At 47.6% G+C, this 133,320-nt stretch overlaps 38 protein-coding genes and 6 pseudogenes across 38 annotated transcripts; all 44 read right to left on the bottom strand.

Annotated features, from left to right (window-relative positions):
• Nucleotides 1-11,675, bottom strand: part of LOC123667152 — a 13,545-nt pseudogene extending 1,870 nt beyond the window's left edge.
• On the bottom strand, nt 351-1,194 carry LOC123667140 (histone H2B). The gene has a single exon (XM_045601115.1). The coding sequence runs from the start codon at nt 1,136-1,138 to the stop codon at nt 764-766; it is 375 nt and encodes a 124-aa protein (XP_045457071.1). The 5' UTR covers nt 1,139-1,194; the 3' UTR covers nt 351-763.
• On the bottom strand, nt 6,839-7,974 carry LOC123667134 (histone H2A). Its single transcript, XM_045601108.1, has one exon. It carries the CDS (start codon nt 7,630-7,632, stop codon nt 7,258-7,260), a length of 375 nt encoding a protein of 124 aa, XP_045457064.1. The 5' UTR covers nt 7,633-7,974; the 3' UTR covers nt 6,839-7,257.
• On the bottom strand, nt 8,384-10,978 carry LOC123667119 (histone H1B-like). Its single transcript, XM_045601095.1, has one exon. The coding sequence runs from the start codon at nt 9,856-9,858 to the stop codon at nt 9,067-9,069; it is 792 nt and encodes a 263-aa protein (XP_045457051.1). The 5' UTR covers nt 9,859-10,978; the 3' UTR covers nt 8,384-9,066.
• A 403-nt stretch (nt 11,676-12,078) lies between the features above and the next one.
• Nucleotides 12,079-12,849, bottom strand: LOC123667148 (annotated as a pseudogene).
• Nucleotides 12,850-13,447: 598 nt separating this feature from the next.
• LOC123667143 (histone H2B) lies at nt 13,448-14,107 on the bottom strand. The gene has a single exon (XM_045601117.1). It carries the CDS (start codon nt 14,049-14,051, stop codon nt 13,677-13,679), a length of 375 nt encoding a protein of 124 aa, XP_045457073.1. The 5' UTR covers nt 14,052-14,107; the 3' UTR covers nt 13,448-13,676.
• A 5,568-nt stretch (nt 14,108-19,675) lies between these two features.
• On the bottom strand, nt 19,676-20,811 carry LOC123667135 (histone H2A). The gene has a single exon (XM_045601110.1). It carries the CDS (start codon nt 20,467-20,469, stop codon nt 20,095-20,097), a length of 375 nt encoding a protein of 124 aa, XP_045457066.1. The 5' UTR covers nt 20,470-20,811; the 3' UTR covers nt 19,676-20,094.
• Nucleotides 20,812-21,222: 411 nt separating this feature from the next.
• LOC123667127 (histone H1B-like) lies at nt 21,223-23,817 on the bottom strand. Its single transcript, XM_045601103.1, has one exon. The coding sequence runs from the start codon at nt 22,695-22,697 to the stop codon at nt 21,906-21,908; it is 792 nt and encodes a 263-aa protein (XP_045457059.1). The 5' UTR covers nt 22,698-23,817; the 3' UTR covers nt 21,223-21,905.
• A 95-nt stretch (nt 23,818-23,912) lies between these two features.
• LOC123667147 (histone H4) lies at nt 23,913-24,618 on the bottom strand. Its single transcript, XM_045601122.1, has one exon. The coding sequence runs from the start codon at nt 24,398-24,400 to the stop codon at nt 24,089-24,091; it is 312 nt and encodes a 103-aa protein (XP_045457078.1). The 5' UTR covers nt 24,401-24,618; the 3' UTR covers nt 23,913-24,088.
• Nucleotides 24,619-24,917: 299 nt separating this feature from the next.
• On the bottom strand, nt 24,918-25,645 carry LOC123667128 (annotated as a pseudogene).
• A 633-nt stretch (nt 25,646-26,278) lies between these two features.
• On the bottom strand, nt 26,279-26,940 carry LOC123667145 (histone H2B). Its single transcript, XM_045601119.1, has one exon. The coding sequence runs from the start codon at nt 26,880-26,882 to the stop codon at nt 26,508-26,510; it is 375 nt and encodes a 124-aa protein (XP_045457075.1). The 5' UTR covers nt 26,883-26,940; the 3' UTR covers nt 26,279-26,507.
• Nucleotides 26,941-32,621: 5,681 nt separating this feature from the next.
• On the bottom strand, nt 32,622-33,757 carry LOC123667129 (histone H2A). Its single transcript, XM_045601104.1, has one exon. It carries the CDS (start codon nt 33,413-33,415, stop codon nt 33,041-33,043), a length of 375 nt encoding a protein of 124 aa, XP_045457060.1. The 5' UTR covers nt 33,416-33,757; the 3' UTR covers nt 32,622-33,040.
• A 411-nt stretch (nt 33,758-34,168) lies between these two features.
• LOC123667121 (histone H1B-like) lies at nt 34,169-36,763 on the bottom strand. The gene has a single exon (XM_045601096.1). The coding sequence runs from the start codon at nt 35,641-35,643 to the stop codon at nt 34,852-34,854; it is 792 nt and encodes a 263-aa protein (XP_045457052.1). The 5' UTR covers nt 35,644-36,763; the 3' UTR covers nt 34,169-34,851.
• Nucleotides 36,764-36,858: 95 nt separating this feature from the next.
• On the bottom strand, nt 36,859-49,640 carry LOC123667151 (annotated as a pseudogene).
• Nucleotides 39,224-39,970, bottom strand: LOC123667139 (histone H2B). The gene has a single exon (XM_045601114.1). The coding sequence runs from the start codon at nt 39,825-39,827 to the stop codon at nt 39,453-39,455; it is 375 nt and encodes a 124-aa protein (XP_045457070.1). The 5' UTR covers nt 39,828-39,970; the 3' UTR covers nt 39,224-39,452.
• LOC123667125 (histone H1B-like) lies at nt 41,884-43,447 on the bottom strand. The gene has a single exon (XM_045601101.1). It carries the CDS (start codon nt 43,356-43,358, stop codon nt 42,567-42,569), a length of 792 nt encoding a protein of 263 aa, XP_045457057.1. The 5' UTR covers nt 43,359-43,447; the 3' UTR covers nt 41,884-42,566.
• A 625-nt stretch (nt 49,641-50,265) lies between the features above and the next one.
• LOC123666914 (histone H3) lies at nt 50,266-50,676 on the bottom strand. The gene has a single exon (XM_045600932.1). It carries the CDS (start codon nt 50,674-50,676, stop codon nt 50,266-50,268), a length of 411 nt encoding a protein of 136 aa, XP_045456888.1.
• Nucleotides 50,677-51,400: 724 nt separating this feature from the next.
• Nucleotides 51,401-52,202, bottom strand: LOC123667138 (histone H2B). Its single transcript, XM_045601113.1, has one exon. The coding sequence runs from the start codon at nt 52,002-52,004 to the stop codon at nt 51,630-51,632; it is 375 nt and encodes a 124-aa protein (XP_045457069.1). The 5' UTR covers nt 52,005-52,202; the 3' UTR covers nt 51,401-51,629.
• Nucleotides 52,203-52,492: 290 nt separating this feature from the next.
• Nucleotides 52,493-53,628, bottom strand: LOC123667136 (histone H2A). The gene has a single exon (XM_045601111.1). It carries the CDS (start codon nt 53,284-53,286, stop codon nt 52,912-52,914), a length of 375 nt encoding a protein of 124 aa, XP_045457067.1. The 5' UTR covers nt 53,287-53,628; the 3' UTR covers nt 52,493-52,911.
• Nucleotides 53,629-54,039: 411 nt separating this feature from the next.
• Nucleotides 54,040-55,635, bottom strand: LOC123667122 (histone H1B-like). Its single transcript, XM_045601097.1, has one exon. It carries the CDS (start codon nt 55,512-55,514, stop codon nt 54,723-54,725), a length of 792 nt encoding a protein of 263 aa, XP_045457053.1. The 5' UTR covers nt 55,515-55,635; the 3' UTR covers nt 54,040-54,722.
• A 6,492-nt stretch (nt 55,636-62,127) lies between these two features.
• LOC123667149 lies at nt 62,128-70,423 on the bottom strand (annotated as a pseudogene).
• LOC123667137 (histone H2B) lies at nt 64,495-65,296 on the bottom strand. The gene has a single exon (XM_045601112.1). The coding sequence runs from the start codon at nt 65,096-65,098 to the stop codon at nt 64,724-64,726; it is 375 nt and encodes a 124-aa protein (XP_045457068.1). The 5' UTR covers nt 65,099-65,296; the 3' UTR covers nt 64,495-64,723.
• Nucleotides 65,587-66,722, bottom strand: LOC123667132 (histone H2A). The gene has a single exon (XM_045601106.1). The coding sequence runs from the start codon at nt 66,378-66,380 to the stop codon at nt 66,006-66,008; it is 375 nt and encodes a 124-aa protein (XP_045457062.1). The 5' UTR covers nt 66,381-66,722; the 3' UTR covers nt 65,587-66,005.
• On the bottom strand, nt 67,357-69,730 carry LOC123667126 (histone H1B-like). The gene has a single exon (XM_045601102.1). The coding sequence runs from the start codon at nt 68,608-68,610 to the stop codon at nt 67,819-67,821; it is 792 nt and encodes a 263-aa protein (XP_045457058.1). The 5' UTR covers nt 68,611-69,730; the 3' UTR covers nt 67,357-67,818.
• Nucleotides 70,424-71,055: 632 nt separating the features above from the next.
• Nucleotides 71,056-71,466, bottom strand: LOC123666913 (histone H3). The gene has a single exon (XM_045600931.1). The coding sequence runs from the start codon at nt 71,464-71,466 to the stop codon at nt 71,056-71,058; it is 411 nt and encodes a 136-aa protein (XP_045456887.1).
• Nucleotides 71,467-72,192: 726 nt separating this feature from the next.
• Nucleotides 72,193-72,854, bottom strand: LOC123667144 (histone H2B). Its single transcript, XM_045601118.1, has one exon. It carries the CDS (start codon nt 72,794-72,796, stop codon nt 72,422-72,424), a length of 375 nt encoding a protein of 124 aa, XP_045457074.1. The 5' UTR covers nt 72,797-72,854; the 3' UTR covers nt 72,193-72,421.
• Nucleotides 72,855-78,425: 5,571 nt separating this feature from the next.
• On the bottom strand, nt 78,426-79,498 carry LOC123667130 (histone H2A). The gene has a single exon (XM_045601105.1). The coding sequence runs from the start codon at nt 79,217-79,219 to the stop codon at nt 78,845-78,847; it is 375 nt and encodes a 124-aa protein (XP_045457061.1). The 5' UTR covers nt 79,220-79,498; the 3' UTR covers nt 78,426-78,844.
• Nucleotides 79,499-79,971: 473 nt separating this feature from the next.
• On the bottom strand, nt 79,972-85,491 carry LOC123666912 (histone H1, orphon-like). The gene is made up of 3 exons (XM_045600930.1): nt 83,583-85,491; nt 81,777-82,126; nt 79,972-80,882 (listed from the first exon to the last, which is right to left on the bottom strand). The coding sequence occupies exons 1-3, from the start codon at nt 84,370-84,372 to the stop codon at nt 80,655-80,657; spliced, it is 1,368 nt and encodes a 455-aa protein (XP_045456886.1). The 5' UTR covers nt 84,373-85,491; the 3' UTR covers nt 79,972-80,654.
• LOC123667133 (histone H2A) lies at nt 81,352-82,487 on the bottom strand. The gene has a single exon (XM_045601107.1). The coding sequence runs from the start codon at nt 82,143-82,145 to the stop codon at nt 81,771-81,773; it is 375 nt and encodes a 124-aa protein (XP_045457063.1). The 5' UTR covers nt 82,146-82,487; the 3' UTR covers nt 81,352-81,770.
• A 96-nt stretch (nt 85,492-85,587) lies between the features above and the next one.
• LOC123667150 lies at nt 85,588-99,092 on the bottom strand (annotated as a pseudogene).
• On the bottom strand, nt 87,963-88,622 carry LOC123667141 (histone H2B). Its single transcript, XM_045601116.1, has one exon. It carries the CDS (start codon nt 88,564-88,566, stop codon nt 88,192-88,194), a length of 375 nt encoding a protein of 124 aa, XP_045457072.1. The 5' UTR covers nt 88,567-88,622; the 3' UTR covers nt 87,963-88,191.
• On the bottom strand, nt 94,261-95,396 carry LOC123667146 (histone H2A). The gene has a single exon (XM_045601121.1). The coding sequence runs from the start codon at nt 95,052-95,054 to the stop codon at nt 94,680-94,682; it is 375 nt and encodes a 124-aa protein (XP_045457077.1). The 5' UTR covers nt 95,055-95,396; the 3' UTR covers nt 94,261-94,679.
• Nucleotides 95,808-98,403, bottom strand: LOC123667123 (histone H1B-like). Its single transcript, XM_045601098.1, has one exon. The coding sequence runs from the start codon at nt 97,280-97,282 to the stop codon at nt 96,491-96,493; it is 792 nt and encodes a 263-aa protein (XP_045457054.1). The 5' UTR covers nt 97,283-98,403; the 3' UTR covers nt 95,808-96,490.
• Nucleotides 99,093-100,850: 1,758 nt separating the features above from the next.
• LOC123666690 (histone H2B) lies at nt 100,851-101,510 on the bottom strand. The gene has a single exon (XM_045600755.1). It carries the CDS (start codon nt 101,452-101,454, stop codon nt 101,080-101,082), a length of 375 nt encoding a protein of 124 aa, XP_045456711.1. The 5' UTR covers nt 101,455-101,510; the 3' UTR covers nt 100,851-101,079.
• A 3,255-nt stretch (nt 101,511-104,765) lies between these two features.
• Nucleotides 104,766-105,901, bottom strand: LOC123666685 (histone H2A). Its single transcript, XM_045600751.1, has one exon. The coding sequence runs from the start codon at nt 105,557-105,559 to the stop codon at nt 105,185-105,187; it is 375 nt and encodes a 124-aa protein (XP_045456707.1). The 5' UTR covers nt 105,560-105,901; the 3' UTR covers nt 104,766-105,184.
• A 393-nt stretch (nt 105,902-106,294) lies between these two features.
• On the bottom strand, nt 106,295-108,892 carry LOC123666677 (histone H1B-like). Its single transcript, XM_045600744.1, has one exon. It carries the CDS (start codon nt 107,769-107,771, stop codon nt 106,980-106,982), a length of 792 nt encoding a protein of 263 aa, XP_045456700.1. The 5' UTR covers nt 107,772-108,892; the 3' UTR covers nt 106,295-106,979.
• A 94-nt stretch (nt 108,893-108,986) lies between these two features.
• On the bottom strand, nt 108,987-109,692 carry LOC123666698 (histone H4). The gene has a single exon (XM_045600764.1). The coding sequence runs from the start codon at nt 109,472-109,474 to the stop codon at nt 109,163-109,165; it is 312 nt and encodes a 103-aa protein (XP_045456720.1). The 5' UTR covers nt 109,475-109,692; the 3' UTR covers nt 108,987-109,162.
• Nucleotides 109,693-111,333: 1,641 nt separating this feature from the next.
• Nucleotides 111,334-111,995, bottom strand: LOC123666689 (histone H2B). Its single transcript, XM_045600754.1, has one exon. It carries the CDS (start codon nt 111,935-111,937, stop codon nt 111,563-111,565), a length of 375 nt encoding a protein of 124 aa, XP_045456710.1. The 5' UTR covers nt 111,938-111,995; the 3' UTR covers nt 111,334-111,562.
• An 8,109-nt stretch (nt 111,996-120,104) lies between these two features.
• Nucleotides 120,105-122,039, bottom strand: LOC123666911. The gene has a single exon (XM_045600929.1). It carries the CDS (start codon nt 122,037-122,039, stop codon nt 120,105-120,107), a length of 1,935 nt encoding a protein of 644 aa, XP_045456885.1.
• Nucleotides 122,040-122,663: 624 nt separating this feature from the next.
• On the bottom strand, nt 122,664-123,799 carry LOC123666686 (histone H2A). The gene has a single exon (XM_045600752.1). The coding sequence runs from the start codon at nt 123,455-123,457 to the stop codon at nt 123,083-123,085; it is 375 nt and encodes a 124-aa protein (XP_045456708.1). The 5' UTR covers nt 123,458-123,799; the 3' UTR covers nt 122,664-123,082.
• A 410-nt stretch (nt 123,800-124,209) lies between these two features.
• On the bottom strand, nt 124,210-126,805 carry LOC123666679 (histone H1B-like). Its single transcript, XM_045600746.1, has one exon. The coding sequence runs from the start codon at nt 125,682-125,684 to the stop codon at nt 124,893-124,895; it is 792 nt and encodes a 263-aa protein (XP_045456702.1). The 5' UTR covers nt 125,685-126,805; the 3' UTR covers nt 124,210-124,892.
• Nucleotides 126,806-126,899: 94 nt separating this feature from the next.
• On the bottom strand, nt 126,900-127,605 carry LOC123666697 (histone H4). The gene has a single exon (XM_045600763.1). The coding sequence runs from the start codon at nt 127,385-127,387 to the stop codon at nt 127,076-127,078; it is 312 nt and encodes a 103-aa protein (XP_045456719.1). The 5' UTR covers nt 127,388-127,605; the 3' UTR covers nt 126,900-127,075.
• Nucleotides 127,606-128,129: 524 nt separating this feature from the next.
• Nucleotides 128,130-128,540, bottom strand: LOC123666910 (histone H3). The gene has a single exon (XM_045600928.1). It carries the CDS (start codon nt 128,538-128,540, stop codon nt 128,130-128,132), a length of 411 nt encoding a protein of 136 aa, XP_045456884.1.
• Nucleotides 128,541-129,246: 706 nt separating this feature from the next.
• LOC123666691 (histone H2B) lies at nt 129,247-129,906 on the bottom strand. Its single transcript, XM_045600756.1, has one exon. It carries the CDS (start codon nt 129,848-129,850, stop codon nt 129,476-129,478), a length of 375 nt encoding a protein of 124 aa, XP_045456712.1. The 5' UTR covers nt 129,851-129,906; the 3' UTR covers nt 129,247-129,475.
• Nucleotides 129,907-133,320: the final 3,414 nt, after the last annotated feature.

The following is a 133,320-nucleotide window of genomic DNA, read 5'->3' as shown; positions in this document are numbered from 1 at the left end:
TTTTTTAATTTATTTATTTATTTATTTTTTTCGTATGATATATGCAGAATTAAACGTTAATTTCGTCCTGACAAGTAAAATATTCGATGGTACGTACGTACGTACGTACGTACGTACGTACGTACGTACGATTAATTCTTTATTTATTTTCGTTTTATTAATCGATTTATACCTTATTATTTATCAATTTATATATATAATTATAATATTTTATGTAAAATATATATATATATATATATATATATATATATATATATATATATATATGATATATGTGTGTGTGTGTGTGTATTTTTTTTTTTTTTTTTTTTTTTTTTTTTTTTTTTTTTTTTTTTTTTTTTTTTTTTTTATGTAGCTAGTCATTAATAATAAGAGAGAAGCGCAATAATAATGTAAATAAAACGATCGTTTGTATCATTGTCATTATGTCGCCCAACGTCTGCGTGCGACACAATACGACTGTCGTTTAAAAAACATATTAAAAGATTATAATTATATAATAAATTTAAGAATATATATATATATACACATACATACGTTGTTTATGTTTATATATTTTATTCATTTATTATGTATTATGTATGTAAACGCAAATTGAGTGAATATTATAGTAGTTATTGACGTCGTCGATTCGAAGAGAAACATTAAATCAGTAACACATTTATGAAATCTTTAGTGGCCCTGAAAAGGGCCTTTTTTTTTTTGTCTAAGCAGGCACACGATAATTATATCATGCGCTGCTCTTTTCAAGTTTTTAGCGCGTTCACTTGGAGCTCGTGTACTTCGTGACGGCCTTTGTTCCTTCACTGACGGCGTGCTTAGCGAGCTCGCCGGGCAGGAGCAGCCTCACGGAGGTCTGGACCTCCCTCGAGGTGATCGTGGATCTCTTGTTGTAGTGAGCGAGACGCGAAGCTTCGGCGGCGATGCGTTCGAAGATGTCGTTCACGAAAGAGTTCATGATAGACATGGCCTTGCTCGAGATACCGGTATCGGGATGGACTTGCTTGAGAACTTTATAGATATAGATGGCGTAACTCTCCTTCCTCTTGTGCTTCTTCTTCTTTTTGTCCGACTTAGAGATGTTCTTCTGGGCTTTGCCAGATTTCTTAGCGGCTTTCCCGCTTGTCTTGGGCGGCATGGTATAATAATTATTACGTGGTGCGTACCGTTACGAGGACTAGACTCGAATGATATAAAAATCGCTAGTGGTCTTCTCACACTACCCGATGAGGGGGTGTGGGGAATTGTGTCGCAAGATCCTAGATCTTTTTCACAAAGTTTCTACCGCCACCTATCAATATAGGTGGGTCCTTGGATTGGGCTATAAAAGATTAGCCGCGTGGGACTCTGAGTTGGGTGAAATGGAGTGGAGTGGTGTAGGTTGGGAGGCGGGATGGGAAGGAAGCAATGTGGTGCGTGAGCCCCTTCTCCAGTGAGGTCAAGACCCAGCCGGGTGAGACCCACGGTAGCCCCGTGGGAGGCCCAGCTAGATCGACCGTCAAACCGGAGTTAGGTACTCACACCATTGCGTGGGAACGAGGAGAGGTTCCGCGGGAGAGCTCGACGATCCGGTGGTCTTGCGTGCCACGGTGCGATGTTCTTGATGTGCGGTGCGTCCGATGCATCCGCACGAGAGAACATCGATTTGGCTAGGCGGACCACGAAGTCCTCCAGACTCTCGATCTTCAGGTCCCTTTGAAGGGTCGAGTTTTTCACGCACCAGGGTGCGTTTGTGATGTAGCGCAGCGTCTTCGACTGCTGCGCTTGGAGGCTCCTCTTGTTGGTGTCGCTGAGAAGGGCGTACCAAGCTGGCGCGGCGTACGTGAGGCGTGATCTCACGAACGTTTTGTAGAGGCCCAGCTTGGTTTTGAGCGGGAGTCTTGACTGTAACAGCGGTCGCAGAGCTGACATTGTGGCTTTAGTCTTCCCAATCACTATCTTAGTGTGGCCGGACATGGTCAGTCGGCGGTCGATCGTAATACCGAGGTACTTGACCGCCTCCTGCCATTGGATGTTGTTCCCCTCGAAGCGAAGCAGGGGCGCCATCGGGCGTGAGCCCACCGATAGCGCCTGCGTCTTGTCCACGTTAATGGACAACCTCCACTTGGAGAGCCAGTCGGGGAGAGCGTCGAGAGTTTCCTGCATCTTGGCAACTGCGCGTCTCGTCTTGATGGACGTCGCTATGTACGCAGCGTCGTCGGCGTAGAGAGCCAATGTGGTTCCATCGGTGTTCGGGATGTCATTCGTGTACAGCGCGTACAACGTCGGAGACAGGCAGCTGCCTTGCGGGACACCAGCAGCAACTGGGTACTGGTTGGACGTGGTTCTCTCGATCTTCACTCTGAAACTCCTGCTCTCCAGGAAGGATGAGATCACCCTAACTATGCGACGAGGAGTGGCCGTGGTTGTCAATTTGTAGAGTAGTCCGGGGTGCCATACACGGTCGAAAGCTTTCTCGATATCGAGAAAGACAGCGACGGCTTTCTCTCTTTTGTTGGCAGTAGCCGCCAGCTTGTGCATCACTCTTGTGAGTTGTAGCGTGGTGCTATGCTCCGCTCGGAAACCGAATTGTTCGGGGCGTAGTTCCACGTGCTGCGATAACCGCTGCAGCAGAAGACGCTCGAATACTTTAGAGATGGCTGGCAGCAGGGTGATGGGGCGATAGCTCCCAGGTTTCAGGATGTTCTTCCCGGGCTTAGGTAGCATGGTCACGAGTCCTATCTTCCAAGCGTCGGGGAATTGTCCCGTTCGCAGAATCCCGTTGAACAGGCGCGTCACTGCCGCTACCGTGCTCCGCGGTAGGTGTCGCAGGGTCCTGTTGTCGACGCTATCCGCTCCCGGCGCCTTCCTCGGCTTGGACTTCGATATGACTCGTTGTACCATGCCCGGTGAGATGACGAAGGGGTCTTCGTCAGGAGCTATCGGTGCAGCGAAGTATTCGGTCAGGTGTCTCTCGACCTCCGCCGTGTGGTCTGGAGCTGAGTCCGGGTTGGGCTGGAACTGCAGCTTCAGGTGTTTCGCAAAGATCTCGGCGCGTTCCTCAGCGCGGTACTTGAGCGTGCCGTCTTCGTCCCGAAGTGGTCGGACAGGAGTCGTTGAGTTGGTCAGCTGTCTGCACAGCTTGAAGATGGATGTTCTATCTTCCGAGGCATCCTCCAAACGTTTCTCCCAGCACTCCGTGGCGTGGGACTCCAACAGTGCCTTAACTCTCCAGGAAAGCCTGTTGAGTTGAGTCTTCAGGTTAGGGTCCCTGTTGCTCTGCCACCTTCTCCTGAGTCGCCTCTTCTCCTGGATCAGGTGATGAATGTGTTGGGGTAGCGGCGATAGCTGGTATGAGCTGGTGTTCGAAGATGAGGTTGTCGTCGCAGCGTTCAAGGCCTCCTGGATGCGTGATGTCAGTTCGTTGGCGAATTCGTTGACGTCGTTGGCCGTCTGAATTCGCCTGATTGACTGCGGGGGCTCGAGCGCTTCCTGGAAGGCCTTCCAGCAGATGTGCTTCCGGAGTTGAGGCGGCGACTTGCTCGTGAGCCGGTGACCCAGCACCGCCAGGACCGGCAGATGATCCGACGATAGCTCATCCTGGACCACCTCTAGCGTGGGCTGACAAGGAAGTCCACGGTGAACCATCAGATCGATGACGTCCGGTGCTTGCATGATGTTGTCCGGGTAGTGCGTGGGCAGCTCAGGTCCCGAGACCTCGTACCCGCTGACCTCGCCGTCGTCGAAGAGTCGTCTGCCGTTCGTGCAGATGAGGTTGGAGTTCCAGGCGACGTGCTTGCAGTTCCAGTCGCCCGCCGCGAGGCTCGGGTGTGGCGAGTTCAGGAGTTGATGAACCTCTGCCACATTGAGGCTTGTGCCGGGCGGGCGATAGACTGCGTAGATGTTGAGAGGTCCGTCGATGTTGTGGACCTCGATGCCTAGAGCCTGGAATGAGCTCAACTGCAGTCTGGGCAGTGGATTGTGGACGACTCTTCTTCTCACGATGACAGCCAGTCCTCGGTAAGGCCGGTTAGGGCAGGCTTCGTCCTGGCGGTAAACGAAGTACCCGGGAAAGTTGGCACGATCACCGGGTCCCAGGAACGTCTCGCAGATCAGCGCCACGTCGATGTTCTGTTCGCGTAGGAGGTGCTTGAGAAAGGGGCTCTTGTGCTTGAGCCCCTGAGCATTCCAAAAGAGGATCCTCATCATTGTTTGAGTCGCAGCAGCTCGGTGATGCCCCTGACGATAGCGTCAGTGGGGTCGTTGTCCGCTTGCAATGCGACCAGGACGTTTGTGAGGATCTTGATTGAAATTTCCAAAACTGACGATGATGCAGCTGGTGACTCCTTGTTCGGTCGCTTCTCCTTCTTCGCCTGCTTCCCTCCAGGGGTGGTTGCAGGCAGAGTTGGGGTTGCGACCTCGGCGGTGTTCGCTTGAGGAGTAGGAGGCGCTTCCGCTTTCCTCCCTTTTCCTCGGTTCTTCTTCCTCTTCTTTTTATTCGATGCAGGCGCCTTCGACTGCCTGTCGATAGGGTTGTTAGCCGGGGCCATCAGCGTTGTCGCTGTTGCCTCGGCTGAGACTGTGGTGCGGTCCACAACTTCGGCCGTCCTCGAGGTAGCCATGGATTCCTTTTTGCTGGCAGTAGTGCAGGCCACAGTGCCAGCTTTCTTGTTCCTGGCTTCTCTCTTGAAGATGGGGCAAGAGGTTTTGTTGGCCGGGTGCGCGCCGCCGCAGTTGGCGCACGTGGGAGGCTCCTCGACCGGCCTAGGGCAGTCCTTGGCCGTGTGTTCCTCCCCGCACCTGACGCAGGCTAGCTTCCTGTGGCAGCCGTGGCTCGAGTGCCGGAACTGCTGACACCTGTGGCACTGTGCTGGGCCCTTCTTCCCTCGCCAGGCCTCGATCTTCACTCCGGGCATGCATAGGAGTTCTGTGATGCCGTATATTCCCGGCGTCACGTTGGGCGTCCTTTTGAGGATAGCCAGGAAAATGCAGCCTGGCCTTCCTTTCCTGGCGTTTATCGGACGCACATACTCCGGAGTGTATCCTAGGCTGCGGAGCTCCTCTTCGATCTCCTCGGCTGCTGTGGACACCGGCAGACCTCGTATAGCGACCTTCACGCTCTTGTCAGCTGGTAGCGAGTAGGAGAACCAGGAGATTTTCTCCGATGACTCCAGCTCGCTGAGGAAGCGCTGAGTCGCTCTATACTCAGCCTCGGTTTTCGGGGTAAATCGTACCCCCTTTCCGTAAGGGCGAGCGTTCGGCGTGTGTCCTAGCTTATCGCGGAGGCGCCTGATGTGCTGGGTCCAATTAGGGAAGAACTCCACCACCAGGGGCGGGAAGTTTGTGCTCTTCCTCGCCGGTTGGCTGTTCCCCGAACCGGAGCTTCGGGCATCCGGCGCGCTCGGCGCATTTGCCTGGGCTTGAGGTGTGGGTGCTCGGGATGGAGAAGCTCGAAGGGCGTCAGCGAATGATCGCGGCGGCGTGTCGACCTGCATCTGTTGCTGCGGTGAATCTGAGGGGGCTGCGTCGGGGCAGTGACGCTTCGCTTCTTCTGCTACAGAGCTATCGTCGCTTGCCGCTGAGAGTTGCCTCCTCCTTGGGTTGGTGGGAGCTTGCGTCGCCTCCTGGGGGCTGGTGTCATGCTGAATGGCCTCTCGCTGGTTGCTCAGGTGTTGTTTGAGCACCCTGATGCAGTCTTCAGACATGAGACCGCTTCTCTCAAGGCGGTCTGCGATCTTCATATTTGTCTGGAGCCTGGCTTCAGGGGACAGTTTCCGAAGGTCTGTCGCCGATCCGGCTCTCTGCAGGACTTCCAATGAAGCGGAGCGCCCTTTGGATCCGGCAAGGTTACTTGCTCCCGACCTGTTGGGCGTCGGCGTGCTGCGCAGCGCTACCGAAGTGGCGATGGCACGCGGTATGGCGGTGTTGCGCGCGGTGCTTGTTGCGCCAGACACATTTGCGCGTTGTTCGGCCTGCCCTCGTGTGCAGGCTCCCGGAGTGGCGCTGATTGGTCCGGGTACTCTCGTGATGACAGAGTTGTTGTATGCCGAAGGATGCGTCGGCGGACCGGCTGGGTCCCTGCCGGCGTGATGCGTGTGGCCCTGAGAAGGGCCTTTTCGGGTTGTTGGACTTCCGTCCATGATGGATGCAACCATCCGCGACCGAAGACGGCGCCTCACTGAGCGAGCTCAGCGGGCGACCGCCGGTGTCAACGTACGGCGACTATCCCTTCGTTCGCGAAAGCGAACGGCGAAACTCGAGCGGTGCCGAGCTTCGTTTTCTTCTAAGGTCCGTGCGGTGAGATGTTGACTCGTTGGTTGCTTGCCGATCCGATATGATCTGATGATATGATGATATAAAAATTTCCGGCGTTCCGGTGTTTTATCGACTTCATGTCGCTGCCCAGTTACGTCCGTCCAATAGTTACGGGACTATTCGGACCAATGAGAAGTGAGATCGTCGCCGCACGGTGGGGATAGCGACCGATAAACAAGCAAAAGCCCCCCCCCCCCCCCCCCCCGCACATCGACGTATGAAAAAAAATAATAAATAATAATAATTAAGATTAGAGTACATCTTAATCATTATTATGTGTTGATATGTATGTATTTTATGACGCTGTTACAAATTTCATAACTATGCAAGCTTTTTTTTTTTTTTTTTTTTTTTTTTTTATTATTCCTAATATCATCTTTTAAATTAAAAAAAAAAAAAAAAAAAAAAAAAAAAAAAAAAAAAAAAAAAAAAAAAAAAAAAAAAAAAAAAAAAAAAAAAAAAAAAAAAAAATTCTCGTTTCACAGTATTAGTAATTACAATAATATTACTCCTCCGAAACGGCTGGATTTTTATGAAATTTTGTTTGCATATCTTATATTTATTGTCTGAGAATCGGCCAACGTTTATTTTTCATACCCCTAATTTATATTGGGTTTAATAAGATTTATAGCATATTTATACGCTATTGTTCGAGTGATATAACATTTAATTCGTAAGAAAATTAAGGCGTGTGTGCTGTGTGTATTATTCTATGTTTGCACGAGAAGGTTTTACGTGCTGCTAAAGAAATAATGAAATAAATAATGACGTCGTCGTTACGTAAGAAACGTAGACAAAAAATTAATAATTTTTTATCGTATTTAGAAGAGATTTGTGGCCCTGAAAAGGGCCGTTTGATTTTCATAGATGTCAATTATCTCGTAGTTAATAGTTTCGCAACGAAAGAGTGACACGACGTAACGAACTATTAGCACGACGATACAGACACAGTTTAATAAATAATTAAGCCTTCTTCTCGGTCTTCTTCGGTAAGAGGACCGCTTGGATGTTCGGGAGGACACCGCCTTGTGCGATGGTGACGCCCGACAGGAGCTTGTTCAATTCCTCGTCGTTACGGATCGCCAGCTGAAGATGTCTCGGTATGATTCTGGTCTTCTTGTTGTCGCGGGCAGCGTTTCCGGCCAACTCGAGAACTTCGGCGGCGAGATATTCCATGACGGCGGCTAGGTAGACGGGAGCGCCGGCACCGACGCGTTCGGCGTAATTTCCCTTCCTCAGCAGTCTGTGTATACGACCGACCGGAAACTGAAGACCGGCGCGGTTCGAACGAGACTTTGCCTTTCCCTTCACTTTACCGCCTTTACCGCGTCCCGACATGCCGATGATATAATTTAATCGAAATAAAATACAAATAAAAGCACACTAAAAACCGATGCAGAACAGTGACGAAAGCGTCCAGTCCGGTGCGGTTGTAGCGAGAGAATTAAATTTTTTAAAACTACTCTGTCGGCTATATATAGAAATCGCCGTTTCGTCGGCGGGTAGGGATACTATAGAGTCGGAAAAAGAGACGGAACACGGCCGGCATTTATCGGTATGTATCGGTTTAATGAAACGGGGATATTAGTTACGCGAATTGTGTAAATTATTGTTGTGATAAAAGAAAATTAATAGTAATAATAATAATATATAATAAATAAATATATAATTATGTAAAAGAATGAGGGTATTACTTCAATTTTTTTTAACCGACTTCAAAAAAAGAAGGTGTTTTTTTTTTTTTTGTTTTTTTTTTTTTTTTTTTTTTTTTATTTTCAATTTATCGAAAACCGATGTTTATCACGTGGTCACATTAAAATTTCATCGAGATCTGATTACAACTTTTGGAGTAATCTTTGATAATGCGAATTTACTCGATTTCGAATGTTTTCGTCTATATTCGTTAGTCGTCGATATTATTAATCGATGTCGTTTTTTTTTTTTTTTTTTTTTTTTTTTCGTTTGCCGCCAAATACAATGTCATTTTCATTTAATATACGGCAGTGACGAACGAATCTGTGATGATGCAACGACGTGTTTATTCATGATTTATTATTATTCTATACAAGTGACAAATAATAGACAGCAATTATAACTAATATTGTAAGTGATAAATGCTTTAATTAGTTGTTCTATTGTTACTGTTGTTGTTTACTTTCAATGATAATGAACGTTTGCGGATATTCTATTGTCGTAAATTGTATGATATTATCATTTTATTTTATTTTTTACTTATAGATATGTAGTAGTAACGCGAAAAAGCTTTGTTTGTATACTCGTAGCGTCTGTGTATGTGTTTATAGTATGAGATTTTTTTTTTTCTATTATTTGTTTATTTATTTTATAAATACGATTGTATGGTACACCTATTAATATATTGCGACTCTTTTTGTATATTGACGTCATATGATCGTTTGAAACGTCGCGTAGATACGTAAAAATTTACGATTGCTTTGGGAAGTTTTTGTTAGCCCTGAAAAGGGCTTTTTAGTGTGCGATTAACGCGCCGCACTCGCTTGTATCGACACCCGACTTAGTCGTCTTATTATTCTTCTTCTTCTTTTTCTTTTTCTTTTTCTTCAACATCGTCGTAGTCGTCGCAGCGACATCGCGCCAACGGACGGACGCTGCGGCCGACGGCACGATGACGACGATTACCATGATGGTGATGATGGCAACGAAACGACGACACGCCGAGCGACACCGCGAGGGCGTCGTGAGACGCGTGAAGTTGTTATTGTTGTTGTTTTAACACTTTCGTACGTCACCGGCTTACTTCTTGGCGGCGGCCGCTTTCTTAGCTGCCGCTTTCGACTTGGGCGTCGCTGCGGCTGCCTTCTTCGGTTTAGGAGCTTTTGGCTTCTTAGTGGGCGGTTTGGCACTCTTCTTCGCCTTCGACGCGGCGCCGGCCTTCGCCTTAGAAGGCGTCGCGGCGACGGCCGCCTTCTTCGGCGCCGGCTTCTTCTTAGCGGCGGCGGCTTTTTTGTCCTTAGTCGCTGCCTTCGGTTTGGACTTCGACGGCGATGACGCCGCACCGGCGGAGGCCGCGGCGGCCGCAGCGGCGGCGGCGGCAGCGGCGGCGGCGGCCTTCTTCGCGCCTCCCTTGCCTGCGGCCGAAGCGGACGAGGCTTTCTTCGATTTACCGGACGCGGCCGAAGACGAGGCGCCCTTGCCGCCCGATGCTCCGCCGCCGCTGCCGCCGGCCGGTTTCTTCGATGCGGACGATTTCGATTCGAGCTTAAACGAGCCGGAAGCGCCCTTGCCCTTCGTCTGTATGAGAGCTCCCGATTCCACGGCGCTCTTCAGATACTTCCTGATGAACGGAGCCAGCTTTTCCGAATCGACTTTGTATTGAGCGGCGATATATTTTTTGATCGCTTGCAGAGAGGAACCGCTGCGCTCTTTCAACTCTTTTATCGCGCTGTTTACCATTTCGGATGTCTTAGGGTGTGTGGGCTTAGCCTTCGGCTTCTTGGCGGCGCCGCCCGCGGCGGCCGAAGCCTTAGGCTTCTTCGCCGGGGTCGCGGGTGCTGGGGCTTCGGTCGCTACTGCTGTATCGGCCATTTTTTGTTGTTATTATTATTATTTTTCTTTTTCAATTAAAACACGCACGAACAAACTGTCACACGGATAGAACACGACTCTATTGAGAACTTTTTTACAGAAACGGACGTGTGGACGGACAGAGGTCGCTAGTAGTTCGAAGAGTATCGGCAATACCGTAAGGAGAGCCGCTACGTCGCTAGACAATTTCTCGTACGAACGCTGAAAACTTTTCACTAACAGGTATCTTTTTAAATACGATATTTTCATATTTTATTATGTACGTTTAAAGATCGATAGCACCGAGCGATACCTCGTAAGCCTGTCCGTCGGATGAGAGTCTAACTCGCCTAATAGCTCGCTCGTAGCGAATGATATCGACGTTTAATTTCGATATAGTTCAACGCGTGTACCTCGAGTCCCGTTTAAAAGTTATTTTATTCTATTAAAAACGATTAATATATTCCGATCGATCGACGGATCGAAAGCTAAGATACCTTATTAATAATCTAAAAACGCACATCGCGTATACGATAATTTTCGTACTAATTTAAGGTGTTCGAAGTCGGGCCTCGTAAAACACGACGTTGCAACTCGACACGAGCGATGATAATACCTAAAAACAACCACCGGTACGACGAACGTATCGAATGATATTTATAAAACAAAAAAACAAAAAGAAAAAAAAAAAAAATTAAAAATAATAGTATAGGTAATTGTGTTGTCGATCCGAAGAGATTATTATCATTTACGAAAACCATTTAGTGAGTGAGTGTGTACATAATATACACGCACGAATAGGGTTAGGGCATTAATCTAAGCGAGCGAAACGGTATTTTCCTTCGAATGCTATATATGTATGTATATTATAACTTAAGCTAGAAATAGGAAAGCGAGATCTCTATAGGAGGTACAAGTCTAATTTAATTTTTACAAAATATACGTACTACGTAATATATCGTTTGTAGTAGAACGAAAACGTATGAGACTCGTATTCTTCCTTCATTTGTAAATATCGCAAGTTAACGTGTATGTATTATTAGAAATAAAGAGTCCCGAGAGGAAATACATGATACTTATTGACATAATAATTATGAAAACAATAATACATACATACGATCTATTATTATTATTTTTGATTTAATTTCATAAATATAAGTAGGTAGGTAGGTACGTGTTCGTTATTATTTCAAAAGTAGGTAAGTAAAAGTTCAAAGAGAGAAAGAAAATAATTTGTTTTGGTAATGATATGTGATAAAAAGAGACGTCTTAGATCGTTAGAAACGTTCGCTAACGTTCAATCGAGCGTGTGTGAAGGAATCATGTGCGGCCCTGAAAAGGGCCTTTTTTTTATTGAAATCATTCGTATTTCAAGTAACAAGAAATACGAATAATAGTATTTAGTCGTTAGTCTAACCGCCGAAACCGTAGAGGGTGCGACCCTGACGTTTGAGGGCGTAAACGACGTCCATAGCGGTCACGGTCTTCCTCTTGGCGTGCTCGGTGTAGGTGACGGCGTCACGGATGACGTTCTCGAGGAACACTTTGAGCACGCCGCGGGTCTCTTCGTATATCAGACCGGAGATACGTTTCACTCCTCCTCTGCGCGCCAGACGACGGATGGCGGGCTTCGTGATACCTTGGATGTTATCACGGAGAACCTTCCTGTGTCTCTTCGCGCCTCCTTTTCCCAGACCCTTTCCACCTTTACCGCGGCCGGTCATTGTTTCGTTAACTTGTTTTGATTTTAAGATTCAGCTCGAAATTCGTCCGTCCGTCGAGTCCTGACGACGATCAGTTAGTGTTTTTCGATCGCACCGTTGCGCTATATTTATAGACATCGCTCTCTCGCCGTCGTCGGAGGGACCTAATTGCCGTGGCTCGGGGTGGGGATGGAGGGTAGCGAGGGGCGTCGCGGGGCGAGGCGGTGTGTGTTTCGTTGGCGATCTCCAATCTCGGATTTTAGGTAAAGAAACATACGTGTATTATAATATTTTCATTGTTATTATTATTTTGTATTTTCTATTTCGATTATCAGTCTTATTTTATATTTAATCGTGGTAGGAAGGAATCGGATGATGAAAATTATTTCTAATAATAATATAATAAATAGCTCTCGCTATATCTACCTAGTTCGATGTTCGTGTTTTTTTTTTTTTTTTTTTTTAATTTTTGTAGTGTGAAAGGATTTACTTTCATTACCTATATATTTCCTCTTTTCTTTAGTGCTAAAGATTATTATATTATATATAATACATACATTTATTTTGTTTACTTATAGTATTTGTATAATGATACTAGTTAAGAGACAGGTATTGACGTATGAACGTTTGAAACAAACAAAAGTCATAATTACGTATAGAAATATATGATTGGCCCTGAAAAGGGCCTTTTTGTTTTATTTTTTTGTTTTTTCTCGATGTAGACGGTAAAACCGTCCGAGGAAGAAGAAGAACGTGTCGAAATTTACGCACGTTCTCCACGGATCCTGCGCGCCAGTTGAATATCTTTGGGCATGATCGTGACGCGTTTGGCGTGAATGGCGCACAGGTTAGTGTCTTCGAATAGACCGACCAGGTAGGCTTCGCTGGCTTCCTGCAGCGCCATAACCGCCGAACTCTGGAATCGCAGATCAGTCTTGAAATCTTGAGCGATCTCACGGACGAGACGTTGGAATGGCAGTTTGCGAATCAGAAGTTCCGTGCTCTTTTGGTAACGACGGATCTCGCGAAGGGCGACCGTACCGGGCCTGTAACGATGCGGCTTCTTGACTCCTCCGGTGGCGGGCGCGCTCTTACGAGCGGCCTTCGTTGCGAGCTGCTTGCGCGGCGCCTTGCCGCCGGTAGATTTATTTACGAGCAGTCTGCTTAGTACGAGCCATAGCTGAGAGAGATACTAATGAAAAGCTTTCTCGGTAAACGAAAAACTCAAAACGAGAGACGACACTAGTTCGCGGCGTCAACTTCGGAGAGCGAATGAAGCGACGAAACGACGATTCCGCTCTTTTATAGGTTTTACGTATATATAGACGAGTAGGGAACGTACGTATCCGCGCGACTCTTTCGCTCTCTTTCTTTCAGTTATCGTTTGACACCATGTTATTCGTGTTTTTTTTTAATTTATTTATTTATTTATTTTTTTCGTATGATATATGCAGAATTAAACGTTAATTTCGTCCTGACAAGTAAAATATTCGATGGTACGTACGTACGTACGTACGTACGTACGTACGTACGTACGATTAATTCTTTATTTATTTTCGTTTTATTAATCGATTTATACCTTATTATTTATCAATTTATATATATAATTATAATATTTTATGTATATATATATATATATATATATATATATATATATATATATATATATATATATAAGATATATGTGTGTGTGTGTGTGTATTTTTTTTTTTTTTTTTTTTTATGTAGCTAGTCATTAATAATAAGAGAGAAGCGCAATAATAATGTAAATAAAACGATCGTTTGTATCATTGTCATTATGTCGCCCAACGTCTGCGTGCGACACAATACGACTGTCGTTTAAAAAACATATTAAAAGATTATAATTATATAATAAATTTAAGAATATATATATATATACACATACATACGTTGTTTATGTTTATATATTTTATTCATTTATTATGTATTATGTATGTAAACGCAAATTGAGTGAATATTATAGTAGTTATTGACGTCGTCGATTCGAAGAGAAACATTAAATCAGTAACACATTTATGAAATCTTTAGTGGCCCTGAAAAGGGCCTTTTTTTTTTTGTCTAAGCAGGCACACGATAATTATATCATGCGCTGCTCTTTTCAAGTTTTTAGCGCGTTCACTTGGAGCTCGTGTACTTCGTGACGGCCTTTGTTCCTTCACTGACGGCGTGCTTAGCGAGCTCGCCGGGCAGGAGCAGCCTCACGGAGGTCTGGACCTCCCTCGAGGTGATCGTGGATCTCTTGTTGTAGTGAGCGAGACGCGAAGCTTCGGCGGCGATGCGTTCGAAGATGTCGTTCACGAAAGAGTTCATGATAGACATGGCCTTGCTCGAGATACCGGTATCGGGATGGACTTGCTTGAGAACTTTATAGATATAGATGGCGTAACTCTCCTTCCTCTTGTGCTTCTTCTTCTTTTTGTCCGACTTAGAGATGTTCTTCTGGGCTTTGCCAGATTTCTTAGCGGCTTTCCCGCTTGTCTTGGGCGGCATGGTATAATAATTATTACGTGGTGCGTACCGTTACGAGGACTAGACTCGAATGATATAAAAATCGCTAGTGGTCTTCTCACACTACCCGATGAGGGGGTGTGGGGAATTGTGTCGCAAGATCCTAGATCTTTTTCACAAAGTTTCTACCGCCACCTATCAATATAGGTGGGTCCTTGGATTGGGCTATAAAAGATTAGCCGCGTGGGACTCTGAGTTGGGTGAAATGGAGTGGAGTGGTGTAGGTTGGGAGGCGGGATGGGAAGGAAGCAATGTGGTGCGTGAGCCCCTTCTCCAGTGAGGTCAAGACCCAGCCGGGTGAGACCCACGGTAGCCCCGTGGGAGGCCCAGCTAGATCGACCGTCAAACCGGAGTTAGGTACTCACACCATTGCGTGGGAACGAGGAGAGGTTCCGCGGGAGAGCTCGACGATCCGGTGGTCTTGCGTGCCACGGTGCGATGTTCTTGATGTGCGGTGCGTCCGATGCATCCGCACGAGAGAACATCGATTTGGCTAGGCGGACCACGAAGTCCTCCAGACTCTCGATCTTCAGGTCCCTTTGAAGGGTCGAGTTTTTCACGCACCAGGGTGCGTTTGTGATGTAGCGCAGCGTCTTCGACTGCTGCGCTTGGAGGCTCCTCTTGTTGGTGTCGCTGAGAAGGGCGTACCAAGCTGGCGCGGCGTACGTGAGGCGTGATCTCACGAACGTTTTGTAGAGGCCCAGCTTGGTTTTGAGCGGGAGTCTTGACTGTAACAGCGGTCGCAGAGCTGACATTGTGGCTTTAGTCTTCCCAATCACTATCTTAGTGTGGCCGGACATGGTCAGTCGGCGGTCGATCGTAATACCGAGGTACTTGACCGCCTCCTGCCATTGGATGTTGTTCCCCTCGAAGCGAAGCAGGGGCGCCATCGGGCGTGAGCCCACCGATAGCGCCTGCGTCTTGTCCACGTTAATGGACAACCTCCACTTGGAGAGCCAGTCGGGGAGAGCGTCGAGAGTTTCCTGCATCTTGGCAACTGCGCGTCTCGTCTTGATGGACGTCGCTATGTACGCAGCGTCGTCGGCGTAGAGAGCCAATGTGGTTCCATCGGTGTTCGGGATGTCATTCGTGTACAGCGCGTACAACGTCGGAGACAGGCAGCTGCCTTGCGGGACACCAGCAGCAACTGGGTACTGGTTGGACGTGGTTCTCTCGATCTTCACTCTGAAACTCCTGCTCTCCAGGAAGGATGAGATCACCCTAACTATGCGACGAGGAGTGGCCGTGGTTGTCAATTTGTAGAGTAGTCCGGGGTGCCATACACGGTCGAAAGCTTTCTCGATATCGAGAAAGACAGCGACGGCTTTCTCTCTTTTGTTGGCAGTAGCCGCCAGCTTGTGCATCACTCTTGTGAGTTGTAGCGTGGTGCTATGCTCCGCTCGGAAACCGAATTGTTCGGGGCGTAGTTCCACGTGCTGCGATAACCGCTGCAGCAGAAGACGCTCGAATACTTTAGAGATGGCTGGCAGCAGGGTGATGGGGCGATAGCTCCCAGGTTTCAGGATGTTCTTCCCGGGCTTAGGTAGCATGGTCACGAGTCCTATCTTCCAAGCGTCGGGGAATTGTCCCGTTCGCAGAATCCCGTTGAACAGGCGCGTCACTGCCGCTACCGTGCTCCGCGGTAGGTGTCGCAGGGTCCTGTTGTCGACGCTATCCGCTCCCGGCGCCTTCCTCGGCTTGGACTTCGATATGACTCGTTGTACCATGCCCGGTGAGATGACGAAGGGGTCTTCGTCAGGAGCTATCGGTGCAGCGAAGTATTCGGTCAGGTGTCTCTCGACCTCCGCCGTGTGGTCTGGAGCTGAGTCCGGGTTGGGCTGGAACTGCAGCTTCAGGTGTTTCGCAAAGATCTCGGCGCGTTCCTCAGCGCGGTACTTGAGCGTGCCGTCTTCGTCCCGAAGTGGTCGGACAGGAGTCGTTGAGTTGGTCAGCTGTCTGCACAGCTTGAAGATGGATGTTCTATCTTCCGAGGCATCCTCCAAACGTTTCTCCCAGCACTCCGTGGCGTGGGACTCCAACAGTGCCTTAACTCTCCAGGAAAGCCTGTTGAGTTGAGTCTTCAGGTTAGGGTCCCTGTTGCTCTGCCACCTTCTCCTGAGTCGCCTCTTCTCCTGGATCAGGTGATGAATGTGTTGGGGTAGCGGCGATAGCTGGTATGAGCTGGTGTTCGAAGATGAGGTTGTCGTCGCAGCGTTCAAGGCCTCCTGGATGCGTGATGTCAGTTCGTTGGCGAATTCGTTGACGTCGTTGGCCGTCTGAATTCGCCTGATTGACTGCGGGGGCTCGAGCGCTTCCTGGAAGGCCTTCCAGCAGATGTGCTTCCGGAGTTGAGGCGGCGACTTGCTCGTGAGCCGGTGACCCAGCACCGCCAGGACCGGCAGATGATCCGACGATAGCTCATCCTGGACCACCTCTAGCGTGGGCTGACAAGGAAGTCCACGGTGAACCATCAGATCGATGACGTCCGGTGCTTGCATGATGTTGTCCGGGTAGTGCGTGGGCAGCTCAGGTCCCGAGACCTCGTACCCGCTGACCTCGCCGTCGTCGAAGAGTCGTCTGCCGTTCGTGCAGATGAGGTTGGAGTTCCAGGCGACGTGCTTGCAGTTCCAGTCGCCCGCCGCGAGGCTCGGGTGTGGCGAGTTCAGGAGTTGATGAACCTCTGCCACATTGAGGCTTGTGCCGGGCGGGCGATAGACTGCGTAGATGTTGAGAGGTCCGTCGATGTTGTGGACCTCGATGCCTAGAGCCTGGAATGAGCTCAACTGCAGTCTGGGCAGTGGATTGTGGACGACTCTTCTTCTCACGATGACAGCCAGTCCTCGGTAAGGCCGGTTAGGGCAGGCTTCGTCCTGGCGGTAAACGAAGTACCCGGGAAAGTTGGCACGATCACCGGGTCCCAGGAACGTCTCGCAGATCAGCGCCACGTCGATGTTCTGTTCGCGTAGGAGGTGCTTGAGAAAGGGGCTCTTGTGCTTGAGCCCCTGAGCATTCCAAAAGAGGATCCTCATCATTGTTTGAGTCGCAGCAGCTCGGTGATGCCCCTGACGATAGCGTCAGTGGGGTCGTTGTCCGCTTGCAATGCGACCAGGACGTTTGTGAGGATCTTGATTGAAATTTCCAAAACTGACGATGATGCAGCTGGTGACTCCTTGTTCGGTCGCTTCTCCTTCTTCGCCTGCTTCCCTCCAGGGGTGGTTGCAGGCAGAGTTGGAGTTGCGACCTCGGCGGTGTTCGCTTGAAGAGTAGGAGGCGCTTCCGCCTTCCTCCCTTTTCCTCGGTTCTTCTTCCTCTTCTTTTTATTCGATGCAGGCGCCTTCGACTGCCTGTCGATAGGGTTGTTAGCCGGGGCCATCAGCGTTGTCGCTGTTGCCTCGGCTGAGACTGTGGTGCGGTCCACAACTTCGGCCGTCCTCGAGGTAGCCATGGATTCCTTTTTGCTGGCAGTAGTGCAGGCCACAGTGCCAGCTTTCTTGTTCCTGGCTTCTCTCTTGAAGATGGGGCAAGAGGTTTTGTTGGCCGGGTGCGCGCCGCCGCAGTTGGCGCACGTGGGAGGCTCCTCGACCGGCCTAGGGCAGTCCTTGGCCGTGTGTTCCTCCCCGCACCTGACGCAGGCTAGCTTCCTGTGGCAGCCGTGGCTCGAGTGCCGGAACTGCTGACACCTGTGGCACTGTGCTGGGCCCTTCTTCCCTCGCCAGGCCTCGATCTTCACTCCGGGCATGCATAGGAGTTCTGTGATGCCGTATATTCCCGGCGTCACGTTGGGCGTCCTTTTGAGGATAGCCAGGAAAATGCAGCCTGGCCTTCCTTTCCTGGCGTTTATCGGACGCACATACTCCGGAGTGTATCCTAGGCTGCGGAGCTCCTCTTCGATCTCCTCGGCTGCTGTGGACACCGGCAGACCTCGTATAGCGACCTTCACGCTCTTGTCAGCTGGTAGCGAGTAGGAGAACCAGGAGATTTTCTCCGATGACTCCAGCTCGCTGAGGAAGCGCTGAGTCGCTCTATACTCAGCCTCGGTTTTCGGGGTAAATCGTACCCCCTTTCCGTAAGGGCGAGCGTTCGGCGTGTGTCCTAGCTTATCGCGGAGGCGCCTGATGTGCTGGGTCCAATTAGGGAAGAACTCCACCACCAGGGGCGGGAAGTTTGTGCTCTTCCTCGCCGGTTGGCTGTTCCCCGAACCGGAGCTTCGGGCATCCGGCGCGCTCGGCGCATTTGCCTGGGCTTGAGGTGTGGGTGCTCGGGATGGAGAAGCTCGAAGGGCGTCAGCGAATGATCGCGGCGGCGTGTCGACCTGCATCTGTTGCTGCGGTGAATCTGAGGGGGCTGCGTCGGGGCAGTGACGCTTCGCTTCTTCTGCTACAGAGCTATCGTCGCTTGCCGCTGAGAGTTGCCTCCTCCTTGGGTTGGTGGGAGCTTGCGTCGCCTCCTGGGGGCTGGTGTCATGCTGAATGGCCTCTCGCTGGTTGCTCAGGTGTTGTTTGAGCACCCTGATGCAGTCTTCAGACATGAGACCGCTTCTCTCAAGGCGGTCTGCGATCTTCATATTTGTCTGGAGCCTGGCTTCAGGGGACAGTTTCCGAAGGTCTGTCGCCGATCCGGCTCTCTGCAGGACTTCCAATGAAGCGGAGCGCCCTTTGGATCCGGCAAGGTTACTTGCTCCCGACCTGTTGGGCGTCGGCGTGCTGCGCAGCGCTACCGAAGTGGCGATGGCACGCGGTATGGCGGTGTTGCGCGCGGTGCTTGTTGCGCCAGACACATTTGCGCGTTGTTCGGCCTGCCCTCGTGTGCAGGCTCCCGGAGTGGCGCTGATTGGTCCGGGTACTCTCGTGATGACAGAGTTGTTGTATGCCGAAGGATGCGTCGGCGGACCGGCTGGGTCCCTGCCGGCGTGATGCGTGTGGCCCTGAGAAGGGCCTTTTCGGGTTGTTGGACTTCCGTCCATGATGGATGCAACCATCCGCGACCGAAGACGGCGCCTCACTGAGCGAGCTCAGCGGGCGACCGCCGGTGTCAACGTACGGCGACTATCCCTTCGTTCGCGAAAGCGAACGGCGAAACTCGAGCGGTGCCGAGCTTCGTTTTCTTCTAAGGTCCGTGCGGTGAGATGTTGACTCGTTGGTTGCTTGCCGATCCGATATGATCTGATGATATAAAAATTTCCGGCGTTCCGGTGTTTTATCGACTTCATGTCGCTGCCCAGTTACGTCCGTCCAATAGTTACGGGACTATTCGGACCAATGAGAAGTGAGATCGTCGCCGCACGGTGGGGATAGCGACCGATAAACAAGCAAAAGCCCCCCCCCCCCCCCCCCCCGCACATCGACGTATGAAAAAAAATAATAAATAATAATAATTAAGATTAGAGTACATCTTAATCATTATTATGTGTTGATATGTATGTATTTTATGACGCTGTTACAAATTTCATAACTATGCAAGCTTTTTTTTTTTTTTTTTTTTTTTTTTATTATTCCTAATATCATCTTTTAAATTAAAAAAAAAAAAAAAAAAATTCTCGTTTCACAGTATTAGTAATTACAATAATATTACTCCTCCGAAACGGCTGGATTTTTATGAAATTTTGTTTGCATATCTTATATTTATTGTCTGAGAATCGGCCAACGTTTATTTTTCATACCCCTAATTTATATTGGGTTTAATAAGATTTATAGCATATTTATACGCTATTGTTCGAGTGATATAACATTTAATTCGTAAGAAAATTAAGGCGTGTGTGCTGTGTGTATTATTCTATGTTTGCACGAGAAGGTTTTACGTGCTGCTAAAGAAATAATGAAATAAATAATGACGTCGTCGTTACGTAAGAAACGTAGACAAAAAATTAATAATTTTTTATCGTATTTAGAAGAGATTTGTGGCCCTGAAAAGGGCCGTTTGATTTTCATAGATGTCAATTATCTCGTAGTTAATAGTTTCGCAACGAAAGAGTGACACGACGTAACGAACTATTAGCACGACGATACAGACACAGTTTAATAAATAATTAAGCCTTCTTCTCGGTCTTCTTCGGTAAGAGGACCGCTTGGATGTTCGGGAGGACACCGCCTTGTGCGATGGTGACGCCCGACAGGAGCTTGTTCAATTCCTCGTCGTTACGGATCGCCAGCTGAAGATGTCTCGGTATGATTCTGGTCTTCTTGTTGTCGCGGGCAGCGTTTCCGGCCAACTCGAGAACTTCGGCGGCGAGATATTCCATGACGGCGGCTAGGTAGACGGGAGCGCCGGCACCGACGCGTTCGGCGTAATTTCCCTTCCTCAGCAGTCTGTGTATACGACCGACCGGAAACTGAAGACCGGCGCGGTTCGAACGAGACTTTGCCTTTCCCTTCACTTTACCGCCTTTACCGCGTCCCGACATGCCGATGATATAATTTAATCGAAATAAAATACAAATAAAAGCACACTAAAAACCGATGCAGAACAGTGACGAAAGCGTCCAGTCCGGTGCGGTTGTAGCGAGAGAATTAAATTTTTTAAAACTACTCTGTCGGCTATATATAGAAATCGCCGTTTCGTCGGCGGGTAGGGATACTATAGAGTCGGAAAAAGAGACGGAACACGGCCGGCATTTATCGGTATGTATCGGTTTAATGAAACGGGGATATTAGTTACGCGAATTGTGTAAATTATTGTTGTGATAAAAGAAAATTAATAGTAATAATAATAATATATAATAAATAAATATATAATTATGTAAAAGAATGAGGGTATTACTTCAATTTTTTTTAACCGACTTCAAAAAAAGAAGGTGTTTTTTTTTTTTTTGTTTTTTTTTTTTTTTTTTTTTATTTAATATCAATTTAATCGAAAACCGATGTTTATCACGTGGTCACATTAAAATTTCATCGAGATCTGATTACAACTTTTGGAGTAATCTTTGATAATGCGAATTTACTCGATTTCGAATGTTTTCGTCTATATTCGTTAGTCGTCGATATTATTAATCGATGTCGTTTTTTTTTTTTTTTTTTTTTTTTTTTTTTTTTTCCGCCCAATAAAATGTCTTTTTTTTTTAATATACGGCAGTGACGAACGAATCTGTGATGATGCAACGACGTGTTTATTCATGATTTATTATTATTCTATACAAGTGACAAATAATAGACAGCAATTATAACTAATATTGTAAGTGATAAATGCTTTAATTAGTTGTTCTATTGTTACTGTTGTTGTTTACTTTCAATGATAATGAACGTTTGCGGATATTCTATTGTCGTAAATTGTATGATATTATCATTTTATTTTATTTTTTACTTATAGATATGTAGTAGTAACGCGAAAAAGCTTTGTTTGTATACTCGTAGCGTCTGTGTATGTGTTTATAGTATGAGATTTTTTTTTTTCTATTATTTGTTTATTTATTTTATAAATACGATTGTATGGTACACCTATTAATATATTGCGACTCTTTTTGTATATTGACGTCATATGATCGTTTGAAACGTCGCGTAGATACGTAAAAATTTACGATTGCTTTGGGAAGTTTTTGTTAGCCCTGAAAAGGGCTTTTTAGTGTGCGATTAACGCGCCGCACTCGCTTGTATCGACACCCGACTTAGTCGTCTTATTATTCTTCTTCTTCTTTTTCTTTTTCTTTTTCTTCAACATCGTCGTAGTCGTCGCAGCGACATCGCGCCAACGGACGGACGCTGCGGCCGACGGCACGATGACGACGATTACCATGATGGTGATGATGGCAACGAAACGACGACACGCCGAGCGACACCGCGAGGGCGTCGTGAGACGCGTGAAGTTGTTATTGTTGTTGTTTTAACACTTTCGTACGTCACCGGCTTACTTCTTGGCGGCGGCCGCTTTCTTAGCTGCCGCTTTCGACTTGGGCGTCGCTGCGGCTGCCTTCTTCGGTTTAGGAGCTTTTGGCTTCTTAGTGGGCGGTTTGGCACTCTTCTTCGCCTTCGACGCGGCGCCGGCCTTCGCCTTAGAAGGCGTCGCGGCGACGGCCGCCTTCTTCGGCGCCGGCTTCTTCTTAGCGGCGGCGGCTTTTTTGTCCTTAGTCGCTGCCTTCGGTTTGGACTTCGACGGCGATGACGCCGCACCGGCGGAGGCCGCGGCGGCCGCAGCGGCGGCGGCGGCAGCGGCGGCGGCGGCCTTCTTCGCGCCTCCCTTGCCTGCGGCCGAAGCGGACGAGGCTTTCTTCGATTTACCGGACGCGGCCGAAGACGAGGCGCCCTTGCCGCCCGATGCTCCGCCGCCGCTGCCGCCGGCCGGTTTCTTCGATGCGGACGATTTCGATTCGAGCTTAAACGAGCCGGAAGCGCCCTTGCCCTTCGTCTGTATGAGAGCTCCCGATTCCACGGCGCTCTTCAGATACTTCCTGATGAACGGAGCCAGCTTTTCCGAATCGACTTTGTATTGAGCGGCGATATATTTTTTGATCGCTTGCAGAGAGGAACCGCTGCGCTCTTTCAACTCTTTTATCGCGCTGTTTACCATTTCGGATGTCTTAGGGTGTGTGGGCTTAGCCTTCGGCTTCTTGGCGGCGCCGCCCGCGGCGGCCGAAGCCTTAGGCTTCTTCGCCGGGGTCGCGGGTGCTGGGGCTTCGGTCGCTACTGCTGTATCGGCCATTTTTTGTTGTTATTATTATTATTTTTCTTTTTCAATTAAAACACGCACGAACAAACTGTCACACGGATAGAACACGACTCTATTGAGAACTTTTTTACAGAAACGGACGTGTGGACGGACAGAGGTCGCTAGTAGTTCGAAGAGTATCGGCAATACCGTAAGGAGAGCCGCTACGTCGCTAGACAATTTCTCGTACGAACGCTGAAAACTTTTCACTAACAGGTATCTTTTTAAATACGATATTTTCATATTTTATTATGTACGTTTAAAGATCGATAGCACCGAGCGATACCTCGTAAGCCTGTCCGTCGGATGAGAGTCTAACTCGCCTAATAGCTCGCTCGTAGCGAATGATATCGACGTTTAATTTCGATATAGTTCAACGCGTGTACCTCGAGTCCCGTTTAAAAGTTATTTTATTCTATTAAAAACGATTAATATATTCCGATCGATCGACGGATCGAAAGCTAAGATACCTTATTAATAATCTAAAAACGCACATCGCGTATACGATAATTTTCGTACTAATTTAAGGTGTTCGAAGTCGGGCCTCGTAAAACACGACGTTGCAACTCGACACGAGCGATGATAATACCTAAAAACAACCACCGGTACGACGAACGTATCGAATGATATTTATAAAACAAAAAAACAAAAAGAAAAAAAAAAAAAATTAAAAATAATAGTATAGGTAATTGTGTTGTCGATCCGAAGAGATTATTATCATTTACGAAAACCATTTAGTGAGTGAGTGTGTACATAATATACACGCACGAATAGGGTTAGGGCATTAATCTAAGCGAGCGAAACGGTATTTTCCTTCGAATGCTATATATGTATGTATATTATAACTTAAGCTAGAAATAGGAAAGCGAGATCTCTATAGGAGGTACAAGTCTAATTTAATTTTTACAAAATATACGTACTACGTAATATATCGTTTGTAGTAGAACGAAAACGTATGAGACTCGTATTCTTCCTTCATTTGTAAATATCGCAAGTTAACGTGTATGTATTATTAGAAATAAAGAGTCCCGAGAGGAAATACATGATACTTATTGACATAATAATTATGAAAACAATAATACATACATACGATCTATTATTATTATTTTTGATTTAATTTCATAAATATAAGTAGGTAGGTAGGTACGTGTTCGTTATTATTTCAAAAGTAGGTAAGTAAAAGTTCAAAGAGAGAAAGAAAATAATTTGTTTTGGTAATGATATGTGATAAAAAGAGACGTCTTAGATCGTTAGAAACGTTCGCTAACGTTCAATCGAGCGTGTGTGAAGGAATCATGTGCGGCCCTGAAAAGGGCCTTTTTTTTATTGAAATCATTCGTATTTCAAGTAACAAGAAATACGAATAATAGTATTTAGTCGTTAGTCTAACCGCCGAAACCGTAGAGGGTGCGACCCTGACGTTTGAGGGCGTAAACGACGTCCATAGCGGTCACGGTCTTCCTCTTGGCGTGCTCGGTGTAGGTGACGGCGTCACGGATGACGTTCTCGAGGAACACTTTGAGCACGCCGCGGGTCTCTTCGTATATCAGACCGGAGATACGTTTCACTCCTCCTCTGCGCGCCAGACGACGGATGGCGGGCTTCGTGATACCTTGGATGTTATCACGGAGAACCTTCCTGTGTCTCTTCGCGCCTCCTTTTCCCAGACCCTTTCCACCTTTACCGCGGCCGGTCATTGTTTCGTTAACTTGTTTTGATTTTAAGATTCAGCTCGAAATTCGTCCGTCCGTCGAGTCCTGACGACGATCAGTTAGTGTTTTTCGATCGCACCGTTGCGCTATATTTATAGACATCGCTCTCTCGCCGTCGTCGGAGGGACCTAATTGCCGTGGCTCGGGGTGGGGATGGAGGGTAGCGAGGGGCGTCGCGGGGCGAGGCGGTGTGTGTTTCGTTGGCGATCTCCAATCTCGGATTTTAGGTAAAGAAACATACGTGTATTATAATATTTTCATTGTTATTATTATTTTGTATTTTCTATTTCGATTATCAGTCTTATTTTATATTTAATCGTGGTAGGAAGGAATCGGATGATGAAAATTATTTCTAATAATAATATAATAAATAGCTCTCGCTATATCTACCTAGTTCGATGTTCGTGTTTTTTTTTTTTTTTTTTTTTAATTTTTGTAGTGTGAAAGGATTTACTTTCATTACCTATATATTTCCTCTTTTCTTTAGTGCTAAAGATTATTATATTATATATAATACATACATTTATTTTGTTTACTTATAGTATTTGTATAATGATACTAGTTAAGAGACAGGTATTGACGTATGAACGTTTGAAACAAACAAAAGTCATAATTACGTATAGAAATATATGATTGGCCCTGAAAAGGGCCTTTTTGTTTTATTTTTTTGTTTTTTCTCGATGTAGACGGTAAAACCGTCCGAGGAAGAAGAAGAACGTGTCGAAATTTACGCACGTTCTCCACGGATCCTGCGCGCCAGTTGAATATCTTTGGGCATGATCGTGACGCGTTTGGCGTGAATGGCGCACAGGTTAGTGTCTTCGAATAGACCGACCAGGTAGGCTTCGCTGGCTTCCTGCAGCGCCATAACCGCCGAACTCTGGAATCGCAGATCAGTCTTGAAATCTTGACGATCTCACGGACGAGACGTTGGAATGGCAGTTTGCGAATCAGAAGTTCCGTGCTCTTTTGGTAACGACGGATCTCGCGAAGGGCGACCGTACCGGGCCTGTAACGATGCGGCTTCTTGACTCCTCCGGTGGCGGGCGCGCTCTTACGAGCGGCCTTCGTTGCGAGCTGCTTGCGCGGCGCCTTGCCGCCGGTAGATTTACGAGCAGTCTGCTTAGTACGAGCCATAGCTGAGAGAGATACTAATGAAAAGCTTTCTCGGTAAACGAAAAACTCAAAACGAGAGACGACACTAGTTCGCGGCGTCAACTTCGGAGAGCGAATGAAGCGACGAAACGACGATTCCGCTCTTTTATAGGTTTTACGTATATATAGACGAGTAGGGAACGTACGTATCCGCGCGACTCTTTCGCTCTCTTTCTTTCAGTTATCGTTTGACACCATGTTATTCGTGTTTTTTTTTAATTTATTTATTTATTTATTTTTTTCGTATGATATATGCAGAATTAAACGTTAATTTCGTCCTGACAAGTAAAATATTCGATGGTACGTACGTACGTACGTACGTACGTACGTACGTACGTACGATTAATTCTTTATTTATTTTCGTTTTATTAATCGATTTATACCTTATTATTTATCAATTTATATATATAATTATAATATTTTATGTAAAATATATATATATATATATATATATATATATATATATATATATATATAAGATATATGTGTGTGTGTGTGTGTATTTTTTTTTTTTTTTTTTTTTATGTAGCTAGTCATTAATAATAAGAGAGAAGCGCAATAATAATGTAAATAAAACGATCGTTTGTATCATTGTCATTATGTCGCCCAACGTCTGCGTGCGACACAATACGACTGTCGTTTAAAAAACATATTAAAAGATTATAATTATATAATAAATTTAAGAATATATATATATATACACATACATACGTTGTTTATGTTTATATATTTTATTCATTTATTATGTATTATGTATGTAAACGCAAATTGAGTGAATATTATAGTAGTTATTGACGTCGTCGATTCGAAGAGAAACATTAAATCAGTAACACATTTATGAAATCTTTAGTGGCCCTGAAAAGGGCCTTTTTTTTTTTGTCTAAGCAGGCACACGATAATTATATCATGCGCTGCTCTTTTCAAGTTTTTAGCGCGTTCACTTGGAGCTCGTGTACTTCGTGACGGCCTTTGTTCCTTCACTGACGGCGTGCTTAGCGAGCTCGCCGGGCAGGAGCAGCCTCACGGAGGTCTGGACCTCCCTCGAGGTGATCGTGGATCTCTTGTTGTAGTGAGCGAGACGCGAAGCTTCGGCGGCGATGCGTTCGAAGATGTCGTTCACGAAAGAGTTCATGATAGACATGGCCTTGCTCGAGATACCGGTATCGGGATGGACTTGCTTGAGAACTTTATAGATATAGATGGCGTAACTCTCCTTCCTCTTGTGCTTCTTCTTCTTTTTGTCCGACTTAGAGATGTTCTTCTGGGCTTTGCCAGATTTCTTAGCGGCTTTCCCGCTTGTCTTGGGCGGCATGGTATAATAATTATTACGTGGTGCGTACCGTTACGAGGACTAGACTCGAATGATATAAAAATCGCTAGTGGTCTTCTCACACTACCCGATGAGGGGGTGTGGGGAATTGTGTCGCAAGATCCTAGATCTTTTTCACAAAGTTTCTACCGCCACCTATCAATATAGGTGGGTCCTTGGATTGGGCTATAAAAGAGTAGCCGCGTGGGACTCTGAATTGGGTGAAAGGAGTGGAGTGGAGTGGTGTAGGATGGGAGGCGGGATGGGAAGGAAGCAATGTGGTGCGTGAGACCCTTCTCCAGTGAGGTCAAGACCCAGCCGGGTGAGACCCACGGTAGCCCCGTGGGAGGCCCAGCTAGATCGACCGTCTAACCGGAGTTAGGTACTCACACCATTGCGTGGGAACGAGGAGAGGTTCCGCGGGAGAGCTCGACGATCCGGTGGTCTTGCGTGCCACGGTGCGATGTTCTTGATGTGCGGTGCGTCCGATGCATCCGCACGAGAGAACATCGATTTGGCTAGGCGGACCACGAAGTCCTCCAGACTCTCGATCTTCAGGTCCCTTTGAAGGGTCGAGTTTTTCACGCACCAGGGTGCGTTTGTGATGTAGCGCAGCGTCTTCGACTGCTGCGCTTGGAGGCTCCTTTTGTTGGTGTCGCTGAGAAGGGCGTACCAGGCTGGCGCGGCGTACGTGAGGCGTGATCTCACGAACGTTTTATAGAGGCCCAGCTTGGTTTTGAGCGGGAGTCTTGACTGTAACAGCGGTCGCAGAGCTGACATTGTGGATTTAGTCTTCCCAATCACTATCTTAGTGTGGCCGGACATGGTCAGTCGGCGGTCGATCGTAATACCGAGGTACTTGACCGCCTCCTGCCATTGGATGTTATTCCCCTCGAAGCGAAGCAGGGGCGCCATCGGGCGTGAGCCCACCGATAGCGCCTGCGTCTTGTCCACGTTAATGGTCAACCTCCACTTGGAGAGCCAGTCGGGGAGAGCGTCGAGAGTTTCCTGCATCTTGGCAACTGCGCGTCTCGTCTTGATGGACGTCGCTATGTACGCAGCGTCGTCGGCGTAGAGAGCCAATGTGGTTCCATCGGTGTTCGGGATGTCATTTGTGTACAGCGCGTACAACGTCGGAGACAGGCAGCTGCCTTGCGGGACACCAGCAGCAACTGGGTACAGGTTGGACGTGGTTCTCTCGATCTTCACTCTGAAACTCCTGCTCTCCAGGAAGGATGAGATCACCCTAACTATGCGACGAGGAGTGGCCGTGGTTGTCAGTTTGTAAAGCAGCCCAGGGTGCCATACACGGTCGAACGCTTTCTCGATATCGAGAAAGACAGCGACAGCTTTCTCCCTTTTGTTGGCAGTAGCCGTCAGCAGGTGCATCACTCTTGAGAGTTGTAGCGTGGTGCTATGTTCCGCTCGGAAACCGAATTGTTCGGGGCGAAGTTCCACGTGCTGCGATAACCGCTGCAGCAGAAGACGCTCGAATACTTTGGAGATGGCTGGCAGCAGGGTGATGGGGCGATAGCTCCCAGGTTTCAGGATGTTCTTCCCGGGCTTAGGTAGCATGGTCACGAGTCCTATCTTCCAAGCGTCGGGGAATTGTCCCGTTCGCAGAATCCCGTTGAACAGGCGCGTCACTGCCGCTACCGTGCTCCGCGGTAGGTGTCGCAGGGTCCTGTTGTCGACGCTATCCGCTCCCGGCGCCTTCCTCGGCTTGGACTTCGATATGACCCGTTGTACCATGCCCGGTGAGATGACGAAGGGGTCTTCGTCAGGAGCTATCGGTGCCGCGAAGTATTCGGTCAGGTGTCTCTCGACCTCCGCCGTGTGGTCTGGAGCTGAGTCCGGGTTGGGCTGGAACTGCAGCTTCAGGTGTTTCGCAAAGATCTCGGCGCGTTCCTCAGCGCGGTACTTGAGCGTGCCGTCTTCGTCCCGAAGTGGTCGGACAGGAGTCGTTGAGTTGGTCAGCTGTCTGCACAGCTTGAAGATGGATGTTCTGTCTTCCGAGGCGTCCTCCAATCGTTTCTCCCAGCACTCCGTGGCGTGGGACTCCAACAGTGCCTTAACTCTCCAGGCAAGCCTGTTGAGTTGAGTCTTCAGGTTAGGGTCCCTGTTGCCCTGCCACCTTCTCCTGAGTCGCCTCTTCTCCTGAATCAGGTGATGAATGTGCTGGGGTAGCGGCGATAGCTGGTATGAGCTGGTGTTCGAGGTTGAGGTTGTCGTCGCAGTGTCCAAGGCCTCCTGGATGCGTGACGTCAGTTCGTTGGCGAATTCGTTGACGTCGTTGGCCGTCTGAATTCGCCTGATTGACTGCGGGGGCTCGAGCGCTTCCTGGAAGGCCTTCCAGCAGATGTGCTTCCGGAGTTGAGGCGGCGACTTGCTCGTGAGCCGGTGACCCAGCACCGCCAGGACCGGCAAATGATCCGACGATAGCTCATCCTGGACCACCTCTAGCGTGGGCTGACAAGGAAGTCCACGGTGAACCATCAGATCGATGACGTCCGGTGCTTGCGTGATGTTGTCCGGGTAGTGCGTGGGCAGCTCAGGTCCCGAGACCTCGTACCCGCTGACCTCGCCGTCGTCGAAGAGTCGTCTGCCGTTCGCGCAGATGAGGTTGGAGTTCCAGGCGACGTGCTTGCAGTTCCAGTCGCCCGCCGCGAGGCTCGGGTGTGGCGAGTTCAGGAGTTGATGAACCTCTGCCACATTGAGGCTTGTGCCGGGCGGGCGATAGACTGCGTAGATGTTGAGAGGTCCGTCGATGTTGTGGACCTCGATGCCTAGAGCCTGGAATGAGCTCAACTGCAGTCTGGGCAGTGGATTGTGGACGACTCTTCTTCTCACGATGACAGCCAGTCCTCGGTAAGGCCGGTTAGGGCAGGCTTCGTCCTGGCGGTAAACGAAGTACCCGGGAAAGTTGGCACGATCACCGGGTCCCAGGAACGTCTCGCAGATCAGCGCCACGTCGATGTTCTGTTCGCGTAGGAGGTGCTTGAGAAAGGGGCTCTTGTGCTTGAGCCCCTGAGCATTCCAAAAGAGGATCCTCATCATTGTTTGAGTCGCAGCAGCTCGGTGATGCCCCTGACGATAGCGTCAGTGGGGTCGTTGTCCGCTTGCAATGCGACCAGGACGTTTGTGAGGATCTTGATTGAGATTTCCAAAACTGACGATGATGCAGCTGGTGACTCCTTGTTCGGTCGCTTCTCCTTCTTCGCCTGCTTCCCTCCAGGGGTGGTTGCAGGCAGAGTTGGGGTTGCGACCTCGGCGGTGTTCGCTTGAGGAGTAGGAGGCGCTTCCGCTTTCCTCCCTTTTCCTCGGTTCTTCTTCCTCTTCTTTTTATTCGATGCAGGCGCCTTCGACTGCCTGTCGATAGGGTTGTTAGCCGGGGCCATCAGCGTTGTCGCTGTTGCCTCGGCTGAGACTGTGGTGCGGTCCACAACTTCGGCCGTCCTCGAGGTAGCCATGGATTCCTTTTTGCTGGCAGTAGTGCAGGCCACAGTGCCAGCTTTCTTGTTCCTGGCTTCTCTCTTGAAGATGGGGCAAGAGGTTTTGTTGGCCGGGTGCGCGCCGCCGCAGTTGGCGCACGTGGGAGGCTCCTCGACCGGCCTAGGGCAGTCCTTGGCCGTGTGTTCCTCCCCGCACCTGACGCAGGCTAGCTTCCTGTGGCAGCCGTGGCTCGAGTGCCGGAACTGCTGACACCTGTGGCACTGTGCTGGGCCCTTCTTCCCTCGCCAGGCCTCGATCTTCACTCCGGGCATGCATAGGAGTTCTGTGATGCCGTATATTCCCGGCGTCACGTTGGGCGTCCTTTTGAGGATAGCCAGGAAAATGCAGCCTGGCCTTCCTTTCCTGGCGTTTATCGGACGCACATACTCCGGAGTGTATCCTAGGCTGCGGAGCTCCTCTTCGATCTCCTCGGCTGCTGTGGACACCGGCAGACCTCGTATAGCGACCTTCACGCTCTTGTCAGCTGGTAGCGAGTAGGAGAACCAGGAGATTTTCTCCGATGACTCCAGCTCGCTGAGGAAGCGCTGAGTCGCTCTATACTCAGCCTCGGTTTTCGGGGTAAATCGTACCCCCTTCCCGTAAGGGCGAGCGTTCGGTGTGTGTCCTAACTTATCGCGGAGGCGCCTGATGTGCTGGGTCCAATTCGGGAAGAACTCCACCACCAGAGGCGGGAAGTTTGTGGTCTTCCTCGCCGGTTGGCTATTCCCCGAACCGGAGCTTCGTGCATCCGGCGCGCTCGACGCAATTGCCTGCGCTTGAGGTGTGGGTGCTCGGGATGGAGGAGCACGAAGAGCGTCAGCAAATGATAACGGCGGCGTGTCGACCTGCATCTGTTGCTGCGGTGATTCAGAGGGGGCTGCGTCGGGGCAGTGACGCTTCGCTTCTTCTGCTGAAGAGCTATCGTCGCTTGCCGCTGAGAGTTGCCTCCTCCTTGGGTTGGTGGAAGCTTGCGTCGACTCCTGGGGGCTGGTGTCATGCTGAATGGCTTCTCGCTGGTTGCTCAGGTGCTGCTTGAGCACCCTGATACAGTCTTCTGACATGAGACCGCTTTTTTCAAGGCGGTCTGCGATCTTCATATTTGTCTGGAGCCTGGCTTCAGGGGACAGTTTCCAAAGATCTGTCGCTGATCCGGTTCTCTGCAGGACTTCCAATGAAGCGGAGCGCCCTTTAGATCCGGCAAGGTTGCTTGCTCCCGACCTGTTGGGCGTCGGCGTGCTGCGCAGCGCTACCGAAGTGGCGATGGCACGCGGTATAGCGGTGTTGCGCGCGGTGCTTGTTGCGCCAGACACACTTGCGCGTTGTTCGGCCTGCCCTCGTGTGCAGGCTCCCGGAGTGGCGCTGATTGGTCCGGGTACTCTCGTGATGACAGAGTTGTTGTATGTCGAAGGATGCGTCGGCGGACCGGCTGGGTCCCTGCCGGCGTGATGCGTGTGGCCCTGAGAAGGGCCTTTTCGGGTTGTTGGACTTCCGTCCATGATGGATGCAACCATCCGCGACCGAAGACGGCGCCGCACTGAGCGAGCTCAGCGGGCGACCGCCGGTGTCAACGTACGGCGACTATCCCTTCGTTCGCGAAAGCGAACGGCGAAACTCGAGCGGTGCCGAGCTTCGTTTTCTTCTAAGGTCCGTGCGGTGAGATGTTGACTCGTTGGTTGCTTGCCGATCCGATATTGATATAAAAATTTCCGGCGTTCCGGTGTTTTATCGACTTCATGTCGCTGCCCAGTTACGTCCGTCCAATAGTTACGGGACTATTCGGACCAATGAGAAGTGAGATCGTCGCCGCACGGTGGGGATAGCGACCGATAAACAAGCAAAAGCCCCCCCCCCCCCCCCCCCCCGCACATCGACGTATGAAAAAAAATAATAAATAATAATAATTAAGATTAGAGTACATCTTAATCATTATTATGTGTTGATATGTATGTATTTTATGACGCTGTTACAAATTTCATAACTATGCAAGCTTTTTTTTTTTTTTTTTTTTTTTTTTATTATTCCTAATATCATCTTTTAAATTAAAAAAAAAAAAAAAAAAAAAAAAAAAAAAAAAAAAAAAAAAAAAAAAAAAAAAAAAAAAAAAAAAAAAAAAAAAAAAAAAAAAAAAAAAAAAAAAAAAAAAAAAAAAAAAAAAAAAAAAAAAAAAAAAAAAAAAATTCTCGTTTCACAGTATTAGTAATTACAATAATATTACTCCTCCGAAACGGCTGGATTTTTATGAAATTTTGTTTGCATATCTTATATTTATTGTCTGAGAATCGGCCAACGTTTATTTTTCATACCCCTAATTTATATTGGGTTTAATAAGATTTATAGCATATTTATACGCTATTGTTCGAGTGATATAACATTTAATTCGTAAGAAAATTAAGGCGTGTGTGCTGTGTGTATTATTCTATGTTTGCACGAGAAGGTTTTACGTGCTGCTAAAGAAATAATGAAATAAATAATGACGTCGTCGTTACGTAAGAAACGTAGACAAAAAATTAATAATTTTTTATCGTATTTAGAAGAGATTTGTGGCCCTGAAAAGGGCCGTTTGATTTTCATAGATGTCAATTATCTCGTAGTTAATAGTTTCGCAACGAAAGAGTGACACGACGTAACGAACTATTAGCACGACGATACAGACACAGTTTAATAAATAATTAAGCCTTCTTCTCGGTCTTCTTCGGTAAGAGGACCGCTTGGATGTTCGGGAGGACACCGCCTTGTGCGATGGTGACGCCCGACAGGAGCTTGTTCAATTCCTCGTCGTTACGGATCGCCAGCTGAAGATGTCTCGGTATGATTCTGGTCTTCTTGTTGTCGCGGGCAGCGTTTCCGGCCAACTCGAGAACTTCGGCGGCGAGATATTCCATGACGGCGGCTAGGTAGACGGGAGCGCCGGCACCGACGCGTTCGGCGTAATTTCCCTTCCTCAGCAGTCTGTGTATACGACCGACCGGAAACTGAAGACCGGCGCGGTTCGAACGAGACTTTGCCTTTCCCTTCACTTTACCGCCTTTACCGCGTCCCGACATGCCGATGATATAATTTAATCGAAATAAAATACAAATAAAAGCACACTAAAAACCGATGCAGAACAGTGACGAAAGCGTCCAGTCCGGTGCGGTTGTAGCGAGAGAATTAAATTTTTTAAAACTACTCTGTCGGCTATATATAGAAATCGCCGTTTCGTCGGCGGGTAGGGATACTATAGAGTCGGAAAAAGAGACGGAACACGGCCGGCATTTATCGGTATGTATCGGTTTAATGAAACGGGGATATTAGTTACGCGAATTGTGTAAATTATTGTTGTGATAAAAGAAAATTAATAGTAATAATAATAATATATAATAAATAAATATATAATTATGTAAAAGAATGAGGGTATTACTTCAATTTTTTTTAACCGACTTCAAAAAAAGAAGGTGTTTTTTTTTTTTTTGTTTTTTTTTTTTTTTTTTTTTTATTTAATATCAATTTAATCGAAAACCGATGTTTATCACGTGGTCACATTAAAATTTCATCGAGATCTGATTACAACTTTTGGAGTAATCTTTGATAATGCGAATTTACTCGATTTCGAATGTTTTCGTCTATATTCGTTAGTCGTCGATATTATTAATCGATGTCGTTTTTTTTTTTTTTTTTTTTTTTTTTTCGTTTGCCGCCAAATACAATGTCATTTTCATTTAATATACGGCAGTGACGAACGAATCTGTGATGATGCAACGACGTGTTTATTCATGATTTATTATTATTCTATACAAGTGACAAATAATAGACAGCAATTATAACTAATATTGTAAGTGATAAATGCTTTAATTAGTTGTTCTATTGTTACTGTTGTTGTTTACTTTCAATGATAATGAACGTTTGCGGATATTCTATTGTCGTAAATTGTATGATATTATCATTTTATTTTATTTTTTACTTATAGATATGTAGTAGTAACGCGAAAAAGCTTTGTTTGTATACTCGTAGCGTCTGTGTATGTGTTTATAGTATGAGATTTTTTTTTTTCTATTATTTGTTTATTTATTTTATAAATACGATTGTATGGTACACCTATTAATATATTGCGACTCTTTTTGTATATTGACGTCATATGATCGTTTGAAACGTCGCGTAGATACGTAAAAATTTACGATTGCTTTGGGAAGTTTTTGTTAGCCCTGAAAAGGGCTTTTTAGTGTGCGATTAACGCGCCGCACTCGCTTGTATCGACACCCGACTTAGTCGTCTTATTATTCTTCTTCTTCTTTTTCTTTTTCTTTTTCTTCAACATCGTCGTAGTCGTCGCAGCGACATCGCGCCAACGGACGGACGCTGCGGCCGACGGCACGATGACGACGATTACCATGATGGTGATGATGGCAACGAAACGACGACACGCCGAGCGACACCGCGAGGGCGTCGTGAGACGCGTGAAGTTGTTATTGTTGTTGTTTTAACACTTTCGTACGTCACCGGCTTACTTCTTGGCGGCGGCCGCTTTCTTAGCTGCCGCTTTCGACTTGGGCGTCGCTGCGGCTGCCTTCTTCGGTTTAGGAGCTTTTGGCTTCTTAGTGGGCGGTTTGGCACTCTTCTTCGCCTTCGACGCGGCGCCGGCCTTCGCCTTAGAAGGCGTCGCGGCGACGGCCGCCTTCTTCGGCGCCGGCTTCTTCTTAGCGGCGGCGGCTTTTTTGTCCTTAGTCGCTGCCTTCGGTTTGGACTTCGACGGCGATGACGCCGCACCGGCGGAGGCCGCGGCGGCCGCAGCGGCGGCGGCGGCAGCGGCGGCGGCGGCCTTCTTCGCGCCTCCCTTGCCTGCGGCCGAAGCGGACGAGGCTTTCTTCGATTTACCGGACGCGGCCGAAGACGAGGCGCCCTTGCCGCCCGATGCTCCGCCGCCGCTGCCGCCGGCCGGTTTCTTCGATGCGGACGATTTCGATTCGAGCTTAAACGAGCCGGAAGCGCCCTTGCCCTTCGTCTGTATGAGAGCTCCCGATTCCACGGCGCTCTTCAGATACTTCCTGATGAACGGAGCCAGCTTTTCCGAATCGACTTTGTATTGAGCGGCGATATATTTTTTGATCGCTTGCAGAGAGGAACCGCTGCGCTCTTTCAACTCTTTTATCGCGCTGTTTACCATTTCGGATGTCTTAGGGTGTGTGGGCTTAGCCTTCGGCTTCTTGGCGGCGCCGCCCGCGGCGGCCGAAGCCTTAGGCTTCTTCGCCGGGGTCGCGGGTGCTGGGGCTTCGGTCGCTACTGCTGTATCGGCCATTTTTTGTTGTTATTATTATTATTTTTCTTTTTCAATTAAAACACGCACGAACAAACTGTCACACGGATAGAACACGACTCTATTGAGAACTTTTTTACAGAAACGGACGTGTGGACGGACAGAGGTCGCTAGTAGTTCGAAGAGTATCGGCAATACCGTAAGGAGAGCCGCTACGTCGCTAGACAATTTCTCGTACGAACGCTGAAAACTTTTCACTAACAGGTATCTTTTTAAATACGATATTTTCATATTTTATTATGTACGTTTAAAGATCGATAGCACCGAGCGATACCTCGTAAGCCTGTCCGTCGGATGAGAGTCTAACTCGCCTAATAGCTCGCTCGTAGCGAATGATATCGACGTTTAATTTCGATATAGTTCAACGCGTGTACCTCGAGTCCCGTTTAAAAGTTATTTTATTCTATTAAAAACGATTAATATATTCCGATCGATCGACGGATCGAAAGCTAAGATACCTTATTAATAATCTAAAAACGCACATCGCGTATACGATAATTTTCGTACTAATTTAAGGTGTTCGAAGTCGGGCCTCGTAAAACACGACGTTGCAACTCGACACGAGCGATGATAATACCTAAAAACAACCACCGGTACGACGAACGTATCGAATGATATTTATAAAACAAAAAAACAAAAAGAAAAAAAAAAAAAATTAAAAATAATAGTATAGGTAATTGTGTTGTCGATCCGAAGAGATTATTATCATTTACGAAAACCATTTAGTGAGTGAGTGTGTACATAATATACACGCACGAATAGGGTTAGGGCATTAATCTAAGCGAGCGAAACGGTATTTTCCTTCGAATGCTATATATGTATGTATATTATAACTTAAGCTAGAAATAGGAAAGCGAGATCTCTATAGGAGGTACAAGTCTAATTTAATTTTTACAAAATATACGTACTACGTAATATATCGTTTGTAGTAGAACGAAAACGTATGAGACTCGTATTCTTCCTTCATTTGTAAATATCGCAAGTTAACGTGTATGTATTATTAGAAATAAAGAGTCCCGAGAGGAAATACATGATACTTATTGACATAATAATTATGAAAACAATAATACATACATACGATCTATTATTATTATTTTTGATTTAATTTCATAAATATAAGTAGGTAGGTAGGTACGTGTTCGTTATTATTTCAAAAGTAGGTAAGTAAAAGTTCAAAGAGAGAAAGAAAATAATTTGTTTTGGTAATGATATGTGATAAAAAGAGACGTCTTAGATCGTTAGAAACGTTCGCTAACGTTCAATCGAGCGTGTGTGAAGGAATCATGTGCGGCCCTGAAAAGGGCCTTTTTTTTATTGAAATCATTCGTATTTCAAGTAACAAGAAATACGAATAATAGTATTTAGTCGTTAGTCTAACCGCCGAAACCGTAGAGGGTGCGACCCTGACGTTTGAGGGCGTAAACGACGTCCATAGCGGTCACGGTCTTCCTCTTGGCGTGCTCGGTGTAGGTGACGGCGTCACGGATGACGTTCTCGAGGAACACTTTGAGCACGCCGCGGGTCTCTTCGTATATCAGACCGGAGATACGTTTCACTCCTCCTCTGCGCGCCAGACGACGGATGGCGGGCTTCGTGATACCTTGGATGTTATCACGGAGAACCTTCCTGTGTCTCTTCGCGCCTCCTTTTCCCAGACCCTTTCCACCTTTACCGCGGCCGGTCATTGTTTCGTTAACTTGTTTTGATTTTAAGATTCAGCTCGAAATTCGTCCGTCCGTCGAGTCCTGACGACGATCAGTTAGTGTTTTTCGATCGCACCGTTGCGCTATATTTATAGACATCGCTCTCTCGCCGTCGTCGGAGGGACCTAATTGCCGTGGCTCGGGGTGGGGATGGAGGGTAGCGAGGGGCGTCGCGGGGCGAGGCGGTGTGTGTTTCGTTGGCGATCTCCAATCTCGGATTTTAGGTAAAGAAACATACGTGTATTATAATATTTTCATTGTTATTATTATTTTGTATTTTCTATTTCGATTATCAGTCTTATTTTATATTTAATCGTGGTAGGAAGGAATCGGATGATGAAAATTATTTCTAATAATAATATAATAAATAGCTCTCGCTATATCTACCTAGTTCGATGTTCGTGTTTTTTTTTTTTTTTTTTTTTAATTTTTGTAGTGTGAAAGGATTTACTTTCATTACCTATATATTTCCTCTTTTCTTTAGTGCTAAAGATTATTATATTATATATAATACATACATTTATTTTGTTTACTTATAGTATTTGTATAATGATACTAGTTAAGAGACAGGTATTGACGTATGAACGTTTGAAACAAACAAAAGTCATAATTACGTATAGAAATATATGATTGGCCCTGAAAAGGGCCTTTTTGTTTTATTTTTTTGTTTTTTCTCGATGTAGACGGTAAAACCGTCCGAGGAAGAAGAAGAACGTGTCGAAATTTACGCACGTTCTCCACGGATCCTGCGCGCCAGTTGAATATCTTTGGGCATGATCGTGACGCGTTTGGCGTGAATGGCGCACAGGTTAGTGTCTTCGAATAGACCGACCAGGTAGGCTTCGCTGGCTTCCTGCAGCGCCATAACCGCCGAACTCTGGAATCGCAGATCAGTCTTGAAATCTTGAGCGATCTCACGGACGAGACGTTGGAATGGCAGTTTGCGAATCAGAAGTTCCGTGCTCTTTTGGTAACGACGGATCTCGCGAAGGGCGACCGTACCGGGCCTGTAACGATGCGGCTTCTTGACTCCTCCGGTGGCGGGCGCGCTCTTACGAGCGGCCTTCGTTGCGAGCTGCTTGCGCGGCGCCTTGCCGCCGGTAGATTTACGAGCAGTCTGCTTAGTACGAGCCATAGCTGAGAGAGATACTAATGAAAAGCTTTCTCGGTAAACGAAAAACTCAAAACGAGAGACGACACTAGTTCGCGGCGTCAACTTCGGAGAGCGAATGAAGCGACGAAACGACGATTCCGCTCTTTTATAGGTTTTACGTATATATAGACGAGTAGGGAACGTACGTATCCGCGCGACTCTTTCGCTCTCTTTCTTTCAGTTATCGTTTGACACCATGTTATTCGTGTTTTTTTTTAATTTATTTATTTATTTATTTTTTTCGTATGATATATGCAGAATTAAACGTTAATTTCGTCCTGACAAGTAAAATATTCGATGGTACGTACGTACGTACGTACGTACGTACGTACGTACGTACGATTAATTCTTTATTTATTTTCGTTTTATTAATCGATTTATACCTTATTATTTATCAATTTATATATATAATTATAATATTTTATGTAAAATATATATATATATATATATATATATATATATATATATATATATAAGATATATGTGTGTGTGTGTGTGTATTTTTTTTTTTTTTTTTTTTTATGTAGCTAGTCATTAATAATAAGAGAGAAGCGCAATAATAATGTAAATAAAACGATCGTTTGTATCATTGTCATTATGTCGCCCAACGTCTGCGTGCGACACAATACGACTGTCGTTTAAAAAACATATTAAAAGATTATAATTATATAATAAATTTAAGAATATATATATATATACACATACATACGTTGTTTATGTTTATATATTTTATTCATTTATTATGTATTATGTATGTAAACGCAAATTGAGTGAATATTATAGTAGTTATTGACGTCGTCGATTCGAAGAGAAACATTAAATCAGTAACACATTTATGAAATCTTTAGTGGCCCTGAAAAGGGCCTTTTTTTTTTTGTCTAAGCAGGCACACGATAATTATATCATGCGCTGCTCTTTTCAAGTTTTTAGCGCGTTCACTTGGAGCTCGTGTACTTCGTGACGGCCTTTGTTCCTTCACTGACGGCGTGCTTAGCGAGCTCGCCGGGCAGGAGCAGCCTCACGGAGGTCTGGACCTCCCTCGAGGTGATCGTGGATCTCTTGTTGTAGTGAGCGAGACGCGAAGCTTCGGCGGCGATGCGTTCGAAGATGTCGTTCACGAAAGAGTTCATGATAGACATGGCCTTGCTCGAGATACCGGTATCGGGATGGACTTGCTTGAGAACTTTATAGATATAGATGGCGTAACTCTCCTTCCTCTTGTGCTTCTTCTTCTTTTTGTCCGACTTAGAGATGTTCTTCTGGGCTTTGCCAGATTTCTTAGCGGCTTTCCCGCTTGTCTTGGGCGGCATGGTATAATAATTATTACGTGGTGCGTACCGTTACGAGGACTAGACTCGAATGATATAAAAATTTCCGGCGTTCCGGTGTTTTATCGACTTCATGTCGCTGCCCAGTTACGTCCGTCCAATAGTTACGGGACTATTCGGACCAATGAGAAGTGAGATCGTCGCCGCACGGGGGGGATAGCGACCGATAAACAAGCAAAAGCCCCCCCCCCCCCCCCGCACATCGACGTATGAAAAAAAATAATAAATAATAATAATTAAGATTAGAGTACATCTTAATCATTATTATGTGTTGATATGTATGTATTTTATGACGCTGTTACAAATTTCATAACTATGCAAGCTTTTTTTTTTTTTTTTTTTTTTTTTTATTATTCCTAATATCATCTTTTAAATTAAAAAAAAAAAAAAAAAAATTCTCGTTTCACAGTATTAGTAATTACAATAATATTACTCCTCCGAAACGGCTGGATTTTTATGAAATTTTGTTTGCATATCTTATATTTATTGTCTGAGAATCGGCCAACGTTTATTTTTCATACCCCTAATTTATATTGGGTTTAATAAGATTTATAGCATATTTATACGCTATTGTTCGAGTGATATAACATTTAATTCGTAAGAAAATTAAGGCGTGTGTGCTGTGTGTATTATTCTATGTTTGCACGAGAAGGTTTTACGTGCTGCTAAAGAAATAATGAAATAAATAATGACGTCGTCGTTACGTAAGAAACGTAGACAAAAAATTAATAATTTTTTATCGTATTTAGAAGAGATTTGTGGCCCTGAAAAGGGCCGTTTGATTTTCATAGATGTCAATTATCTCGTAGTTAATAGTTTCGCAACGAAAGAGTGACACGACGTAACGAACTATTAGCACGACGATACAGACACAGTTTAATAAATAATTAAGCCTTCTTCTCGGTCTTCTTCGGTAAGAGGACCGCTTGGATGTTCGGGAGGACACCGCCTTGTGCGATGGTGACGCCCGACAGGAGCTTGTTCAATTCCTCGTCGTTACGGATCGCCAGCTGAAGATGTCTCGGTATGATTCTGGTCTTCTTGTTGTCGCGGGCAGCGTTTCCGGCCAACTCGAGGAGAACTTCGGCGGCGAGATATTCCATGACGGCGGCTAGGTAGACGGGAGCGCCGGCACCGACGCGTTCGGCGTAATTTCCCTTCCTCAGCAGTCTGTGTATACGACCGACCGGAAACTGAAGACCGGCGCGGTTCGAACGAGACTTTGCCTTTCCCTTCACTTTACCGCCTTTACCGCGTCCCGACATGCCGATGATATAATTTAATCGAAATAAAATACAAATAAAAGCACACTAAAAACCGATGCAGAACAGTGACGAAAGCGTCCAGTCCGGTGCGGTTGTAGCGAGAGAATTAAATTTTTTAAAACTACTCTGTCGGCTATATATAGAAATCGCCGTTTCGTCGGCGGGTAGGGATACTATAGAGTCGGAAAAAGAGACGGAACACGGCCGGCATTTATCGGTATGTATCGGTTTAATGAAACGGGGATATTAGTTACGCGAATTGTGTAAATTATTGTTGTGATAAAAGAAAATTAATAGTAATAATAATAATATATAATAAATAAATATATAATTATGTAAAAGAATGAGGGTATTACTTCAATTTTTTTTAACCGACTTCAAAAAAAGAAGGTGTTTTTTTTTTTTTTGTTTTTTTTTTTTTTTTTTTTTTTTTTTTTTTTTTTTTTTTATTTAATATCAATTTAATCGAAAACCGATGTTTATCACGTGGTCACATTAAAATTTCATCGAGATCTGATTACAACTTTTGGAGTAATCTTTGATAATGCGAATTTACTCGATTTCGAATGTTTTCGTCTATATTCGTTAGTCGTCGATATTATTAATCGATGTCGTTTTTTTTTTTTTTTTTTTTTTTTTTTTTCGTTTGCCGCCAAATACAATGTCATTTTCATTTAATATACGGCAGTGACGAACGAATCTGTGATGATGCAACGACGTGTTTATTCATGATTTATTATTATTCTATACAAGTGACAAATAATAGACAGCAATTATAACTAATATTGTAAGTGATAAATGCTTTAATTAGTTGTTCTATTGTTACTGTTGTTGTTTACTTTCAATGATAATGAACGTTTGCGGATATTCTATTGTCGTAAATTGTATGATATTATCATTTTATTTTATTTTTTACTTATAGATATGTAGTAGTAACGCGAAAAAGCTTTGTTTGTATACTCGTAGCGTCTGTGTATGTGTTTATAGTATGAGATTTTTTTTTTTCTATTATTTGTTTATTTATTTTATAAATACGATTGTATGGTACACCTATTAATATATTGCGACTCTTTTTGTATATTGACGTCATATGATCGTTTGAAACGTCGCGTAGATACGTAAAAATTTACGATTGCTTTGGGAAGTTTTTGTTAGCCCTGAAAAGGGCTTTTTAGTGTGCGATTAACGCGCCGCACTCGCTTGTATCGACACCCGACTTAGTCGTCTTATTATTCTTCTTCTTCTTTTTCTTTTTCTTTTTCTTCAACATCGTCGTAGTCGTCGCAGCGACATCGCGCCAACGGACGGACGCTGCGGCCGACGGCACGATGACGACGATTACCATGATGGTGATGATGGCAACGAAACGACGACACGCCGAGCGACACCGCGAGGGCGTCGTGAGACGCGTGAAGTTGTTATTGTTGTTGTTTTAACACTTTCGTACGTCACCGGCTTACTTCTTGGCGGCGGCCGCTTTCTTAGCTGCCGCTTTCGACTTGGGCGTCGCTGCGGCTGCCTTCTTCGGTTTAGGAGCTTTTGGCTTCTTAGTGGGCGGTTTGGCACTCTTCTTCGCCTTCGACGCGGCGCCGGCCTTCGCCTTAGAAGGCGTCGCGGCGACGGCCGCCTTCTTCGGCGCCGGCTTCTTCTTAGCGGCGGCGGCTTTTTTGTCCTTAGTCGCTGCCTTCGGTTTGGACTTCGACGGCGATGACGCCGCACCGGCGGAGGCCGCGGCGGCCGCAGCGGCGGCGGCGGCAGCGGCGGCGGCGGCCTTCTTCGCGCCTCCCTTGCCTGCGGCCGAAGCGGACGAGGCTTTCTTCGATTTACCGGACGCGGCCGAAGACGAGGCGCCCTTGCCGCCCGATGCTCCGCCGCCGCTGCCGCCGGCCGGTTTCTTCGATGCGGACGATTTCGATTCGAGCTTAAACGAGCCGGAAGCGCCCTTGCCCTTCGTCTGTATGAGAGCTCCCGATTCCACGGCGCTCTTCAGATACTTCCTGATGAACGGAGCCAGCTTTTCCGAATCGACTTTGTATTGAGCGGCGATATATTTTTTGATCGCTTGCAGAGAGGAACCGCTGCGCTCTTTCAACTCTTTTATCGCGCTGTTTACCATTTCGGATGTCTTAGGGTGTGTGGGCTTAGCCTTCGGCTTCTTGGCGGCGCCGCCCGCGGCGGCCGAAGCCTTAGGCTTCTTCGCCGGGGTCGCGGGTGCTGGGGCTTCGGTCGCTACTGCTGTATCGGCCATTTTTTGTTGTTATTATTATTATTTTTCTTTTTCAATTAAAACACGCACGAACAAACTGTCACACGGATAGAACACGACTCTATTGAGATTTGTGTGCGGGTCTTCCTGACAGGCCCGAAGGTCTGTCCGGGTACGGGCCTCGAGGTTACCCTCTTTACCCGGGCTTTCTTCTCCGGGGCTTCGCCTCCGGGGTCATATCCTTTCGGCCCTATTGGGCCAGGGTCGCAATGCCCTTGGGGTCATCGTCTCATTTAGGTACATCGTCTCATTTAGGTCTCTACTATATCGGGATGTCCTCCCCCGCGTCGCTCGGATCGTCGCCACCACTGTCCGCGCTGGGTCGGCTCGGCGGTGGTTGCAGGAGCTCGCGTGGTAGAGGACGCCCTTCTGGCGGTCTCGCATGTAGGGGTGCGATCCCGTGGAGGTGTACGCACGCGCCATTGTCCGCGCGAGCAAACATGGCGCGCGCCAGTCGGCGCACGTACTCCTCCACGGTGGGCGTCCTGGTGTCTCTATGCAGTACGTTATTCTTGACGTACCACGGAGCTCCTGCGATCAAGCGCAGGCAGCGGTTCTGCTGGACTTGCAATCTTCTGGCCTGGTGCGCCGAGCAGAGAGCGTACCAGGCCGGGGCCGCATACGTCAGGCGCGAGCGGACGTAGGCACCGTAGACCATCAGTTTGGTTCTGAGGGGTAGTCTTGATGACCAGACGGAATGGAGCTTCGACCGGGCTGCCGCTGCATGGCTCACCGCACGATTGACCGTGGGAACCATGCGCAGTCTCCGGTCGATGTCGACCCCCAGATACCTAACTGAGGTCCTCCACTCTACGTCCTGGCCTCGGAGTTTCAGCTGACGCAGCGGCCTGGAGCCGCCGGTGAGTAGAGCGGCCGTCTTCCCAACGTTGACGGCCATCCTCCACTTGTCCAGCCACTCCGGTAGCAAGTCCAGCAGACGCTGCATTCTGTTGGTGGCGACGATCTGGTGGTACGACGATGCAAAGAACGCGCTGTCGTCCGCATACAGGGCCAACAGCACGTCCTCCTCCCCCTCACGCAAGTGATTGCGGAGGGTGGGGATGTCGTCCGTGTACGCCGCGTAGAGCCGCGGCGACAGACAGCTGCCTTGGGGTACTCCAGCTCGGATTGGGCGTGGCTGGGAATCCACCCCATCCACCGAGACGAAGAAGCTCCGGCCTTCCAGGAACGACGCTACCACTCGCACATACGCGGGCGGTGCTGTCGTGGCAATCAACTTGGCCAGGAGCCCGGCGTGCCATACACGGTCGAAGGCCTTCTCCATGTCGAGAAAGACCCCGACCGTGCAGTGCCGGTTGTTGAGCTCACTGGCCAAGTAGCTGAGGACCCTCGCCAGCTGGAGCGACGTCGAGTGGCTGCTGCGAAAGCCGAACTGCTCCTCGCGCATGGGCAGATGCGGCGCAAGTCTCCGCAGCAGCAGTCGCTCGAACAGCTTGGCGATGTGCGAGAGTAGCGTAATGGGCCGGTAGCTTCCCGGGTGTCGGCGGTCCTTCCCCGCCTTGGGTAGAACCACGATCTTCCCGGTCTTCCACACGACGGGGAAGTGTCCGGTCTGGAGTATCCCGTTGAATGCCTTCGCGAGCGCTGCGAGGCATCCAGTAGGCAGCTGCATCAGCGCGGCAGTTGGTATGCCGTCGGGTCCCGCGGCCTTCCGCTTAGGCAGGCGGGCAACCGCCTTCCTGAGCTCAGACAGAGAGATGAGGTCGCCTCCCTGGAGCTCCGGGATGGGGCCCGACAGGAACCTTTCCACCGTCTCGTGGACTGCCGCGTGATGACGGACGACATTTGCATCAGTCGTATTCGGCGCGTTAGGGGAGAACTGGTCTTCCATATACTCCGCCAGGATTTCTGCTCTATCTCTGGCGGAGTATCTTCTGTTACCCGCTCTATCCATGAGCGGGTAAACAGGCAAGTCACGTCCGGTAAGTTTCTTGCAGAGGGTGTATAAATTCGTGTCGTGCTCGGATGCTCGATCGATGGTGTCCTCCCAGTCACACACATCGAGAGCCACGAGCGCACGTGACACCTCCTCTGCAAGGCGATTAAGGTCGCGCTTCACCCTCGGGCACCTGGAGCGTGCCCAGAGTTTGCGCAACTGCCTCTTCTTGCGTAGTTTCTCGCGAAGCGAGACAGGCAGTTGGTCCCTGCTGATCGATGGCGCGGGTTGGGCTGTGGTGGCCTCGTCGAGGGCCGTTTTGATGGCTCCGGTGATGTTTTGTAGCGCCCCTTCGACTTCGGCATTAGTCGAAGCAGGGACCGCAAACTCCAGCCCTGTGAGTGCCCTGGTAAAGCGGTCCCAGTTAGTCCGCGACCGTGGTCTTCTGGGTACCAGGACACTTTGCTGGAGGGTGAGCGCGATCAGTATCGGGTGGTGTTGAGTGTCGAGATCATAGATGACCTCGACATCTAAATGGTGTTTAATCCCCTTGTGCAGCACGATGTCCAGCACGTCCGACCGCCGGCTAGCGGCTGTGGGCACGTGAGTAGGCGCTCCTGGGCCCACTACGCCGTAGCCGTGCCGCTCGCTGTCCTCCAGCAGGCACCTCCCCGCCGGGTTGATCACGCGAGAGCCCCACGCCGGATGCTTCGCGTTAAGGTCCCCCGCGATTATGGAAGGCGCCTGCGAGGTAAACAGCGTCTGGACATCCGCGCTGCAGAAGGGTAGTCCGGGTGGCTTGTAGGCGGCATACAGGATTAGCTCCTCATCCCCTCCGGCACACACTCGAACCCCTTGTGTGCGTATGCTGACAAAGGGTGAGTGTGCCAGGTCTTCGTGCACGATGTCCCTCCGCACCAGGGCTGCCGTACCCCTATATGGGTATCCCCGGGGAGAGACTTCGTCGCGCCGGTACACGTAATAGTTGGGGACTCGGAGCTCGACGTCGTCCGAGAGCTTGGTCTCGCCCAGGAGAATCACGTGCGCGTTCTGCGACTGGGCGAGCAACGTGAGCTCCCGGACGTGCCCCCTGATGCCGCCTGGGTTCCAGTAAAGTATCCTTAGCTGGAATTTAGCTGTGTGAGGGCAGCTATTCCAGCCGAGATCGCCGGCACAATGTCCTGACCCTGGGTGTACGCCACCAGGATCGACGTAAGGGCCTCCATGAACAGCCGGATCGCGGCAACCGTGTCCGGGTTCGGGGCCCTGGCTGTTGTTGGTCTTGAGGAGGGGGGGTCTCGGTCGCTCGGCGCAGGTGCCGCCTCCTCTCGTTGCCGCGGCTGCGGAGTCGAGGCGGCTGCGGGTTCCGCCCGGGCCGGCCTGGCCGCCCGCTTCCTGCGTCTGGTCTTCTTCTTCTTTTTGTTGGGCTCATTGGTGTTACCTCCCCCTGTTCCAGCCTGCTGTTGTTGCTGGCCTCTGGCAGTAGGAGGGTTGGCGGGTGCGATCAATGTGGTAGGAGGCCTAGGCTCCGCTCGCTCCGTCGAGGGGGGCTCCACAGGTCCCTCTTCCTGTGGAGCTCCTCCCAACCCCTCGGCTTGGGTCTTCGGCTGTTCCTTTTTCTTCATTGCACCTTTGCGCCGCGGTTGCGGCACTGGTGCAGGTGGCGGTTCAGGGTCGGTTAACACGACCTGTTGGCGCGCGGGGGGGCGGGACGGAGCCAACGAGATGCCCCTCTTCCTCGCCTCACGCTTGAATACTGCGCACCTGCGGTCCTTAGCGGTGTGCGCCTTCTTACAATTGGCGCATGTTGGAGGCTCTTCTATGGGTCTGGGGCAGTCCCTCGCCAAGTGTTCGCCGGCGCAGCGAACACATTTTATCGGCCGATGGCAGTTGGCCGACGCGTGGCCAAAGGCCTGGCAGCGGTGGCACTGGGGGGGCGCCCTGTTGCCCCGCCACGCCTCGATGACTAGGCCGGGCATGCACAGCAATTCTGTAACTCCGTACAGCTGGGTGAGCTCTTCAACGCTCATGTGCGCCAGCTGCACGAAGAACACGCACCCGTGTCGGCCCCTGGTGGGCGGGATGCCCTTGGCCCGCTCCGCAGGGAACCCCAGTTCCTGCAGAGCCGCCAGCACCTCCTCGGGCGGCGTGTCAAAGGGTAGCCCTCTAATGGCCACCTTAGCGGGCAGTTCCGAGGCAGGGCTGTAGCAGAACCAAGAGATAGATTGGTCCTGCTGCATGGCCTCCTCCAGGTACCTCTGCACCACCCTAAACTCCTCAGGAGAGCTGGGCAGGAAACGCACTCCCTTCCCCAGCGGTCGTGCATTCGGGGCGCGTCCAAGTCTTTTCCTTATTTCCCCGAAGTGCCGGGTCCAGTTGGGGAGACACTCGGCAGTGATCGGGGGACAGGCCGATCTGGGCGTCTTATTGGTCGCGCTAGTCGCTGCGGCGGCAGTCCTCGGAGGCTGCACCGCTTGGCTCCTGGGCGAAGGCGGTGCAGCGGCGACCGCGGCGTACGACGCGGTCGACGGTCCGGCCTGAGGAGACGACGGTCTTGAGGGGTCCTTGTCCACCGCCATGGAGGGCAGGGCTGCGTAACTCGTCGAGTCACGCGGCCTATCTCTCTCTATTGAGAACTTTTTTACAGAAACGGACGTGTGGACGGACAGAGGTCGCTAGTAGTTCGAAGAGTATCGGCAATACCGTAAGGAGAGCCGCTACGTCGCTAGACAATTTCTCGTACGAACGCTGAAAACTTTTCACTAACAGGTATCTTTTTAAATACGATATTTTCATATTTTATTATGTACGTTTAAAGATCGATAGCACCGAGCGATACCTCGTAAGCCTGTCCGTCGGATGAGAGTCTAACTCGCCTAATAGCTCGCTCGTAGCGAATGATATCGACGTTTAATTTCGATATAGTTCAACGCGTGTACCTCGAGTCCCGTTTAAAAGTTATTTTATTCTATTAAAAACGATTAATATATTCCGATCGATCGACGGATCGAAAGCTAAGATACCTTATTAATAATCTAAAAACGCACATCGCGTATACGATAATTTTCGTACTAATTTAAGGTGTTCGAAGTCGGGCCTCGTAAAACACGACGTTGCAACTCGACACGAGCGATGATAATACCTAAAAACAACCACCGGTACGACGAACGTATCGAATGATATTTATAAAACAAAAAAACAAAAAGAAAAAAAAAAAAAATTAAAAATAATAGTATAGGTAATTGTGTTGTCGATCCGAAGAGATTATTATCATTTACGAAAACCATTTAGTGAGTGAGTGTGTACATAATATACACGCACGAATAGGGTTAGGGCATTAATCTAAGCGAGCGAAACGGTATTTTCCTTCGAATGCTATATATGTATGTATATTATAACTTAAGCTAGAAATAGGAAAGCGAGATCTCTATAGGAGGTACAAGTCTAATTTAATTTTTACAAAATATACGTACTACGTAATATATCGTTTGTAGTAGAACGAAAACGTATGAGACTCGTATTCTTCCTTCATTTGTAAATATCGCAAGTTAACGTGTATGTATTATTAGAAATAAAGAGTCCCGAGAGGAAATACATGATACTTATTGACATAATAATTATGAAAACAATAATACATACATACGATCTATTATTATTATTTTTGATTTAATTTCATAAATATAAGTAGGTAGGTAGGTACGTGTTCGTTATTATTTCAAAAGTAGGTAAGTAAAAGTTCAAAGAGAGAAAGAAAATAATTTGTTTTGGTAATGATATGTGATAAAAAGAGACGTCTTAGATCGTTAGAAACGTTCGCTAACGTTCAATCGAGCGTGTGTGAAGGAATCATGTGCGGCCCTGAAAAGGGCCTTTTTTTTATTGAAATCATTCGTATTTCAAGTAACAAGAAATACGAATAATAGTATTTAGTCGTTAGTCTAACCGCCGAAACCGTAGAGGGTGCGACCCTGACGTTTGAGGGCGTAAACGACGTCCATAGCGGTCACGGTCTTCCTCTTGGCGTGCTCGGTGTAGGTGACGGCGTCACGGATGACGTTCTCGAGGAACACTTTGAGCACGCCGCGGGTCTCTTCGTATATCAGACCGGAGATACGTTTCACTCCTCCTCTGCGCGCCAGACGACGGATGGCGGGCTTCGTGATACCTTGGATGTTATCACGGAGAACCTTCCTGTGTCTCTTCGCGCCTCCTTTTCCCAGACCCTTTCCACCTTTACCGCGGCCGGTCATTGTTTCGTTAACTTGTTTTGATTTTAAGATTCAGCTCGAAATTCGTCCGTCCGTCGAGTCCTGACGACGATCAGTTAGTGTTTTTCGATCGCACCGTTGCGCTATATTTATAGACATCGCTCTCTCGCCGTCGTCGGAGGGACCTAATTGCCGTGGCTCGGGGTGGGGATGGAGGGTAGCGAGGGGCGTCGCGGGGCGAGGCGGTGTGTGTTTCGTTGGCGATCTCCAATCTCGGATTTTAGGTAAAGAAACATACGTGTATTATAATATTTTCATTGTTATTATTATTTTGTATTTTCTATTTCGATTATCAGTCTTATTTTATATTTAATCGTGGTAGGAAGGAATCGGATGATGAAAATTATTTCTAATAATAATATAATAAATAGCTCTCGCTATATCTACCTAGTTCGATGTTCGTGTTTTTTTTTTTTTTTTTTTTTAATTTTTGTAGTGTGAAAGGATTTACTTTCATTACCTATATATTTCCTCTTTTCTTTAGTGCTAAAGATTATTATATTATATATAATACATACATTTATTTTGTTTACTTATAGTATTTGTATAATGATACTAGTTAAGAGACAGGTATTGACGTATGAACGTTTGAAACAAACAAAAGTCATAATTACGTATAGAAATATATGATTGGCCCTGAAAAGGGCCTTTTTGTTTTATTTTTTTGTTTTTTCTCGATGTAGACGGTAAAACCGTCCGAGGAAGAAGAAGAACGTGTCGAAATTTACGCACGTTCTCCACGGATCCTGCGCGCCAGTTGAATATCTTTGGGCATGATCGTGACGCGTTTGGCGTGAATGGCGCACAGGTTAGTGTCTTCGAATAGACCGACCAGGTAGGCTTCGCTGGCTTCCTGCAGCGCCATAACCGCCGAACTCTGGAATCGCAGATCAGTCTTGAAATCTTGAGCGATCTCACGGACGAGACGTTGGAATGGCAGTTTGCGAATCAGAAGTTCCGTGCTCTTTTGGTAACGACGGATCTCGCGAAGGGCGACCGTACCGGGCCTGTAACGATGCGGCTTCTTGACTCCTCCGGTGGCGGGCGCGCTCTTACGAGCGGCCTTCGTTGCGAGCTGCTTGCGCGGCGCCTTGCCGCCGGTAGATTTACGAGCAGTCTGCTTAGTACGAGCCATAGCTGAGAGAGATACTAATGAAAAGCTTTCTCGGTAAACGAAAAACTCAAAACGAGAGACGACACTAGTTCGCGGCGTCAACTTCGGAGAGCGAATGAAGCGACGAAACGACGATTCCGCTCTTTTATAGGTTTTACGTATATATAGACGAGTAGGGAACGTACGTATCCGCGCGACTCTTTCGCTCTCTTTCTTTCAGTTATCGTTTGACACCATGTTATTCGTGTTTTTTTTTAATTTATTTATTTATTTATTTTTTTCGTATGATATATGCAGAATTAAACGTTAATTTCGTCCTGACAAGTAAAATATTCGATGGTACGTACGTACGTACGTACGTACGTACGTACGTACGTACGATTAATTCTTTATTTATTTTCGTTTTATTAATCGATTTATACCTTATTATTTATCAATTTATATATATAATTATAATATTTTATGTAAAATATATATATATATATATATATATATATATATATATATATATATAAGATATATGTGTGTGTGTGTGTGTATTTTTTTTTTTTTTTTTTTTTTTGTAGCTAGTCATTAATAATAAGAGAGAAGCGCAATAATAATGTAAATAAAACGATCGTTTGTATCATTGTCATTATGTCGCCCAACGTCTGCGTGCGACACAATACGACTGTCGTTTAAAAAACATATTAAAAGATTATAATTATATAATAAATTTAAGAATATATATATATATACACATACATACGTTGTTTATGTTTATATATTTTATTCATTTATTATGTATTATGTATGTAAACGCAAATTGAGTGAATATTATAGTAGTTATTGACGTCGTCGATTCGAAGAGAAACATTAAATCAGTAACACATTTATGAAATCTTTAGTGGCCCTGAAAAGGGCCTTTTTTTTTTTGTCTAAGCAGGCACACGATAATTATATCATGCGCTGCTCTTTTCAAGTTTTTAGCGCGTTCACTTGGAGCTCGTGTACTTCGTGACGGCCTTTGTTCCTTCACTGACGGCGTGCTTAGCGAGCTCGCCGGGCAGGAGCAGCCTCACGGAGGTCTGGACCTCCCTCGAGGTGATCGTGGATCTCTTGTTGTAGTGAGCGAGACGCGAAGCTTCGGCGGCGATGCGTTCGAAGATGTCGTTCACGAAAGAGTTCATGATAGACATGGCCTTGCTCGAGATACCGGTATCGGGATGGACTTGCTTGAGAACTTTATAGATATAGATGGCGTAACTCTCCTTCCTCTTGTGCTTCTTCTTCTTTTTGTCCGACTTAGAGATGTTCTTCTGGGCTTTGCCAGATTTCTTAGCGGCTTTCCCGCTTGTCTTGGGCGGCATGGTATAATAATTATTACGTGGTGCGTACCGTTACGAGGACTAGACTCGAATGATATAAAAATTTCCGGCGTTCCGGTGTTTTATCGACTTCATGTCGCTGCCCAGTTACGTCCGTCCAATAGTTACGGGACTATTCGGACCAATGAGAAGTGAGATCGTCGCCGCACGGTGGGGATAGCGACCGATAAACAAGCAAAAGCCCCCCCCCCCCCCCCCCGCACATCGACGTATGAAAAAAAATAATAAATAATAATAATTAAGATTAGAGTACATCTTAATCATTATTATGTGTTGATATGTATGTATTTTATGACGCTGTTACAAATTTCATAACTATGCAAGCTTTTTTTTTTTTTTTTTTTTTTTTTTATTATTCCTAATATCATCTTTTAAATTAAAAAAAAAAAAAAAAAAATTCTCGTTTCACAGTATTAGTAATTACAATAATATTACTCCTCCGAAACGGCTGGATTTTTATGAAATTTTGTTTGCATATCTTATATTTATTGTCTGAGAATCGGCCAACGTTTATTTTTCATACCCCTAATTTATATTGGGTTTAATAAGATTTATAGCATATTTATACGCTATTGTTCGAGTGATATAACATTTAATTCGTAAGAAAATTAAGGCGTGTGTGCTGTGTGTATTATTCTATGTTTGCACGAGAAGGTTTTACGTGCTGCTAAAGAAATAATGAAATAAATAATGACGTCGTCGTTACGTAAGAAACGTAGACAAAAAATTAATAATTTTTTATCGTATTTAGAAGAGATTTGTGGCCCTGAAAAGGGCCGTTTGATTTTCATAGATGTCAATTATCTCGTAGTTAATAGTTTCGCAACGAAAGAGTGACACGACGTAACGAACTATTAGCACGACGATACAGACACAGTTTAATAAATAATTAAGCCTTCTTCTCGGTCTTCTTCGGTAAGAGGACCGCTTGGATGTTCGGGAGGACACCGCCTTGTGCGATGGTGACGCCCGACAGGAGCTTGTTCAATTCCTCGTCGTTACGGATCGCCAGCTGAAGATGTCTCGGTATGATTCTGGTCTTCTTGTTGTCGCGGGCAGCGTTTCCGGCCAACTCGAGAACTTCGGCGGCGAGATATTCCATGACGGCGGCTAGGTAGACGGGAGCGCCGGCACCGACGCGTTCGGCGTAATTTCCCTTCCTCAGCAGTCTGTGTATACGACCGACCGGAAACTGAAGACCGGCGCGGTTCGAACGAGACTTTGCCTTTCCCTTCACTTTACCGCCTTTACCGCGTCCCGACATGCCGATGATATAATTTAATCGAAATAAAATACAAATAAAAGCACACTAAAAACCGATGCAGAACAGTGACGAAAGCGTCCAGTCCGGTGCGGTTGTAGCGAGAGAATTAAATTTTTTAAAACTACTCTGTCGGCTATATATAGAAATCGCCGTTTCGTCGGCGGGTAGGGATACTATAGAGTCGGAAAAAGAGACGGAACACGGCCGGCATTTATCGGTATGTATCGGTTTAATGAAACGGGGATATTAGTTACGCGAATTGTGTAAATTATTGTTGTGATAAAAGAAAATTAATAGTAATAATAATAATATATAATAAATAAATATATAATTATGTAAAAGAATGAGGGTATTACTTCAATTTTTTTTAACCGACTTCAAAAAAAGAAGGTGTTTTTTTTTTTTTTGTTTTTTTTTTTTTTTTTTTTTATTTAATATCAATTTAATCGAAAACCGATGTTTATCACGTGGTCACATTAAAATTTCATCGAGATCTGATTACAACTTTTGGAGTAATCTTTGATAATGCGAATTTACTCGATTTCGAATGTTTTCGTCTATATTCGTTAGTCGTCGATATTATTAATCGATGTCGTTTTTTTTTTTTTTTTTTTTTTTTTTTTCGTTTGCCGCCAAATACAATGTCATTTTCATTTAATATACGGCAGTGACGAACGAATCTGTGATGATGCAACGACGTGTTTATTCATGATTTATTATTATTCTATACAAGTGACAAATAATAGACAGCAATTATAACTAATATTGTAAGTGATAAATGCTTTAATTAGTTGTTCTATTGTTACTGTTGTTGTTTACTTTCAATGATAATGAACGTTTGCGGATATTCTATTGTCGTAAATTGTATGATATTATCATTTTATTTTATTTTTTACTTATAGATATGTAGTAGTAACGCGAAAAAGCTTTGTTTGTATACTCGTAGCGTCTGTGTATGTGTTTATAGTATGAGATTTTTTTTTTTCTATTATTTGTTTATTTATTTTATAAATACGATTGTATGGTACACCTATTAATATATTGCGACTCTTTTTGTATATTGACGTCATATGATCGTTTGAAACGTCGCGTAGATACGTAAAAATTTACGATTGCTTTGGGAAGTTTTTGTTAGCCCTGAAAAGGGCTTTTTAGTGTGCGATTAACGCGCCGCACTCGCTTGTATCGACACCCGACTTAGTCGTCTTATTATTCTTCTTCTTCTTTTTCTTTTTCTTTTTCTTCAACATCGTCGTAGTCGTCGCAGCGACATCGCGCCAACGGACGGACGCTGCGGCCGACGGCACGATGACGACGATTACCATGATGGTGATGATGGCAACGAAACGACGACACGCCGAGCGACACCGCGAGGGCGTCGTGAGACGCGTGAAGTTGTTATTGTTGTTGTTTTAACACTTTCGTACGTCACCGGCTTACTTCTTGGCGGCGGCCGCTTTCTTAGCTGCCGCTTTCGACTTGGGCGTCGCTGCGGCTGCCTTCTTCGGTTTAGGAGCTTTTGGCTTCTTAGTGGGCGGTTTGGCACTCTTCTTCGCCTTCGACGCGGCGCCGGCCTTCGCCTTAGAAGGCGTCGCGGCGACGGCCGCCTTCTTCGGCGCCGGCTTCTTCTTAGCGGCGGCGGCTTTTTTGTCCTTAGTCGCTGCCTTCGGTTTGGACTTCGACGGCGATGACGCCGCACCGGCGGAGGCCGCGGCGGCCGCAGCGGCGGCGGCGGCAGCGGCGGCGGCGGCCTTCTTCGCGCCTCCCTTGCCTGCGGCCGAAGCGGACGAGGCTTTCTTCGATTTACCGGACGCGGCCGAAGACGAGGCGCCCTTGCCGCCCGATGCTCCGCCGCCGCTGCCGCCGGCCGGTTTCTTCGATGCGGACGATTTCGATTCGAGCTTAAACGAGCCGGAAGCGCCCTTGCCCTTCGTCTGTATGAGAGCTCCCGATTCCACGGCGCTCTTCAGATACTTCCTGATGAACGGAGCCAGCTTTTCCGAATCGACTTTGTATTGAGCGGCGATATATTTTTTGATCGCTTGCAGAGAGGAACCGCTGCGCTCTTTCAACTCTTTTATCGCGCTGTTTACCATTTCGGATGTCTTAGGGTGTGTGGGCTTAGCCTTCGGCTTCTTGGCGGCGCCGCCCGCGGCGGCCGAAGCCTTAGGCTTCTTCGCCGGGGTCGCGGGTGCTGGGGCTTCGGTCGCTACTGCTGTATCGGCCATTTTTTGTTGTTATTATTATTATTTTTCTTTTTCAATTAAAACACGCACGAACAAACTGTCACACGGATAGAACACGACTCTATTGAGAACTTTTTTACAGAAACGGACGAACGAACGAACGATGGCTCTTCCTGACAGGCCTGCGGGCCTGTCCGGGTACGGGCTTTTAGGCATAAGCCTCTCCACCCGGGCTGTCATCACCGAGGGACTACGCCCTCGGGATCTGTGTTTTGACCCGGTGGGTCAGGGCCATACCTACTATATAAGTAGGCTATGGCCTGTTAGAAGTTGAAGTCGGCAAGTCTAATCTGGTTGGAGTTCGAGGGGACACCACGGTTGCATCCCGGGTGTCCTAGCCGTCGTCGTAGTCGTCTCTTTCGTCGCCACCGACATCGGTGCTGGGAACCGGCGGTGACAGCAGGAGCTCACGAGGCAGGGGACGTCCGTCTGGCGGTCTCGCGTGAAGCGGTGCGATACCGTGGAGGTGTGTGCACGCGCTCCTGTCCGCGCGGGCGAACATGGCGCGTGCGAGGCGACGCACATACTCCTCCACGGTGGGCGTCTTGGTGTCTCTGTGTATGACGTCGTCCCTGACGTACCTCGGAGCTCCTACTATCAAACGTAGGCACCGGTTCTGCTGGACCTGAAGCCGTCTGGCCTGGCTCGCCGAGCAGAGGGCGTACCAAGCCGGGGCCGCATACGTTAAACGCGAGCGGACGTAGGCTCCGTAGACCTTCAGTTTGGATCTTGTCGGTAATCTAGAGGTGAAGACCGAGTGGAGCTTCGACCGGGCCGCCGCTGCATGGATGACCGCCTGGTTGACGGTCGGAATCATGCGCAGCCTCCGGTCGATGTGGACCCCCAGATACCTCACTGAGGTCTTCCACTCTACGCCCTGGCCTCGGAGAGTAAGCTGGCGCCACGGCTTGTACCCGCCGGTAAGTAGAGCGGCCGTCTTCCCAACGTTGACGGCCATTCTCCACTTATCCAGCCACTCGGGGAGCAGGTCCAGCAGACGTTGGATCTTGTTGGTGGCGACGAAGTGATGATACGACGACGCGAAGTAGGCGCTGTCGTCCGCATACAGCGCCAACATCACGTCGTCCTCGAACTCCATTAGGTGGTCCTTGAGCGTCGGGATGTCGTCCGTGTACACCGCGTATAGGCGCGGCGACAGACAGCTGCCCTGGGGTACTCCAGCCCGGATGGGGCGCGGTTGGGAATCCACGCCTTCCACCGAGACGTAGAAGCTACGGCCTTCCAGGAACGACGCCACTACTCGCACGAGCGCGGGCGGCGTCGTCGTACCGATCACCTTGGCCAGGAGCCCGGCGTGCCATACACGATCGAAGGCCTTCTCCATGTCGAGAAAGACCCCGACCGTGCAGTGCCGGTTGTTCAACTCACTGGCCAGGTGACCGAGGACTCTCGCCAGCTGGAGCGTCGTCGAGTGGCCGCCGCGAAACCCGAACTGTTCCTCGCGCAAGGGGAGGTGTGGCGCGAGTCTTCGCAGCAGCAGACGCTCGAACAGCTTGGCGATGTGCGAGAGTAGCGTGATCGGCCGGTAGCTTCCAGGGAGGCGGCGGTCCTTCCCGGGCTTGGGGAGGACGATTACCTTCCCTGTTTTCCACGCCTCGGGGAAGTGTCCCGACTGGAATATCCCATTGAAGAGTCTCGTGAGCGCTGCGAGACACCCGACAGGCAGCTGCATCAACGCGGCGTTGGTGATCCCGTCGGCGCCTGGCGCCTTCCGCTGAGGCAGGCGGAGGATCGCCCTCCGTAGCTCGGACAGGGTGATGAGCTCGTCACCCCGGAGCATCGGAGTGGGCGCCGATAGGAATCGATCCACTCGGTCGCGGACTGCCGCGTGATGACGGACGACATCCTCGCTCTCTGTATTGGCCGGGTTCGGGGTAAACTGCCCCTCCATGTACTCTGCCAGGATCTCCGCTCTCTCCTTGGCAGAGTATACCCTTTTACCCGCTCGGTCCATGAGCGGGTAGATGGGTGTGTCCGCTCCGGTTAACTTTTTGCAGAGGCTGTACAGGCTAGTCTCGCGCTCAGTCGCTCGATCGACGGCGGCCTCCCAGTTGTCGTCGTCGAGAGCAACGAGTGCGCGCCTTACCTCCTCTGCAAGCCGATTCAGGTCACGCTTTACTCTCGGGCAGCGAGTGCGCGCCCAGAGCTTTCGAAGCTGACGCTTTCTCCGCATCTTCTCGCGGAGTGAGCTCGGAAGTCGGTCCCTGTTGCCCGTAGGCGGGCCTTGCGTAGTAGTCGCCGCATCCTTGGCCGACTTGATTGCGCCGCAGATTTTCGCGGTCGCCGCTTCGACGTCGGCAGACGTCGCAACAGGGACCGTGAGCTCGAACCCCGCGAGTGCAGCGCTGAAGCGCTCCCAGTCGACCCGCGATCTGGGCCTGCGGGCCACTGTGCAACTTCGCTGGAGGGCGAGCGTGACCAGAATCGGTAAGTGTTGCGTGTTGAGGTCGTACACCACCTCAACATCGGCAACGGTTGTCAGTCCATGGTGCAGCACTATGTCCAGTACGTCCGGCTGCTGCCTGGGATTGGTCGGTATATGGGTCGGCGCTCCGGGACCCATTATACCGTAGCCGTGACGTTCGCTATCCTCGAACAGTTGCCTTCCGGCCGGGGTGATGACGCGCGCGCCCCAGCTGGGGTGCTTCGCGTTGAGATCACCCACGACTAGTGTAGGCTTCTGTGAGCTGAAGAGCGTCTGGACATCAGTGCTGCAGAAAGTCAGTCCGGGTGGTTTGTAGGCGGCATACAGCAGGAGTTCCTCCTCGTCCCCCGCATGCACCCTAACGCCCTGTGTACGAGTGCTGGTGTACGGTGCATGCTCCACTTCCTCGTGTACGATATCCCTCCTCACCAGGGCTGCCGTGCCCCTGTAGGGGAGTCCCCGGGGAGAGATCTCGTCGCGCCGGTACACGAAGAAGTTCGGGACTCGGAGCTCGACCTCCTTCGAGAGTTTCGTCTCGCCCAGGAGGATGACGTGTATGTCCCTCGACTGGGCGAGTAGTGTCAGCTCTCGAACGTGGCCTCTGATGCCGCCTGGGTTCCAATAAAGTATTCTCAGCTGGAATTTAGCTGTGAGAGGGCAGCAATTCCAGCCGAGATCGCCGGCACAATGTCCTGACCCTGGGTGTACGCCACCAGGATCGACGTTAGGGCCTCCATAAACAGCCGGATCGCGGCAACCGTGTCCGGGTTCGGGGCCCTGGCTGTTGTTGGTCTTGAGGAGGGGGGGTCTCGGTCGCTCGGCGCAGTTGCCGCCGCCTCTCGTTGCCGCGGCTGCGGAGTCGAGGCGGCCGCGGGTTCCGTCCGAGCCGGCCTGGCCGCCCGCTTGCTGCGTCTGGTCTTCTTTTTCTTCTTCTTGGGTTTGGTGGTTTGACCACCCCCTGTTCCAGCCTGCTGTTGCTGCTGGCCTCTGGTAGTAGGAGGGTTGGCGGGTGCGATCAATGTGGTCGGAGGTCTGTGCTCCGCTCTCTCCGCTCGCTCCACTCGCTCCGTCGAGGGGGGCTCCATAGGTCCCTCTTCCTGTGGAGCTCCTCCCAACCCCTCGGCTTGGGTCTTCGGCTGTTCCTTTTTCTTCATTGCACCTTTGCGCCGCGGTTGCGGCACTGGTGCAGGTGGCGGTTCAGGGTCGGTTAACACGACCTGTTGGCGCGCGGGGGGGCGGGACGGAGCCAACGAGATGCCCCTCTTCCTCGCCTCACGCTTGAATACCGCGCACCTGCGGTCCTTGGCGGTGTGCGCCTTCTTACAATTGGCGCATGTTGGAGGCTCTTCTATGGGTCTGGGGCAGTCCCTCGCCAAGTGTTCGCCGGCGCAGCGAACACATTTTATCGGCCGATGGCAGTTGGCCGACGCGTGGCCAAAGGCCTGGCAGCGGTGGCACTGGGGGGGCGCCCTGTTGCCCCGCCACGCCTCGATGACTAGGCCAGGCATACACAGCAGTTCTGTAACTCCGTACAGCTGGGTGAGCTCTTCAACGCTCATGTGCGCCAGCTGTACGAAGAACACGCATCCGTGTCGGCCCCTGGTGGGTGGGATGCCCTTGGCCCGCTCCGCAGGGAACCCCAGTTCCTGCAGAGCCGCCAGCACCTCCTCGGGCGGCGTGTCAAAGGGTAGCCCTCTAATGGCCACCTTGGCGGGCAGTTCCGAGGCAGGGCTGTAGCAGAACCAAGAGATAGATTGGTCCTGCTGCATGGCCTCCTCCAGGTACCTCTGCACCACCCTAAACTCCTCAGGGGAGCTGGGCAGGAAGCGCACTCCCTTCCCCAGCGGTCGTGCATTCGGGGCGCGTCCAAGTCTCTTCCTTATCTCCCCGAAGTGCCGGGTCCAGTTGGGGAGACACTCGGCAGTGATCGGGGGATAGGCCGATCTGGGCGTCTTATTGGTCGCGCTAGTCGCTGCGGTGGCAGTCCTGGGAGGCTGCACCGCTTGGCTCCTGGGCGAAGGTGGTGCAGCGGCGACCGCGGCGTACGACGCGGTCGACGGTCCGGCCTGAGGTGACGACGGTCTTGAGGGGTCCTTGTCCACCGCCATGGAGGGCAGGGCTGCGTAACTCGTCGAGTCACGCGGCCACGACGGTTCGGATTCGGACTCCCCCAACCGAAGCGTTCCGCGCTCCAGTGAGGGTGGCGATTGAGGCGGGTCCTCGTGCGCTATAGCCAGCGCTTCTCCAGCGGCTTCTCTCACCGAGGAGGAGTCGCACTCCGGCGAGACGAGTCGCGGGCGCTTATCCTCCTCGTCCTCTGATCTCGGCGAGGATCCCTCCGAGCGAGCCCGCTTCGCCCCTTCTGCGCTCGCCGTAGATGCAGCTACGGCGGCTGCGAAGTTCGCGTCAGCGGCTCCAGTGGTCTCCTCGTCCGGGTGATCGGCCGGGCGATCGGCCGGGCGATCTGCCGGGCGATCTGCCGGGCGATCGGCGTTAGCAATCCGTATCCGGGGGCGGGGTGCGGGGGGAGGCGCGACGGCTTCAACCGTCTGGTTGAAGATGTCGCGGCGGACGACGGTACGCGGTATACCTGACCGCCCGCCTCTCCTACTCCGCTGCTCGCGAGGAGGGGGTGGTTCCCCCCCCTCCGACATGGTGGTACGTCCTTCTCCTGAGCACCCTAGCGCTCCAGGTCGCCGGTAGCCCTCGGCGCGTGCAACCCAACCGGGTGAGACCCCGAAGGGAGGCCCAGCTAGGCGCCCGCGAGCAGGTACCGGTTACCCCAAAACGCAGGCAGAGTCGGGTACGTGGGTAGTCTAGACGGTGATACTGCGGGAGCTTTTCCTCATGAAAAGCGCGCAGGATCAGGGTGTAGAATCCTTGGCGGGGCGCTGTGCACCACGAAAACGGCCCGGCCGCTTCCTCAAGCAAAGCCGGGTGACTTTGCGAGTACAACTGGCACCGGGGGTTAGCGGGGGGCAGGGTGAGACACACCAAGGTAACTACACTAGCGTAACTGCAAAATAAATCACAGAAACGGACGTGTGGACGGACAGAGGTCGCTAGTAGTTCGAAGAGTATCGGCAATACCGTAAGGAGAGCCGCTACGTCGCTAGACAATTTCTCGTACGAACGCTGAAAACTTTTCACTAACAGGTATCTTTTTAAATACGATATTTTCATATTTTATTATGTACGTTTAAAGATCGATAGCACCGAGCGATACCTCGTAAGCCTGTCCGTCGGATGAGAGTCTAACTCGCCTAATAGCTCGCTCGTAGCGAATGATATCGACGTTTAATTTCGATATAGTTCAACGCGTGTACCTCGAGTCCCGTTTAAAAGTTATTTTATTCTATTAAAAACGATTAATATATTCCGATCGATCGACGGATCGAAAGCTAAGATACCTTATTAATAATCTAAAAACGCACATCGCGTATACGATAATTTTCGTACTAATTTAAGGTGTTCGAAGTCGGGCCTCGTAAAACACGACGTTGCAACTCGACACGAGCGATGATAATACCTAAAAACAACCACCGGTACGACGAACGTATCGAATGATATTTATAAAACAAAAAAACAAAAAGAAAAAAAAAAAAAATTAAAAATAATAGTATAGGTAATTGTGTTGTCGATCCGAAGAGATTATTATCATTTACGAAAACCATTTAGTGAGTGAGTGTGTACATAATATACACGCACGAATAGGGTTAGGGCATTAATCTAAGCGAGCGAAACGGTATTTTCCTTCGAATGCTATATATGTATGTATATTATAACTTAAGCTAGAAATAGGAAAGCGAGATCTCTATAGGAGGTACAAGTCTAATTTAATTTTTACAAAATATACGTACTACGTAATATATCGTTTGTAGTAGAACGAAAACGTATGAGACTCGTATTCTTCCTTCATTTGTAAATATCGCAAGTTAACGTGTATGTATTATTAGAAATAAAGAGTCCCGAGAGGAAATACATGATACTTATTGACATAATAATTATGAAAACAATAATACATACATACGATCTATTATTATTATTTTTGATTTAATTTCATAAATATAAGTAGGTAGGTAGGTACGTGTTCGTTATTATTTCAAAAGTAGGTAAGTAAAAGTTCAAAGAGAGAAAGAAAATAATTTGTTTTGGTAATGATATGTGATAAAAAGAGACGTCTTAGATCGTTAGAAACGTTCGCTAACGTTCAATCGAGCGTGTGTGAAGGAATCATGTGCGGCCCTGAAAAGGGCCTTTTTTTTATTGAAATCATTCGTATTTCAAGTAACAAGAAATACGAATAATAGTATTTAGTCGTTAGTCTAACCGCCGAAACCGTAGAGGGTGCGACCCTGACGTTTGAGGGCGTAAACGACGTCCATAGCGGTCACGGTCTTCCTCTTGGCGTGCTCGGTGTAGGTGACGGCGTCACGGATGACGTTCTCGAGGAACACTTTGAGCACGCCGCGGGTCTCTTCGTATATCAGACCGGAGATACGTTTCACTCCTCCTCTGCGCGCCAGACGACGGATGGCGGGCTTCGTGATACCTTGGATGTTATCACGGAGAACCTTCCTGTGTCTCTTCGCGCCTCCTTTTCCCAGACCCTTTCCACCTTTACCGCGGCCGGTCATTGTTTCGTTAACTTGTTTTGATTTTAAGATTCAGCTCGAAATTCGTCCGTCCGTCGAGTCCTGACGACGATCAGTTAGTGTTTTTCGATCGCACCGTTGCGCTATATTTATAGACATCGCTCTCTCGCCGTCGTCGGAGGGACCTAATTGCCGTGGCTCGGGGTGGGGATGGAGGGTAGCGAGGGGCGTCGCGGGGCGAGGCGGTGTGTGTTTCGTTGGCGATCTCCAATCTCGGATTTTAGGTAAAGAAACATACGTGTATTATAATATTTTCATTGTTATTATTATTTTGTATTTTCTATTTCGATTATCAGTCTTATTTTATATTTAATCGTGGTAGGAAGGAATCGGATGATGAAAATTATTTCTAATAATAATATAATAAATAGCTCTCGCTATATCTACCTAGTTCGATGTTCGTGTTTTTTTTTTTTTTTTTTTTTAATTTTTGTAGTGTGAAAGGATTTACTTTCATTACCTATATATTTCCTCTTTTCTTTAGTGCTAAAGATTATTATATTATATATAATACATACATTTATTTTGTTTACTTATAGTATTTGTATAATGATACTAGTTAAGAGACAGGTATTGACGTATGAACGTTTGAAACAAACAAAAGTCATAATTACGTATAGAAATATATGATTGGCCCTGAAAAGGGCCTTTTTGTTTTATTTTTTTGTTTTTTCTCGATGTAGACGGTAAAACCGTCCGAGGAAGAAGAAGAACGTGTCGAAATTTACGCACGTTCTCCACGGATCCTGCGCGCCAGTTGAATATCTTTGGGCATGATCGTGACGCGTTTGGCGTGAATGGCGCACAGGTTAGTGTCTTCGAATAGACCGACCAGGTAGGCTTCGCTGGCTTCCTGCAGCGCCATAACCGCCGAACTCTGGAATCGCAGATCAGTCTTGAAATCTTGAGCGATCTCACGGACGAGACGTTGGAATGGCAGTTTGCGAATCAGAAGTTCCGTGCTCTTTTGGTAACGACGGATCTCGCGAAGGGCGACCGTACCGGGCCTGTAACGATGCGGCTTCTTGACTCCTCCGGTGGCGGGCGCGCTCTTACGAGCGGCCTTCGTTGCGAGCTGCTTGCGCGGCGCCTTGCCGCCGGTAGATTTACGAGCAGTCTGCTTAGTACGAGCCATAGCTGAGAGAGATACTAATGAAAAGCTTTCTCGGTAAACGAAAAACTCAAAACGAGAGACGACACTAGTTCGCGGCGTCAACTTCGGAGAGCGAATGAAGCGACGAAACGACGATTCCGCTCTTTTATAGGTTTTACGTATATATAGACGAGTAGGGAACGTACGTATCCGCGCGACTCTTTCGCTCTCTTTCTTTCAGTTATCGTTTGACACCATGTTATTCGTGTTTTTTTTTAATTTATTTATTTATTTATTTTTTTCGTATGATATATGCAGAATTAAACGTTAATTTCGTCCTGACAAGTAAAATATTCGATGGTACGTACGTACGTACGTACGTACGTACGTACGTACGTACGATTAATTCTTTATTTATTTTCGTTTTATTAATCGATTTATACCTTATTATTTATCAATTTATATATATAATTATAATATTTTATGTAAAATATATATATATATATATATATATATATATATATATATATATATATAAGATATATGTGTGTGTGTGTGTGTATTTTTTTTTTTTTTTTTTTTTATGTAGCTAGTCATTAATAATAAGAGAGAAGCGCAATAATAATGTAAATAAAACGATCGTTTGTATCATTGTCATTATGTCGCCCAACGTCTGCGTGCGACACAATACGACTGTCGTTTAAAAAACATATTAAAAGATTATAATTATATAATAAATTTAAGAATATATATATATATACACATACATACGTTGTTTATGTTTATATATTTTATTCATTTATTATGTATTATGTATGTAAACGCAAATTGAGTGAATATTATAGTAGTTATTGACGTCGTCGATTCGAAGAGAAACATTAAATCAGTAACACATTTATGAAATCTTTAGTGGCCCTGAAAAGGGCCTTTTTTTTTTTGTCTAAGCAGGCACACGATAATTATATCATGCGCTGCTCTTTTCAAGTTTTTAGCGCGTTCACTTGGAGCTCGTGTACTTCGTGACGGCCTTTGTTCCTTCACTGACGGCGTGCTTAGCGAGCTCGCCGGGCAGGAGCAGCCTCACGGAGGTCTGGACCTCCCTCGAGGTGATCGTGGATCTCTTGTTGTAGTGAGCGAGACGCGAAGCTTCGGCGGCGATGCGTTCGAAGATGTCGTTCACGAAAGAGTTCATGATAGACATGGCCTTGCTCGAGATACCGGTATCGGGATGGACTTGCTTGAGAACTTTATAGATATAGATGGCGTAACTCTCCTTCCTCTTGTGCTTCTTCTTCTTTTTGTCCGACTTAGAGATGTTCTTCTGGGCTTTGCCAGATTTCTTAGCGGCTTTCCCGCTTGTCTTGGGCGGCATGGTATAATAATTATTACGTGGTGCGTACCGTTACGAGGACTAGACTCGAATGATATAAAAATTTCCGGCGTTCCGGTGTTTTATCGACTTCATGTCGCTGCCCAGTTACGTCCGTCCAATAGTTACGGGACTATTCGGACCAATGAGAAGTGAGATCGTCGCCGCACGGTGGGGATAGCGACCGATAAACAAGCAAAAGCCCCCCCCCCCCCCCCCCGCACATCGACGTATGAAAAAAAATAATAAATAATAATAATTAAGATTAGAGTACATCTTAATCATTATTATGTGTTGATATGTATGTATTTTATGACGCTGTTACAAATTTCATAACTATGCAAGCTTTTTTTTTTTTTTTTTTTTTTTTTTATTATTCCTAATATCATCTTTTAAATTAAAAAAAAAAAAAAAAAAATTCTCGTTTCACAGTATTAGTAATTACAATAATATTACTCCTCCGAAACGGCTGGATTTTTATGAAATTTTGTTTGCATATCTTATATTTATTGTCTGAGAATCGGCCAACGTTTATTTTTCATACCCCTAATTTATATTGGGTTTAATAAGATTTATAGCATATTTATACGCTATTGTTCGAGTGATATAACATTTAATTCGTAAGAAAATTAAGGCGTGTGTGCTGTGTGTATTATTCTATGTTTGCACGAGAAGGTTTTACGTGCTGCTAAAGAAATAATGAAATAAATAATGACGTCGTCGTTACGTAAGAAACGTAGACAAAAAATTAATAATTTTTTATCGTATTTAGAAGAGATTTGTGGCCCTGAAAAGGGCCGTTTGATTTTCATAGATGTCAATTATCTCGTAGTTAATAGTTTCGCAACGAAAGAGTGACACGACGTAACGAACTATTAGCACGACGATACAGACACAGTTTAATAAATAATTAAGCCTTCTTCTCGGTCTTCTTCGGTAAGAGGACCGCTTGGATGTTCGGGAGGACACCGCCTTGTGCGATGGTGACGCCCGACAGGAGCTTGTTCAATTCCTCGTCGTTACGGATCGCCAGCTGAAGATGTCTCGGTATGATTCTGGTCTTCTTGTTGTCGCGGGCAGCGTTTCCGGCCAACTCGAGAACTTCGGCGGCGAGATATTCCATGACGGCGGCTAGGTAGACGGGAGCGCCGGCACCGACGCGTTCGGCGTAATTTCCCTTCCTCAGCAGTCTGTGTATACGACCGACCGGAAACTGAAGACCGGCGCGGTTCGAACGAGACTTTGCCTTTCCCTTCACTTTACCGCCTTTACCGCGTCCCGACATGCCGATGATATAATTTAATCGAAATAAAATACAAATAAAAGCACACTAAAAACCGATGCAGAACAGTGACGAAAGCGTCCAGTCCGGTGCGGTTGTAGCGAGAGAATTAAATTTTTTAAAACTACTCTGTCGGCTATATATAGAAATCGCCGTTTCGTCGGCGGGTAGGGATACTATAGAGTCGGAAAAAGAGACGGAACACGGCCGGCATTTATCGGTATGTATCGGTTTAATGAAACGGGGATATTAGTTACGCGAATTGTGTAAATTATTGTTGTGATAAAAGAAAATTAATAGTAATAATAATAATATATAATAAATAAATATATAATTATGTAAAAGAATGAGGGTATTACTTCAATTTTTTTTAACCGACTTCAAAAAAAGAAGGTGTTTTTTTTTTTTTTGTTTTTTTTTTTTTTTTTTTTTATTTAATATCAATTTAATCGAAAACCGATGTTTATCACGTGGTCACATTAAAATTTCATCGAGATCTGATTACAACTTTTGGAGTAATCTTTGATAATGCGAATTTACTCGATTTCGAATGTTTTCGTCTATATTCGTTAGTCGTCGATATTATTAATCGATGTCGTTTTTTTTTTTTTTTTTTTTTTTTTTTCGTTTGCCGCCAAATACAATGTCATTTTCATTTAATATACGGCAGTGACGAACGAATCTGTGATGATGCAACGACGTGTTTATTCATGATTTATTATTATTCTATACAAGTGACAAATAATAGACAGCAATTATAACTAATATTGTAAGTGATAAATGCTTTAATTAGTTGTTCTATTGTTACTGTTGTTGTTTATTACTTTCAATGATAATGAACGTTTGCGGATATTCTATTGTCGTAAATTGTATGATATTATCATTTTATTTTATTTTTTACTTATAGATATGTAGTAGTAACGCGAAAAAGCTTTGTTTGTATACTCGTAGCGTCTGTGTATGTGTTTATAGTATGAGATTTTTTTTTTTCTATTATTTGTTTATTTATTTTATAAATACGATTGTATGGTACACCTATTAATATATTGCGACTCTTTTTGTATATTGACGTCATATGATCGTTTGAAACGTCGCGTAGATACGTAAAAATTTACGATTGCTTTGGGAAGTTTTTGTTAGCCCTGAAAAGGGCTTTTTAGTGTGCGATTAACGCGCCGCACTCGCTTGTATCGACACCCGACTTAGTCGTCTTATTATTCTTCTTCTTCTTTTTCTTTTTCTTTTTCTTCAACATCGTCGTAGTCGTCGCAGCGACATCGCGCCAACGGACGGACGCTGCGGCCGACGGCACGATGACGACGATTACCATGATGGTGATGATGGCAACGAAACGACGACACGCCGAGCGACACCGCGAGGGCGTCGTGAGACGCGTGAAGTTGTTATTGTTGTTGTTTTAACACTTTCGTACGTCACCGGCTTACTTCTTGGCGGCGGCCGCTTTCTTAGCTGCCGCTTTCGACTTGGGCGTCGCTGCGGCTGCCTTCTTCGGTTTAGGAGCTTTTGGCTTCTTAGTGGGCGGTTTGGCACTCTTCTTCGCCTTCGACGCGGCGCCGGCCTTCGCCTTAGAAGGCGTCGCGGCGACGGCCGCCTTCTTCGGCGCCGGCTTCTTCTTAGCGGCGGCGGCTTTTTTGTCCTTAGTCGCTGCCTTCGGTTTGGACTTCGACGGCGATGACGCCGCACCGGCGGAGGCCGCGGCGGCCGCAGCGGCGGCGGCGGCAGCGGCGGCGGCGGCCTTCTTCGCGCCTCCCTTGCCTGCGGCCGAAGCGGACGAGGCTTTCTTCGATTTACCGGACGCGGCCGAAGACGAGGCGCCCTTGCCGCCCGATGCTCCGCCGCCGCTGCCGCCGGCCGGTTTCTTCGATGCGGACGATTTCGATTCGAGCTTAAACGAGCCGGAAGCGCCCTTGCCCTTCGTCTGTATGAGAGCTCCCGATTCCACGGCGCTCTTCAGATACTTCCTGATGAACGGAGCCAGCTTTTCCGAATCGACTTTGTATTGAGCGGCGATATATTTTTTGATCGCTTGCAGAGAGGAACCGCTGCGCTCTTTCAACTCTTTTATCGCGCTGTTTACCATTTCGGATGTCTTAGGGTGTGTGGGCTTAGCCTTCGGCTTCTTGGCGGCGCCGCCCGCGGCGGCCGAAGCCTTAGGCTTCTTCGCCGGGGTCGCGGGTGCTGGGGCTTCGGTCGCTACTGCTGTATCGGCCATTTTTTGTTGTTATTATTATTATTTTTCTTTTTCAATTAAAACACGCACGAACAAACTGTCACACGGATAGAACACGACTCTATTGAGAACTTTTTTACAGAAACGGACGTGTGGACGGACAGAGGTCGCTAGTAGTTCGAAGAGTATCGGCAATACCGTAAGGAGAGCCGCTACGTCGCTAGACAATTTCTCGTACGAACGCTGAAAACTTTTCACTAACAGGTATCTTTTTAAATACGATATTTTCATATTTTATTATGTACGTTTAAAGATCGATAGCACCGAGCGATACCTCGTAAGCCTGTCCGTCGGATGAGAGTCTAACTCGCCTAATAGCTCGCTCGTAGCGAATGATATCGACGTTTAATTTCGATATAGTTCAACGCGTGTACCTCGAGTCCCGTTTAAAAGTTATTTTATTCTATTAAAAACGATTAATATATTCCGATCGATCGACGGATCGAAAGCTAAGATACCTTATTAATAATCTAAAAACGCACATCGCGTATACGATAATTTTCGTACTAATTTAAGGTGTTCGAAGTCGGGCCTCGTAAAACACGACGTTGCAACTCGACACGAGCGATGATAATACCTAAAAACAACCACCGGTACGACGAACGTATCGAATGATATTTATAAAACAAAAAAACAAAAAGAAAAAAAAAAAAAATTAAAAATAATAGTATAGGTAATTGTGTTGTCGATCCGAAGAGATTATTATCATTTACGAAAACCATTTAGTGAGTGAGTGTGTACATAATATACACGCACGAATAGGGTTAGGGCATTAATCTAAGCGAGCGAAACGGTATTTTCCTTCGAATGCTATATATGTATGTATATTATAACTTAAGCTAGAAATAGGAAAGCGAGATCTCTATAGGAGGTACAAGTCTAATTTAATTTTTACAAAATATACGTACTACGTAATATATCGTTTGTAGTAGAACGAAAACGTATGAGACTCGTATTCTTCCTTCATTTGTAAATATCGCAAGTTAACGTGTATGTATTATTAGAAATAAAGAGTCCCGAGAGGAAATACATGATACTTATTGACATAATAATTATGAAAACAATAATACATACATACGATCTATTATTATTATTTTTGATTTAATTTCATAAATATAAGTAGGTAGGTAGGTACGTGTTCGTTATTATTTCAAAAGTAGGTAAGTAAAAGTTCAAAGAGAGAAAGAAAATAATTTGTTTTGGTAATGATATGTGATAAAAAGAGACGTCTTAGATCGTTAGAAACGTTCGCTAACGTTCAATCGAGCGTGTGTGAAGGAATCATGTGCGGCCCTGAAAAGGGCCTTTTTTTTATTGAAATCATTCGTATTTCAAGTAACAAGAAATACGAATAATAGTATTTAGTCGTTAGTCTAACCGCCGAAACCGTAGAGGGTGCGACCCTGACGTTTGAGGGCGTAAACGACGTCCATAGCGGTCACGGTCTTCCTCTTGGCGTGCTCGGTGTAGGTGACGGCGTCACGGATGACGTTCTCGAGGAACACTTTGAGCACGCCGCGGGTCTCTTCGTATATCAGACCGGAGATACGTTTCACTCCTCCTCTGCGCGCCAGACGACGGATGGCGGGCTTCGTGATACCTTGGATGTTATCACGGAGAACCTTCCTGTGTCTCTTCGCGCCTCCTTTTCCCAGACCCTTTCCACCTTTACCGCGGCCGGTCATTGTTTCGTTAACTTGTTTTGATTTTAAGATTCAGCTCGAAATTCGTCCGTCCGTCGAGTCCTGACGACGATCAGTTAGTGTTTTTCGATCGCACCGTTGCGCTATATTTATAGACATCGCTCTCTCGCCGTCGTCGGAGGGACCTAATTGCCGTGGCTCGGGGTGGGGATGGAGGGTAGCGAGGGGCGTCGCGGGGCGAGGCGGTGTGTGTTTCGTTGGCGATCTCCAATCTCGGATTTTAGGTAAAGAAACATACGTGTATTATAATATTTTCATTGTTATTATTATTTTGTATTTTCTATTTCGATTATCAGTCTTATTTTATATTTAATCGTGGTAGGAAGGAATCGGATGATGAAAATTATTTCTAATAATAATATAATAAATAGCTCTCGCTATATCTACCTAGTTCGATGTTCGTGTTTTTTTTTTTTTTTTTTTTTAATTTTTGTAGTGTGAAAGGATTTACTTTCATTACCTATATATTTCCTCTTTTCTTTAGTGCTAAAGATTATTATATTATATATAATACATACATTTATTTTGTTTACTTATAGTATTTGTATAATGATACTAGTTAAGAGACAGGTATTGACGTATGAACGTTTGAAACAAACAAAAGTCATAATTACGTATAGAAATATATGATTGGCCCTGAAAAGGGCCTTTTTGTTTTATTTTTTTGTTTTTTCTCGATGTAGACGGTAAAACCGTCCGAGGAAGAAGAAGAACGTGTCGAAATTTACGCACGTTCTCCACGGATCCTGCGCGCCAGTTGAATATCTTTGGGCATGATCGTGACGCGTTTGGCGTGAATGGCGCACAGGTTAGTGTCTTCGAATAGACCGACCAGGTAGGCTTCGCTGGCTTCCTGCAGCGCCATAACCGCCGAACTCTGGAATCGCAGATCAGTCTTGAAATCTTGAGCGATCTCACGGACGAGACGTTGGAATGGCAGTTTGCGAATCAGAAGTTCCGTGCTCTTTTGGTAACGACGGATCTCGCGAAGGGCGACCGTACCGGGCCTGTAACGATGCGGCTTCTTGACTCCTCCGGTGGCGGGCGCGCTCTTACGAGCGGCCTTCGTTGCGAGCTGCTTGCGCGGCGCCTTGCCGCCGGTAGATTTACGAGCAGTCTGCTTAGTACGAGCCATAGCTGAGAGAGATACTAATGAAAAGCTTTCTCGGTAAACGAAAAACTCAAAACGAGAGACGACACTAGTTCGCGGCGTCAACTTCGGAGAGCGAATGAAGCGACGAAACGACGATTCCGCTCTTTTATAGGTTTTACGTATATATAGACGAGTAGGGAACGTACGTATCCGCGCGACTCTTTCGCTCTCTTTCTTTCAGTTATCGTTTGACACCATGTTATTCGTGTTTTTTTTTAATTTATTTATTTATTTATTTTTTTCGTATGATATATGCAGAATTAAACGTTAATTTCGTCCTGACAAGTAAAATATTCGATGGTACGTACGTACGTACGTACGTACGTACGTACGTACGTACGATTAATTCTTTATTTATTTTCGTTTTATTAATCGATTTATACCTTATTATTTATCAATTTATATATATAATTATAATATTTTATGTAAAATATATATATATATATATATATATATATATATATATATATATATATAAGATATATGTGTGTGTGTGTGTGTATTTTTTTTTTTTTTTTTTTTTATGTAGCTAGTCATTAATAATAAGAGAGAAGCGCAATAATAATGTAAATAAAACGATCGTTTGTATCATTGTCATTATGTCGCCCAACGTCTGCGTGCGACACAATACGACTGTCGTTTAAAAAACATATTAAAAGATTATAATTATATAATAAATTTAAGAATATATATATATATACACATACATACGTTGTTTATGTTTATATATTTTATTCATTTATTATGTATTATGTATGTAAACGCAAATTGAGTGAATATTATAGTAGTTATTGACGTCGTCGATTCGAAGAGAAACATTAAATCAGTAACACATTTATGAAATCTTTAGTGGCCCTGAAAAGGGCCTTTTTTTTTTTGTCTAAGCAGGCACACGATAATTATATCATGCGCTGCTCTTTTCAAGTTTTTAGCGCGTTCACTTGGAGCTCGTGTACTTCGTGACGGCCTTTGTTCCTTCACTGACGGCGTGCTTAGCGAGCTCGCCGGGCAGGAGCAGCCTCACGGAGGTCTGGACCTCCCTCGAGGTGATCGTGGATCTCTTGTTGTAGTGAGCGAGACGCGAAGCTTCGGCGGCGATGCGTTCGAAGATGTCGTTCACGAAAGAGTTCATGATAGACATGGCCTTGCTCGAGATACCGGTATCGGGATGGACTTGCTTGAGAACTTTATAGATATAGATGGCGTAACTCTCCTTCCTCTTGTGCTTCTTCTTCTTTTTGTCCGACTTAGAGATGTTCTTCTGGGCTTTGCCAGATTTCTTAGCGGCTTTCCCGCTTGTCTTGGGCGGCATGGTATAATAATTATTACGTGGTGCGTACCGTTACGAGGACTAGACTCGAATGATATAAAAATCGCTAGTGGTCTTCTCACACTACCCGATGAGGGGGTGTGGGGAATTGTGTCGCAAGATCCTAGATCTTTTTCACAAAGTTTCTACCGCCACCTATCAATATAGGTGGGTCCTTGGATTGGGCTATAAAAGAGTAGCCGCGTGGGACTCTGAATTGGGTGAAAGGAGTGGAGTGGAGTGGTGTAGGATGGGAGGCGGGATGGGAAGGAAGCAATGTGGTGCGTGAGACCCTTCTCCAGTGAGGTCAAGACCCAGCCGGGTGAGACCCACGGTAGCCCCGTGGGAGGCCCAGCTAGATCGACCGTCTAACCGGAGTTAGGTACTCACACCATTGCGTGGGAACGAGGAGAGGTTCCGCGGGAGAGCTCGACGATCCGGTGGTCTTGCGTGCCACGGTGCGATGTTCTTGATGTGCGGTGCGTCCGATGCATCCGCACGAGAGAACATCGATTTGGCTAGGCGGACCACGAAGTCCTCCAGACTCTCGATCTTCAGGTCCCTTTGAAGGGTCGAGTTTTTCACGCACCAGGGTGCGTTTGTGATGTAGCGCAGCGTCTTCGACTGCTGCGCTTGGAGGCTCCTTTTGTTGGTGTCGCTGAGAAGGGCGTACCAGGCTGGCGCGGCGTACGTGAGGCGTGATCTCACGAACGTTTTATAGAGGCCCAGCTTGGTTTTGAGCGGGAGTCTTGACTGTAACAGCGGTCGCAGAGCTGACATTGTGGATTTAGTCTTCCCAATCACTATCTTAGTGTGGCCGGACATGGTCAGTCGGCGGTCGATCGTAATACCGAGGTACTTGACCGCCTCCTGCCATTGGATGTTATTCCCCTCGAAGCGAAGCAGGGGCGCCATCGGGCGTGAGCCCACCGATAGCGCCTGCGTCTTGTCCACGTTAATGGTCAACCTCCACTTGGAGAGCCAGTCGGGGAGAGCGTCGAGAGTTTCCTGCATCTTGGCAACTGCGCGTCTCGTCTTGATGGACGTCGCTATGTACGCAGCGTCGTCGGCGTAGAGAGCCAATGTGGTTCCATCGGTGTTCGGGATGTCATTTGTGTACAGCGCGTACAACGTCGGAGACAGGCAGCTGCCTTGCGGGACACCAGCAGCAACTGGGTACAGGTTGGACGTGGTTCTCTCGATCTTCACTCTGAAACTCCTGCTCTCCAGGAAGGATGAGATCACCCTAACTATGCGACGAGGAGTGGCCGTGGTTGTCAGTTTGTAAAGCAGCCCAGGGTGCCATACACGGTCGAACGCTTTCTCGATATCGAGAAAGACAGCGACAGCTTTCTCCCTTTTGTTGGCAGTAGCCGTCAGCAGGTGCATCACTCTTGAGAGTTGTAGCGTGGTGCTATGTTCCGCTCGGAAACCGAATTGTTCGGGGCGAAGTTCCACGTGCTGCGATAACCGCTGCAGCAGAAGACGCTCGAATACTTTGGAGATGGCTGGCAGCAGGGTGATGGGGCGATAGCTCCCAGGTTTCAGGATGTTCTTCCCGGGCTTAGGTAGCATGGTCACGAGTCCTATCTTCCAAGCGTCAGGGAATTGTCCCGTTCGCAGAATTCCGTTGAACAGGCGCGTCACTGCCGCTACCGTGCTCCGCGGTAGGTGTCGCAGGGTCCTGTTGTCGACGCTATCCGCTCCCGGCGCCTTCCTCGGCTTGGACTTCGATATGACTCGCTGTACCATGCCCGGTGAGATGACGAAGGGGTCTTCGTCAGGAGCTATCGGTGCAGCGAAGTATTCGGTCAGGTGTCTCTCGACCTCCGCCGTGTGGTCTGGAGCTGAGTCCGGGTTGGGCTGGAACTGCAGCTTCAGGTGTTTCGCAAAGATCTCGGCGCGTTCCTCAGCACAGTACTTGAGCGTGCCGTCTTCGTCCCGAAGTGGTCGGACAGGAGTCGTTGAGTTGGTCAGCTGCCTGCACAGCTTGAAGATGGATGTTCTATCTTCCGAGGCATCCTCCAAACGTTTCTCCCAGCACTCCGTGGCGTGGGACTCCAACAGTGCCTTAACTCTCCAGGCAAGCCTGTTGAGTTGAGTCTTCAGGTTTGGGTCCCTGTTGCTCTGCCACCTTCTCCTGAGTCGCCTCTTCTCCTGGATCAGGTGATGAATGTGTTGGGGTAGCGGCGATAGCTGGTATGAGCTGGTGTTCGAAGATGAGGTTGTCGTCGCAGCGTTCAAGGCCTCCTGGATGCGTGATGTCAGTTCGTTGGCGAATTCGTTGACGTCGTTGGCCGTCTGAATTCGCCTGTTTGACTGCGGGGGCTCGAGCGCTTCCTGGAAGGCCTTCCAGCAGATGTGCTTCCGGAGTTGAGGCGGCGACTTGCTCGTGAGCCGGTGACCCAGCACCGCCAGGACCGGCAGATGATCCGACGATAGCTCATCCTGGACCACCTCTAGCGTGGGCTGACAAGGCAGTCCACGGTGAACCATCAGATCGATGACGTCCGGTGCTTGCATGATGTTGTCCGGGTAGTGCGTGGGCAGCTCAGGTCCCGAGACCTCGTACCCGCTGACCTCGCCGTCGTCGAAGAGTCGTCTGCCGTTCGCGCAGATGAGGTTGGAGTTCCAGGCGACGTGCTTGCAGTTCCAGTCGCCCGCCGCGAGGCTCGGGTGTGGCGAGTTCAGGAGTTGATGAACCTCTGCCACATTGAGGCTTGTGCCGGGCGGGCGATAGACTGCGTAGATGTTGAGAGGTCCGTCGATGTTGTGGACCTCGACGCCTAGAGCCTGGAATGAGCTCAACTGCAGCCTGGGCAGCGGATTGTGGACGACTCTTCTCCTCACGATGACAGCCAGTCCTCGGTAAGGCCGGTTAGGGCAGGCTTCGTCCTGGCGGTAAACGAAGTACCCGGGAAAGTTGGCACGATCACCGGGTCCCAGGAACGTCTCGCAGATCAGCGCCACGTCGATGTTCTGCTCGCGTAGGAGGTGCTTGAGAAAGGGGCTCTTGTGCTTAAGCCCCTGAGCATTCCAAAACAGGATCCTCATCATTGTTTGAGTCGCAGCAGCTCGGTGATACCCCTGACGATAGCGTCAGTGGGGTCGTTGTCCGCTTGCAATGCGACCAGGACGTTCGTGAGGATCTTGATTGAGATCTCTAACACGGACGATGATGCAGCTGGTGACTCCTTGCTCGGTCGCTTCTCCTTCTTCGCCTGCTTCCCTCCAGGGGTGGTTGTAGGCAGAGTTGGGGTTGCGACCTCGACGGTGATCGCTTGAGGAGTAGGAGGCGCTTCCGCCTTCCTCCCTTTTCCACGGTTCTTCTTCCTCTTCTTTTTATTCGATGCAGGCGCCTTCGACTGCCTGTCGATAGGGTTATTAGCCGGGGCCATCAGCGTTGTTGCTGTTGCCTCGGCTGAGACTGTGGCGCGGTCCACAACTTCGGCCGTCCTCGAGGTAGCCATGGATTCCTTTTTGCTGGCAGTAGTGCAGGCCACAGTGCCAGCTTTCTTGTTCCTGGCTTCTCTCTTGAAGATGGGGCAAGAGGTGTTGTTGGCCGGGTGCGCGCCGCCGCAGTTGGCGCACGTGGGAGGCTCCTCGACCGGCCTAGGGCAGTCCTTGGCCGTGTGTTCCTCCCCGCACCTGACGCAGGCTAGCTTCCTGTGGCAGCCGTGGCTCGAGTGCCGGAACAGTTGACACCTGTGGCACTGTGCTGGGCCCTTCTTCCCTCGCCAGGCCTCGATTTTCACTCCGGGCATGCATAGGAGTTCTGTGATGCCGTATATTCCCGGCGTCACATTGGGCGTCCTTTTGAGGATAGCCAGGAAAATGCAGCCTGGTCTTCCTTTCCTGGCGTTTATCGGACGCACATACTCCGGAGAGTATCCTAGGCTACGGAGCTCCTCTTCGATCTCCTCGGCTGCTGTGGACACCGGCAGACCTCGTATAGCGACCTTCACGCTCCTGTCAGCTGGTAGCGAGTAGGAGAACCAGGAGATTTTCTCCGATGACTCCAGCTCGCTGAGGAAGCGCTGAGTCGCTCTATACTCAGCCTCGGTTTTCGGAGTGAATCGTACTCCCTTCCCGTAAGGGCGAGCGTTTGGCGTGTGTCCGAGCTTATCGCGGAGGCGCCTGATGTGCTGGGTCCAATTTGGGAAGAACTCCACCACCAGAGGCGGGAAGTTTGAGGTCTTCCTCGCCGGTTGGCTGTTTCCCGAACCGGAGCTTTGGGTATCCGGCGCGCTCGACGCAATTGCCTGCGCTTGAGGTGTGGGTGCTCGGGTTGGAGGAGCACGAAGAGCGTCAGCAAATGATAATGGCGGCGTATCGACCTGCATCTGTTGCTGCGGTGATTCTGTGGGGGCTGCGTCGGGGCAGTGACGTTTCGCTTCTTCTGCTGAGGAGCTATCGTCGCTTGCCGCTGATAGTTGCCTCCTCCTTGGGTTGGTGGGAGCTTGTGTCGCCTCCTGGGGGCTGGTGTCATGCTGAATGGCCTCTCGCTGGTTGCTCAGGTGTTGCTTGAGCACCCTGATGCAGTCTTCTGACATGAGACCGCTTTTCTCAAGGCGGTCTGCGATCTTCATATTGGTCTGGAGCCTGGCTTCAGGGGACAGTTTCCGAAGATCTGTCGCTGATCCGGTTCTCTGCAGGACTTCCAATGAAGCGGAGCGCCCTTTGGATCCGGCAAGATTGCTTGCTCCCGACCTGTTGGGCGTCGGCGTGCTGCGCAGCGCTACCGAAGTGGCGATGGCACGAGGTATGGCGGTGTTGCGCACGGTGTTTGATGCGCCGGACACACTTGCGCGTTGTTCGGCCTGCCCTCGTGAGCAGGCTCCCGGAGTGGCGCTGATTGGTCCGGGTACTCTCGTGATGACAGAGTTGTTGTATGTCGAAGGATGCGTCGGCGGACCGGCTGGGTCCCTGCCGGCGTGATGCGTGTGGCCCTGAGAAGGGCCTTTTCGGGTTGTTGGACTTCCGTCCATGATGGATGCAACCATCCGCGACCGAAGACGGCGCCGCACTGAGCGAGCTCAGCGGGCGACCGCCGGTGTCAACGTACGGCGACTATCCCTTCGTTCGCGAAAGCGAACGGCGAAACTCGAGCGGTGCCGAGCTTCGTTTTCTTCTAAGGTCCGTGCGGTGAGATGTTGACTCGTTGGTTGCTTGCCGATCCGATATAAAAATTTCCGGCGTTCCGGTGTTTTATCGACTTCATGTCGCTGCCCAGTTACGTCCGTCCAATAGTTACGGGACTATTCGGACCAATGAGAAGTGAGATCGTCGCCGCACGGTGGGGATAGCGACCGATAAACAAGCAAAAGCCCCCCCCCCCCCCCCGCACATCGACGTATGAAAAAAAAAATAATAAATAATAATAATTAAGATTAGAGTACATCTTAATCATTATTATGTGTTGATATGTATGTATTTTATGACGCTGTTACAAATTTCATAACTATGCAAGCTTTTTTTTTTTTTTTTTTTTTTTTTTATTATTCCTAATATCATCTTTTAAATTAAAAAAAAAAAAAAAAAAAAAAAAAAAAAAAAAAATTCTCGTTTCACAGTATTAGTAATTACAATAATATTACTCCTCCGAAACGGCTGGATTTTTATGAAATTTTGTTTGCATATCTTATATTTATTGTCTGAGAATCGGCCAACGTTTATTTTTCATACCCCTAATTTATATTGGGTTTAATAAGATTTATAGCATATTTATACGCTATTGTTCGAGTGATATAACATTTAATTCGTAAGAAAATTAAGGCGTGTGTGCTGTGTGTATTATTCTATGTTTGCACGAGAAGGTTTTACGTGCTGCTAAAGAAATAATGAAATAAATAATGACGTCGTCGTTACGTAAGAAACGTAGACAAAAAATTAATAATTTTTTATCGTATTTAGAAGAGATTTGTGGCCCTGAAAAGGGCCGTTTGATTTTCATAGATGTCAATTATCTCGTAGTTAATAGTTTCGCAACGAAAGAGTGACACGACGTAACGAACTATTAGCACGACGATACAGACACAGTTTAATAAATAATTAAGCCTTCTTCTCGGTCTTCTTCGGTAAGAGGACCGCTTGGATGTTCGGGAGGACACCGCCTTGTGCGATGGTGACGCCCGACAGGAGCTTGTTCAATTCCTCGTCGTTACGGATCGCCAGCTGAAGATGTCTCGGTATGATTCTGGTCTTCTTGTTGTCGCGGGCAGCGTTTCCGGCCAACTCGAGAACTTCGGCGGCGAGATATTCCATGACGGCGGCTAGGTAGACGGGAGCGCCGGCACCGACGCGTTCGGCGTAATTTCCCTTCCTCAGCAGTCTGTGTATACGACCGACCGGAAACTGAAGACCGGCGCGGTTCGAACGAGACTTTGCCTTTCCCTTCACTTTACCGCCTTTACCGCGTCCCGACATGCCGATGATATAATTTAATCGAAATAAAATACAAATAAAAGCACACTAAAAACCGATGCAGAACAGTGACGAAAGCGTCCAGTCCGGTGCGGTTGTAGCGAGAGAATTAAATTTTTTAAAACTACTCTGTCGGCTATATATAGAAATCGCCGTTTCGTCGGCGGGTAGGGATACTATAGAGTCGGAAAAAGAGACGGAACACGGCCGGCATTTATCGGTATGTATCGGTTTAATGAAACGGGGATATTAGTTACGCGAATTGTGTAAATTATTGTTGTGATAAAAGAAAAGTAATAGTAATAATAATAATATATAATAAATAAATATATAATTATGTAAAAGAATGAGGGTATTACTTCAATTTTTTTTAACCGACTTCAAAAAAAGAAGGTGTTTTTTTTTTTTTTGTTTTTTTTTTTTTTTTTTTTTATTTAATATCAATTTAATCGAAAACCGATGTTTATCACGTGGTCACATTAAAATTTCATCGAGATCTGATTACAACTTTTGGAGTAATCTTTGATAATGCGAATTTACTCGATTTCGAATGTTTTCGTCTATATTCGTTAGTCGTCGATATTATTAATCGATGTCGTTTTTTTTTTTTTTTTTTTTTTTTTTTCGTTTGCCGCCAAATACAATGTCATTTTCATTTAATATACGGCAGTGACGAACGAATCTGTGATGATGCAACGACGTGTTTATTCATGATTTATTATTATTCTATACAAGTGACAAATAATAGACAGCAATTATAACTAATATTGTAAGTGATAAATGCTTTAATTAGTTGTTCTATTGTTACTGTTGTTGTTTACTTTCAATGATAATGAACGTTTGCGGATATTCTATTGTCGTAAATTGTATGATATTATCATTTTATTTTATTTTTTACTTATAGATATGTAGTAGTAACGCGAAAAAGCTTTGTTTGTATACTCGTAGCGTCTGTGTATGTGTTTATAGTATGAGATTTTTTTTTTTCTATTATTTGTTTATTTATTTTATAAATACGATTGTATGGTACACCTATTAATATATTGCGACTCTTTTTGTATATTGACGTCATATGATCGTTTGAAACGTCGCGTAGATACGTAAAAATTTACGATTGCTTTGGGAAGTTTTTGTTAGCCCTGAAAAGGGCTTTTTAGTGTGCGATTAACGCGCCGCACTCGCTTGTATCGACACCCGACTTAGTCGTCTTATTCTTCTTCTTCTTCTTTTTCTTTTTCTTTTTCTTCAACATCGTCGTAGTCGTCGCAGCGACATCGCGCCAACGGACGGACGCTGCGGCCGACGGCACGATGACGACGATTACCATGATGGTGATGATGGCAACGAAACGACGACACGCCGAGCGACACCGCGAGGGCGTCGTGAGACGCGTGAAGTTGTTATTGTTGTTGTTTTAACACTTTCGTACGTCACCGGCTTACTTCTTGGCGGCGGCCGCTTTCTTAGCTGCCGCTTTCGACTTGGGCGTCGCTGCGGCTGCCTTCTTCGGTTTAGGAGCTTTTGGCTTCTTAGTGGGCGGTTTGGCACTCTTCTTCGCCTTCGACGCGGCGCCGGCCTTCGCCTTAGAAGGCGTCGCGGCGACGGCCGCCTTCTTCGGCGCCGGCTTCTTCTTAGCGGCGGCGGCTTTTTTGTCCTTAGTCGCTGCCTTCGGTTTGGATATAAAAATATCCAATTAATTGTAATTTCCGGCGTTCCGGTGTTTTATCGACTTCATGTCGCTGCCCAGTTACGTCCGTCCAATAGTTACGGGACTATTCGGACCAATGAGAAGTGAGATCGTCGCCGCACGGTGGGGATAGCGACCGATAAACAAGCAAAAGCCCCCCCCCCCCCCCCCCCCCCCGCACATCGACGTATGAAAAAAAATAATAAATAATAATAATTAAGATTAGAGTACATCTTAATCATTATTATGTGTTGATATGTATGTATTTTATGACGCTGTTACAAATTTCATAACTATGCAAGCTTTTTTTTTTTTTTTTTTTTTTTTTTATTATTCCTAATATCATCTTTTAAATTAAAAAAAAAAAAAAAAAAATTCTCGTTTCACAGTATTAGTAATTACAATAATATTACTCCTCCGAAACGGCTGGATTTTTATGAAATTTTGTTTGCATATCTTATATTTATTGTCTGAGAATCGGCCAACGTTTATTTTTCATACCCCTAATTTATATTGGGTTTAATAAGATTTATAGCATATTTATACGCTATTGTTCGAGTGATATAACATTTAATTCGTAAGAAAATTAAGGCGTGTGTGCTGTGTGTATTATTCTATGTTTGCACGAGAAGGTTTTACGTGCTGCTAAAGAAATAATGAAATAAATAATGACGTCGTCGTTACGTAAGAAACGTAGACAAAAAATTAATAATTTTTTATCGTATTTAGAAGAGATTTGTGGCCCTGAAAAGGGCCGTTTGATTTTCATAGATGTCAATTATCTCGTAGTTAATAGTTTCGCAACGAAAGAGTGACACGACGTAACGAACTATTAGCACGACGATACAGACACAGTTTAATAAATAATTAAGCCTTCTTCTCGGTCTTCTTCGGTAAGAGGACCGCTTGGATGTTCGGGAGGACACCGCCTTGTGCGATGGTGACGCCCGACAGGAGCTTGTTCAATTCCTCGTCGTTACGGATCGCCAGCTGAAGATGTCTCGGTATGATTCTGGTCTTCTTGTTGTCGCGGGCAGCGTTTCCGGCCAACTCGAGAACTTCGGCGGCGAGATATTCCATGACGGCGGCTAGGTAGACGGGAGCGCCGGCACCGACGCGTTCGGCGTAATTTCCCTTCCTCAGCAGTCTGTGTATACGACCGACCGGAAACTGAAGACCGGCGCGGTTCGAACGAGACTTTGCCTTTCCCTTCACTTTACCGCCTTTACCGCGTCCCGACATGCCGATGATATAATTTAATCGAAATAAAATACAAATAAAAGCACACTAAAAACCGATGCAGAACAGTGACGAAAGCGTCCAGTCCGGTGCGGTTGTAGCGAGAGAATTAAATTTTTTAAAACTACTCTGTCGGCTATATATAGAAATCGCCGTTTCGTCGGCGGGTAGGGATACTATAGAGTCGGAAAAAGAGACGGAACACGGCCGGCATTTATCGGTATGTATCGGTTTAATGAAACGGGGATATTAGTTACGCGAATTGTGTAAATTATTGTTGTGATAAAAGAAAATTAATAGTAATAATAATAATATATAATAAATAAATATATAATTATGTAAAAGAATGAGGGTATTACTTCAATTTTTTTTAACCGACTTCAAAAAAAGAAGGTGTTTTTTTTTTTTTTGTTTTTTTTTTTTTTTTTTTTTATTTAATATCAATTTAATCGAAAACCGATGTTTATCACGTGGTCACATTAAAATTTCATCGAGATCTGATTACAACTTTTGGAGTAATCTTTGATAATGCGAATTTACTCGATTTCGAATGTTTTCGTCTATATTCGTTAGTCGTCGATATTATTAATCGATGTCGTTTTTTTTTTTTTTTTTTTTTTTTTTTCGTTTGCCGCCAAATACAATGTCATTTTCATTTAATATACGGCAGTGACGAACGAATCTGTGATGATGCAACGACGTGTTTATTCATGATTTATTATTATTCTATACAAGTGACAAATAATAGACAGCAATTATAACTAATATTGTAAGTGATAAATGCTTTAATTAGTTGTTCTATTGTTACTGTTGTTGTTTACTTTCAATGATAATGAACGTTTGCGGATATTCTATTGTCGTAAATTGTATGATATTATCATTTTATTTTATTTTTTACTTATAGATATGTAGTAGTAACGCGAAAAAGCTTTGTTTGTATACTCGTAGCGTCTGTGTATGTGTTTATAGTATGAGATTTTTTTTTTTCTATTATTTGTTTATTTATTTTATAAATACGATTGTATGGTACACCTATTAATATATTGCGACTCTTTTTGTATATTGACGTCATATGATCGTTTGAAACGTCGCGTAGATACGTAAAAATTTACGATTGCTTTGGGAAGTTTTTGTTAGCCCTGAAAAGGGCTTTTTAGTGTGCGATTAACGCGCCGCACTCGCTTGTATCGACACCCGACTTAGTCGTCTTATTATTCTTCTTCTTCTTTTTCTTTTTCTTTTTCTTCAACATCGTCGTAGTCGTCGCAGCGACATCGCGCCAACGGACGGACGCTGCGGCCGACGGCACGATGACGACGATTACCATGATGGTGATGATGGCAACGAAACGACGACACGCCGAGCGACACCGCGAGGGCGTCGTGAGACGCGTGAAGTTGTTATTGTTGTTGTTTTAACACTTTCGTACGTCACCGGCTTACTTCTTGGCGGCGGCCGCTTTCTTAGCTGCCGCTTTCGACTTGGGCGTCGCTGCGGCTGCCTTCTTCGGTTTAGGAGCTTTTGGCTTCTTAGTGGGCGGTTTGGCACTCTTCTTCGCCTTCGACGCGGCGCCGGCCTTCGCCTTAGAAGGCGTCGCGGCGACGGCCGCCTTCTTCGGCGCCGGCTTCTTCTTAGCGGCGGCGGCTTTTTTGTCCTTAGTCGCTGCCTTCGGTTTGGACTTCGACGGCGATGACGCCGCACCGGCGGAGGCCGCGGCGGCCGCAGCGGCGGCGGCGGCAGCGGCGGCGGCGGCCTTCTTCGCGCCTCCCTTGCCTGCGGCCGAAGCGGACGAGGCTTTCTTCGATTTACCGGACGCGGCCGAAGACGAGGCGCCCTTGCCGCCCGATGCTCCGCCGCCGCTGCCGCCGGCCGGTTTCTTCGATGCGGACGATTTCGATTCGAGCTTAAACGAGCCGGAAGCGCCCTTGCCCTTCGTCTGTATGAGAGCTCCCGATTCCACGGCGCTCTTCAGATACTTCCTGATGAACGGAGCCAGCTTTTCCGAATCGACTTTGTATTGAGCGGCGATATATTTTTTGATCGCTTGCAGAGAGGAACCGCTGCGCTCTTTCAACTCTTTTATCGCGCTGTTTACCATTTCGGATGTCTTAGGGTGTGTGGGCTTAGCCTTCGGCTTCTTGGCGGCGCCGCCCGCGGCGGCCGAAGCCTTAGGCTTCTTCGCCGGGGTCGCGGGTGCTGGGGCTTCGGTCGCTACTGCTGTATCGGCCATTTTTTGTTGTTATTATTATTATTTTTCTTTTTCAATTAAAACACGCACGAACAAACTGTCACACGGATAGAACACGACTCTATTGAGAACTTTTTTACAGAAACGGACGTGTGGACGGACAGAGGTCGCTAGTAGTTCGAAGAGTATCGGCAATACCGTAAGGAGAGCCGCTACGTCGCTAGACAATTTCTCGTACGAACGCTGAAAACTTTTCACTAACAGGTATCTTTTTAAATACGATATTTTCATATTTTATTATGTACGTTTAAAGATCGATAGCACCGAGCGATACCTCGTAAGCCTGTCCGTCGGATGAGAGTCTAACTCGCCTAATAGCTCGCTCGTAGCGAATGATATCGACGTTTAATTTCGATATAGTTCAACGCGTGTACCTCGAGTCCCGTTTAAAAGTTATTTTATTCTATTAAAAACGATTAATATATTCCGATCGATCGACGGATCGAAAGCTAAGATACCTTATTAATAATCTAAAAACGCACATCGCGTATACGATAATTTTCGTACTAATTTAAGGTGTTCGAAGTCGGGCCTCGTAAAACACGACGTTGCAACTCGACACGAGCGATGATAATACCTAAAAACAACCACCGGTACGACGAACGTATCGAATGATATTTATAAAACAAAAAAACAAAAAGAAAAAAAAAAAAAATTAAAAATAATAGTATAGGTAATTGTGTTGTCGATCCGAAGAGATTATTATCATTTACGAAAACCATTTAGTGAGTGAGTGTGTACATAATATACACGCACGAATAGGGTTAGGGCATTAATCTAAGCGAGCGAAACGGTATTTTCCTTCGAATGCTATATATGTATGTATATTATAACTTAAGCTAGAAATAGGAAAGCGAGATCTCTATAGGAGGTACAAGTCTAATTTAATTTTTACAAAATATACGTACTACGTAATATATCGTTTGTAGTAGAACGAAAACGTATGAGACTCGTATTCTTCCTTCATTTGTAAATATCGCAAGTTAACGTGTATGTATTATTAGAAATAAAGAGTCCCGAGAGGAAATACATGATACTTATTGACATAATAATTATGAAAACAATAATACATACATACGATCTATTATTATTATTTTTGATTTAATTTCATAAATATAAGTAGGTAGGTAGGTACGTGTTCGTTATTATTTCAAAAGTAGGTAAGTAAAAGTTCAAAGAGAGAAAGAAAATAATTTGTTTTGGTAATGATATGTGATAAAAAGAGACGTCTTAGATCGTTAGAAACGTTCGCTAACGTTCAATCGAGCGTGTGTGAAGGAATCATGTGCGGCCCTGAAAAGGGCCTTTTTTTTATTGAAATCATTCGTATTTCAAGTAACAAGAAATACGAATAATAGTATTTAGTCGTTAGTCTAACCGCCGAAACCGTAGAGGGTGCGACCCTGACGTTTGAGGGCGTAAACGACGTCCATAGCGGTCACGGTCTTCCTCTTGGCGTGCTCGGTGTAGGTGACGGCGTCACGGATGACGTTCTCGAGGAACACTTTGAGCACGCCGCGGGTCTCTTCGTATATCAGACCGGAGATACGTTTCACTCCTCCTCTGCGCGCCAGACGACGGATGGCGGGCTTCGTGATACCTTGGATGTTATCACGGAGAACCTTCCTGTGTCTCTTCGCGCCTCCTTTTCCCAGACCCTTTCCACCTTTACCGCGGCCGGTCATTGTTTCGTTAACTTGTTTTGATTTTAAGATTCAGCTCGAAATTCGTCCGTCCGTCGAGTCCTGACGACGATCAGTTAGTGTTTTTCGATCGCACCGTTGCGCTATATTTATAGACATCGCTCTCTCGCCGTCGTCGGAGGGACCTAATTGCCGTGGCTCGGGGTGGGGATGGAGGGTAGCGAGGGGCGTCGCGGGGCGAGGCGGTGTGTGTTTCGTTGGCGATCTCCAATCTCGGATTTTAGGTAAAGAAACATACGTGTATTATAATATTTTCATTGTTATTATTATTTTGTATTTTCTATTTCGATTATCAGTCTTATTTTATATTTAATCGTGGTAGGAAGGAATCGGATGATGAAAATTATTTCTAATAATAATATAATAAATAGCTCTCGCTATATCTACCTAGTTCGATGTTCGTGTTTTTTTTTTTTTTTTTTTTTAATTTTTGTAGTGTGAAAGGATTTACTTTCATTACCTATATATTTCCTCTTTTCTTTAGTGCTAAAGATTATTATATTATATATAATACATACATTTATTTTGTTTACTTATAGTATTTGTATAATGATACTAGTTAAGAGACAGGTATTGACGTATGAACGTTTGAAACAAACAAAAGTCATAATTACGTATAGAAATATATGATTGGCCCTGAAAAGGGCCTTTTTGTTTTATTTTTTTGTTTTTTCTCGATGTAGACGGTAAAACCGTCCGAGGAAGAAGAAGAACGTGTCGAAATTTACGCACGTTCTCCACGGATCCTGCGCGCCAGTTGAATATCTTTGGGCATGATCGTGACGCGTTTGGCGTGAATGGCGCACAGGTTAGTGTCTTCGAATAGACCGACCAGGTAGGCTTCGCTGGCTTCCTGCAGCGCCATAACCGCCGAACTCTGGAATCGCAGATCAGTCTTGAAATCTTGAGCGATCTCACGGACGAGACGTTGGAATGGCAGTTTGCGAATCAGAAGTTCCGTGCTCTTTTGGTAACGACGGATCTCGCGAAGGGCGACCGTACCGGGCCTGTAACGATGCGGCTTCTTGACTCCTCCGGTGGCGGGCGCGCTCTTACGAGCGGCCTTCGTTGCGAGCTGCTTGCGCGGCGCCTTGCCGCCGGTAGATTTACGAGCAGTCTGCTTAGTACGAGCCATAGCTGAGAGAGATACTAATGAAAAGCTTTCTCGGTAAACGAAAAACTCAAAACGAGAGACGACACTAGTTCGCGGCGTCAACTTCGGAGAGCGAATGAAGCGACGAAACGACGATTCCGCTCTTTTATAGGTTTTACGTATATATAGACGAGTAGGGAACGTACGTATCCGCGCGACTCTTTCGCTCTCTTTCTTTCAGTTATCGTTTGACACCATGTTATTCGTGTTTTTTTTTAATTTATTTATTTATTTATTTTTTTCGTATGATATATGCAGAATTAAACGTTAATTTCGTCCTGACAAGTAAAATATTCGATGGTACGTACGTACGTACGTACGTACGTACGTACGTACGATTAATTCTTTATTTATTTTCGTTTTATTAATCGATTTATACCTTATTATTTATCAATTTATATATATAATTATAATATTTTATGTAAAATATATATATATATATATATATATATATATATATATATATATATATATATATATATATAATATATATGTGTGTGTGTGTGTGTATTTTTTTTTTTTTTTTTTTTTATGTAGCTAGTCATTAATAATAAGAGAGAAGCGCAATAATAATGTAAATAAAACGATCGTTTGTATCATTGTCATTATGTCGCCCAACGTCTGCGTGCGACACAATACGACTGTCGTTTAAAAAACATATTAAAAGATTATAATTATATAATAAATTTAAGAATATATATATATATACACATACATACGTTGTTTATGTTTATATATTTTATTCATTTATTATGTATTATGTATGTAAACGCAAATTGAGTGAATATTATAGTAGTTATTGACGTCGTCGATTCGAAGAGAAACATTAAATCAGTAACACATTTATGAAATCTTTAGTGGCCCTGAAAAGGGCCTTTTTTTTTTTGTCTAAGCAGGCACACGATAATTATATCATGCGCTGCTCTTTTCAAGTTTTTAGCGCGTTCACTTGGAGCTCGTGTACTTCGTGACGGCCTTTGTTCCTTCACTGACGGCGTGCTTAGCGAGCTCGCCGGGCAGGAGCAGCCTCACGGAGGTCTGGACCTCCCTCGAGGTGATCGTGGATCTCTTGTTGTAGTGAGCGAGACGCGAAGCTTCGGCGGCGATGCGTTCGAAGATGTCGTTCACGAAAGAGTTCATGATAGACATGGCCTTGCTCGAGATACCGGTATCGGGATGGACTTGCTTGAGAACTTTATAGATATAGATGGCGTAACTCTCCTTCCTCTTGTGCTTCTTCTTCTTTTTGTCCGACTTAGAGATGTTCTTCTGGGCTTTGCCAGATTTCTTAGCGGCTTTCCCGCTTGTCTTGGGCGGCATGGTATAATAATTATTACGTGGTGCGTACCGTTACGAGGACTAGACTCGAATGATATAAAAATCGCTAGTGGTCTTCTCACACTACCCGATGAGGGGGTGTGGGGAATTGTGTCGCAAGATCCTAGATCTTTTTCACAAAGTTTCTACCGCCACCTATCAATATAGGTGGGTCCTTGGATTGGGCTATAAAAGATTAGCCGCGTGGGACTCTGAGTTGGGTGAAATGGAGTGGAGTGGTGTAGGTTGGGAGGCGGGATGGGAAGGAAGCAATGTGGTGCGTGAGCCCCTTCTCCAGTGAGGTCAAGACCCAGCCGGGTGAGACCCACGGTAGCCCCGTGGGAGGCCCAGCTAGATCGACCGTCAAACCGGAGTTAGGTACTCACACCATTGCGTGGGAACGAGGAGAGGTTCCGCGGGAGAGCTCGACGATCCGGTGGTCTTGCGTGCCACGGTGCGATGTTCTTGATGTGCGGTGCGTCCGATGCATCCGCACGAGAGAACATCGATTTGGCTAGGCGGACCACGAAGTCCTCCAGACTCTCGATCTTCAGGTCCCTTTGAAGGGTCGAGTTTTTCACGCACCAGGGTGCGTTTGTGATGTAGCGCAGCGTCTTCGACTGCTGCGCTTGGAGGCTCCTCTTGTTGGTGTCGCTGAGAAGGGCGTACCAAGCTGGCGCGGCGTACGTGAGGCGTGATCTCACGAACGTTTTGTAGAGGCCCAGCTTGGTTTTGAGCGGGAGTCTTGACTGTAACAGCGGTCGCAGAGCTGACATTGTGGCTTTAGTCTTCCCAATCACTATCTTAGTGTGGCCGGACATGGTCAGTCGGCGGTCGATCGTAATACCGAGGTACTTGACCGCCTCCTGCCATTGGATGTTGTTCCCCTCGAAGCGAAGCAGGGGCGCCATCGGGCGTGAGCCCACCGATAGCGCCTGCGTCTTGTCCACGTTAATGGACAACCTCCACTTGGAGAGCCAGTCGGGGAGAGCGTCGAGAGTTTCCTGCATCTTGGCAACTGCGCGTCTCGTCTTGATGGACGTCGCTATGTACGCAGCGTCGTCGGCGTAGAGAGCCAATGTGGTTCCATCGGTGTTCGGGATGTCATTCGTGTACAGCGCGTACAACGTCGGAGACAGGCAGCTGCCTTGCGGGACACCAGCAGCAACTGGGTACAGGTTGGACGTGGCTCTCTCGATCTTCACTCTGAAACTCCTGCTCTCCAGGAAGGATGAGATCACCCTAACTATGCGACGAGGAGTGGTCGTGGTTGTCAGTTTGTAAAGCAGCCCAGGGTGCCATACACGGTCGAACGCTTTCTCGATATCGAGAAAGACAGCGACAGCTTTCTCCCTTTTGTTGGCAGTAGCCGTCAGCTGGTGCATCACTCTTGTGAGTTGTAGCGTGGTGCTATGCTCCGCTCGGAAACCGAATTGTTCGGGGCGTAGTTCCACGTGCTGCGATAACCGCTGCAGCAGAAGACGCTCGAATACTTTAGAGATGGCTGGCAGCAGGGTGATGGGGCGATAGCTCCCAGGTTTCAGGATGTTCTTCCCGGGCTTAGGTAGCATGGTCACGAGTCCTATCTTCCAAGCGTCAGGGAATTGTCCCGTTCGCAGAATCCCGTTGAACAGGCGCGTCACTGCCGCTACCGTGCTCCGCGGTAGGTGTCGCAGGGTCCTGTTGTCGACGCTATCCGCTCCCGGCGCCTTCCTCGGCTTGGACTTCGATATGACTCGCTGTACCATGCCCGGTGAAATGACGAAGGGGTCTTCGTCAGGAGCTATCGGTGCAGCGAAGTATTCGGTCAGGTGTCTCTCGACCTCCGCCGTGTGGTCTGGAGCTGAGTCCGGGTTGGGCTGGAACTGCAGCTTCAGGTGTTTCGCAAAGATCTCGGCGCGTTCCTCAGCGCGGTACTTGAGCGTGCCGTCTTCGTCCCGAAGTGGTCGGACAGGAGTCGTTGAGTTGGTCAGCTGTCTGCACAGCTTGAAGATGGATGTTCTGTCTTCCGAGGCGTCCTCCAATCGTTTCTCCCAGCACTCCGTGGCGTGGGACTCCAACAGTGCCTTAACTCTCCAGGCAAGCCTGTTGAGTTGAGTCTTCAGGTTAGGGTCCCTGTTGCCCTGCCACCTTCTCCTGAGTCGCCTCTTCTCCTGAATCAGGTGATGAATGTGCTGGGGTAGCGGCGATAGCTGGTATGAGCTGGTGTTCGAGGTTGAGGTTGTCGTCGCAGTGTCCAAGGCCTCCTGGATGCGTGACGTCAGTTCATTGGCGAATTCGTTGACGTCGTTGGCCGTCTGAATTCGCCTGATTGACTGCGGGGGCTCGAGCGCTTCCTGGAAGGCCTTCCAGCAGATGTGCTTCCGGAGTTGAGGCGGCGACTTGCTCGTGAGCCGGTGACCCAGCACCGCCAGGACCGGCAAATGATCCGACGATAGCTCATCCTGGACCACCTCTAGCGTGGGCTGACAAGGAAGTCCACGGTGAACCATCAGATCGATGACGTCCGGTGCTTGCGTGATGTTGTCCGGGTAGTGCGTGGGCAGCTCAGGTCCCGAGACCTCGTACCCGCTGACCTCGCCGTCGTCGAAGAGTCGTCTGCCGTTCGCGCAGATGAGGTTGGAGTTCCAGGCGACGTGCTTGCAGTTCCAGTCGCCCGCCGCGAGGCTCGGGTGTGGCGAGTTCAGGAGTTGATGAACCTCTGCCACATTGAGGCTTGTGCCGGGCGGGCGATAGACTGCGTAGATGTTGAGAGGTCCGTCGATGTTGTGGACCTCGATGCCTAGAGCCTGGAATGAGCTCAACTGCAGTCTGGGCAGTGGATTGTGGACGACTCTTCTTCTCACGATGACAGCCAGTCCTCGGTAAGGCCGGTTAGGGCAGGCTTCGTCCTGGCGGTAAACGAAGTACCCGGGAAAGTTGGCACGATCACCGGGTCCCAGGAACGTCTCGCAGATCAGCGCCACGTCGATGTTCTGTTCGCGTAGGAGGTGCTTGAGAAAGGGGCTCTTGTGCTTGAGCCCCTGAGCATTCCAAAAGAGGATCCTCATCATTGTTTGAGTCGCAGCAGCTCGGTGATGCCCCTGACGATAGCGTCAGTGGGGTCGTTGTCCGCTTGCAATGCGACCAGGACGTTTGTGAGGATCTTGATTGAGATTTCCAAAACTGACGATGATGCAGCTGGTGACTCCTTGTTCGGTCGCTTCTCCTTCTTCGCCTGCTTCCCTCCAGGGGTGGTTGCAGGCAGAGTTGGGGTTGCGACCTCGGCGGTGTTCGCTTGAGGAGTAGGAGGCGCTTCCGCTTTCCTCCCTTTTCCTCGGTTCTTCTTCCTCTTCTTTTTATTCGATGCAGGCGCCTTCGACTGCCTGTCGATAGGGTTGTTAGCCGGGGCCATCAGCGTTGTCGCTGTTGCCTCGGCTGAGACTGTGGTGCGGTCCACAACTTCGGCCGTCCTCGAGGTAGCCATGGATTCCTTTTTGCTGGCAGTAGTGCAGGCCACAGTGCCAGCTTTCTTGTTCCTGGCTTCTCTCTTGAAGATGGGGCAAGAGGTTTTGTTGGCCGGGTGCGCGCCGCCGCAGTTGGCGCACGTGGGAGGCTCCTCGACCGGCCTAGGGCAGTCCTTGGCCGTGTGTTCCTCCCCGCACCTGACGCAGGCTAGCTTCCTGTGGCAGCCGTGGCTCGAGTGCCGGAACTGCTGACACCTGTGGCACTGTGCTGGGCCCTTCTTCCCTCGCCAGGCCTCGATCTTCACTCCGGGCATGCATAGGAGTTCTGTGATGCCGTATATTCCCGGCGTCACGTTGGGCGTCCTTTTGAGGATAGCCAGGAAAATGCAGCCTGGCCTTCCTTTCCTGGCGTTTATCGGACGCACATACTCCGGAGTGTATCCTAGGCTGCGGAGCTCCTCTTCGATCTCCTCGGCTGCTGTGGACACCGGCAGACCTCGTATAGCGACCTTCACGCTCTTGTCAGCTGGTAGCGAGTAGGAGAACCAGGAGATTTTCTCCGATGACTCCAGCTCGCTGAGGAAGCGCTGAGTCGCTCTATACTCAGCCTCGGTTTTCGGGGTAAATCGTACCCCCTTTCCGTAAGGGCGAGCGTTCGGCGTGTGTCCTAGCTTATCGCGGAGGCGCCTGATGTGCTGGGTCCAATTAGGGAAGAACTCCACCACCAGGGGCGGGAAGTTTGTGCTCTTCCTCGCCGGTTGGCTGTTCCCCGAACCGGAGCTTCGGGCATCCGGCGCGCTCGGCGCATTTGCCTGGGCTTGAGGTGTGGGTGCTCGGGATGGAGAAGCTCGAAGGGCGTCAGCGAATGATCGCGGCGGCGTGTCGACCTGCATCTGTTGCTGCGGTGAATCTGAGGGGGCTGCGTCGGGGCAGTGACGCTTCGCTTCTTCTGCTACAGAGCTATCGTCGCTTGCCGCTGAGAGTTGCCTCCTCCTTGGGTTGGTGGGAGCTTGCGTCGCCTCCTGGGGGCTGGTGTCATGCTGAATGGCCTCTCGCTGGTTGCTCAGGTGTTGTTTGAGCACCCTGATGCAGTCTTCAGACATGAGACCGCTTCTCTCAAGGCGGTCTGCGATCTTCATATTTGTCTGGAGCCTGGCTTCAGGGGACAGTTTCCGAAGGTCTGTCGCCGATCCGGCTCTCTGCAGGACTTCCAATGAAGCGGAGCGCCCTTTGGATCCGGCAAGGTTACTTGCTCCCGACCTGTTGGGCGTCGGCGTGCTGCGCAGCGCTACCGAAGTGGCGATGGCACGCGGTATGGCGGTGTTGCGCGCGGTGCTTGTTGCGCCAGACACATTTGCGCGTTGTTCGGCCTGCCCTCGTGTGCAGGCTCCCGGAGTGGCGCTGATTGGTCCGGGTACTCTCGTGATGACAGAGTTGTTGTATGCCGAAGGATGCGTCGGCGGACCGGCTGGGTCCCTGCCGGCGTGATGCGTGTGGCCCTGAGAAGGGCCTTTTCGGGTTGTTGGACTTCCGTCCATGATGGATGCAACCATCCGCGACCGAAGACGGCGCCTCACTGAGCGAGCTCAGCGGGCGACCGCCGGTGTCAACGTACGGCGACTATCCCTTCGTTCGCGAAAGCGAACGGCGAAACTCGAGCGGTGCCGAGCTTCGTTTTCTTCTAAGGTCCGTGCGGTGAGATGTTGACTCGTTGGTTGCTTGCCGATCCGATATATCTGATATAAAAATTTCCGGCGTTCCGGTGTTTTATCGACTTCATGTCGCTGCCCAGTTACGTCCGTCCAATAGTTACGGGACTATTCGGACCAATGAGAAGTGAGATCGTCGCCGCACGGTGGGGATAGCGACCGATAAACAAGCAAAAGCCCCCCCCCCCCCCCCGCACATCGACGTATGAAAAAAAATAATAAATAATAATAATTAAGATTAGAGTACATCTTAATCATTATTATGTGTTGATATGTATGTATTTTATGACGCTGTTACAAATTTCATAACTATGCAAGCTTTTTTTTTTTTTTTTTTTTTTTTTTTTTATTCCTAATATCATCTTTTAAATTAAAAAAAAAAAAAAAAAAAAAAAAAAAAAAAAAAAAAAAAAAAAAAAAAAAAAAAAAAAAAAAAAAAAAAAAAAAAAAAAAAAAAAAAAAAAAAAAATTCTCGTTTCACAGTATTAGTAATTACAATAATATTACTCCTCCGAAACGGCTGGATTTTTATGAAATTTTGTTTGCATATCTTATATTTATTGTCTGAGAATCGGCCAACGTTTATTTTTCATACCCCTAATTTATATTGGGTTTAATAAGATTTATAGCATATTTATACGCTATTGTTCGAGTGATATAACATTTAATTCGTAAGAAAATTAAGGCGTGTGTGCTGTGTGTATTATTCTATGTTTGCACGAGAAGGTTTTACGTGCTGCTAAAGAAATAATGAAATAAATAATGACGTCGTCGTTACGTAAGAAACGTAGACAAAAAATTAATAATTTTTTATCGTATTTAGAAGAGATTTGTGGCCCTGAAAAGGGCCGTTTGATTTTCATAGATGTCAATTATCTCGTAGTTAATAGTTTCGCAACGAAAGAGTGACACGACGTAACGAACTATTAGCACGACGATACAGACACAGTTTAATAAATAATTAAGCCTTCTTCTCGGTCTTCTTCGGTAAGAGGACCGCTTGGATGTTCGGGAGGACACCGCCTTGTGCGATGGTGACGCCCGACAGGAGCTTGTTCAATTCCTCGTCGTTACGGATCGCCAGCTGAAGATGTCTCGGTATGATTCTGGTCTTCTTGTTGTCGCGGGCAGCGTTTCCGGCCAACTCGAGAACTTCGGCGGCGAGATATTCCATGACGGCGGCTAGGTAGACGGGAGCGCCGGCACCGACGCGTTCGGCGTAATTTCCCTTCCTCAGCAGTCTGTGTATACGACCGACCGGAAACTGAAGACCGGCGCGGTTCGAACGAGACTTTGCCTTTCCCTTCACTTTACCGCCTTTACCGCGTCCCGACATGCCGATGATATAATTTAATCGAAATAAAATACAAATAAAAGCACACTAAAAACCGATGCAGAACAGTGACGAAAGCGTCCAGTCCGGTGCGGTTGTAGCGAGAGAATTAAATTTTTTAAAACTACTCTGTCGGCTATATATAGAAATCGCCGTTTCGTCGGCGGGTAGGGATACTATAGAGTCGGAAAAAGAGACGGAACACGGCCGGCATTTATCGGTATGTATCGGTTTAATGAAACGGGGATATTAGTTACGCGAATTGTGTAAATTATTGTTGTGATAAAAGAAAATTAATAGTAATAATAATAATATATAATAAATAAATATATAATTATGTAAAAGAATGAGGGTATTACTTCAATTTTTTTTAACCGACTTCAAAAAAAGAAGGTGTTTTTTTTTTTTTTGTTTTTTTTTTTTTTTTTTTTTTTTTTATTTTAATTTAATCGAAAACCGATGTTTTTTACGTGGTCACATTAAAATTTCATCGAGATCTGATTACAACTTTTGGAGTAATCTTTGATAATGCGAATTTACTCGATTTCGAATGTTTTCGTCTATATTCGTTAGTCGTCGATATTATTAATCGATGTCGTTTTTTTTTTTTTTTTTTTTTTTTTTTTCGTTTGCCGCCAAATACAATGTCATTTTCATTTAATATACGGCAGTGACGAACGAATCTGTGATGATGCAACGACGTGTTTATTCATGATTTATTATTATTCTATACAAGTGACAAATAATAGACAGCAATTATAACTAATATTGTAAGTGATAAATGCTTTAATTAGTTGTTCTATTGTTACTGTTGTTGTTTACTTTCAATGATAATGAACGTTTGCGGATATTCTATTGTCGTAAATTGTATGATATTATCATTTTATTTTATTTTTTACTTATAGATATGTAGTAGTAACGCGAAAAAACTTTGTTTGTATACTCGTAGCGTCTGTGTATGTGTTTATAGTATGAGATTTTTTTTTTTCTATTATTTGTTTATTTATTTTATAAATACGATTGTATGGTACACCTATTAATATATTGCGACTCTTTTTGTATATTGACGTCATATGATCGTTTGAAACGTCGCGTAGATACGTAAAAATTTACGATTGCTTTGGGAAGTTTTTGTTAGCCCTGAAAAGGGCTTTTTAGTGTGCGATTAACGCGCCGCACTCGCTTGTATCGACACCCGACTTAGTCGTCTTATTATTCTTCTTCTTCTTTTTCTTTTTCTTTTTCTTCAACATCGTCGTAGTCGTCGCAGCGACATCGCGCCAACGGACGGACGCTGCGGCCGACGGCACGATGACGACGATTACCATGATGGTGATGATGGCAACGAAACGACGACACGCCGAGCGACACCGCGAGGGCGTCGTGAGACGCGTGAAGTTGTTATTGTTGTTGTTTTAACACTTTCGTACGTCACCGGCTTACTTCTTGGCGGCGGCCGCTTTCTTAGCTGCCGCTTTCGACTTGGGCGTCGCTGCGGCTGCCTTCTTCGGTTTAGGAGCTTTTGGCTTCTTAGTGGGCGGTTTGGCACTCTTCTTCGCCTTCGACGCGGCGCCGGCCTTCGCCTTAGAAGGCGTCGCGGCGACGGCCGCCTTCTTCGGCGCCGGCTTCTTCTTAGCGGCGGCGGCTTTTTTGTCCTTAGTCGCTGCCTTCGGTTTGGACTTCGACGGCGATGACGCCGCACCGGCGGAGGCCGCGGCGGCCGCAGCGGCGGCGGCGGCAGCGGCGGCGGCGGCCTTCTTCGCGCCTCCCTTGCCTGCGGCCGAAGCGGACGAGGCTTTCTTCGATTTACCGGACGCGGCCGAAGACGAGGCGCCCTTGCCGCCCGATGCTCCGCCGCCGCTGCCGCCGGCCGGTTTCTTCGATGCGGACGATTTCGATTCGAGCTTAAACGAGCCGGAAGCGCCCTTGCCCTTCGTCTGTATGAGAGCTCCCGATTCCACGGCGCTCTTCAGATACTTCCTGATGAACGGAGCCAGCTTTTCCGAATCGACTTTGTATTGAGCGGCGATATATTTTTTGATCGCTTGCAGAGAGGAACCGCTGCGCTCTTTCAACTCTTTTATCGCGCTGTTTACCATTTCGGATGTCTTAGGGTGTGTGGGCTTAGCCTTCGGCTTCTTGGCGGCGCCGCCCGCGGCGGCCGAAGCCTTAGGCTTCTTCGCCGGGGTCGCGGGTGCTGGGGCTTCGGTCGCTACTGCTGTATCGGCCATTTTTTGTTGTTATTATTATTATTTTTCTTTTTCAATTAAAACACGCACGAACAAACTGTCACACGGATAGAACACGACTCTATTGAGAACTTTTTTACAGAAACGGACGTGTGGACGGACAGAGGTCGCTAGTAGTTCGAAGAGTATCGGCAATACCGTAAGGAGAGCCGCTACGTCGCTAGACAATTTCTCGTACGAACGCTGAAAACTTTTCACTAACAGGTATCTTTTTAAATACGATATTTTCATATTTTATTATGTACGTTTAAAGATCGATAGCACCGAGCGATACCTCGTAAGCCTGTCCGTCGGATGAGAGTCTAACTCGCCTAATAGCTCGCTCGTAGCGAATGATATCGACGTTTAATTTCGATATAGTTCAACGCGTGTACCTCGAGTCCCGTTTAAAAGTTATTTTATTCTATTAAAAACGATTAATATATTCCGATCGATCGACGGATCGAAAGCTAAGATACCTTATTAATAATCTAAAAACGCACATCGCGTATACGATAATTTTCGTACTAATTTAAGGTGTTCGAAGTCGGGCCTCGTAAAACACGACGTTGCAACTCGACACGAGCGATGATAATACCTAAAAACAACCACCGGTACGACGAACGTATCGAATGATATTTATAAAACAAAAAAACAAAAAGAAAAAAAAAAAAAATTAAAAATAATAGTATAGGTAATTGTGTTGTCGATCCGAAGAGATTATTATCATTTACGAAAACCATTTAGTGAGTGAGTGTGTACATAATATACACGCACGAATAGGGTTAGGGCATTAATCTAAGCGAGCGAAACGGTATTTTCCTTCGAATGCTATATATGTATGTATATTATAACTTAAGCTAGAAATAGGAAAGCGAGATCTCTATAGGAGGTACAAGTCTAATTTAATTTTTACAAAATATACGTACTACGTAATATATCGTTTGTAGTAGAACGAAAACGTATGAGACTCGTATTCTTCCTTCATTTGTAAATATCGCAAGTTAACGTGTATGTATTATTAGAAATAAAGAGTCCCGAGAGGAAATACATGATACTTATTGACATAATAATTATGAAAACAATAATACATACATACGATCTATTATTATTATTTTTGATTTAATTTCATAAATATAAGTAGGTAGGTAGGTACGTGTTCGTTATTATTTCAAAAGTAGGTAAGTAAAAGTTCAAAGAGAGAAAGAAAATAATTTGTTTTGGTAATGATATGTGATAAAAAGAGACGTCTTAGATCGTTAGAAACGTTCGCTAACGTTCAATCGAGCGTGTGTGAAGGAATCATGTGCGGCCCTGAAAAGGGCCTTTTTTTTATTGAAATCATTCGTATTTCAAGTAACAAGAAATACGAATAATAGTATTTAGTCGTTAGTCTAACCGCCGAAACCGTAGAGGGTGCGACCCTGACGTTTGAGGGCGTAAACGACGTCCATAGCGGTCACGGTCTTCCTCTTGGCGTGCTCGGTGTAGGTGACGGCGTCACGGATGACGTTCTCGAGGAACACTTTGAGCACGCCGCGGGTCTCTTCGTATATCAGACCGGAGATACGTTTCACTCCTCCTCTGCGCGCCAGACGACGGATGGCGGGCTTCGTGATACCTTGGATGTTATCACGGAGAACCTTCCTGTGTCTCTTCGCGCCTCCTTTTCCCAGACCCTTTCCACCTTTACCGCGGCCGGTCATTGTTTCGTTAACTTGTTTTGATTTTAAGATTCAGCTCGAAATTCGTCCGTCCGTCGAGTCCTGACGACGATCAGTTAGTGTTTTTCGATCGCACCGTTGCGCTATATTTATAGACATCGCTCTCTCGCCGTCGTCGGAGGGACCTAATTGCCGTGGCTCGGGGTGAGGATGGAGGGTAGCGAGGGGCGTCGCGGGGCGAGGCGGTGTGTGTTTCGTTGGCGATCTCCAATCTCGGATTTTAGGTAAAGAAACATACGTGTATTATAATATTTTCATTGTTATTATTATTTTGTATTTTCTATTTCGATTATCAGTCTTATTTTATATTTAATCGTGGTAGGAAGGAATCGGATGATGAAAATTATTTCTAATAATAATATAATAAATAGCTCTCGCTATATCTACCTAGTTCGATGTTCGTGTTTTTTTTTTTTTTTTTTTTTAATTTTTGTAGTGTGAAAGGATTTACTTTCATTACCTATATATTTCCTCTTTTCTTTAGTGCTAAAGATTATTATATTATATATAATACATACATTTATTTTGTTTACTTATAGTATTTGTATAATGATACTAGTTAAGAGACAGGTATTGACGTATGAACGTTTGAAACAAACAAAAGTCATAATTACGTATAGAAATATATGATTGGCCCTGAAAAGGGCCTTTTTGTTTTATTTTTTTGTTTTTTCTCGATGTAGACGGTAAAACCGTCCGAGGAAGAAGAAGAACGTGTCGAAATTTACGCACGTTCTCCACGGATCCTGCGCGCCAGTTGAATATCTTTGGGCATGATCGTGACGCGTTTGGCGTGAATGGCGCACAGGTTAGTGTCTTCGAATAGACCGACCAGGTAGGCTTCGCTGGCTTCCTGCAGCGCCATAACCGCCGAACTCTGGAATCGCAGATCAGTCTTGAAATCTTGAGCGATCTCACGGACGAGACGTTGGAATGGCAGTTTGCGAATCAGAAGTTCCGTGCTCTTTTGGTAACGACGGATCTCGCGAAGGGCGACCGTACCGGGCCTGTAACGATGCGGCTTCTTGACTCCTCCGGTGGCGGGCGCGCTCTTACGAGCGGCCTTCGTTGCGAGCTGCTTGCGCGGCGCCTTGCCGCCGGTAGATTTACGAGCAGTCTGCTTAGTACGAGCCATAGCTGAGAGAGATACTAATGAAAAGCTTTCTCGGTAAACGAAAAACTCAAAACGAGAGACGACACTAGTTCGCGGCGTCAACTTCGGAGAGCGAATGAAGCGACGAAACGACGATTCCGCTCTTTTATAGGTTTTACGTATATATAGACGAGTAGGGAACGTACGTATCCGCGCGACTCTTTCGCTCTCTTTCTTTCAGTTATCGTTTGACACCATGTTATTCGTGTTTTTTTTTAATTTATTTATTTATTTATTTTTTTCGTATGATATATGCAGAATTAAACGTTAATTTCGTCCTGACAAGTAAAATATTCGATGGTACGTACGTACGTACGTACGTACGTACGTACGTACGATTAATTCTTTATTTATTTTCGTTTTATTAATCGATTTATACCTTATTATTTATCAATTTATATATATAATTATAATATTTTATGTAAAATATATATATATATATATATATATATATATATATATAAGATATATGTGTGTGTGTGTGTGTATTTTTTTTTTTTTTTTTTTTTATGTAGCTAGTCATTAATAATAAGAGAGAAGCGCAATAATAATGTAAATAAAACGATCGTTTGTATCATTGTCATTATGTCGCCCAACGTCTGCGTGCGACACAATACGACTGTCGTTTAAAAAACATATTAAAAGATTATAATTATATAATAAATTTAAGAATATATATATATATACACATACATACGTTGTTTATGTTTATATATTTTATTCATTTATTATGTATTATGTATGTAAACGCAAATTGAGTGAATATTATAGTAGTTATTGACGTCGTCGATTCGAAGAGAAACATTAAATCAGTAACACATTTATGAAATCTTTAGTGGCCCTGAAAAGGGCCTTTTTTTTTTTGTCTAAGCAGGCACACGATAATTATATCATGCGCTGCTCTTTTCAAGTTTTTAGCGCGTTCACTTGGAGCTCGTGTACTTCGTGACGGCCTTTGTTCCTTCACTGACGGCGTGCTTAGCGAGCTCGCCGGGCAGGAGCAGCCTCACGGAGGTCTGGACCTCCCTCGAGGTGATCGTGGATCTCTTGTTGTAGTGAGCGAGACGCGAAGCTTCGGCGGCGATGCGTTCGAAGATGTCGTTCACGAAAGAGTTCATGATAGACATGGCCTTGCTCGAGATACCGGTATCGGGATGGACTTGCTTGAGAACTTTATAGATATAGATGGCGTAACTCTCCTTCCTCTTGTGCTTCTTCTTCTTTTTGTCCGACTTAGAGATGTTCTTCTGGGCTTTGCCAGATTTCTTAGCGGCTTTCCCGCTTGTCTTGGGCGGCATGGTATAATAATTATTACGTGGTGCGTACCGTTACGAGGACTAGACTCGAATGATATAAAAATCGCTAGTGGTCTTCTCACACTACCCGATGAGGGGGTGTGGGGAATTGTGTCGCAAGATCCTAGATCTTTTTCACAAAGTTTCTACCGCCACCTATCAATATAGGTGGGTCCTTGGATTGGGCTATAAAAGATTAGCCGCGTGGGACTCTGAGTTGGGTGAAATGGAGTGGAGTGGAGTGGTGTAGGTTGGGAGGCGGGATGGGAAGGAAGCAATGTGGTGCGTGAGCCCCTTCTCCAGTGAGGTCAAGACCCAGCCGGGTGAGACCCACGGTAGCCCCGTGGGAGGCCCAGCTAGATCGACCGTCAAACCGGAGTTAGGTACTCACACCATTGCGTGGGAACGAGGAGAGGTTCCGCGGGAGAGCTCGACGATCCGGTGGTCTTGCGTGCCACGGTGCGATGTTCTTGATGTGCGGTGCGTCCGATGCATCCGCACGAGAGAACATCGATTTGGCTAGGCGGACCACGAAGTCCTCCAGACTCTCGATCTTCAGGTCCCTTTGAAGGGTCGAGTTTTTCACGCACCAGGGTGCGTTTGTGATGTAGCGCAGCGTCTTCGACTGCTGCGCTTGGAGGCTCCTCTTGTTGGTGTCGCTGAGAAGGGCGTACCAAGCTGGCGCGGCGTACGTGAGGCGTGATCTCACGAACGTTTTGTAGAGGCCCAGCTTGGTTTTGAGCGGGAGTCTTGACTGTAACAGCGGTCGCAGAGCTGACATTGTGGCTTTAGTCTTCCCAATCACTATCTTAGTGTGGCCGGACATGGTCAGTCGGCGGTCGATCGTAATACCGAGGTACTTGACCGCCTCCTGCCATTGGATGTTGTTCCCCTCGAAGCGAAGCAGGGGCGCCATCGGGCGTGAGCCCACCGATAGCGCCTGCGTCTTGTCCACGTTAATGGACAACCTCCACTTGGAGAGCCAGTCGGGGAGAGCGTCGAGAGTTTCCTGCATCTTGGCAACTGCGCGTCTCGTCTTGATGGACGTCGCTATGTACGCAGCGTCGTCGGCGTAGAGAGCCAATGTGGTTCCATCGGTGTTCGGGATGTCGTTCGTGTACAGCGCGTACAACGTCGGAGACAGGCAGCTGCCTTGCGGGACACCAGCAGCAACTGGGTACTGGTTGGACGTGGTTCTCTCGATCTTCACTCTGAAACTCCTGCTCTCCAGGAAGGATGAGATCACCCTAACTATGCGACGAGGAGTGGCCGTGGTTGTCAGTTTGTAGAGCAGCCCAGGGTGCCATACACGGTCGAACGCTTTCTCGATATCGAGAAAGACAGCGACAGCTTTCTCCCTTTTGTTGGCAGTAGCCGTCAGCTGGTGCATCACTCTTGTGAGTTGTAGCGTGGTGCTATGCTCCGCTCGGAAACCGAATTGTTCGGGGCGTAGTTCCACGTGCTGCGATAACCGCTGCAGCAGAAGACGCTCGAATACTTTGGAGATGGCTGGCAGCAGGGTGATGGGGCGATAGCTCCCAGGTTTCAGGATGTTCTTCCCGGGCTTAGGTAGCATGGTCACGAGTCCTATCTTCCAAGCGTCGGGGAATTGTCCCGTTCGCAGAATCCCGTTGAACAGGCGCGTCACTGCCGCTACCGTGCTCCGCGGTAGGTGTCGCAGGGTCCTGTTGTCGACGCTATCCGCTCCCGGCGCCTTCCTCGGCTTGGACTTCGATATGACTCGCTGTACCATGCCCGGTGAGATGACGAAGGGGTCTTCGTCAGGAGCTATCGGTGCAGCGAAGTATTCGGTCAGGTGTCTCTCGACCTCCGCCGTGTGGTCTGGAGCTGAGTCCGGGTTGGGCTGGAACTGCAGCTTCAGGTGCTTCGCAAAGATCTCGGCGCGTTCCTCAGCACAGTACTTGAGCGTGCCGTCTTCGTCCCGAAGTGGTCGGACAGGAGTCGTTGAGTTGGTCAGCTGTCTGCACAGCTTGAAGATGGATGTTCTATCTTCCGAGGCATCCTCCAAACGCTTCTCCCAGCACTCCGTGGCGTGGGACTCCAACAGTGCCTTAACTCTCCAGGCAAGCCTGTTGAGTTGAGTCTTCAGGTTAGGGTCCCTGTTGCTCTGCCACCTTCTCCTGAGTCGCCTCTTCTCCTGGATCAGGTGATGAATGTGTTGGGGTAGCGGCGATAGCTGGTATGAGCTGGTGTTCGAGGTTGAGGTTGTCGTCGCAGTGTCCAAGGCCTCCTGGATGCGTGACGTCAGTTCGTTGGCGAATTCGTTGACGTCGTTGGCCGTCTGAATTCGCCTGATTGACTGCGGGGGCTCGAGCGCTTCCTGGAAGGCCTTCCAGCAGATGTGCTTCCGGAGTTGAGGCGGCGACTTGCTCGTGAGCCGGTGACCCAGCACCGCCAGGACCGGCAAATGATCCGACGATAGCTCATCCTGGACCACCTCTAGCGTGGGCTGACAAGGAAGTCCACGGTGAACCATCAGATCGATGACGTCCGGTGCTTGCGTGATGTTGTCCGGGTAGTGCGTGGGCAGCTCAGGTCCCGAGACCTCGTACCCGCTGACCTCGCCGTCGTCGAAGAGTCGTCTGCCGTTCGCGCAGATGAGGTTGGAGTTCCAGGCGACGTGCTTGCAGTTCCAGTCGCCCGCCGCGAGGCTCGGGTGTGGCGAGTTCAGGAGTTGATGAACCTCTGCCACATTGAGGCTTGTGCCGGGCGGGCGATAGACTGCGTAGATGTTGAGAGGTCCGTCGATGTTGTGGACCTCGATGCCTAGAGCCTGGAATGAGCTCAACTGCAGTCTGGGCAGTGGATTGTGGACGACTCTTCTCCTCACGATGACAGCCAGTCCTCGGTAAGGCGATATAAAAATTTCCGGCGTTCCGGTGTTTTATCGACTTCATGTCGCTGCCCAGTTACGTCCGTCCAATAGTTACGGGACTATTCGGACCAATGAGAAGTGAGATCGTCGCCGCACGGTGGGGATAGCGACCGATAAACAAGCAAAAGCCCCCCCCCCCCCCCCCCCCGCACATCGACGTATGAAAAAAAATAATAAATAATAATAATTAAGATTAGAGTACATCTTAATCATTATTATGTGTTGATATGTATGTATTTTATGACGCTGTTACAAATTTCATAACTATGCAAGCTTTTTTTTTTTTTTTTTTTTTTTTTTATTATTCCTAATATCATCTTTTAAATTAAAAAAAAAAAAAAAAAATTCTCGTTTCACAGTATTAGTAATTACAATAATATTACTCCTCCGAAACGGCTGGATTTTTATGAAATTTTGTTTGCATATCTTATATTTATTGTCTGAGAATCGGCCAACGTTTATTTTTCATACCCCTAATTTATATTGGGTTTAATAAGATTTATAGCATATTTATACGCTATTGTTCGAGTGATATAACATTTAATTCGTAAGAAAATTAAGGCGTGTGTGCTGTGTGTATTATTCTATGTTTGCACGAGAAGGTTTTACGTGCTGCTAAAGAAATAATGAAATAAATAATGACGTCGTCGTTACGTAAGAAACGTAGACAAAAAATTAATAATTTTTTATCGTATTTAGAAGAGATTTGTGGCCCTGAAAAGGGCCGTTTGATTTTCATAGATGTCAATTATCTCGTAGTTAATAGTTTCGCAACGAAAGAGTGACACGACGTAACGAACTATTAGCACGACGATACAGACACAGTTTAATAAATAATTAAGCCTTCTTCTCGGTCTTCTTCGGTAAGAGGACCGCTTGGATGTTCGGGAGGACACCGCCTTGTGCGATGGTGACGCCCGACAGGAGCTTGTTCAATTCCTCGTCGTTACGGATCGCCAGCTGAAGATGTCTCGGTATGATTCTGGTCTTCTTGTTGTCGCGGGCAGCGTTTCCGGCCAACTCGAGAACTTCGGCGGCGAGATATTCCATGACGGCGGCTAGGTAGACGGGAGCGCCGGCACCGACGCGTTCGGCGTAATTTCCCTTCCTCAGCAGTCTGTGTATACGACCGACCGGAAACTGAAGACCGGCGCGGTTCGAACGAGACTTTGCCTTTCCCTTCACTTTACCGCCTTTACCGCGTCCCGACATGCCGATGATATAATTTAATCGAAATAAAATACAAATAAAAGCACACTAAAAACCGATGCAGAACAGTGACGAAAGCGTCCAGTCCGGTGCGGTTGTAGCGAGAGAATTAAATTTTTTAAAACTACTCTGTCGGCTATATATAGAAATCGCCGTTTCGTCGGCGGGTAGGGATACTATAGAGTCGGAAAAAGAGACGGAACACGGCCGGCATTTATCGGTATGTATCGGTTTAATGAAACGGGGATATTAGTTACGCGAATTGTGTAAATTATTGTTGTGATAAAAGAAAATTAATAGTAATAATAATAATATATAATAAATAAATATATAATTATGTAAAAGAATGAGGGTATTACTTCAATTTTTTTTAACCGACTTCAAAAAAAGAAGGTGTTTTTTTTTTTTTTGTTTTTTTTTTTTTTTTTTTTTATTTAATATCAATTTAATCGAAAACCGATGTTTATCACGTGGTCACATTAAAATTTCATCGAGATCTGATTACAACTTTTGGAGTAATCTTTGATAATGCGAATTTACTCGATTTCGAATGTTTTCGTCTATATTCGTTAGTCGTCGATATTATTAATCGATGTCGTTTTTTTTTTCGTTTGCCGCCAAATACAATGTCATTTTCATTTAATATACGGCAGTGACGAACGAATCTGTGATGATGCAACGACGTGTTTATTCATGATTTATTATTATTCTATACAAGTGACAAATAATAGACAGCAATTATAACTAATATTGTAAGTGATAAATGCTTTAATTAGTTGTTCTATTGTTACTGTTGTTGTTTACTTTCAATGATAATGAACGTTTGCGGATATTCTATTGTCGTAAATTGTATGATATTATCATTTTATTTTATTTTTTACTTATAGATATGTAGTAGTAACGCGAAAAAGCTTTGTTTGTATACTCGTAGCGTCTGTGTATGTGTTTATAGTATGAGATTTTTTTTTTTTTCTATTATTTGTTTATTTATTTTATAAATACGATTGTATGGTACACCTATTAATATATTGCGACTCTTTTTGTATATTGACGTCATATGATCGTTTGAAACGTCGCGTAGATACGTAAAAATTTACGATTGCTTTGGGAAGTTTTTGTTAGCCCTGAAAAGGGCTTTTTAGTGTGCGATTAACGCGCCGCACTCGCTTGTATCGACACCCGACTTAGTCGTCTTATTATTCTTCTTCTTCTTTTTCTTTTTCTTTTTCTTCAACATCGTCGTAGTCGTCGCAGCGACATCGCGCCAACGGACGGACGCTGCGGCCGACGGCACGATGACGACGATTACCATGATGGTGATGATGGCAACGAAACGACGACACGCCGAGCGACACCGCGAGGGCGTCGTGAGACGCGTGAAGTTGTTATTGTTGTTGTTTTAACACTTTCGTACGTCACCGGCTTACTTCTTGGCGGCGGCCGCTTTCTTAGCTGCCGCTTTCGACTTGGGCGTCGCTGCGGCTGCCTTCTTCGGTTTAGGAGCTTTTGGCTTCTTAGTGGGCGGTTTGGCACTCTTCTTCGCCTTCGACGCGGCGCCGGCCTTCGCCTTAGAAGGCGTCGCGGCGACGGCCGCCTTCTTCGGCGCCGGCTTCTTCTTAGCGGCGGCGGCTTTTTTGTCCTTAGTCGCTGCCTTCGGTTTGGACTTCGACGGCGATGACGCCGCACCGGCGGAGGCCGCGGCGGCCGCAGCGGCGGCGGCGGCAGCGGCGGCGGCGGCCTTCTTCGCGCCTCCCTTGCCTGCGGCCGAAGCGGACGAGGCTTTCTTCGATTTACCGGACGCGGCCGAAGACGAGGCGCCCTTGCCGCCCGATGCTCCGCCGCCGCTGCCGCCGGCCGGTTTCTTCGATGCGGACGATTTCGATTCGAGCTTAAACGAGCCGGAAGCGCCCTTGCCCTTCGTCTGTATGAGAGCTCCCGATTCCACGGCGCTCTTCAGATACTTCCTGATGAACGGAGCCAGCTTTTCCGAATCGACTTTGTATTGAGCGGCGATATATTTTTTGATCGCTTGCAGAGAGGAACCGCTGCGCTCTTTCAACTCTTTTATCGCGCTGTTTACCATTTCGGATGTCTTAGGGTGTGTGGGCTTAGCCTTCGGCTTCTTGGCGGCGCCGCCCGCGGCGGCCGAAGCCTTAGGCTTCTTCGCCGGGGTCGCGGGTGCTGGGGCTTCGGTCGCTACTGCTGTATCGGCCATTTTTTGTTGTTATTATTATTATTTTTCTTTTTCAATTAAAACACGCACGAACAAACTGTCACACGGATAGAACACGACTCTATTGAGAACTTTTTTACAGAAACGGACGTGTGGACGGACAGAGGTCGCTAGTAGTTCGAAGAGTATCGGCAATACCGTAAGGAGAGCCGCTACGTCGCTAGACAATTTCTCGTACGAACGCTGAAAACTTTTCACTAACAGGTATCTTTTTAAATACGATATTTTCATATTTTATTATGTACGTTTAAAGATCGATAGCACCGAGCGATACCTCGTAAGCCTGTCCGTCGGATGAGAGTCTAACTCGCCTAATAGCTCGCTCGTAGCGAATGATATCGACGTTTAATTTCGATATAGTTCAACGCGTGTACCTCGAGTCCCGTTTAAAAGTTATTTTATTCTATTAAAAACGATTAATATATTCCGATCGATCGACGGATCGAAAGCTAAGATACCTTATTAATAATCTAAAAACGCACATCGCGTATACGATAATTTTCGTACTAATTTAAGGTGTTCGAAGTCGGGCCTCGTAAAACACGACGTTGCAACTCGACACGAGCGATGATAATACCTAAAAACAACCACCGGTACGACGAACGTATCGAATGATATTTATAAAACAAAAAAACAAAAAGAAAAAAAAAAAAAATTAAAAATAATAGTATAGGTAATTGTGTTGTCGATCCGAAGAGATTATTATCATTTACGAAAACCATTTAGTGAGTGAGTGTGTACATAATATACACGCACGAATAGGGTTAGGGCATTAATCTAAGCGAGCGAAACGGTATTTTCCTTCGAATGCTATATATGTATGTATATTATAACTTAAGCTAGAAATAGGAAAGCGAGATCTCTATAGGAGGTACAAGTCTAATTTAATTTTTACAAAATATACGTACTACGTAATATATCGTTTGTAGTAGAACGAAAACGTATGAGACTCGTATTCTTCCTTCATTTGTAAATATCGCAAGTTAACGTGTATGTATTATTAGAAATAAAGAGTCCCGAGAGGAAATACATGATACTTATTGACATAATAATTATGAAAACAATAATACATACATACGATCTATTATTATTATTTTTGATTTAATTTCATAAATATAAGTAGGTAGGTAGGTACGTGTTCGTTATTATTTCAAAAGTAGGTAAGTAAAAGTTCAAAGAGAGAAAGAAAATAATTTGTTTTGGTAATGATATGTGATAAAAAGAGACGTCTTAGATCGTTAGAAACGTTCGCTAACGTTCAATCGAGCGTGTGTGAAGGAATCATGTGCGGCCCTGAAAAGGGCCTTTTTTTTATTGAAATCATTCGTATTTCAAGTAACAAGAAATACGAATAATAGTATTTAGTCGTTAGTCTAACCGCCGAAACCGTAGAGGGTGCGACCCTGACGTTTGAGGGCGTAAACGACGTCCATAGCGGTCACGGTCTTCCTCTTGGCGTGCTCGGTGTAGGTGACGGCGTCACGGATGACGTTCTCGAGGAACACTTTGAGCACGCCGCGGGTCTCTTCGTATATCAGACCGGAGATACGTTTCACTCCTCCTCTGCGCGCCAGACGACGGATGGCGGGCTTCGTGATACCTTGGATGTTATCACGGAGAACCTTCCTGTGTCTCTTCGCGCCTCCTTTTCCCAGACCCTTTCCACCTTTACCGCGGCCGGTCATTGTTTCGTTAACTTGTTTTGATTTTAAGATTCAGCTCGAAATTCGTCCGTCCGTCGAGTCCTGACGACGATCAGTTAGTGTTTTTCGATCGCACCGTTGCGCTATATTTATAGACATCGCTCTCTCGCCGTCGTCGGAGGGACCTAATTGCCGTGGCTCGGGGTGGGGATGGAGGGTAGCGAGGGGCGTCGCGGGGCGAGGCGGTGTGTGTTTCGTTGGCGATCTCCAATCTCGGATTTTAGGTAAAGAAACATACGTGTATTATAATATTTTCATTGTTATTATTATTTTGTATTTTCTATTTCGATTATCAGTCTTATTTTATATTTAATCGTGGTAGGAAGGAATCGGATGATGAAAATTATTTCTAATAATAATATAATAAATAGCTCTCGCTATATCTACCTAGTTCGATGTTCGTGTTTTTTTTTTTTTTTTTTTTTAATTTTTGTAGTGTGAAAGGATTTACTTTCATTACCTATATATTTCCTCTTTTCTTTAGTGCTAAAGATTATTATATTATATATAATACATACATTTATTTTGTTTACTTATAGTATTTGTATAATGATACTAGTTAAGAGACAGGTATTGACGTATGAACGTTTGAAACAAACAAAAGTCATAATTACGTATAGAAATATATGATTGGCCCTGAAAAGGGCCTTTTTGTTTTATTTTTTTGTTTTTTCTCGATGTAGACGGTAAAACCGTCCGAGGAAGAAGAAGAACGTGTCGAAATTTACGCACGTTCTCCACGGATCCTGCGCGCCAGTTGAATATCTTTGGGCATGATCGTGACGCGTTTGGCGTGAATGGCGCACAGGTTAGTGTCTTCGAATAGACCGACCAGGTAGGCTTCGCTGGCTTCCTGCAGCGCCATAACCGCCGAACTCTGGAATCGCAGATCAGTCTTGAAATCTTGAGCGATCTCACGGACGAGACGTTGGAATGGCAGTTTGCGAATCAGAAGTTCCGTGCTCTTTTGGTAACGACGGATCTCGCGAAGGGCGACCGTACCGGGCCTGTAACGATGCGGCTTCTTGACTCCTCCGGTGGCGGGCGCGCTCTTACGAGCGGCCTTCGTTGCGAGCTGCTTGCGCGGCGCCTTGCCGCCGGTAGATTTACGAGCAGTCTGCTTAGTACGAGCCATAGCTGAGAGAGATACTAATGAAAAGCTTTCTCGGTAAACGAAAAACTCAAAACGAGAGACGACACTAGTTCGCGGCGTCAACTTCGGAGAGCGAATGAAGCGACGAAACGACGATTCCGCTCTTTTATAGGTTTTACGTATATATAGACGAGTAGGGAACGTACGTATCCGCGCGACTCTTTCGCTCTCTTTCTTTCAGTTATCGTTTGACACCATGTTATTCGTGTTTTTTTTTAATTTATTTATTTATTTATTTTTTTCGTATGATATATGCAGAATTAAACGTTAATTTCGTCCTGACAAGTAAAATATTCGATGGTACGTACGTACGTACGTACGTACGTACGTACGTACGATTAATTCTTTATTTATTTTCGTTTTATTAATCGATTTATACCTTATTATTTATCAATTTATATATATAATTATAATATTTTATGTAAAATATATATATATATATATATATATATATATAAGATATATGTGTGTGTGTGTGTGTATTTTTTTTTTTTTTTTTTTTTATGTAGCTAGTCATTAATAATAAGAGAGAAGCGCAATAATAATGTAAATAAAACGATCGTTTGTATCATTGTCATTATGTCGCCCAACGTCTGCGTGCGACACAATACGACTGTCGTTTAAAAAACATATTAAAAGATTATAATTATATAATAAATTTAAGAATATATATATATATACACATACATACGTTGTTTATGTTTATATATTTTATTCATTTATTATGTATTATGTATGTAAACGCAAATTGAGTGAATATTATAGTAGTTATTGACGTCGTCGATTCGAAGAGAAACATTAAATCAGTAACACATTTATGAAATCTTTAGTGGCCCTGAAAAGGGCCTTTTTTTTTTTGTCTAAGCAGGCACACGATAATTATATCATGCGCTGCTCTTTTCAAGTTTTTAGCGCGTTCACTTGGAGCTCGTGTACTTCGTGACGGCCTTTGTTCCTTCACTGACGGCGTGCTTAGCGAGCTCGCCGGGCAGGAGCAGCCTCACGGAGGTCTGGACCTCCCTCGAGGTGATCGTGGATCTCTTGTTGTAGTGAGCGAGACGCGAAGCTTCGGCGGCGATGCGTTCGAAGATGTCGTTCACGAAAGAGTTCATGATAGACATGGCCTTGCTCGAGATACCGGTATCGGGATGGACTTGCTTGAGAACTTTATAGATATAGATGGCGTAACTCTCCTTCCTCTTGTGCTTCTTCTTCTTTTTGTCCGACTTAGAGATGTTCTTCTGGGCTTTGCCAGATTTCTTAGCGGCTTTCCCGCTTGTCTTGGGCGGCATGGTATAATAATTATTACGTGGTGCGTACCGTTACGAGGACTAGACTCGAATGATATAAAAATCGCTAGTGGTCTTCTCACACTACCCGATGAGGGGGTGTGGGGAATTGTGTCGCAAGATCCTAGATCTTTTTCACAAAGTTTCTACCGCCACCTATCAATATAGGTGGGTCCTTGGATTGGGCTATAAAAGATTAGCCGCGTGGGACTCTGAGTTGGGTGAAATGGAGTGGAGTGGTGTAGGTTGGGAGGCGGGATGGGAAGGAAGCAATGTGGTGCGTGAGCCCCTTCTCCAGTGAGGTCAAGACCCAGCCGGGTGAGACCCACGGTAGCCCCGTGGGAGGCCCAGCTAGATCGACCGTCAAACCGGAGTTAGGTACTCACACCATTGCGTGGGAACGAGGAGAGGTTCCGCGGGAGAGCTCGACGATCCGGTGGTCTTGCGTGCCACGGTGCGATGTTCTTGATGTGCGGTGCGTCCGATGCATCCGCACGAGAGAACATCGATTTGGCTAGGCGGACCACGAAGTCCTCCAGACTCTCGATCTTCAGGTCCCTTTGAAGGGTCGAGTTTTTCACGCACCAGGGTGCGTTTGTGATGTAGCGCAGCGTCTTCGACTGCTGCGCTTGGAGGCTCCTCTTGTTGGTGTCGCTGAGAAGGGCGTACCAAGCTGGCGCGGCGTACGTGAGGCGTGATCTCACGAACGTTTTGTAGAGGCCCAGCTTGGTTTTGAGCGGGAGTCTTGACTGTAACAGCGGTCGCAGAGCTGACATTGTGGCTTTAGTCTTCCCAATCACTATCTTAGTGTGGCCGGACATGGTCAGTCGGCGGTCGATCGTAATACCGAGGTACTTGACCGCCTCCTGCCATTGGATGTTGTTCCCCTCGAAGCGAAGCAGGGGCGCCATCGGGCGTGAGCCCACCGATAGCGCCTGCGTCTTGTCCACGTTAATGGACAACCTCCACTTGGAGAGCCAGTCGGGGAGAGCGTCGAGAGTTTCCTGCATCTTGGCAACTGCGCGTCTCGTCTTGATGGACGTCGCTATGTACGCAGCGTCGTCGGCGTAGAGAGCCAATGTGGTTCCATCGGTGTTCGGGATGTCATTCGTGTACAGCGCGTACAACGTCGGAGACAGGCAGCTGCCTTGCGGGACACCAGCAGCAACTGGGTACTGGTTGGACGTGGTTCTCTCGATCTTCACTCTGAAACTCCTGCTCTCCAGGAAGGATGAGATCACCCTAACTATGCGACGAGGAGTGGCCGTGGTTGTCAATTTGTAGAGTAGTCCGGGGTGCCATACACGGTCGAAAGCTTTCTCGATATCGAGAAAGACAGCGACGGCTTTCTCTCTTTTGTTGGCAGTAGCCGCCAGCTTGTGCATCACTCTTGTGAGTTGTAGCGTGGTGCTATGCTCCGCTCGGAAACCGAATTGTTCGGGGCGTAGTTCCACGTGCTGCGATAACCGCTGCAGCAGAAGACGCTCGAATACTTTAGAGATGGCTGGCAGCAGGGTGATGGGGCGATAGCTCCCAGGTTTCAGGATGTTCTTCCCGGGCTTAGGTAGCATGGTCACGAGTCCTATCTTCCAAGCGTCGGGGAATTGTCCCGTTCGCAGAATCCCGTTGAACAGGCGCGTCACTGCCGCTACCGTGCTCCGCGGTAGGTGTCGCAGGGTCCTGTTGTCGACGCTATCCGCTCCCGGCGCCTTCCTCGGCTTGGACTTCGATATGACTCGTTGTACCATGCCCGGTGAGATGACGAAGGGGTCTTCGTCAGGAGCTATCGGTGCAGCGAAGTATTCGGTCAGGTGTCTCTCGACCTCCGCCGTGTGGTCTGGAGCTGAGTCCGGGTTGGGCTGGAACTGCAGCTTCAGGTGTTTCGCAAAGATCTCGGCGCGTTCCTCAGCGCGGTACTTGAGCGTGCCGTCTTCGTCCCGAAGTGGTCGGACAGGAGTCGTTGAGTTGGTCAGCTGTCTGCACAGCTTGAAGATGGATGTTCTATCTTCCGAGGCATCCTCCAAACGTTTCTCCCAGCACTCCGTGGCGTGGGACTCCAACAGTGCCTTAACTCTCCAGGAAAGCCTGTTGAGTTGAGTCTTCAGGTTAGGGTCCCTGTTGCTCTGCCACCTTCTCCTGAGTCGCCTCTTCTCCTGGATCAGGTGATGAATGTGTTGGGGTAGCGGCGATAGCTGGTATGAGCTGGTGTTCGAAGATGAGGTTGTCGTCGCAGCGTTCAAGGCCTCCTGGATGCGTGATGTCAGTTCGTTGGCGAATTCGTTGACGTCGTTGGCCGTCTGAATTCGCCTGATTGACTGCGGGGGCTCGAGCGCTTCCTGGAAGGCCTTCCAGCAGATGTGCTTCCGGAGTTGAGGCGGCGACTTGCTCGTGAGCCGGTGACCCAGCACCGCCAGGACCGGCAGATGATCCGACGATAGCTCATCCTGGACCACCTCTAGCGTGGGCTGACAAGGAAGTCCACGGTGAACCATCAGATCGATGACGTCCGGTGCTTGCATGATGTTGTCCGGGTAGTGCGTGGGCAGCTCAGGTCCCGAGACCTCGTACCCGCTGACCTCGCCGTCGTCGAAGAGTCGTCTGCCGTTCGTGCAGATGAGGTTGGAGTTCCAGGCGACGTGCTTGCAGTTCCAGTCGCCCGCCGCGAGGCTCGGGTGTGGCGAGTTCAGGAGTTGATGAACCTCTGCCACATTGAGGCTTGTGCCGGGCGGGCGATAGACTGCGTAGATGTTGAGAGGTCCGTCGATGTTGTGGACCTCGATGCCTAGAGCCTGGAATGAGCTCAACTGCAGTCTGGGCAGTGGATTGTGGACGACTCTTCTTCTCACGATGACAGCCAGTCCTCGGTAAGGCCGGTTAGGGCAGGCTTCGTCCTGGCGGTAAACGAAGTACCCGGGAAAGTTGGCACGATCACCGGGTCCCAGGAACGTCTCGCAGATCAGCGCCACGTCGATGTTCTGTTCGCGTAGGAGGTGCTTGAGAAAGGGGCTCTTGTGCTTGAGCCCCTGAGCATTCCAAAAGAGGATCCTCATCATTGTTTGAGTCGCAGCAGCTCGGTGATGCCCCTGACGATAGCGTCAGTGGGGTCGTTGTCCGCTTGCAATGCGACCAGGACGTTTGTGAGGATCTTGATTGAAATTTCCAAAACTGACGATGATGCAGCTGGTGACTCCTTGTTCGGTCGCTTCTCCTTCTTCGCCTGCTTCCCTCCAGGGGTGGTTGCAGGCAGAGTTGGGGTTGCGACCTCGGCGGTGTTCGCTTGAGGAGTAGGAGGCGCTTCCGCTTTCCTCCCTTTTCCTCGGTTCTTCTTCCTCTTCTTTTTATTCGATGCAGGCGCCTTCGACTGCCTGTCGATAGGGTTGTTAGCCGGGGCCATCAGCGTTGTCGCTGTTGCCTCGGCTGAGACTGTGGTGCGGTCCACAACTTCGGCCGTCCTCGAGGTAGCCATGGATTCCTTTTTGCTGGCAGTAGTGCAGGCCACAGTGCCAGCTTTCTTGTTCCTGGCTTCTCTCTTGAAGATGGGGCAAGAGGTTTTGTTGGCCGGGTGCGCGCCGCCGCAGTTGGCGCACGTGGGAGGCTCCTCGACCGGCCTAGGGCAGTCCTTGGCCGTGTGTTCCTCCCCGCACCTGACGCAGGCTAGCTTCCTGTGGCAGCCGTGGCTCGAGTGCCGGAACTGCTGACACCTGTGGCACTGTGCTGGGCCCTTCTTCCCTCGCCAGGCCTCGATCTTCACTCCGGGCATGCATAGGAGTTCTGTGATGCCGTATATTCCCGGCGTCACGTTGGGCGTCCTTTTGAGGATAGCCAGGAAAATGCAGCCTGGCCTTCCTTTCCTGGCGTTTATCGGACGCACATACTCCGGAGTGTATCCTAGGCTGCGGAGCTCCTCTTCGATCTCCTCGGCTGCTGTGGACACCGGCAGACCTCGTATAGCGACCTTCACGCTCTTGTCAGCTGGTAGCGAGTAGGAGAACCAGGAGATTTTCTCCGATGACTCCAGCTCGCTGAGGAAGCGCTGAGTCGCTCTATACTCAGCCTCGGTTTTCGGGGTAAATCGTACCCCCTTTCCGTAAGGGCGAGCGTTCGGCGTGTGTCCTAGCTTATCGCGGAGGCGCCTGATGTGCTGGGTCCAATTAGGGAAGAACTCCACCACCAGGGGCGGGAAGTTTGTGCTCTTCCTCGCCGGTTGGCTGTTCCCCGAACCGGAGCTTCGGGCATCCGGCGCGCTCGGCGCATTTGCCTGGGCTTGAGGTGTGGGTGCTCGGGATGGAGAAGCTCGAAGGGCGTCAGCGAATGATCGCGGCGGCGTGTCGACCTGCATCTGTTGCTGCGGTGAATCTGAGGGGGCTGCGTCGGGGCAGTGACGCTTCGCTTCTTCTGCTACAGAGCTATCGTCGCTTGCCGCTGAGAGTTGCCTCCTCCTTGGGTTGGTGGGAGCTTGCGTCGCCTCCTGGGGGCTGGTGTCATGCTGAATGGCCTCTCGCTGGTTGCTCAGGTGTTGTTTGAGCACCCTGATGCAGTCTTCAGACATGAGACCGCTTCTCTCAAGGCGGTCTGCGATCTTCATATTTGTCTGGAGCCTGGCTTCAGGGGACAGTTTCCGAAGGTCTGTCGCCGATCCGGCTCTCTGCAGGACTTCCAATGAAGCGGAGCGCCCTTTGGATCCGGCAAGGTTACTTGCTCCCGACCTGTTGGGCGTCGGCGTGCTGCGCAGCGCTACCGAAGTGGCGATGGCACGCGGTATGGCGGTGTTGCGCGCGGTGCTTGTTGCGCCAGACACATTTGCGCGTTGTTCGGCCTGCCCTCGTGTGCAGGCTCCCGGAGTGGCGCTGATTGGTCCGGGTACTCTCGTGATGACAGAGTTGTTGTATGCCGAAGGATGCGTCGGCGGACCGGCTGGGTCCCTGCCGGCGTGATGCGTGTGGCCCTGAGAAGGGCCTTTTCGGGTTGTTGGACTTCCGTCCATGATGGATGCAACCATCCGCGACCGAAGACGGCGCCTCACTGAGCGAGCTCAGCGGGCGACCGCCGGTGTCAACGTACGGCGACTATCCCTTCGTTCGCGAAAGCGAACGGCGAAACTCGAGCGGTGCCGAGCTTCGTTTTCTTCTAAGGTCCGTGCGGTGAGATGTTGACTCGTTGGTTGCTTGCCGATCCGATATAAAAATCGCTAGTGGTCTTCTCACACTACCCGATGAGGGGGTGTGGGGAATTGTGTCACAAGATCCTAGATCTTTTTCACAAAGTTTCTACCGCCACCTATCAATATAGGTGGGTCCTTGGAGTGGGCTATGAAAGAATAGCCGCGTGGGACTCTGAGTTGGGTGAAATGGAGTGGAGTGGGGTAGGTTGGGAGGCGGGATGGGAAGGAAGCAATGTGGTGCGTGAGACCCTTCTCCAGTGAGGTCAAGACCCAGCCAGGTGAGACCCACGGTAGCCCCGTGGGAGGCCCAGCTAGATCGACCGTCGAACCGGAGTTAGGTACTCACACCATTGCGTGGGAACGAGGAGAGGTTCCGCGGGAGGGCTCGATGATCAGGTGGTCTTGCGTGCCACGGTGCGATGTTCTTGATGTGCGGTGCGTCCGATGCATCCGCACGAGAGAACATCGATTTGGCTAGGCGGACCACGAAGTCCTCCAGACTCTCGATTTTTAAGTCCCTATGAAGGGTCGAATTCTTTACGCACCAGGGCGCGTTTGCAATGTAGCGCAGCGTCTTAGACTGCTGCGCTTGGAGGCTCCTCTTGTTGGTGTTGCTGAGAAGGGCGTACCAGGCTGGCGCGGCGTACGTGAGGCGTGATCTCACGAACGTTTTGTAGAGGCCCAGCTTGGTTTTGAGCGGGAGTCTTGACTGTAATAGCGGTCGCAGAGCTGACATCGTGGCTTTAGTCTTCCCAATCACTATCTTAGTGTGGCCGGACATGGTCAGTCGGCGGTCGATCGTAATACCGAGGTACTTTACCGCCTCCTGCCATTGGATGATGTTCCCCTCGAAGCGAAGCAGGGGCGCCATCGGGCGTGAGCCCACCGATAGCGCCTGCGTCTTGTCCACGTTAACGGACAACCTCCACTTGGAGAGCCAGTCGGGGAGAGCGTCGAGAGTTTCCTGCATCTTGGCAACTGCGCGTCTCGTCTTGATGGACGTCGCTATGTACGCAGCGTCGTCGGCGTAGAGAGCCAATGTGGTTCCATCGGTGTTCGGGATGTCATTCGTGTACAGCGCGTACAACGTCGGAGACAGGCAGCTGCCTTGCGGGACACCAGCAGCAACTGGGTACAGGTTGGACGTGGTTCTCTCGATCTTCACTCTGAAACTCCTGCTCTCCAGGAAGGATGAGATCACCCTAACTATGCGACGAGGAGTGGCCGTGGTTGTCAGTTTGTAAAGCAGCCCAGGGTGCCATACACGGTCGAACGCTTTCTCGATATCGAGAAAGACAGCGACGGCTTTCTCCCTTTTGTTGGCAGTAGCCGTCAGCTTGTGCATCACTCTTGTGAGTTGTAGCGTGGTGCTATGTTCCGCTCGGAAACCGAATTGTTCGGGGCGTAGTTCCACGTGCTGCGATAACCGCTGCAGCAGAAGACGCTCGAACACTTTTGAGATGGCTGGCAGCAGGGTGATGGGGCGATAGCTCCCAGGTTTCAGGATGTTCTTCCCGGGCTTAGGTAGCATGGTCACGAGTCCTATCTTCCAAGCGTCAGGGAATTGTCCCGTTCGCAGAATCCCGTTGAACAGGCGCGTCACTGCCGCTACCGTGCTCCGCGGTAGGTGTCGCAGGGTCCTGTTGTCGACGCTATCCGCTCCCGGCGCCTTCCTCGGCTTGGACTTCGATATGACTCGTTGTACCATGCCCGGTGAGATGACGAAGGGGTCTTCGTCAGGAGCTATCGGTTCAGCGAAGTATTCGGTCAGGTGTCTCTCGACCTCCGCCGTGTGGTCTGGAGCTGAGTCCGGGTTGGGCTGGAACTGCAGCTTCAGGTGTTTCGCAAAGATCTCGGCGCGTTCCTCAGCGCGGTACTTGAGCGTGCCGTCTTCGTCCCGAAGTGGTCGGACAGGAGTCGTTGAGTTGGTCAGCTGTCTGCACAGCTTGAAGATGGATGTTCTGTCTTCCGAGGCGTCCTCCAATCGTTTCTCCCAGCACTCCGTGGCGTGGGACTCTAACAGTGCCTTAACTCTCCAGGCAAGCCTGTTGAGTTGAGTCTTCAGGTTAGGGTCCCTGTTGCCCTGCCACCTTCTCCTGAGTCGCCTCTTCTCCTGAATCAGGTGATGAATGTGCTGGGGTAGCGGCGATAGCTGGTATGAGCTGGTGTTCGAGGTTGAGGTTGTCGTCGCAGTGTCCAAGGCCTCCTGGATGCGTGACGTCAGTTCGTTGGCGAATTCGTTGACGTCGTTGGCCGTCTGAATTCGCCTGATTGACTGCGGGGGCTCGAGCGCTTCCTGGAAGGCCTTCCAGCAGATGTGCTTCCGGAGTTGAGGCGGCGACTTGCTCGTGAGCCGGTGACCCAGCACCGCCAGGACCGGCAAATGATCCGACGATAGCTCATCCTGGACCACCTCTAGCGTGGGCTGACAAGGAAGTCCACGGTGAACCATCAGATCGATGACGTCCGGTGCTTGCGTGATGTTGTCCGGGTAGTGCGTGGGCAGCTCAGGTCCCGAGACCTCGTACCCGCTGACCTCGCCGTCGTCGAAGAGTCGTCTGCCGTTCGCGCAGATGAGGTTGGAGTTCCAGGCGACGTGCTTGCAGTTCCAGTCGCCCGCCGCGAGGCTCGGGTGTGGCGAGTTCAGTAGTTGATGAACCTCTGCCACATTGAGGCTTGTGCCGGGCGGGCGATAGACTGCGTAGATGTTGAGAGGTCCGTCGATGTTGTGGACCTCGACGCCTAGAGCCTGGAATGAGCTCAACTGCAGTCTGGGCAGTGGATTGTGGACGACTCTTCTTCTCACGATGACAGCCAGTCCTCGGTAAGGCCGGTTAGGGCAGGCTTCGTCCTGGCGGTAAACGAAGTACCCGGGAAAGTTGGCACGATCACCGGGTCCCAGGAACGTCTCGCAGATCAGCGCCACGTCGATGTTCTGCTCGCGTAGGAGGTGCTTGAGAAAGGGGCTCTTGTGCTTGAGCCCCTGAGCATTCCAAAAGAGGATCCTCATCATTGTTTGAGTCGCAGCAGCTCGGTGATGCCCCTGACGATAGCGTCAGTGGGGTCGTTGTCCGCTTGCAATGCGACCAGGACGTTTGTGAGGATCTTGATTGAGATTTCCAAAACTGACGATGATGCAGCTGGTGACTCCTTGTTCGGTCGCTTCTCCTTCTTCGCCTGCTTCCCTCCAGGGGTGGTTGCAGGCAGAGTTGGGGTTGCGACCTCGGCGGTGTTCGCTTGAGGAGTAGGAGGCGCTTCCGCCTTCCTCCCTTTTCCTCGGTTCTTCTTCCTCTTCTTTTTATTCGATGCAGGCGCCTTCGACTGCCTGTTGATAGGGTTGTTAGCCGGGGCCATCAGCGTTGTCGCTGTTGCCTCGGCTGAGACTGTGGTGCGGTCCACAACTTCGGCCGTCCTCGAGGTAGCCATGGATTCCTTTTTGCTGGCAGTAGTGCAGGCCACAGTGCCAGCTTTCTTGTTCCTGGCTTCTCTCTTGAAGATGGGGCAAGAGGTTTTGTTGGCCGGGTGCGCGCCGCCGCAGTTGGCGCACGTGGGAGGCTCCTCGACCGGCCTAGGGCAGTCCTTGGCCGTGTGTTCCTCCCCGCACCTGACGCAGGCTAGCTTCCTGTGGCAGCCGTGGCTCGAGTGCCGGAACTGCTGACACCTGTGGCACTGTGCTGGGCCCTTCTTCCCTCGCCAGGCCTCGATCTTCACTCCGGGCATGCATAGGAGTTCTGTGATGCCGTATATTCCCGGCGTCACGTTGGGCGTCCTTTTGAGGATAGCCAGGAAAATGCAGCCTGGTCTTCCTTTCCTGGCGTTTATCGGACGCACATACTCCGGAGAGTATCCTAGGCTACGGAGCTCCTCTTCGATCTCCTCGGCTGCTGTGGACACCGGCAGACCTCGTATAGCGACCTTCACGCTCCTGTCAGCTGGTAGCGAGTAGGAGAACCAGGAGATTTTCTCCGATGACTCCAGCTCGCTGAGGAAGCGCTGAGTCGCTCTATACTCAGCCTCGGTTTTCGGAGTGAATCGTACTCCCTTCCCGTAAGGGCGAGCGTTTGGCGTGTGTCCGAGCTTATCGCGGAGGCGCCTGATGTGCTGGGTCCAATTTGGGAAGAACTCCACCACCAGAGGCGGGAAGTTTGAGGTCTTCCTCGCCGGTTGGCTGTTTCCCGAACCGGAGCTTTGGGTATCCGGCGCGCTCGACGCAATTGCCTGCGCTTGAGGTGTGGGTGCTCGGGTTGGAGGAGCACGAAGAGCGTCAGCAAATGATAATGGCGGCGTGTCGACCTGCATCTGTTGCTGCGGTGATTCTGTGGGGGCTGCGTCGGGGCAGTGACGTTTCGCTTCTTCTGCTGAGGAGCTATCGTCGCTTGCCGCTGATAGTTGCCTCCTCCTTGGGTTGGTGGGAGCTTGCGTCGCCTCCTGGGGGCTGGTGTCATGCTGAATGGCCTCTCGCTGGTTGCTCAGGTGTTGCTTGAGCACCCTGATGCAGTCTTCAGACATGAGACCGCTTTTCTCAAGGCGGTCTGCGATCTTCATATTGGTCTGGAGCCTGGCTTCAGGGGACAGTTTCCGAAGATCTGTCGCTGATCCGGTTCTCTGCAGGACTTCCAATGAAGCGGAGCGCCCTTTGGATCCGGCAAGGTTGCTTGCTCCCGACCTGTTGGGCGTCGGCGTGCTGCGCAGCGCTACCGAAGTGGCGATGGCACGCGGTATGGCGGTGTTGCGCGCGGTGTTTGTTGCGCCAGACACACTTGCGCGTTGTTCGGCCTGCCCTCGTGTGCAGGCTCCCGGAGTGGCGCTGATTGGTCCGGGTACTCTCGTGATGACAGAGTTGTTGTATGTCGAAGGATGCGTCGGCGGACCGGCTGGGTCCCTGCCGGCGTGATGCGTGTGGCCCTGAGAAGGGCCTTTTCGGGTTGTTGGACTTCCGTCCATGATGGATGCAACCATCCGCGACCGAAGACGGCGCCGCACTGAGCGAGCTCAGCGGGCGACCGCCGGTGTCAACGTACGGCGACTATCCCTTCGTTCGCGAAAGCGAACGGCGAAACTCGAGCGGTGCCGAGCTTCGTTTTCTAAGGTCCGTGCGGTGAGATGTTGACTCGTTGGTTGCTTGCCGATCCGATATAAAAATTTCCGGCGTTCCGGTGTTTTATCGACTTCATGTCGCTGCCCAGTTACGTCCGTCCAATAGTTACGGGACTATTCGGACCAATGAGAAGTGAGATCGTCGCCGCACGGTGGGGATAGCGACCGATAAACAAGCAAAAGCCCCCCCCCCCCCCCCCGCACATCGACGTATGAAAAAAAATAATAAATAATAATAATTAAGATTAGAGTACATCTTAATCATTATTATGTGTTGATATGTATGTATTTTATGACGCTGTTACAAATTTCATAACTATGCAAGCTTTTTTTTTTTTTTTTTTTTTTTTTTTATTATTCCTAATATCATCTTTTAAATTAAAAAAAAAAAAAAAAAATTCTCGTTTCACAGTATTAGTAATTACAATAATATTACTCCTCCGAAACGGCTGGATTTTTATGAAATTTTGTTTGCATATCTTATATTTATTGTCTGAGAATCGGCCAACGTTTATTTTTCATACCCCTAATTTATATTGGGTTTAATAAGATTTATAGCATATTTATACGCTATTGTTCGAGTGATATAACATTTAATTCGTAAGAAAATTAAGGCGTGTGTGCTGTGTGTATTATTCTATGTTTGCACGAGAAGGTTTTACGTGCTGCTAAAGAAATAATGAAATAAATAATGACGTCGTCGTTACGTAAGAAACGTAGACAAAAAATTAATAATTTTTTATCGTATTTAGAAGAGATTTGTGGCCCTGAAAAGGGCCGTTTGATTTTCATAGATGTCAATTATCTCGTAGTTAATAGTTTCGCAACGAAAGAGTGACACGACGTAACGAACTATTAGCACGACGATACAGACACAGTTTAATAAATAATTAAGCCTTCTTCTCGGTCTTCTTCGGTAAGAGGACCGCTTGGATGTTCGGGAGGACACCGCCTTGTGCGATGGTGACGCCCGACAGGAGCTTGTTCAATTCCTCGTCGTTACGGATCGCCAGCTGAAGATGTCTCGGTATGATTCTGGTCTTCTTGTTGTCGCGGGCAGCGTTTCCGGCCAACTCGAGAACTTCGGCGGCGAGATATTCCATGACGGCGGCTAGGTAGACGGGAGCGCCGGCACCGACGCGTTCGGCGTAATTTCCCTTCCTCAGCAGTCTGTGTATACGACCGACCGGAAACTGAAGACCGGCGCGGTTCGAACGAGACTTTGCCTTTCCCTTCACTTTACCGCCTTTACCGCGTCCCGACATGCCGATGATATAATTTAATCGAAATAAAATACAAATAAAAGCACACTAAAAACCGATGCAGAACAGTGACGAAAGCGTCCAGTCCGGTGCGGTTGTAGCGAGAGAATTAAATTTTTTAAAACTACTCTGTCGGCTATATATAGAAATCGCCGTTTCGTCGGCGGGTAGGGATACTATAGAGTCGGAAAAAGAGACGGAACACGGCCGGCATTTATCGGTATGTATCGGTTTAATGAAACGGGGATATTAGTTACGCGAATTGTGTAAATTATTGTTGTGATAAAAGAAAATTAATAGTAATAATAATAATATATAATAAATAAATATATAATTATGTAAAAGAATGAGGGTATTACTTCAATTTTTTTTAACCGACTTCAAAAAAAGAAGGTGTTTTTTTTTTTTTTGTTTTTTTTTTTTTTTTTTTTTATTTAATATCAATTTAATCGAAAACCGATGTTTATCACGTGGTCACATTAAAATTTCATCGAGATCTGATTACAACTTTTGGAGTAATCTTTGATAATGCGAATTTACTCGATTTCGAATGTTTTCGTCTATATTCGTTAGTCGTCGATATTATTAATCGATGTCGTTTTTTTTTTTTTTTTTTTTTTTTTTTCGTTTGCCGCCAAATACAATGTCATTTTCATTTAATATACGGCAGTGACGAACGAATCTGTGATGATGCAACGACGTGTTTATTCATGATTTATTATTATTCTATACAAGTGACAAATAATAGACAGCAATTATAACTAATATTGTAAGTGATAAATGCTTTAATTAGTTGTTCTATTGTTACTGTTGTTGTTTACTTTCAATGATAATGAACGTTTGCGGATATTCTATTGTCGTAAATTGTATGATATTATCATTTTATTTTATTTTTTACTTATAGATATGTAGTAGTAACGCGAAAAAGCTTTGTTTGTATACTCGTAGCGTCTGTGTATGTGTTTATAGTATGAGATTTTTTTTTTTCTATTATTTGTTTATTTATTTTATAAATACGATTGTATGGTACACCTATTAATATATTGCGACTCTTTTTGTATATTGACGTCATATGATCGTTTGAAACGTCGCGTAGATACGTAAAAATTTACGATTGCTTTGGGAAGTTTTTGTTAGCCCTGAAAAGGGCTTTTTAGTGTGCGATTAACGCGCCGCACTCGCTTGTATCGACACCCGACTTAGTCGTCTTATTATTCTTCTTCTTCTTTTTCTTTTTCTTTTTCTTCAACATCGTCGTAGTCGTCGCAGCGACATCGCGCCAACGGACGGACGCTGCGGCCGACGGCACGATGACGACGATTACCATGATGGTGATGATGGCAACGAAACGACGACACGCCGAGCGACACCGCGAGGGCGTCGTGAGACGCGTGAAGTTGTTATTGTTGTTGTTTTAACACTTTCGTACGTCACCGGCTTACTTCTTGGCGGCGGCCGCTTTCTTAGCTGCCGCTTTCGACTTGGGCGTCGCTGCGGCTGCCTTCTTCGGTTTAGGAGCTTTTGGCTTCTTAGTGGGCGGTTTGGCACTCTTCTTCGCCTTCGACGCGGCGCCGGCCTTCGCCTTAGAAGGCGTCGCGGCGACGGCCGCCTTCTTCGGCGCCGGCTTCTTCTTAGCGGCGGCGGCTTTTTTGTCCTTAGTCGCTGCCTTCGGTTTGGACTTCGACGGCGATGACGCCGCACCGGCGGAGGCCGCGGCGGCCGCAGCGGCGGCGGCGGCAGCGGCGGCGGCGGCCTTCTTCGCGCCTCCCTTGCCTGCGGCCGAAGCGGACGAGGCTTTCTTCGATTTACCGGACGCGGCCGAAGACGAGGCGCCCTTGCCGCCCGATGCTCCGCCGCCGCTGCCGCCGGCCGGTTTCTTCGATGCGGACGATTTCGATTCGAGCTTAAACGAGCCGGAAGCGCCCTTGCCCTTCGTCTGTATGAGAGCTCCCGATTCCACGGCGCTCTTCAGATACTTCCTGATGAACGGAGCCAGCTTTTCCGAATCGACTTTGTATTGAGCGGCGATATATTTTTTGATCGCTTGCAGAGAGGAACCGCTGCGCTCTTTCAACTCTTTTATCGCGCTGTTTACCATTTCGGATGTCTTAGGGTGTGTGGGCTTAGCCTTCGGCTTCTTGGCGGCGCCGCCCGCGGCGGCCGAAGCCTTAGGCTTCTTCGCCGGGGTCGCGGGTGCTGGGGCTTCGGTCGCTACTGCTGTATCGGCCATTTTTTGTTGTTATTATTATTATTTTTCTTTTTCAATTAAAACACGCACGAACAAACTGTCACACGGATAGAACACGACTCTATTGAGAACTTTTTTACAGAAACGGACGTGTGGACGGACAGAGGTCGCTAGTAGTTCGAAGAGTATCGGCAATACCGTAAGGAGAGCCGCTACGTCGCTAGACAATTTCTCGTACGAACGCTGAAAACTTTTCACTAACAGGTATCTTTTTAAATACGATATTTTCATATTTTATTATGTACGTTTAAAGATCGATAGCACCGAGCGATACCTCGTAAGCCTGTCCGTCGGATGAGAGTCTAACTCGCCTAATAGCTCGCTCGTAGCGAATGATATCGACGTTTAATTTCGATATAGTTCAACGCGTGTACCTCGAGTCCCGTTTAAAAGTTATTTTATTCTATTAAAAACGATTAATATATTCCGATCGATCGACGGATCGAAAGCTAAGATACCTTATTAATAATCTAAAAACGCACATCGCGTATACGATAATTTTCGTACTAATTTAAGGTGTTCGAAGTCGGGCCTCGTAAAACACGACGTTGCAACTCGACACGAGCGATGATAATACCTAAAAACAACCACCGGTACGACGAACGTATCGAATGATATTTATAAAACAAAAAAACAAAAAGAAAAAAAAAAAAAATTAAAAATAATAGTATAGGTAATTGTGTTGTCGATCCGAAGAGATTATTATCATTTACGAAAACCATTTAGTGAGTGAGTGTGTACATAATATACACGCACGAATAGGGTTAGGGCATTAATCTAAGCGAGCGAAACGGTATTTTCCTTCGAATGCTATATATGTATGTATATTATAACTTAAGCTAGAAATAGGAAAGCGAGATCTCTATAGGAGGTACAAGTCTAATTTAATTTTTACAAAATATACGTACTACGTAATATATCGTTTGTAGTAGAACGAAAACGTATGAGACTCGTATTCTTCCTTCATTTGTAAATATCGCAAGTTAACGTGTATGTATTATTAGAAATAAAGAGTCCCGAGAGGAAATACATGATACTTATTGACATAATAATTATGAAAACAATAATACATACATACGATCTATTATTATTATTTTTGATTTAATTTCATAAATATAAGTAGGTAGGTAGGTACGTGTTCGTTATTATTTCAAAAGTAGGTAAGTAAAAGTTCAAAGAGAGAAAGAAAATAATTTGTTTTGGTAATGATATGTGATAAAAAGAGACGTCTTAGATCGTTAGAAACGTTCGCTAACGTTCAATCGAGCGTGTGTGAAGGAATCATGTGCGGCCCTGAAAAGGGCCTTTTTTTTATTGAAATCATTCGTATTTCAAGTAACAAGAAATACGAATAATAGTATTTAGTCGTTAGTCTAACCGCCGAAACCGTAGAGGGTGCGACCCTGACGTTTGAGGGCGTAAACGACGTCCATAGCGGTCACGGTCTTCCTCTTGGCGTGCTCGGTGTAGGTGACGGCGTCACGGATGACGTTCTCGAGGAACACTTTGAGCACGCCGCGGGTCTCTTCGTATATCAGACCGGAGATACGTTTCACTCCTCCTCTGCGCGCCAGACGACGGATGGCGGGCTTCGTGATACCTTGGATGTTATCACGGAGAACCTTCCTGTGTCTCTTCGCGCCTCCTTTTCCCAGACCCTTTCCACCTTTACCGCGGCCGGTCATTGTTTCGTTAACTTGTTTTGATTTTAAGATTCAGCTCGAAATTCGTCCGTCCGTCGAGTCCTGACGACGATCAGTTAGTGTTTTTCGATCGCACCGTTGCGCTATATTTATAGACATCGCTCTCTCGCCGTCGTCGGAGGGACCTAATTGCCGTGGCTCGGGGTGGGGATGGAGGGTAGCGAGGGGCGTCGCGGGGCGAGGCGGTGTGTGTTTCGTTGGCGATCTCCAATCTCGGATTTTAGGTAAAGAAACATACGTGTATTATAATATTTTCATTGTTATTATTATTTTGTATTTTCTATTTCGATTATCAGTCTTATTTTATATTTAATCGTGGTAGGAAGGAATCGGATGATGAAAATTATTTCTAATAATAATATAATAAATAGCTCTCGCTATATCTACCTAGTTCGATGTTCGTGTTTTTTTTTTTTTTTTTTTTTAATTTTTGTAGTGTGAAAGGATTTACTTTCATTACCTATATATTTCCTCTTTTCTTTAGTGCTAAAGATTATTATATTATATATAATACATACATTTATTTTGTTTACTTATAGTATTTGTATAATGATACTAGTTAAGAGACAGGTATTGACGTATGAACGTTTGAAACAAACAAAAGTCATAATTACGTATAGAAATATATGATTGGCCCTGAAAAGGGCCTTTTTGTTTTATTTTTTTGTTTTTTCTCGATGTAGACGGTAAAACCGTCCGAGGAAGAAGAAGAACGTGTCGAAATTTACGCACGTTCTCCACGGATCCTGCGCGCCAGTTGAATATCTTTGGGCATGATCGTGACGCGTTTGGCGTGAATGGCGCACAGGTTAGTGTCTTCGAATAGACCGACCAGGTAGGCTTCGCTGGCTTCCTGCAGCGCCATAACCGCCGAACTCTGGAATCGCAGATCAGTCTTGAAATCTTGAGCGATCTCACGGACGAGACGTTGGAATGGCAGTTTGCGAATCAGAAGTTCCGTGCTCTTTTGGTAACGACGGATCTCGCGAAGGGCGACCGTACCGGGCCTGTAACGATGCGGCTTCTTGACTCCTCCGGTGGCGGGCGCGCTCTTACGAGCGGCCTTCGTTGCGAGCTGCTTGCGCGGCGCCTTGCCGCCGGTAGATTTACGAGCAGTCTGCTTAGTACGAGCCATAGCTGAGAGAGATACTAATGAAAAGCTTTCTCGGTAAACGAAAAACTCAAAACGAGAGACGACACTAGTTCGCGGCGTCAACTTCGGAGAGCGAATGAAGCGACGAAACGACGATTCCGCTCTTTTATAGGTTTTACGTATATATAGACGAGTAGGGAACGTACGTATCCGCGCGACTCTTTCGCTCTCTTTCTTTCAGTTATCGTTTGACACCATGTTATTCGTGTTTTTTTTTAATTTATTTATTTATTTATTTTTTTCGTATGATATATGCAGAATTAAACGTTAATTTCGTCCTGACAAGTAAAATATTCGATGGTACGTACGTACGTACGTACGTACGTACGTACGTACGATTAATTCTTTATTTATTTTCGTTTTATTAATCGATTTATACCTTATTATTTATCAATTTATATATATAATTATAATATTTTATGTAAAATATATATATATATATATATATATATATATAAGATATATGTGTGTGTGTGTGTGTATTTTTTTTATTTTTTTTTTTTATGTAGCTAGTCATTAATAATAAGAGAGAAGCGCAATAATAATGTAAATAAAACGATCGTTTGTATCATTGTCATTATGTCGCCCAACGTCTGCGTGCGACACAATACGACTGTCGTTTAAAAAACATATTAAAAGATTATAATTATATAATAAATTTAAGAATATATATATATATACACATACATACGTTGTTTATGTTTATATATTTTATTCATTTATTATGTATTATGTATGTAAACGCAAATTGAGTGAATATTATAGTAGTTATTGACGTCGTCGATTCGAAGAGAAACATTAAATCAGTAACACATTTATGAAATCTTTAGTGGCCCTGAAAAGGGCCTTTTTTTTTTTGTCTAAGCAGGCACACGATAATTATATCATGCGCTGCTCTTTTCAAGTTTTTAGCGCGTTCACTTGGAGCTCGTGTACTTCGTGACGGCCTTTGTTCCTTCACTGACGGCGTGCTTAGCGAGCTCGCCGGGCAGGAGCAGCCTCACGGAGGTCTGGACCTCCCTCGAGGTGATCGTGGATCTCTTGTTGTAGTGAGCGAGACGCGAAGCTTCGGCGGCGATGCGTTCGAAGATGTCGTTCACGAAAGAGTTCATGATAGACATGGCCTTGCTCGAGATACCGGTATCGGGATGGACTTGCTTGAGAACTTTATAGATATAGATGGCGTAACTCTCCTTCCTCTTGTGCTTCTTCTTCTTTTTGTCCGACTTAGAGATGTTCTTCTGGGCTTTGCCAGATTTCTTAGCGGCTTTCCCGCTTGTCTTGGGCGGCATGGTATAATAATTATTACGTGGTGCGTACCGTTACGAGGACTAGACTCGAATGATATAAAAATCGCTAGTGGTCTTCTCACACTACCCGATGAGGGGGTGTGGGGAATTGTGTCGCAAGATCCTAGATCTTTTTCACAAAGTTTCTACCGCCACCTATCAATATAGGTGGGTCCTTGGAGTGGGCTATGAAAGAATAGCCGCGTGGGACTCTGAGTTGGGTGAAATGGAGTGGAGTGGTGTAGGTTGGGAGGCGGGATGGGAAGGAAGCAATGTGGTGCGTGAGCCCCTTCTCCAGTGAGGTCAAGACCCAGCCGGGTGAGACCCACGGTAGCCCCGTGGGAGGCCCAGCTAGATCGACCGTCAAACCGGAGTTAGGTACTCACACCATTGCGTGGGAACGAGGAGAGGTTCCGCGGGAGAGCTCGACGATCCGGTGGTCTTGCGTGCCACGGTGCGATGTTCTTGATGTGCGGTGCGTCCGATGCATCCGCACGAGAGAACATCGATTTGGCTAGGCGGACCACGAAGTCCTCCAGACTCTCGATCTTCAGGTCCCTTTGAAGGGTCGAGTTTTTCACGCACCAGGGTGCGTTTGTGATGTAGCGCAGCGTCTTCGACTGCTGCGCTTGGAGGCTCCTCTTGTTGGTGTCGCTGAGAAGGGCGTACCAAGCTGGCGCGGCGTACGTGAGGCGTGATCTCACGAACGTTTTGTAGAGGCCCAGCTTGGTTTTGAGCGGGAGTCTTGACTGTAACAGCGGTCGCAGAGCTGACATTGTGGCTTTAGTCTTCCCAATCACTATCTTAGTGTGGCCGGACATGGTCAGTCGGCGGTCGTTCGTAATACCGAGGTACTTGACCGCCTCCTGCCATTGGATGTTGTTCCCCTCGAAGCGAAGCAGGGGCGCCATCGGGCGTGAGCCCACCGATAGCGCCTGCGTCTTGTCCACGTTAATGGACAACCTCCACTTGGAGAGCCAGTCGGGGAGAGCGTCGAGAGTTTCCTGCATCTTGGCAACTGCGCGTCTCGTCTTGATGGACGTCGCTATGTACGCAGCGTCGTCGGCGTAGAGAGCCAATGTGGTTCCATCGGTGTTCGGGATGTCATTCGTGTACAGCGCGTACAACGTCGGAGACAGGCAGCTGCCTTGCGGGACACCAGCAGCAACTGGGTACTGGTTGGACGTGGTTCTCTCGATCTTCACTCTGAAACTCCTGCTCTCCAGGAAGGATGAGATCACCCTAACTATGCGACGAGGAGTGGCCGTGGTTGTCAATTTGTAGAGTAGTCCGGGGTGCCATACACGGTCGAAAGCTTTCTCGATATCGAGAAAGACAGCGACGGCTTTCTCTCTTTTGTTGGCAGTAGCCGCCAGCTTGTGCATCACTCTTGTGAGTTGTAGCGTGGTGCTATGCTCCGCTCGGAAACCGAATTGTTCGGGGCGTAGTTCCACGTGCTGCGATAACCGCTGCAGCAGAAGACGCTCGAATACTTTAGAGATGGCTGGCAGCAGGGTGATGGGGCGATAGCTCCCAGGTTTCAGGATGTTCTTCCCGGGCTTAGGTAGCATGGTCACGAGTCCTATCTTCCAAGCGTCAGGGAATTGTCCCGTTCGCAGAATCCCGTTGAACAGGCGCGTCACTGCCGCTACCGTGCTCCGCGGTAGGTGTCGCAGGGTCCTGTTGTCGACGCTATCCGCTCCCGGCGCCTTCCTCGGCTTGGACTTCGATATGACTCGTTGTACCATGCCCGGTGAGATGACGAAGGGGTCTTCGTCAGGAGCTATCGGTGCAGCGAAGTATTCGGTCAGGTGTCTCTCGACCTCCGCCGTGTGGTCTGGAGCTGAGTCCGGGTTGGGCTGGAACTGCAGCTTCAGGTGTTTCGCAAAGATCTCGGCGCGTTCCTCAGCGCGGTACTTGAGCGTGCCGTCTTCGTCCCGAAGTGGTCGGACAGGAGTCGTTGAGTTGGTCAGCTGTCTGCACAGCTTGAAGATGGATGTTCTATCTTCCGAGGCATCCTCCAAACGTTTCTCCCAGCACTCCGTGGCGTGGGACTCCAACAGTGCCTTAACTCTCCAGGCAAGCCTGTTGAGTTGAGTCTTCAGGTTAGGGTCCCTGTTGCTCTGCCACCTTCTCCTGAGTCGCCTCTTCTCCTGGATCAGGTGATGAATGTGTTGGGGTAGCGGCGATAGCTGGTATGAGCTGGTGTTCGAAGATGAGGTTGTCGTCGCAGCGTTCAAGGCCTCCTGGATGCGTGATGTCAGTTCGTTGGCGAATTCGTTGACGTCGTTGGCCGTCTGAATTCGCCTGATTGACTGCGGGGGCTCGAGCGCTTCCTGGAAGGCCTTCCAGCAGATGTGCTTCCGGAGTTGAGGCGGCGACTTGCTCGTGAGCCGGTGACCCAGCACCGCCAGGACCGGCAGATGATCCGACGATAGCTCATCCTGGACCACCTCTAGCGTGGGCTGACAAGGAAGTCCACGGTGAACCATCAGATCGATGACGTCCGGTGCTTGCATGATGTTGTCCGGGTAGTGCGTGGGCAGCTCAGGTCCCGAGACCTCGTACCCGCTGACCTCGCCGTCGTCGAAGAGTCGTCTGCCGTTCGTGCAGATGAGGTTGGAGTTCCAGGCGACGTGCTTGCAGTTCCAGTCGCCCGCCGCGAGGCTCGGGTGTGGCGAGTTCAGGAGTTGATGAACCTCTGCCACATTGAGGCTTGTGCCGGGCGGGCGATAGACTGCGTAGATGTTGAGAGGTCCGTCGATGTTGTGGACCTCGATGCCTAGAGCCTGGAATGAGCTCAACTGCAGTCTGGGCAGTGGATTGTGGACGACTCTTCTTCTCACGATGACAGCCAGTCCTCGGTAAGGCCGGTTAGGGCAGGCTTCGTCCTGGCGGTAAACGAAGTACCCGGGAAAGTTGGCACGATCACCGGGTCCCAGGAACGTCTCGCAGATCAGCGCCACGTCGATGTTCTGTTCGCGTAGGAGGTGCTTGAGAAAGGGGCTCTTGTGCTTGAGCCCCTGAGCATTCCAAAAGAGGATCCTCATCATTGTTTGAGTCGCAGCAGCTCGGTGATGCCCCTGACGATAGCGTCAGTGGGGTCGTTGTCCGCTTGCAATGCGACCAGGACGTTTGTGAGGATCTTGATTGAAATTTCCAAAACTGACGATGATGCAGCTGGTGACTCCTTGTTCGGTCGCTTCTCCTTCTTCGCCTGCTTCCCTCCAGGGGTGGTTGCAGGCAGAGTTGGGGTTGCGACCTCGGCGGTGTTCGCTTGAGGAGTAGGAGGCGCTTCCGCTTTCCTCCCTTTTCCTCGGTTCTTCTTCCTCTTCTTTTTATTCGATGCAGGCGCCTTCGACTGCCTGTCGATAGGGTTGTTAGCCGGGGCCATCAGCGTTGTCGCTGTTGCCTCGGCTGAGACTGTGGTGCGGTCCACAACTTCGGCCGTCCTCGAGGTAGCCATGGATTCC

The sequence above is a fragment of the Melitaea cinxia genome, chromosome 27, assembly GCF_905220565.1.
Source record: "Melitaea cinxia chromosome 27, ilMelCinx1.1, whole genome shotgun sequence".
Classification (NCBI taxonomy): domain Eukaryota; kingdom Metazoa; phylum Arthropoda; class Insecta; order Lepidoptera; family Nymphalidae; genus Melitaea; species Melitaea cinxia.
This window is presented reverse-complemented; position numbering and strand designations above follow the sequence as displayed.

Coding starts and splice junctions, on each gene's coding strand:
- LOC123667140 (XM_045601115.1), bottom strand. CDS start 1,138: ATGCCGCCCAAGACAAGCGGGAAAGCCGCTAAGAAATCTGGCAAAGCC.
- LOC123667134 (XM_045601108.1), bottom strand. CDS start 7,632: ATGTCGGGACGCGGTAAAGGCGGTAAAGTGAAGGGAAAGGCAAAGTCT.
- LOC123667119 (XM_045601095.1), bottom strand. CDS start 9,858: ATGGCCGATACAGCAGTAGCGACCGAAGCCCCAGCACCCGCGACCCCG.
- LOC123667143 (XM_045601117.1), bottom strand. CDS start 14,051: ATGCCGCCCAAGACAAGCGGGAAAGCCGCTAAGAAATCTGGCAAAGCC.
- LOC123667135 (XM_045601110.1), bottom strand. CDS start 20,469: ATGTCGGGACGCGGTAAAGGCGGTAAAGTGAAGGGAAAGGCAAAGTCT.
- LOC123667127 (XM_045601103.1), bottom strand. CDS start 22,697: ATGGCCGATACAGCAGTAGCGACCGAAGCCCCAGCACCCGCGACCCCG.
- LOC123667147 (XM_045601122.1), bottom strand. CDS start 24,400: ATGACCGGCCGCGGTAAAGGTGGAAAGGGTCTGGGAAAAGGAGGCGCG.
- LOC123667145 (XM_045601119.1), bottom strand. CDS start 26,882: ATGCCGCCCAAGACAAGCGGGAAAGCCGCTAAGAAATCTGGCAAAGCC.
- LOC123667129 (XM_045601104.1), bottom strand. CDS start 33,415: ATGTCGGGACGCGGTAAAGGCGGTAAAGTGAAGGGAAAGGCAAAGTCT.
- LOC123667121 (XM_045601096.1), bottom strand. CDS start 35,643: ATGGCCGATACAGCAGTAGCGACCGAAGCCCCAGCACCCGCGACCCCG.
- LOC123667139 (XM_045601114.1), bottom strand. CDS start 39,827: ATGCCGCCCAAGACAAGCGGGAAAGCCGCTAAGAAATCTGGCAAAGCC.
- LOC123667125 (XM_045601101.1), bottom strand. CDS start 43,358: ATGGCCGATACAGCAGTAGCGACCGAAGCCCCAGCACCCGCGACCCCG.
- LOC123666914 (XM_045600932.1), bottom strand. CDS start 50,676: ATGGCTCGTACTAAGCAGACTGCTCGTAAATCTACCGGCGGCAAGGCG.
- LOC123667138 (XM_045601113.1), bottom strand. CDS start 52,004: ATGCCGCCCAAGACAAGCGGGAAAGCCGCTAAGAAATCTGGCAAAGCC.
- LOC123667136 (XM_045601111.1), bottom strand. CDS start 53,286: ATGTCGGGACGCGGTAAAGGCGGTAAAGTGAAGGGAAAGGCAAAGTCT.
- LOC123667122 (XM_045601097.1), bottom strand. CDS start 55,514: ATGGCCGATACAGCAGTAGCGACCGAAGCCCCAGCACCCGCGACCCCG.
- LOC123667137 (XM_045601112.1), bottom strand. CDS start 65,098: ATGCCGCCCAAGACAAGCGGGAAAGCCGCTAAGAAATCTGGCAAAGCC.
- LOC123667132 (XM_045601106.1), bottom strand. CDS start 66,380: ATGTCGGGACGCGGTAAAGGCGGTAAAGTGAAGGGAAAGGCAAAGTCT.
- LOC123667126 (XM_045601102.1), bottom strand. CDS start 68,610: ATGGCCGATACAGCAGTAGCGACCGAAGCCCCAGCACCCGCGACCCCG.
- LOC123666913 (XM_045600931.1), bottom strand. CDS start 71,466: ATGGCTCGTACTAAGCAGACTGCTCGTAAATCTACCGGCGGCAAGGCG.
- LOC123667144 (XM_045601118.1), bottom strand. CDS start 72,796: ATGCCGCCCAAGACAAGCGGGAAAGCCGCTAAGAAATCTGGCAAAGCC.
- LOC123667130 (XM_045601105.1), bottom strand. CDS start 79,219: ATGTCGGGACGCGGTAAAGGCGGTAAAGTGAAGGGAAAGGCAAAGTCT.
- LOC123667133 (XM_045601107.1), bottom strand. CDS start 82,145: ATGTCGGGACGCGGTAAAGGCGGTAAAGTGAAGGGAAAGGCAAAGTCT.
- LOC123666912 (XM_045600930.1), bottom strand. CDS start 84,372: ATGGCCGATACAGCAGTAGCGACCGAAGCCCCAGCACCCGCGACCCCG. Junction 82,127..83,582: donor AGCGGCCGCCGCCAAGAAGT/AAGCCGGTGACG, acceptor GACGCGGTAAAG/GCGGTAAAGTGAAGGGAAAG. Junction 80,883..81,776: donor CGAAGAAGACCGAGAAGAAG/GCTTAATTATTT, acceptor TCCAAACCGAAG/GCAGCGACTAAGGACAAAAA.
- LOC123667141 (XM_045601116.1), bottom strand. CDS start 88,566: ATGCCGCCCAAGACAAGCGGGAAAGCCGCTAAGAAATCTGGCAAAGCC.
- LOC123667146 (XM_045601121.1), bottom strand. CDS start 95,054: ATGTCGGGACGCGGTAAAGGCGGTAAAGTGAAGGGAAAGGCAAAGTCT.
- LOC123667123 (XM_045601098.1), bottom strand. CDS start 97,282: ATGGCCGATACAGCAGTAGCGACCGAAGCCCCAGCACCCGCGACCCCG.
- LOC123666690 (XM_045600755.1), bottom strand. CDS start 101,454: ATGCCGCCCAAGACAAGCGGGAAAGCCGCTAAGAAATCTGGCAAAGCC.
- LOC123666685 (XM_045600751.1), bottom strand. CDS start 105,559: ATGTCGGGACGCGGTAAAGGCGGTAAAGTGAAGGGAAAGGCAAAGTCT.
- LOC123666677 (XM_045600744.1), bottom strand. CDS start 107,771: ATGGCCGATACAGCAGTAGCGACCGAAGCCCCAGCACCCGCGACCCCG.
- LOC123666698 (XM_045600764.1), bottom strand. CDS start 109,474: ATGACCGGCCGCGGTAAAGGTGGAAAGGGTCTGGGAAAAGGAGGCGCG.
- LOC123666689 (XM_045600754.1), bottom strand. CDS start 111,937: ATGCCGCCCAAGACAAGCGGGAAAGCCGCTAAGAAATCTGGCAAAGCC.
- LOC123666911 (XM_045600929.1), bottom strand. CDS start 122,039: ATGGACGGAAGTCCAACAACCCGAAAAGGCCCTTCTCAGGGCCACACG.
- LOC123666686 (XM_045600752.1), bottom strand. CDS start 123,457: ATGTCGGGACGCGGTAAAGGCGGTAAAGTGAAGGGAAAGGCAAAGTCT.
- LOC123666679 (XM_045600746.1), bottom strand. CDS start 125,684: ATGGCCGATACAGCAGTAGCGACCGAAGCCCCAGCACCCGCGACCCCG.
- LOC123666697 (XM_045600763.1), bottom strand. CDS start 127,387: ATGACCGGCCGCGGTAAAGGTGGAAAGGGTCTGGGAAAAGGAGGCGCG.
- LOC123666910 (XM_045600928.1), bottom strand. CDS start 128,540: ATGGCTCGTACTAAGCAGACTGCTCGTAAATCTACCGGCGGCAAGGCG.
- LOC123666691 (XM_045600756.1), bottom strand. CDS start 129,850: ATGCCGCCCAAGACAAGCGGGAAAGCCGCTAAGAAATCTGGCAAAGCC.